This window comes from Anomalospiza imberbis, chromosome 5 (genome assembly GCF_031753505.1).
Source record: "Anomalospiza imberbis isolate Cuckoo-Finch-1a 21T00152 chromosome 5, ASM3175350v1, whole genome shotgun sequence".
Lineage (NCBI taxonomy): Eukaryota > Metazoa > Chordata > Aves > Passeriformes > Viduidae > Anomalospiza > Anomalospiza imberbis.
In genome coordinates this window covers 17,974,789-18,096,684 of record NC_089685.1, presented here as the reverse complement: position 1 = coordinate 18,096,684, position 121,896 = coordinate 17,974,789, and the positions used below count along the sequence as shown (strand labels likewise).

Here is a 121,896-nt window from a genome sequence, read left to right as displayed (position 1 = left end):
AAAGAATCACACCTACTCCGACTTGCTTTTTCCTATATGCGTGCTCTGGATGATCAGCACAGGCAAGTGTTTGTGTTAGGCTGGGCCAGCTAAACCTTGTTTTCTAAGGATGTGGGTGCAGCTGCCTTGCAGAAATGTATTGCAGTAAAATCCTCCAGTTCTCGAATATGGCTGTAATGGCTGTCTAAAAATAATACCTAACAAAGGGTGTCCTTCTCAGGGGAAGCCAGAAATAACCTTCTTTTTCTCTGTCAAAATGTAAGGCTATTATTATCAGTTAATGTACAAGGAGCAGCTTGACCCAGAGACCACGTAAGAGCTGACTTTCAACGTAAGGAATCTTGAGCTTGGACTTCCCTCCCAGAGAGATAATAAATACCACTCGCTTCAACTTTTTACCCTCGGTTTTGTAACGAGCCGCGTCCCGCCTCCATCCGTTCCCTGGCCCCCGCGCTGGGCCGTTCGAACGTTGTACCAGGGACGCGCGACGGGCTCGGGCTCGGGCTCGGGCCCGGGCCCGGCCGGTCCGGGCGGGAGCGCGGCGGTCGCGGGGCCAGCGCGTTCCCGCCCCGAGCGCGGCCGGTGCCGGCCCCGGGCGCGGGGAACGGAGGCGCGCAAGGCCCCGCCCCGCGGCGGCGGGAGCGGCGGGGCTGGGCGGCGCCTGCCGCCCTCACGTCCCTTCCCTCGCTCGCTCGCTCCCTCCCTCCCCGCCCGCCTCTCCTCCTCCCCCCCGTCGGCGCAGCGCTGTGGTGAAGCCGCATTGTTTGTGCCGTGGGGGGAGGGGAGCTGCTCAGCCCCGGGAGCCGAGCGCCGAGCCCGCAGCCGGACGGCGACGCGCGCCGCGCCTCACGAATGCGCCGCGCCCGGCGGCAGCAGCAGCCCCGCACCCAGCGCCGGGTGACCGCCGCGGGCAGCGCGGCCCTCGTAGCGCCCGCTCGGCCGCCCGCGGCTGCCGGACGCGGGGCCAGGAGGCAGCACCGGCGGGGCCTCCGCCATTAACCCGGCCGAGCGTCGGCCGCAGCGGCGGAGCGGGAGGTCTGTCAGCCGCTCCTCGGCGGCTCCCACAGCGTGAGTACGGCCGGGTTGGGCGGCGGGGACCCGCGGGCGGGGGCTGCGGGGCCGGGAGCCGGCGGGTCTCGCCGCAGCGGGACGGGAGAGCGGCATGGGGGAGAGAGCAGGGCGGACTGGGCACGGCAGCCTGCGGGGGAGGGCAGCGGCGGCGGGCGGGGAGGCGAGGAGCGCGGCGGTCTGGGGGAGGGAGGGAGGGCGCCGCTGGAGCTGTTTTGTCAGCCGCCATATTTGTGGGCCGAGTATTTTCGCGGCGGGGAGGGAGTGACTGTTGGGAAGGGCTGGAGATGATGGGCCCGGGCAGGAACCATCCTGCCGGGGGCCGGGAGGGGGGAGCGCCGCGCCGGGCAGGAACCATCGGCGGGAGGGGAGGGAGCGCGCTGGAGGCTCCCTGGGCGTGGGCAGGAAGTGTTGGCGCGGCACCGGCGAGGGCGGGCCCGGGGGCGTGGGCGGCCGCGCGCGGGAGGCAGGATTCCGGGCTGGCTGCGGGACCTGGCGTCGGTGGGCTTTTTCCGCCGGGCCGCGAGAGAACGGCTCTGGTGGTCCCGCGTGTCTCGGCCGTGCCCGCGCACGTTCGCTGAGCTCCGTGAGCCCCCGCTCTGGGCCGTGCCCCGGGGAATCGCTCCTGCTGCGCGGCTGGAGCGGCGGGTGATGTCCGCTCAGTGTGCGTGTAAGCACTGTTTGCTTACCGTCCCTCATTGTCTAGGACTAAAGAGTATTCCTGTGTCTTTCTCTTTCTAATGGTCTACATGAAAGTGCCATTTAGAGTGGAATTCCCTAGTCCTTTGAGCAGGGATCCAGGGACTAAAGACAGCTTATTTGAAGAGGAGGAAGTTAACTAGGGCAGAGATTGTGATTTAGAAGTATGTGGTACTGTACTTTTCGTGTTGATTTTAGCTATCCTACACCTTGATAAATACCTTTTTTTTTTTTTTTTTTTTTTTTCCCTCATACCATGTATTTCCCAGAAACAGCTATTTCCATGTACTTCTGTTATGGGGAGGAAAAACGTCTGCTGGTGATTTCCTTCCCAAGTAGCTGATGCAATTCTAGAAGATGAGAGCTGTGGATAACTTTCCTGGTTTATATCCCGCAGTCTTTGAGGGCAGGACAGTGCTAACAGAAGTGCATTAAAATAATTTTGTGTGCGGTTAATGCAGTGTCTTTGTGGTCATCGAATGGAAACTTGTCTTAGTTTACGCTTCAAATTTACATCTTAGTCCTCATTCCTGCTGATCTACAGGATACTGGGAAGAGGGCTGGGAGTAGAAGGGAGAAATGCCAGCTGATAATTGCTCGGGAAAAGCAAACCAGTTGTGGATCATGAATTTGCTATGCAGAACTCTGGTCTTCATCCGGAGTATTTATAGAACATTTGCAAACAGAAGAATTTTGGAGAAACAAAACACTGCTTTGGCCTCTTGGGCATTTAAGTTATTCACGCTAAATTTGCATGAAATTCAGCCTGAGTACTGCCAGTTTCGATTCTGTGTGCATTACATTGTATTTGTAGGGTATCCAGTCTGTGTTTGAGACTGTAACTTCCTTCCTAAGTCAGCTGTATTTACTGTTGAGTGTTACGGTACACTTAGGTATTAGCTCAATAATTTTTTTATCAGTCTGGTTTGTACAGTTTGTTTGACTTTTGTAACAGCTGTCCTAAATCTTTAAGCAAGATTAAAGATCTTGTGTGTTTGAGTATTTTCTTCCTATTTTTAATTCCTGCCTGAAGCTGTACTCGAGAATCTTGGGAACAGAGGGGGGTGGAGAGCTTGGAAACATAGCATTAATGTGTTTTTCTGTGGTACTGGGCTAAGGTAGTATGGACAAGTTATACATGTTTTTGATTTCTGAAGGTCACATCTCATCCCTCCCTCTGTATATTCTCTGAAACAGTCTCTATCCTCAGGAGCCACTATGAACAGATGCACAACCAGCTAAAACGTAGGAAGGGACATTAAAAATACCAAAGCAGGCTTTTGCATCTGGACAGAATTGAAATGCAACTATACTAGGTAAACATGCTGTAAACCGTGTTTCTTGATTGACAAGTAAATTGAGTCCTTTCTGATCTGTAATAAGTTGCTGTGCATGGACACATCAGTGCGTTTTAGCTGAAGAATCCATCATTACTTGTTCACAATAACAGAAATCAGGGCCATTGTAATACGTTTGATTTACAAAATCTGTATTGAAACTGGGAACTAATTTTTAGTTTTGTTTAAATTACTGGTATGTTTTAGTGGTTGGACCTTCTTTGGCAGTATTAGTTGTTTAAACTGTTTTCTGCATTTAAGAAACTAGTATGATTGACTCCTGTGTTGTTTTACAGAATTTAATTATTAAATGCTTCTTCCAAAGTTGTTTGAAGAAACGGAACCTTTTGTGTTCTTCTGTGGTTTATAAAGAGCAGATCAAAGATCTGTCATGATTAATCACTGACTGTTGTCTGGCTATATGGTATAGAAACTAGTAATAAGGGTTAAGAATGAATTGTGTAAAAATCAGATTTATGGCAAGCACAATTCTCGCATTAATAATAAAACTAGCTTAGATTATGAAAACAGAGTCTGTGAGAGCAGACAGATCAGAGCCTTTCGGGAACTAGTCTTAGGGCCTAAGTGATCTAGTAGTCTTCCTGTGAAAGGAATTCCTTCAGTACTTTGAGGCCTTTAGAAATTGGCATCATAGACGTAAGCAAAAGGCAAGCAGCATGGAGTAATTCATGTAGTTGTTCAGTGCTTGCTGTTTTCTTCCTGAAATAGGTATACTGGTCTTTCACAGTAGTTGTGTTTTTTTTTCTCTATTTCTCTACTATTTTGGCAATACACGCTAACACTAGTGGTGTTATAGTGAGCAGCCCTGACTCAAAATGCGGAGCTGAAATGGTGAGGCCCTAATAATACTTTAGGCAGTGATTAAAGATCGAGGATTTTTATGTAGCTGAGGTTGAATGAATTTATTTATTAATGATTTATTGGGAAGAAGGAAGGAGTGGAATAGAATTTTAGACTTGACAATGTCAGTCAGGTTTATAATATTTTCAACCCTTATAGGAGAAAAACCCCACCCAGTGTGAAGATGTCAAAAGGCATGAGTGTGTATGGACACTTCTAACTTAGAAGTTTTGTGACCATCCTAGTCATGGGGCTTTGGAGTGGGGGGGAGGAAGCTATCTTTTTGTATGGTATGTGATCTTTTTGCAGTAGGTTGTAAATTTAAAAATTGTTTTAAAGAACTTGGGACTGGGTTTATAAATAGGAAGATTTTTATCTATCAGCAGTTGATTTGAGAACAGCTCCTGAAGAATCTGTTGAAGGAGAAGGCTGTGTGTACTTAAAAGCAGGAAACATGTTTTGGCGCTGAGTCAAATCTGCTTTACAGGTGAAATATTTACTAGTTGCAGTCCACACTGCACCATATTGGGCACTAAGAGTTCTGTCATGTTCTTGTCATGTTGTGAAGAATAATGGGCTCACTAAGGATTGAGGAAAGAAAAAAAAAGTATAGGGCTGTCAAACTGCCCACTTGCCAAATGTGGATGTATGTGTGATTTTCTAGCTTTTAAATATAGCTATAGTAGTTGAGTTGATAACATGAGTGTTTCAAATTGCACTGGAAAAAAATTCAGAGAAAACCCATTTTTCTTTCACAATTACATTAGTTCTTTTGAAGAGAGGTCTAGAGGACATAATCTGTAGCTGTTGCAAAAATTTTCAAACTGCTGGCACCCCTAAGGTGTTAAGTATTGTATTAAAGGTTTTCTTACAAGGTAACAAATGCTTTTTTTTTTTTAAATCTGTGATACTTCTGAAATGCTTTTGTTCTCATGCAGTGGTCTTGCCAACAGGGCTTCTAGAGGGTTTCTAGCAAGGATTTTGTATAGCTGTGTTTACTCAGAGAAGCTGTTATTTAGAAGATCTATTGATCTTCAGGTTAAACTTGTACAAAACTGAGCGGTCATGTTGAGTAAGAGTGACAGGTTTTTGGTTTGTTTAGTTTTGGTTAAATATATGCATAGAGGGCTGTAAAACTGAGGGTTTGTTCCCTTACTATACTAAAACTAATATTTTAATGTGATTATTTGGAGTTCATGGTATTAACTGTTGCTCTAATTTTAGGTAAACATTACCAAATGAGGAGGAAAGGAAGATGCCATCGAGTATCGGCAGCAAGGCATTCTTCTTCCCCATGCAGTATTAAGCACTCCCCGACACGAGAAACCTTGACATACGCTCAAGCTCAAAGGATGGTTGAAATAGAAATTGAAGGTCGACTGCATAGGATCAGTATCTTTGATCCTTTAGAAATTATATTAGAAGATGATCTTACTGCCCAGGAAATGAGTGAATGCAACAGCAATAAGGAAAATAGTGAAAGACCACCAGTTTGTCTAAGAAGCAAACGCCATAAAAATAATAAAGTGAAAAAGAAAAATGAAGCTCTTCCGAGCTCACATGGTATACCTGCTACAACAGCTCCTCTTCCAGAACCAAAAGTACGGATTGTTGAATACAGTCCCCCTTCAGCTCCTCGGAGACCTCCAATTTATTACAAATTCATTGAGAAATCAGCAGAAGAACTTGATAATGAAGTTGAGTATGACATGGATGAAGAAGATTATGCATGGTTAGAATTGATAAATGATAAGCGGAAAAGTGATGGAGTGTCAGTTGTTTCCCAAAATATGTTTGAATTCCTTATGGATAGGTTTGAAAAAGAGTCTTATTGTGAGAACCAAAAACAGGGTGATCATCAGTCTTTAATTGATGAAGATGCAGTGTGTTGTATATGCATGGATGGTGAATGTCAGAACAGCAATGTGATCCTGTTTTGTGATATGTGTAATTTAGCAGTACATCAGGAATGCTATGGGGTGCCATATATACCTGAGGGCCAGTGGCTCTGCAGACACTGTTTGCAGTCCCGCTCTCGGCCTGTAGACTGTGTGCTGTGCCCAAACAAGGGAGGTGCCTTTAAAAAGACAGATGATGATCGTTGGGGACACGTGGTGTGTGCTCTGTGGATTCCAGAAGTTGGGTTTGCCAATACGGTTTTTATTGAGCCAATTGATGGTGTCAGGAACATTCCCCCAGCCAGATGGAAGTTAACATGCTACCTCTGTAAACAGAAAGGTGTTGGTGCCTGCATCCAGTGCCACAAAGCAAACTGCTATACTGCATTCCATGTGACGTGTGCTCAAAAGGCTGGTCTATATATGAAAATGGAGCCTGTGAAAGAACTAACTGGCAGTGGAACAACGTTCTCTGTGAAAAAGACTGCCTATTGCGATGTACATACTCCACCAGGTTGCACACGGAGACCGCTCAATATTTATGGAGAAGCTGAAATCAAAAACGGTGTTTGTAGGAAGGAGGGATCAGTCAGAACTGCTAGGTCTACATCAAAAATCAGGAAAAAGACAAAAAAAGCCAAGAAAACAGTGGTTGAACCCTGTACAGTTATGCCAACAGTATCTGCTCCTTATATCCCCCCACAGAGGTAAGCAAACCATCAAAATGTGAGAAACCTTTATTTAATCTGTTTAATTTTCAAGCAGTGCTTTTAGATGCCACCTTGAAGTTTTTGTACATTTTTTACCTGCTTTCTTTAAAGGCCTTTTTCAAAGGACTACTCTTAATTATGTACATTGCGCTTCTGTGGAGTTGCATTATAAATGCAGTAACTTCCTCAGAGAAATTACTAAGTGATCAAGTGATCTGTCTTGTCCTCAGAACATTTGGTTTGAGTTTTTTAGTTTGGGTCAGACTAAGTTATGTTGTGTGTTCATTTGTCATTCACTGCACTTCTAAGAATTAACCGCTGAATTCGGAATAGTAGATGCAGTTGTTCTTCATATTAAGGAAAGCCAAGCTCAAAGTTAACTTCATTTGTAATTTTGGATTCTGAGCTTCTTTTTCTAATTTTAAGAGATCCAAAATAAAAATTACAATTGTGTATGTAAGTTTTGGATCTTGTTCATCTCACATAAATTAAGAATAAACTTGTAGAGTAACATCTGTGTAAGTTTTGCAAAAAGCCTTCAAGGAAGTGTTTTCCTTGTATAGCAGAATAACTTCTCCAGAGGTGTTTCTGAAATTTATGTTTGTATGTTTACAACGGCAATATATTTGTTTACCTCTTGATTTATATTCTTTTTAATTTAAGAGCAGTAGTTCGGAAAGTTTCTCAAACAAGCACCAGTTCTGTGTGCAAGCTCATTTCCTGTCCTGTGACCAGACTCTGAATGCACAGAAGTGAGGGCTTTTAATATAATATGATGCCTTTTAAATAGCTGACTCACAAGTCTCAGGTAGTGAGCAATTAAAGCTGGTTAAATTAATCTAAATAAAAACGTGTTTAGAGACTGCAGTTCTTTCCTGTAGTAAGTTTTGTTAATGTAAGAAGCCACTTAATGATTGACTTTGACAAACATCCTTCAGCTCCCATGTGACGTTTACAAGCATCAGATTGATTACTCTGTTCTGTGTTAGGATTGGCTTGGTAAAATTGTTTTTTTGTTTAGTGATGCACTGTAGAAAAACTTAAATTGACAGTAGGCAACTAATACTGCTATTTAAACAGGAACTACTGTCCATGGAAGGGGAAAGTTGGTGTAAAATAATTTGGCTTTGTCTTAATTAGGACAATCCCAATTGATAGTGTAGTGTGTTTTTTAGGGCGCTGTAAGAAAGAACATGAACTAAGAGTTGAAGATTAGAAAGTATGTTCTCAGTTGTGCCTCTGGCAGCTCATTCCATTGGCAATTTTTAAAAAAGCCAGACCCTAAAAAGATGCTAGCATCTGATGGCTTTTTTTTTTTGAATAGTCATTAGACGCCAGGAACAAAAATACAAAGACATTTTATTCTTTCTTTTTTTTTCCTGTTAATGATGGACTTGCATTTCAAGACTGCAGAGAAATTCTACTTTCTTCTATTTATGCATCTCTTCATATTTCTAGAAACAAGTACACTTCCTATATACTGTATGTCATAAGTGTAAAAAGTGCACAGTTTATAGGTATTTTAAAGTTGAGCTTTATTATAAATTGCCTGTGTTTGGCTGAGAGGGACCTTTGCTTAAGTGCTCTTTGTAATGTGAACGTGTTCTGCCCTAGAAAACTGATCCCTGAATTAAAAGTGAAACAAATGGGCGTATTAAAAGGTGTAGTGATTACACTGCAAACCCAAATCTCTAGTTTTAGAAATAAAGTTGTCAAGTTTTCTTTGGCTGTTCTTCAATTTTCTGTCTGTTTAGGAAACACTCTTGTGTTTCTGTAGGAATTAAGTACCTACCCATTAAGTACTAAAAAATTATTTGGATCATTTCACAGTAGTCTTCATTTATATTATTCTTTTTCTCTAATCTGTTTTTTAAATACTCTTTTTTTCCCTTGGAGCTGAAGCATGTTTTTTCAGAGGCCTTGAGGAAGAGCAAATAAGCTATTTAAGTTACTAGAGAATAAATATATACACTCAGTGTTTAAACATTAATGCTTTTTTATCTGAAGAATTTGATTTTAATATGTTTTCAACATCTCTGGAAATTGAGGTGCATGTGGAGATGCTTGGTTTAGATTGCTTTCTTAATACCTAGGCTGTATGCCTCCTCAGCATATTGCTGGCTCTTCAGAGTTGGTAGTTGGATGAGTGTACAAATATAAAGATCGTAGTGGAGGAAAGTACATGCTGGATGCAGCCCCTGAATACATCTAGTGAAGCTTGAGGAAAACCATCTTGCAGTTTATGTTCAGTTTAAGGAGAAGGATTTGTATCCTTTTCTGGGTAGTGAGAGTATATGAACAACTGAGCATTTTAGTAACACAGTTTTTAATAATTCTATTTTCCAAAACAATTCAGGATATTTTAAAAAGATTGGGTGTAAAACAGCATACTTCATAATTTCTCCACAATTTTTGTAGCTTATGAATTTCTGGATCAGCTTACCATAGGTTGGGTTTCTATGTTACTGCCTTGAATTACTTTGACCAGAATTTGTTACACAGATGTCATATTCTAAGCTTTTTGCAGTTAAATTATATAGATTGTGTCATTCTCTAGGTCATTTATAATCTAATTCTATGATCTCTCTGACTTTCACCTGTGAACTACTGATTTAGGGGGGCAGTTCTAAAGTTGCTAACCATTGATGATAGGAAGTAAATGCTTACCTCCCCTGCCTCCTTCTTTTTTCTCTTTTTTGTAATTTATTTTTAATGATGGGCCTATATCTGTCCTGTTGCCTAGGTATTTTGGAAAGTCTATACCTGAGTATCTACTTCCAAAGGTGCAGTAGTTCATCTTGGAGCCTTGAGATGGTTTCAGTTTCAGCGCTGTCAGTGCTGACTTGTAATAATGTATGGGACTACCAGGGAACTCTTATGCATGGAGGATATATGTCAGACCTGGCTATAGAGATGTGTTGTTTCTTTACTTGGAAATTCCATTCAGTTCTTATTGAAATACCAAACTCTTGAACGTGGTGGCTTAAACTGTACTGTTCATACTCTTCAGCTTTTTTTGTTTGCCTGTTTTTGGTGGGCTTTTTTGTTTGTTTGTTTTTTGGTTTTTTAAATTGTTTAAAGGTAGAAATGAGGATCATTTAAAAGTTGTGTTCCTGGGAAGTGCCAGAGCAGGTGTGCTGTGTAGGGAGGAGAGAGGGAAAGGGCACTCTAAAACTTTCCCAGTGTATGGGAGGGATAAGATGGTACCTGCTCCTCTTGGCAAATGGTAGTCAAAATGTAGCCTCCCACTGCCACCAGCTAGTTTGGCTGAAGAAAATGGCAAATTTGTTCTTGAAGTATAGTATATGCCACTAGGGTTGTGTAATGGTTACATTTTGCTTAGTAGAGAGATTTTCCCACCACCAAAAAAAAAAAAAAAAAAAAAAAAAAAAAAAATACTAGAAGGATTTTGTTTAGACTGCAGGTCCAGAATTTTCAAGTTAGGAAATCCTAACTTTTAGGGTTGTTTTGGCAATCTAAATCCAGCTGCTTCTCTCTGTCAGTTATCTTGCACTGATTGTGTTCAGTTTCTTGTGTGTTGTTTTTTTTTTTTTTTTTTTTTTTTATTTGCTTCTGCTCATCCTTGTCCCTTATAACTGTTACCTTATTCAGCAAGCAGGATGGGTATGTGAAGCAGAAGTGTTACAATGTTAACTGGGAAAACTACATGGTTTCTCTTATTTTGAGTGCTTGATTCTCTAGTACCAATAGCGTTGTTTTTGTGTAGCCTCTTGATCTTATGTGTCAAAGAGTCATTTAAAAAATGTTTGCTTGTTAGCCAGTGTCAATATTCACGTTATTTAACAATGCTGTGAAACTACAATATTGTAGCTATATACTTGGAGGGAAATAGAATGTGATATGAAATACTTAATCTTCAGTGTTTTAAAAGTATACACTGAGATACAGTGTAATCTGCTTTATTAAAATGCCATTCGTGCCAGTACTGCTCTATTAAATGGAAGCTGGCATTAAAAGTATATAAATATTTGCTTTCATCTTTAATTTCTCTTTCTGCAAACATGGCATGTTTGTTATGTCTGAAATTAAGAAAACATTTGAAATGCAATACTTGTATAGAAAGCAAAGAATAAGTAAAAAAGTCCCACTTCTATTAGAAGAAGGAACAGTGTATGTTGTTGCATGAAGTGTGTTGCATCATTAATGTTAAAAAAGAATTATAAGATTATTATGACAGTAAGGTAAGTAATAGCTGACAAATGAGAGCAAAAATTGCTGTGACTCTTACAAAAACATTTTCAGCTCTTCTGACAGATCAGCATTTATGTGCCCCACCTTAACTGATTTCTTGATGTTGATCTTTGGTTTTATTAGGTGCCTGGTAGTAAGCTGGATTCATGTTACTGCATCTCAAGGCAAAACCAGTATTTTCTTTTGGTTTATAATTTACCCGGTTTAGCTATCCTGAGCTGTCTTACCAAGTAATTAAATGTAGCCTTGTTATCTTAACACAGGAATATTGATTATCTCTGAAAGGAAGTATGGACCAGAAAAATAAATAACAAATAAACAGAAAGTGTTGAAATGCAGTATAAGGGGAAAGGAACATTAACAAAGCCTTCAAGACACTGTTAGTCTGCATTCACAGATAATGAATGCTTCTTATCCATACATGTAACTAGTAGATTTCTTATGGAGATTTTTAAAATGTTTTTTAGGGTACTCTGGTTTTTTTTTTTTAATACATTTAGAAAGTTTTCAAGATGGGGCGAAAGAACAAGAAATGTGGCTTAAAATTCAGCATAAAAAAGCTATTGGAAAATACTGCTGGGCCAGCATTGCAAAGAACTTGGAAGCTGAATAAATCCAGACCAATATCTGTTAGCTCTTTATCCTTGAATATACATGTATGTATTATTTACAGAATGAATTTACAGTGTGAAAATGCTTATTTTAATTGCAGGGGAGCATGATGTAGGTATGCCTTGTGACTGTACCTAATACTTGGATCATAGAATCACCTGAGGGGAATGCCAGAAGTCTTCGACTGCTGATGTTTCTTGTCTTGTCACATTTCTGTTACATGTAGAAACTACTACTGATGTCATCCTGATTGCTTTGCTTAAATAAAAAATTAATTTTCCCTAAATTAAAAAAGCTACTGTGGTGTCCACTAGTTTTGCCTCAGCAGTATTTAAAAAAAGTAAAGGTAACTTTACAGCATTATTTTGAAGCTAGTTCATCTTGACACTAGTAGGCTTATTAAATGAGGATTAATTAATGTGTTCAAAAAAGTGTAACTTATTTAGTAAATTGTAAAAGTAGATTTTGAGTAAAAATAATACTTTTTTTAAATTTTATTTTACGTGTAAGGCCAAGAAGCTTAAAACAAATTAATGTGTTACCTCTGTAAGGCATATCATTAATATTCTGTGTGCTTTCTAAGGGGTTTGGTCCACAATTATTATATATGTGATAATGCAGTTAAGAAGACCAAGATTTATGTGATTTTGTTTTTCAGAACTTCTGAGTTTCACCAGTTATGTGAACTTCCATTCAATTTTTTTTTTGTGGCAAATAGAGGATGTTGTGATTTGTACCATAGCAAAACATCTGAAGAATGCATTGTCTGAAGAACTGTCTCCTGGCAGTTTTTTTTATTCAATGATCAAGTTACAGAGTGCACAAAAAAATAGAAGATAAATATTGAGCTTTCTTCTTATTACAGATCAAAATGTGATTTTTGATTAATACATCTGATGTGAATTTAGCCTTTTGATACTAGATTTCAAAATCATGTTGTGGTCATTATATATGTATAGAAACTGGCAGAGGTAAATCTGTGCATATGACTTTTCTGAGAAGAGATTTTTCCAGTGTGACAGGGTGGAGAGTTTTCATTGTTTGAGTTGGGTTTGGTTTTGTTTTTTTATTTTATTTATTGTTTTGATGTTTTTTCCTTATCCAAAGTTTTGGAATATCACAAACTCTAGTTGTTAGAATAGGAAGAAGATAACTGAATTAACTGAAATAACAATGTTTTCTTACCTCTTCAGTTCACTGTTCTACTTTTCCTGTCCAAGCAAAATTTTACAAGCTGCTTGCTTAAATAGAAAAATAGGGGGTTCACAGTCATGTATGCAAGACAAAGTGCTTCTTACATGTGCATTCAAAATTAAATACTATTTAAATACCAGTAAATGTTGAATAAAGAATAGGAACCTTGAGAGACTTTCTGGCTTCAGAATATGTATCAGTAGGTTAATATATATATTAAATACTAAATATAACCTTTCCTAGGTTAAAATTCTAATTAAACATATTAGACTTTCAACATAGGAGAGGCAAATTCAGTAGCTCGACTTCTAAAACATAACAGTCCAAAAGGAATAAAACGTGCAAAGTAGTTCTAATTAAGAAAGTGTGTTTTTGTTGCATGTGGATTCTCTAGACTTGTGTTACAGAGCTTTAAATGAAATATTTTTCAGTCTTTCCTGCTAGATGCACTCTGTTAGGCATCTAGCTTACTTCTGCTTGGTATTAAAGGAATGTTATCCTTTTTCAAAAGGAAATTAAGACATGCAGATGGATTCTGATTTTTACATAGTTATTCATTTGCCGATGTTGTCTTTCAAGTTGGTCAGTACAGTTTGAGGGTTTTTTTAAGTTAATAAGTCATATAGTAAGTTTTATCTTTTATTGAGGAATAGGATAACAAAGCTGTGTTTTTTCACTGTTTAAAATGAAAGTGTATTGAAAGATGAGTTTTATAAACACTTTGATAAACAGCTGCTGCCAAAGTGTCCATGAGAAGAGTAGAGAGAGTTTCATCTGTCCAGTGGGCATTCTGATCTTTAGAAACTGAAGTTTTTTGATATGAGGCTAGGAGGAATAGTTGGTAAGGCTCCAGAATTAATTCCAATTCCCAAATAAATTCTTCCATAGCATTTTATTCTAGTTTTGTGCTAATTGTCTTCCAGCGAGTGTCATCGGAATTACTATAATTATCTGTAGAGAAGTCTTGTGTCTTTCCTGCTTCCTACAAGTCTCAGTATATTTTGTGGAACTTTGCTGAACAAGGCTTGAAAATTCAAGTGTTCTGGAAACTAAATTTTGTTGCAACTTGTTCAATAATGTTTTTTTACATTTTGTTCTGACAAGTTTTAAAACATCTGCAATCTTTGTGTGGGAAAATAAGGGTGTTTTATTTGCTCTGTAAGGTGGAACATAATTTGATTGTTAATGGGTATTAGCACAGGTCAAGAGAAAATGGTATGTTAGTGATACTGAATGAAATTTTACAGGATTTAATACAGTTTTCCTGTGTTACGTGTACTTTTAGTTGTGCTGTGCTGGATAAAGGACAATGCAAAATAACAAACTGATAAAACTGGAGACTCAGGACTGGCATGGTAATTAAAATACTAGGGTTCATTCATGTTCAAGAAACACTTAGTTTTAATGAATATTTGATCTTCCTTTGGGTGTTTGATTAATGCAGATTTTCATATTGAGTTCCTTGTGCTTGAGTTACTATAGTAATGTTGTCAAAAATCACATACTTACTCAAGAAAATGTTCTCTCCAGTTAATATTTCAAAAACTTAAGAATCTTGAGGTATTGTAATACTAAAATAATACCTGTGGAATTAAAAAGCATGTATGGTCTGCGTAGGGGTTAGTAAAGATTGATAAAAAAGTGTGGCTGATTATCTCTCATTGGATTTCTGAGGTTAAATTGCCACACCTAAAATTTGTTACCTAAAATACGGGTTTCACTTTTCCCTGTAACCAGTTGCCACAGTTGCCACAGTGATATGTAACTGAAACTGGGAAAGGAAGTCATGAGTCAAAGAAGGCAGCTGTGAGATTTGCTAATATGTTAAAAGCACATCTCTTACATTGACAAAATTTATTTTATGCATTTCTGTAAAAGGTGAACAAAGGACTGAGTAACACACTCAGCTCTCTGAATGCATTGACCAGTGCATTAAATGTGTCATCCTTTACAGGGTAGATTATCCATCAAATGTCTCCATATGAGGAGACTGTAGGTGCTATTTCAAAGGATAGGCTCAAAAGGGACTTTGCATGTTTAAAAGACAAACAGGGAAGTGTATGATATCCCCATCTGTAGTGCACATCAGTGTTTCACAAGGATGGGGCTGGGGAAACGAAGTAGTTCTGGCTCACTCCGTTGGCTGTGGCACAATTAAAACAGTTCTGAAAAATGTTTTTGTCATCTGTGTAGTTTTGGCATGTAGCTCAAAAAAAAAAAAAAAAAAAAAAAAAAAACAAAAACAAGAATCAGTATGACTGCTAGTGCTAAAACATTAAAAGGCTGCAGTGGTCATCAGCTTGAAACCTAATGCTTCTTTTGTGAGACCAGCTAGATAGCAGCAGTCACTGAATATCATTGGAACACAGTCACCTTTTTAAGAATTTTCAAATTCCTCTATCAATATACTTTGTTTTAAGTAACTGGTAAGTTGAGGGAAAATGAAGGGGTTTTTTTTCTCCCAGTAGTTGATATGCTTGACTTGCCTTTAGAAAATAATACAGAAAGCTGTTCTTTTTTGATGTGCTTATACTGGAAAAAGTTCTAGTGTGGACAGATACCTTAGCAAAAACATGCCTTCGCTGAGGTGTTTTCTGTAGTTCTGGGAGGTGCCCCAAGTTCTCTAAGCCTTGCCTCTGCATTGGGGATTTATCAGTGTGCTGTAGCAATTAATCCTGTCATATCCAAGTCAGATCCTGAATTGCAAAATGATGACATTTTTAAACAGCTTTCCCTTACCTAGCCCAAATACATGCTTTTTTTTTTTTTTTTAAGTTATTCAGGGTTTTTTTATTACATCTTTGTTGGCGGAAAAAAAAAAAAAGGAAGTATAATGTATGGAAAATTCATTGAGGTGGTGGGAGCTTCAAAATCAGTACCCAGTCTGTGCATCTTACAGGGTTCTACAGCAATGTTGTCTCATTTCCCCAAAATAGTTGTATTGCCTATCAAAATTTAAGGTGCTTGGGACAGTAAAAGTCTGCCTGGAATGATCAGATGAAGCAAAAGGATGGTTGAAGAGCTGTGATATAGGTAGTGGGTAGTTAGTCTAACAGCAGATGTAAGATCCTCCTAGCACTAAATTCATAGTGTAGAGGCTCTGTAGATACCTGCCATGTGAAAAGTTTTAGACAAGTATTTTGGCAAGTGTATAGGTGCTACCCATGTGTGTTGTTTAAATGAAATACTTAGTTTAATTTGGAGGGGAAGGCATAGACGAGTAGTTTCCAACTACTTTTAAAGTAGTCTTTGCGCTCCAAATTACCTTCTGTCTATTTATATTTTGAAAGTTGGAGAGTGCCTTCTGTGAACATCTTTCTTAAGCTTCTTTTAACACTCTACTATTATAATTATATATGAATAGAATGGTTTGTTATGTGAATTGGCAAATGTACTTAAAGCTGTAGTTAAAGATGTTTGCTTAGTCTTGCCACATCTGATGGGCATGAAGCCAAGGCACCTTTCTTCATGTTATGATTCTCTGATCTTTCCAAATAGTTGTGTATTTGGCTGTGCTTTTTTTGACTTGGTTCAGTAGCTTTTACCGTTTCTAAGAGATTTGTGAAAGCAATTATTTGACTTTGATTGCATTCTATAATTAATTGTAATTATGTTGTTTAAAGTTTAGTAGGGTCACATCTGTTCTGTGTTGAGTAATTCTTTGTGGAGCCTGTGTCTGCCTTCCCGTGAAAGATGTACAAGACAGTCTGAAGTCCATCTGCAGACCTAAGCTTTAAATTAAGCTAGAATTTTTCAAGAATGCCTAACTAGCTTAGTTATTAATTTAAAAAACAATGTCATTGAGAAACCAAAGGATACAATGGCACTGTATTTTAAAGAAAATCTGGGTTTGCTCTGCCTTTACCTGGTGATTACTGAAAACTTTAGCTATAGTTAGTAGCACTGAATAGACCAATTGCACCTTATCTTCTACACAGTCCAAAAAACCCCAGGGACAGATGACCTTTGAACTCAAAGTCCACTTACTTGTATGTTAGTCTGAAAGATACTTAATTTTCTCAGATATTCTTAAAAACTATTTTACCCAAGGCTTACTTGTAACTTTACATTTTGTTAGGTGTTTTGATTAGTTAGCTTTTATCAGTTACCTGCAAAACTGCTTTCTTCCTAATGCAAAAAGGGGAAAAGTAGAAAAACATTAGTATGTATATGCAATCGTGATTTTTGTTTAAATGTCTCATGGTACTGTTCTACAAATCAGACACTTCTTGAGTTAATATTTGCTTGGTTTAGTATTAAATTTTGGAGAATATGTGATAAATCCTCTACTATCAATTGCAGAGTTTTGCTGTGGGTAGTAGTAATATTCTGAGTGAAGAATTAACAGATTTCTTTTTTCATTGTTGCTATTCTTTCTGTAACTGTTTGACTTCCAGCTCACCCCTGCCCCCAGACGAAGGAACCATCTCTTGCAATACACAGTGTTGGTGGCTTGGGGCATCTTGCCCCAAGGGCTGCCATCTGTTACAAAACTAGCATTACAATACAAAGAGAAAATATTTTCATTCTATAAGTATTAGCCTTTTCTGACTTCTGTTTTGCTGTAATTTCAAGGTATTGTAGGCACAAACAACTGAAAATTTGTTTCAGATAAGCTTTCTTTTTGATATGTTTTCAGAAGACAGTGTTGATTTTGAGACTTGGTCATCTATCTAACATGTCATTATTTGAAAATGCAGTATTGTTGTGTCTGATGTTCATAAAGCACTCTCCTTGAGTATTTATGAAAAAAGTATATGCATAGAGGATTTACATTTGTTAAAAAGCAACTTCGGAGAAAATAACTGATTTTGATCAAAACATTTTGTTAACTGTTTACATCATCCTCATGTTTTCTCTGTTTGGTTATTTTCTTGTATGTGTGGGGTAAAATAATAATTGTTCCTGTGTTTTATATTTTTTTGTTTGGTTTATTTGTCAGACATTTAATATTAATAGAGTAATACAAGGCTTTCATTGCGTGTTTTTATGGGAGGGGTTTGAAGATGTATTGTCTGTAAAATAAACTACTAATCTTTCTGTAGATGGCAACAAATGATCTGATGATTTTCATAGTGATTTGGAGCTTTTTATCTGATTTCATTTTCAATAGGAAAATCATTTTGTGCAAAATGCACATAAAGCTTTATTCTCAGCCCTAATCTGGGATTGCTCTTCTAATAATGTTTACAAAAAAAATTATTCCCTTTAGATTTATAAAGTGTCTTAATGTATTTGGTAGAACCTGCAGTGTCAAGCAGATGTATTTGGTTGTAATTTTCTGCTCAGAAATACTTGTACTGCAAGGGATCTTACTTGAAAGTTAGTAACATAGTGATACTTCTGGTTTTACAGTGTACGTTCATATATATGTGATGTTTAACTTCCATAGATAAATTTGTTTTATGCTTTGCTGTGAAAAATACAATATCAGTTTTTCCATATTTTAGATTAAATAAGATTATGAATCAGGTGGCCATTCAGCGAAAGAAGCATTTTGTTGAACGAGTGCACAGTTACTGGTTGCTTAAAAGACTGTCTAGGAATGGTGTTCCACTCTTGAGAAGGCTGCAATCCAGTTTACAATCACAACGAAACACACAACAGGTATGTGACATATTTTTTATTTATAAAAAGAAATTGGAAATTTTCTATTTTATTGAGTTAAAAATAAACTAGGAAGACTAGCACAAAGTAAAAACTTTTTTTCACTCAGGACTGAATAAATTATTTACCCTATTCTGAAGTGGTATTACCTATTTTGGCAGTTGGGAACTAGCTAATACTTTTTAATATGTGAGATGTAAAAAAAAAATTGTGCAGCTTTTTCTTCTGTTTTGCTTAAATGTTTCACAAAAATACTATAATCAAAAATATCATAATGCCATTATTCTTTGATAAGTGTTGTAATTTTTTGGAACTCATTCTTCAATTACTGTCAGATAAAAAATAAAAGTTATTTTAAATTAATCAAAAGATGCAAAGCAGATATCTTATTTGACACTTGAAAAAAAAAAGTGGATTTTCATAGGGATTAAAATTCTGGGTTTTACAGGATTTAAACAGCTAGGGTTAGACAGGGTTAGACAGCTAGTTTACAGTTTTCAAATTCAGATCTGTATTGCCCGCCTTGTTTGTTAATAACGAAATGGAAGTTGTTGATGAAGTTCAAAGACCTGTTTCAGCTTCTGGTTTTGCTCTTGACACAGTTAAGTGGGATTGCAGACAAGCATGAGTTTAGTTGTACACTCCTAAGTTGAGTTTTGAAAAACATGAATAAGTTGCTGAATAAGTTGCTGCAAAACATCAAAACAGCAACTCCAGGTGGTCTGTTTTGGTTTCAAGTTACTGGACAGCTTCCAAAATAATTAAAACTTCTGAATTGTGTGGATCCATGCATGTAGACTTTGAAATGCAGTGAAGCATCATGATGTGGAAATTTTTACTGCATCCGACTTACCTTTTTTTAATGGAATGGAATGTGTAGGTGGGTGTGTTCTTTCCATTCTCCTAGCACTTGACCTCCTATAAAACAGCTACTAAGACATATGAATTTATTTTATAATAATTTACTTGTATTAAATTGAATTCTTTCTCCCTCTGAAGTGGAACTGTTATTTCTGTTACAATTGTATTTCTGTTTGATTAAGCCATTGATTGATGTAGTCATAAAAAATACCGTGATCAATACTGCTTCCTAATTATTTGATCTGTCATGTTTGTATGTGTTTATTTTTTTTAGCTTTTCTTGTGGAAAAACTAATTAATAATTTCCAGAATAACTGAGATTGGAAAGGACCTCTGGAGGTCATCTGATACAACCCCACTGCTCAAGCAGGGCCACATAGAGCAGGTTGTCCAGCACCAAGTCCAGTTGGCTTTTGAGTTATCTCCAAGCATGGAAACTCCATAACCTCTCTAGGCAGCTCTGCCAGTGCTTGGTCACCCTTAGAGTTAAGAAAAAACACAGGAGTCTTCTGATGTCTGTTCTCACTTTGTGCCCATTGCCTCTTGTATTGTCACTGGGCACCCCTGAATGGAGCCTGGCTCCATCTTCTTGCCTCCTCCCTTCAGGTATTTGTGTATTGGTGAGATTTCTGCCCCTGAGCCTTTTCTCCTCCAGGCTAAACAGTTCAAGCTCTCTCAGCCTTTCCTCATAGCTGAGATTCTCAAATTCCATTTACATGAACTCCTTTTAGATGAACTTTGAATATAAATCAACCACTTGTTTATCTTGTTTTCATTGTTTCTGTATTACTCTATTTTGAAGTTTGATTAATCTTTTACTTCTGCATGAGAGGTTCTGAAGAGTGTACCTAATTAGTGTTACTTTATAATAGTTGAAATTAATTTATTCAGGCAATAAACTTCTTTTTAAATGAACTTAAGTCCTTACAAAATCCTAAAGATAAGCACAGAAGTGTGGTGCTATTGTGGCGGTATAGAACTAGACCATTGTTAGTGTACGAAAAATTAATACAAGCCAGTTTTCTTCTGGGATGGCATGTTAAGGGTGCAACATTTCTATATATTTAAATAATGGCTATCACAATAAAGCTATTATTGTAATTGATGTTCAACTAAAATAGGTCTTTGATATGAGCATTTTAAAATTCAATTGCCTGTTTACACTTCAGTACAAACAGTTCTTTATTTTCTTTCTTAATTTGGGATCAATTCTTAAATAAGGAAATAAAATATTCTAAATAAATTGGAAGCTATTTATATTGGTCTCTTGAAAAGTTTGTTCTTTTGAAAAGTAAAATCTAGTTTCAAGGTGAGCTGAGTGTTAAATGAGTCTGTTGATGAAAAATGTGTAGTTAGAGCTTTCCAGTGAGTAGCAAGTGTCCTGTGTATGACATTGTGTCTTTTCCAGAGCACTTTCAATACCTATTTATTAAAGCAGTCATAACTGCAAGGCAATTAATGTGTTTTGTTACTCCCAAGTATAAACCAATTAGTAATCAAGACAATAAACAGCAATGGCATAGCTGTTGTGAGACCACCTAGAAAATTTTTAGATAGGCATGATTATTTTGTTCATTTCAGTCCAGATGGAAAAATTCTTTTTATTTTATGTGAGGGGTCAGAATATCAACAAATCTACATAGATTTTTCAGCTAACCAAATATAAACAGGGATGTAGTAAAATTCAGGGTTTTTAAAAATTGTTATTTAAACAGAAAAGAAATGTTATAATGATGAACCAAAACCTGAAAATGGTTTCAGGTTGCGTGGTGGAAAGTAGTTTTGATCCCTCTCTGGTTACTAGAACAAATTTGGCAAAGGGAGAGGTCTTCATGATCTAGACTTACTTCCTAATAAATGTGTTTCAGAGTTTGGTTATGGTATGGTTTTGAATATCTGAGAGTTCTAAACCATGCCAAAAGACCTAGTCTGCCTCACCATTTGCAGGAACAAGGAACTCTGTAAGAGAATAGTTTATACTCTCACTTCTCTCTCCACATAGAGAAATTAAGGAAAGGTATTGGAATACTCTGATAGATTTGCATCCTCATTATATTAGTTTTTTTCCCTGAACTTCAAGAACGCTTGAATGAAAATGAGGCATGAAATGTAAGTGTACAAGCTTTCTGCTGCTGTAGTGATGTTAGTTTAAAGCCAGTGTTAGAAGAAATAAAAGAGAAGGTGCTGATGACTTAAGGTCACACCTGCACCGAAGATTTCATTAAGAACGCAAGTTGCAACCACTAAATGATTTTGTCTGATTGCCATACAAGTCCAGCAGAGCATGGTAATAAAACTAACTGTGTTGCTCAAGGCCCAGTTTCATCACTGTCATTCTATTTTTGTTTGTATCATATTAAGTTACAATCTCTCTAAGGAGTGAGGCTGTTCTCACACATTTACATCCAGCATAAGGAGGGACATGGTGTTACACTGACAGTATTCCTGCTGGTATGGAGACACTGATAGTATACTAATGGTGATACGAGTTCTCAGCTCCTGCATGTTCTTTGTGTAGACTTAAAAATGTTTTCCTCTTCCCTCAGTATTAACAAATAGGTAATATTCTAGGTAATAATTAATGCTTATTCTAGGTCATACTTAATACTAGGTAATATTTCTAGGTAATATGTTCATAATAAAAAAAAAGTTCAGCAAGAACTAATTCTGTTGGAAAATCATAGGCTCACAGAATGGTTTGAAGGGTCCTTAAAGAGCATCTAGTTCCCACTCTGCTGCCATGAGCACAGGGATAGCTTCCACTAGACCAGGTTACTCAATGCCCCACCCCACCTGACCTTGAACACTGTTGGGGTTGGGTCATTAACAGCTTCTCTGGGCAACCTATTCCAACATCTCATCACCTTCACAGTCAAGAATTTCTTCCTAATATCTAATCTAAATTTCCCATCTTTCAGTTTTAACTCATTGCTCCTTGTCCTATCAGTACAGTTCCTGATGAAGAGCCCATCTTCAAATGAGAATTTCTTTATAAACTTTTCTTGTGCCATCAGCCAAATGAAACTTGGTGACTGTCAGGACAGTTGTAGAAAGAAGGAAGAAGAACTTCCCTACCAGAAAGCTTAAAGAAATTTTCTATGTCAGAAAGCTAAAACATTTGAAAGAACTCTTTGTATCTTAAGTTTTTATGGTTGTTTGAAATCACTGCATTATGCTCTCTTCAACTTGTGTGGACCTTTTAATCTAATTAATGTATATGTTGTATGTCAAATAATAAATATGTTAGGGCAAAGGAGAGTTATCTTAACTATTAAGCTGTAAACTGTCTGCCAACATTACTTCACATAGAAGTGTCAAAAAATTGGAGGCTTTCTGTTAATCTCCAAGCCAGAGTGCCATTCAGAAAGGTAGTGTATGTGTGCAGATAAAAAAAGGCAGGCAAGGTGCTTTTGATATTTTGGGTCACATCTGCAGATTGACAAGTATGTGCCTATTATATGGAATGAAATTGGTAAAACAACTGATTCAAGTGAAAGAATTGATTCAAGTGAAAGATTTTTATTTTATTTGAGTGCAACTGCACCTTGAGGTTCAGCCAATAACTTAAGTGAGTAATAAACTACCCTAAGGCCTGCTGTAGCATTATTTTTTCTTGCTGTATTTAAGTTTCCTGACCCACCCTAGAAGTGGGTATGCTTTGAATCTGTTTTCTAGAGGAGCCCCTTCGGTAGTTCTCTCCTAAATTTGCCCTGAACCAGGACATTGACTTAGCTTTCATCAGGCTCGGTTCCCCAGTTTCTTAAATTATGTGGTTAAACAGGGCAAAAGGGCAGGCTATGAGTGTTGCAATCAAAGGGAGGACAAACCTTCTACTTCTGGCAGTTTAATTTTGGTTCTGACAAAGAGTAGAACTGAAAAAATTGTACAGCTAAGAGTTGGGTTGCATTTCCATGCATGAGGTTTATACTCAGAGATGAAGGGGTTTAGGAGAGTAGCAGTTAGTGGCAGTGTAGACTTCCTATTTCAGTGAGCCTCCTCAGAATTTTAAGGAATTGAAAATTATTAAAAATACTAAAATTCTTATCAATTAGAATTTACTTAGAAATATTCTGACCCCAGCAGTTAAATTATCTTGTAATTATCTTTTAAAGATTTAACTCTTTAAAAAATAAGTTGCAACTCTCATTTGTAATAGTCATTGGGAAAGGGAACTAGAAGTTTCTAGCTCCAATTTTTTTGTTGTTTTTCTTTTTGTTGTTTTTTCTTTAATGAAAAGAGGAACAAACTGTTATTTCTAGATTGATATATTCTAGTGCAGAAATAGTTGATATTTTAAGTATCTTCAACTTCAGTGAAGTCAGAGATTTGAATAAAACTAAGCTTTACCTTTACAAAGTACATGAAGCAATAAAATACAATGCAGATGATAGAATTATATCACTAAAAAAGCTATTAGTTAATGTTTTTAAGCTTCCAGTTTTTGTAATTCTATTTTTAGAGCCAGCTATCTGATAAATTGCACAAGCTTCCTTTAGAGGACCTATGGTACTTCTAAATTATTCTTCTCTTAAGGAATTTATGGCTTTCAGTGTAATAATTTGTAATGTTGTTTGTTGTTCATCTCCTTAGCCACTTTCCTTTATTTCTCTGTCTTCTATATATAAAAGCTGATGGAATTTACTGGTTTTGTTTTAGGTTTTAGAACACCCTCCAAGATGACTTAACAAGTGTATATTGTATTTTGCTAGTTATGGGCAAGCATACAAAGTTTTGGATATCTCTCAGAGATGCTTTTTATAAAATACTCATTTTTCAAATGTAATAATTTTCCAAAGCAGATTTTTCTTTTGTGTAATTCATACTAATATCAGGAATTCAGTTTCTTTATGGCCTCATTTCTGGTGAATTACCAATACCATTTGAATCCTGTAAGTAGTATTCTAGTATCCTCCCTTTTTCTTATGAAAAATAGTAAAGGCAAACAGACACTCTAGGTTTTGTATGTACAAATCAATCTAAATACTGCAAGTGTTTAAACATTACTTACTCTGAAAAATGTATAAATTAAATTCTTTCATGCATTTTCCAAAAGGGTGTATTGCTGCATTATTCACCCACAATACCATTTGAAGTTACTATATTATCTAATAAACAGCTTTTCATTTCCTGTCCTCACAAGCCATAATTATTTTGTTTTGTTATAAATGTGTCCTAGTTCTGCTGGGTGTGAGGGAGGTGGACTGTGTTGACCGCATGAGTAATTTGTTTCTGCCAGGCTGGAGCTTCTGAAGAAACTGGATTGGATTTTGATGCAAAAGTCCTGTATTGTATTTTGCAGCTTGTTGTATTTCTCAGTTGCTGTTTGCTGTGTTGCTTCTTCTGATGTCAATAGCCGTTGCCAAAGGATTGCTTTCTAGTTTAGGTTTTATTTTCAATTAGACCCTTGAGTAACTCTGGAAGATAACCTGACCACAGGTTTTCTGTTGTTGCAGTGTGAAGCTCATGAACAAGTGCCATAACTATAAGACAGTAATTTCTCCTTTCATGTGCATATGTTTTGTAGTCGTATAGAACTATCTTATAAAAAGAGGCATGCATTTTTCTTTTAATGAAAATGTTTTGATTCTTTTCTTAGAGAGAAGATGATGAAGAAATGCAAGCCTTAAAAGAAAAATTGAAGTACTGGCAAAGGCTGCGCCATGATCTTGAAAGAGCACGTTTATTGATAGAACTTATACGTAAGCGTGAAAAATTAAAAAGAGAACAGGTAAATGTAGCGCCTTTTAATTTGGTGAAGCTTTTCTGAAGGAAAGATAATTTAAGTATTCTCACAGTTTTTTCAGTAGAAGGACAGCTGTATTTTAATCCTCACATAGGGTCAAATAACATGTGCATGCTGTGCACTCAAACTATTTAAAATACATAAAATTTTCATAGAATCATAGAATGCCTTGGGTTGAAAGGAACATTTAAGAATTGTATAGTCCAACCCCTCTTCAATAAACAGGAACATCTTCAACTAGACCAAATTGTTCAAAAAAGCCCTGTCCAATCTAACCTTTAATTTTTCCAGGAATAAGGCATCTACCACCTCTCTGGGCAACCTGTTGTTCCAGTGCTTCACCCTCATTGTAAAAAATTTCTTCCTTATATGTAGTCTGAATCTACCCTCTTTTGTTTAAAACTGTTAGGCCTTGTCCTGTCACTACAGGCCCTACTAATCAGTTTGTCCCCATCTTACTTATAAACCTCCTTTAAGAACTGAGAGGCTGCAATGAAGTCTCTTCTCCAGAATAAGCAACCCTATTTCTCTCAGCCTTTCTTCAGAAGAGAGCTCCAGTCTGATCGTATTAGTGGCCCTCCTCTGGACTCACTCCAACAGCTTTGTGCCTTATGATGGGGGCTGCAGGGCCGGATGCAGCAGTCCAGCTGGGGCCAAATGAGGGCAGAGTAGAGGGACAGCATCACCTCCCTTAACCTGCTGGCCACACTTCTTTCTATACAGCCCTGGATACAGTTGACTTTCTGGGCTGCAAGCACACTCTGCTGGCTCATGTTGAGGTTTTCATCCACCAGTACAACATCTCAAGTTTTTGACAGGGCTGGAGCTGTTCATCCCTCAGCTGGTACTGATACCTGGGGTTGCCACAACCCGGGTGCAGGACAACCTGGAATTTGACTTTGTTGAACCCCATGAGATTCCCATGGGGCCCACTTCGTGAGTTTGTGTGTGTCTGGATGGGATCCTGTTCTTCAGGTGTGTCAACTGCACAATTCATCTTGGTGTCATCTGCAGATTTGTTGAGGGTGCACTTGATCCTTAGGTCTTATTTCATTGATGAAAATACTAATTACTGCTGGTCCCAGTACAGACCCCTGAGGGACACCACTCATTACTGATCTCCATCCAGAGTCTAAGCCGTTGATCACTGCTCTCTGGATGCAGACATCCAGCCAATTCCTCACCTGTGGAGCAGTCCACCCATTGAATCCATCTCTCCAGTTTTGAGAGAAGGATGTTGTTGAGGACTGTGTCAGAGGCCTTAGGGCAGTCCAGATAGATGACATCTTCCCTTGTCTGCTTAAGAGAGTTACTCCATCATAGAAGGCCACTAGGTTGGTTAGACCACTAGGTTAGTTAGGCAGGACTTAGCCTTGGTAAGGCTGTGCTGGTTGTCCTGAATCATCTCCTTGTGCCCTACATGGAAGCTTTGCCTTATATAATTATCCATAATGCACTCCAGGAGTCTCCTACAGCTCATCACGCTCCTTTTCCAGATGTCAAGAGTGGTTGAAGTCCCCAGCAAAACAGGAGCCTGCGAAAGCAGTGTCTCTCTGTAGCTGAAGCAAGAAGGCTTTGTCAATAGGCTCCCCGAGATCTGAAATAAATACCAACCACAGGGTTCCTTCTCTCACCTTGGTGCCTAAGCTTTCAACCTGCTCATGGCTTTTCTTGAGACAACTCCTCACAGTATGTTCATTTCTCAATGTAGAAGGCAACCCCACTGCCTCTTGGTATGCTCTTGGCCCTTCTGATCAGCTTCTGACCATCCATAGTCACACTTCAGTCATGGGATTCATCCCACCAAATTTCAGTAATGGAAATTAGGGTGTAGCTCTGAACCAGCACTGTGACCTCCAGCTCCTTCTGTTTGTTGCCCATGCTGTGTGCATTTTTATAGAGAAATTATTTGAGAAGACATTCTCTTAGACTTGGAAAAGTGGTTGGTTTCTGAAGAACTGTAGAAGATTTGATCTATTGAGGTTTTCTCAAGACATGTCCATATACTCAGTAGCAACATGTCCATATACTCAGAAGCATTTTATCCTTCTGTCATGAAAAAAGCAAAAATAAAAGCTGCATCTGAAGTCCTATGACATTCTACAGTTAACATTGCCAGGAGGAGAGATTTGAGGAAGTGGTAATGCAGAAAAATGAAATCTTACATGAAAACTGTGAACGCAAAATGTTTGCACTTAGGAGTTTTTAATGGTCCTTATTTGTAAAAACAGTTTCATTTTTACTTTTGCAAACTGTGAACATTCATTGCAAGCTAATGTATTTTGTCCTTCTGGAGTGCTTTCTGGAATGCTATGCATCATTCACGTGTATTCACATATCACTGACTTTACACATGTTTTTATATGCATGTACTTTACGTATGTGTGTTTGCTTATACTTTATTTGTATAAGCAAATACAAATTAAAATACAAATTTATATGTATATATTCTATTTATATACACACACCTTTAATCTTTCATTAAGAATTTACTTCAGACATAGCAAGACTGTTTCGTTGTTGATAATTCTTAAAACAGCCTGAAAATTAAGCTACAGAGGAATTGAAATAGTGTCAAAAAAAAAAAAAAAAAAAAAAAAAAAAAAGATACTGAAGTATTTGAAGATGTTGATTCTGTTTTCTGAAATAATTTTCTTGGAATTTATGTAGAACGTTTTCTTTCCAATTACTCTTTGTTTTGGACTTAGGTAACCTGTAAATCAGATTCTCTTTAAACTCCAAACATAGCAGCACAACTGAAATTTAATTTGAAATGTTACCTTTAAATTCTTACTATTTTCACATTGTTGGTGGATTGTGAAGCTGTTATTATGTAGTATCTTTTGTTCCACTTTAAAATGTATTTTTAAAAATTCTTACATGTAAAATACAAATTGCAGTTCTGGGAAGCTGTAGTTGAAGGAATGAGAATGATTTTTTTCTTACGAAATCATTAGCTGAAAACCTATGTCAGATAAATGCCAACTGATGATATTGAGAATAGTACTGGCCTCATTTACTTAAATCCTCCTTAAGTATATTTATATTTTATATGTTATCTAAAATACTATACTGTTGCTGCTAAACAACTTTAATAGAGTATGTTAATGGAAAATGCTCAGTTGGATAACTTACTTCTTTAGGTCAAGCTTGAGCAGGTTACTATGGAACTTCAGCTTATTCCATTCACTGTACTTCTGCGATCGGTTCTGGATCAGCTGCAGGAAAAGGATTCTGCTCGTATATTTGCTCAGCCAGTGAACCTTAAAGAGGTATGTTTGCAGCTGTGTTTCCTGATGTTTACAAGTGGCTTGGTGGAACTTAAATACCGGAAACAAGTCATTACATGCAGAGTTAGAAGCAGTGTTAGCTTTTAATCTTTGTTATGATAATTAACATTATGAGTTAGGGTCTACTGCTATGAAAGCTTTTTTATGCTTATATACCAAAATAATTTCTGCAAAATACTTGTACAGAAATACCCCATTCTTATATAGAATGCTGTGTACGTACATATACTTTTCAGAAAGATGATCTTGGTAAAGCAAATTCGAAGGATATCAAAAATTGCAAAGCAGATACTGTGTTCTTGCTTGAAGGTGAAACTAGACAGATTTAGAGTATACATGTGTGCATTTGTGCATATGCTGTATACACATCTATTATATGTAGAATCATTAAGGTTGAAAAAGACCACCAAGATCAAGTCCAGTCTTTGACCTAATACCAGTATGGCAATTAAACCATATCGCAAAGTGCCACACCCATTTGTTTTGAACGCTTCCATGGATGGCCACTGCACTACTTCCCCGAGAAGCCTGTTCAATTCTTAACCACCTTTTTGGTGCAGAAATCTTTCCTAATATCCAGCCTGAACTGCCTCTGGTGCAACTTGAGGCTATTTTCCCTTGTCCTATCACTAGTAGCCTGAAAGTAGGAGTATGTAAAACCACAGAATTCTCAAGAAAAAATGGTTTCAGCATCTCTTAATAGAGCTCAAACTTGTTACCCAAGATGCAGAATATTGTAATATGTAAACTTCTGTTGGCATGCAAATGTTTGCAATATCTAGATGTGCAATTCTAAGTTACATCTTTAATTTCTTGTATTGAGGTGTTACAATATATGTTTAAAAAGTGGAAAAGTTACTAACTAATGTTACTTTGTCTGTAATAAGACCATTTTACCCATTTGTGTTTAAAATATTTATTCAAAGGTTCCAGACTATTTGGATCATATTAAACATCCTATGGATTTCTCTACCATGCGGAAACGGTTAGAAGCTCAAGGCTATAAAAACCTCACTGAGTTTGAAGAGGACTTCAATCTGATCATAGATAACTGTATGAAATACAATGCAAAAGATACAATATTTTATAGAGCTGCTGTGCGGTTAAGAGATCAAGGAGGTGTAGTTCTCAGGCAAGCCAGGCGAGATGCTGAAGGAATTGGTTATAACAATGAAACTGGAATGCACTTACCTGAACGGCCTAAACTTGAGTCACCACAGCCTTTCTCTTGGGAAGATGGTAAGATGTTTTTCAATTATTTTTTTTAAAGTTGCATTTTTCATTGCATACAGCATGTATGTTCCATACAGATGTTTAGGATTGTTGCTGTCCAGTTTGCTAACTAGATTCTCCACCCCCCATTAAAAACATTGCTTGAAAGAGACTGGTGTTTCTATTCTTACCAGATCTGTCATTACACATCAGTGCTATCTGGATTCTGATTTTGGCAGTGTCAGAGCCTAATTTAACAATTTATGTGGAAAAGGTTTTTAAGTTGAGTGCTTTTTTCACATGATTGTACATGCTTGTAAGGCATGGAAAATAAATAAACTTCAGCACATTCCTAAATAACCTACTCAAAAAATTGAGCACATTTGTCATGCTAGGAATTAAAACTTATGTTTTTGACATACATGTGAGTTTTCTTAGGTTTGACAGTGGAAGAGAATAATTAACACATTTCTGTTATAACCATAATTTTGTCCTTTTCTTTAACAAGAAGGAATTAATCTGTTCAAGTGGGAAAGATTAATTATGCCTTCCTTCTGACCTTTTACTTCTTTGCTCTACTACTTAGTTTTTTTGAGCAAAATGCCGATTAAGAAAAATAGTAAATATATAGTAGGAATTAATGTCAGTATTTCTGACTATAATCTAAATAGGATTTTGACAATATTTTTTTATTTTGGCATGCAAATTCAGGTTTTTTTCCTTTTGTTGTTATTACTTTTCTGAGAATATTCTGGGAAATGCTAACACGTTTTCAATTATGCGTGTTTTGACTTCAGTGGATAGGTTACTGAATCCTGCAAACAGAGCACATATGTCCCTGGAAGAACAGCTGAGAGAGCTGCTAGAAAAACTTGACCTCACCTGTGCAATGAAATCCAGTGGGTCAAGGAGCAAAAGAGCAAAGCTGTTAAAGAAAGAAATCAGCATTATTCGCAACAAACTCAGTCAGCAACACAACCAAGCTCCTCAAATAGAGTCAGGTATTGGAAGTTTCGAGGAAGAAAGTGCAGCATTAGAACAAGATGGAGAAGAAGAAGGTAAGATTGTAAACCAGGTTTAAATGAGTACTGTTCTGAACCGCTTCAGTCAGGTGCTGTGATGTGAGTAATAGTGTGAATTAAAGAATTTGATAAACTAATAATAAATCTAAAATACTGGCTTTATAATTAAAATTATAGTTTTAAAATATGAAAATAGCTTTTTAATCACAAAAAATATTTTAAGAGTAGTATGATCTTCTTAAAAAAAGCTCCCTCCGTTAATTTTCATGCTAGCAAAGCTTTAAAAACTTAGGTGTTAAAAAATGAAAGTGCAAACAATCTCATATGAAAAGCAGTTGGAAATGCCTTAGTGGAAAGTATCTTTGTACTTTTGGAAATACACTTAAATGTCAAAATATGTATTAGGGATCACGTGAGCCTAGGTCAGTGGTAATGAAGACTGGCTGCTGTACTGTGTTTGTAGCCTTTTTAATTCACTACTCCAGACTCTAGGGAGGAGGGTGGGTAGGCTTGGGGTTCTTTATTTATTTATCTATTTTAAAGAAAGCTAACTATTGATAAGACTTAAAAAATTTCATGTTGTAGAATCAAGTCAGCCACATCTGCCTAGCTCTTCCCCTTTTGCTTCTCTTCCTCCTCAAAACATTTGTCTCAGAACTGCATCTCCTCTTGGCTAATTGCCATTGATTTCAATGAGAGCAGTGTGCTGGAAGGACTATCATCATGTTTTAATTAAATATCATATTTGCATTTTCAGCTTTTAAATTGACTTTCTGAGGTTTTTATTGCTTATTTTTAAATGATGCAAAGAAAATCTGTCACTCAAATAAGAATTCTATTGACTTTGTTTCATGATTAGCTCTAAGAATCTAAGCTTTTTCTTTGGAGAGTTAGAGATGTGTTTTCTTTTTTAATAAGTGCCTTGAATAGGAAGAGGAAAAAGCTCAAGGGAAAGTGGAAGCATGGTAATAAATAAAATAGTCTCTATTTGTTGGCTTAATGCTATCAACATTTTTGAAAGGCGAAGTCAAAAAAATGATTGTCCATAACTGCCATTCAAGCAGCAACTTAGTGCTTAGTTCCAAACATAGAACTTGCTGGAGATTTGAGCATTGGTAGAAAAAGCATACGTGAATCAGCACATTAACCTGTTCTGAGGTTTTTAAGTGTTCTTAAAATGTTTAATGGTTTGGGTTTTTAAAATTTGGTATTTTTTTAATCTTCAAGTGATGATGGTATTAAATACACTTCTTTTGGAATGTGGGGTTTGGCATCTAATGAATCTACAACCTTTTTTTTATTTGTAGCTTAACATTTTGATGCCACAGCCTTTCATTTCAGCAGTTTTTGTGAAAAAAGTAGTCCAAAGTGAACAGTAGTGGTTTTCTTATATTTACAGTATGCTTTTTAAATAAAACATGATGAAAGGCACGATCCAGGTTTGATTGGTACGGTTGTTACGGTTCTGATCTAGTGGAGAGTAATAATAATTAGTTCAAATTTCAGTTCTTAAATGGAAGGTACTCAGAGGAGTAAAGAAAACAAATTGTCCAAAAAAAGATAAGAAAAATTCTGTGCCCAGGATCTCTACAGGAGCTGACTTTGACAGAACTCAGAATTACCCGCTTATAATTCTGTTTCCAGTCTTTGATCATGTGAAAAATACAATACAAGAATAACCCTGTGAAATTTAGGTTTCATCTCTAAATAATTCTCAAGTGATTTTATGTTCTTTAATCCTTAAGTGAATATTTTCTAATTAGCTGTAAGAAAATCAGAATTTGTTCACAAAGGAAGTCACCATGGAGATTTTAAATTACAGGATTTTTTAATGGCTGATAATTTAAATGTGCTTATCTGACTGTACATTTCATTCTACGGTCTTCCTGAAATATTTGTTACCAATTCTAATACCTGTGTGCCTGCAAATGATGTAAGCACAGTCACACTGTATTTTAAAAACAGGTATTTTTAATACGGACTATGCTATTGCTTCATTAAACCTTAAACAACGGGGTAAAGTTTTTTCTGCACTTAGAAATCAGTAAACATTGCTGGGCCAAAACCAAACAAAATATACTGCAAATAGAGAACTAAACGCTTTGGGGTTTTACACCTTTCTTCAGGTGGCCTAGAAAATTTAACTAAGTTTAAATATTTTATGTGATAGCATAAATAGTACATTAGTGTTATACAGTTACTCTAGAATAAGTATTTCCTTGCATTTTGAAAGATTCTCTTGGAAACTAGAAAGATTTTAACATCTTTTTGAGTTGATAATTATGGGTTAGGACATCCTTCTATTTGTATTAGGGAATGCTGCAATAGTAGAATATTTTCTTTCCCATTATTTGTGATAAAAAACTGAAACTACTTTTATACACTCACTGTCATTTCTCTATTGTCTTTTCCCAGTATGCATTTAGTGGAATTGAGTGGGACATGCTCATACTAAAAAAGATTAAATTATGGGGGGGAAGGGGACAAAAATGGTAGAGGGTGGTTTTTCTGATTTTTCATATCAAATCTGCATTATCAAGTGTGTTATTTGTCAACTAGTGGGTAATCAAGCTGCAAGATTTTGGGGTTGTTGGGTTTTTCTTCTCTATTTTTATTACTTTTTCATAGATAAAACTTCTGGACACAACTGTAAAAAGGCTTTACAAATCATGCCCTTGTGTAGATTTTGTAACACATTTTAGTTCAGTCAAGTAGAACAGGTTAAAAGTACTTTTTTTTATTGGTTAGCTGATAAAATTTTTCTTAGGCAGGTAAGGTGAATATTGATAAGGTGAAATAGATAACAGTGTATGTTATCAAAAATTTTACTTGAATGGCAGTATAATTGCGTTTAACAGATAATCATCCACCACCCCAACTTCCCAATGAAAAAAGAGTTTGTAGTTTTTAGTTAATGAAACTAACATAACTGCATGAAAAGAAGCAAGTACTTATTCAGGTATAAATTTTTAACACCAATTATAGACATCTTCTTTTCTACCCCTGTTACATTCCCAGTATAAAAGTAGGAACTACTAACTAGGATAGATTGTTGCTAGACAAGTTTTGGTTTTAAAATGTTATGCTTTGTTTCCAGACAACAATTTATTTGGTGGGCTGCACATTTATAGTGAGTTTTATAATAGACTTTATAACTACAGGTTTTCAAAAATCACACTCTATTTATAATTTTTTCAGGAGATAAATCTCCCCCTAAACTTGAACCATCAGATGCATTACCTCTTCCTTCAAACTTGGAGACTAATTCAGAACCACCAACCCTCAAACCAGTAGAACTCAATCCAGAGCAGAGTAAGCTTTACAAAAGAGTAAAATTTGATAATGAATTATATAGCACTTCCATTCAGAAAGAAATAAATGGACACACTCCAGAACACTTACTTGACAGTAATCTCAATGAGTCGACTGTTTCTGCTGTAGCTGAGTCATCAACTGATGTAAACAGACGTACTTCCATTCTCTTCTGCAAATCGAAAAGTATAAGCCCCCAAAAGTCTGCAAAGAACACTGAAACCCAGCCAACTTCTCCACAGCTAGGGACCAAAACCTTTTTGTCTGTAGTCCTTCCAAGGTTGGAGACACTTCTGCACCCAAGGAAAAGATCAAGGAGTGCATGTGGAGATTCTGAGGTTGATGATGAGTCCCCTGTAAAGCGCTTGGATACAGGTAAATGTTTACAAAACTTATTTGAATGGATGCATCTGGAAAGTTAACATACCTGTTAATTTTGACGTACATGTGATTGTTAATCTTCAGATTTTAGCACTTGAAACAGGTTGTCTTCACAGTTGAGTAGTTGCAGTTCAGAAAATTATAATTAATTTTTTTGTTGGCCCTTGACAGATAGACTTACTGAACCAAGTTTCAGTTCTTTAGTTTCATGATGCAGTTTTTATGATTACACGTTTGGGTGTATATGAAACCTGCAGGAAAGATGAATTGGCTGCTTTTTTTGCAAATTCCTTGTTAAATTGCCTGGAAACTTGACATATGATGCCAAAACCAGAAAGCTTCTAATCAGGAGCATGAAAAATACTTATGTCATGTATGATTTCATTTTGCTGAGTGTTACTCCAAGCATATTTTTACATTATGAAACTGATGACTGTGTATGAGGCACTTTGTATATCCATGCATTTTAAGTGTTAAAACCCCAACATATAATGACACTTTATGTGTTGGTTGTTTTTTTTTTTTTTTTTTTTTTTTAGTCTCTGCACTTTAAATAGAGTTGAAGGTGAGATTATGTTCTTAATGAGACTTCTTTAAAGGACATTTGAAAGAAAATGTTACCTTGATACATTAGTGCAGAACAGCTCAAGACATTAACGATATCTTCTCTTAGCACACCATAGTTCTATTTATTTGAGAAGTTCATATAAAGCCTTTGAGGAAGAAAAGCAGCATGAGGAAATTACTTATGGATATTTCCTTTAGGTCATCCATGGCCATTGCTATGACTTTTAAATTAGCTTTGAAATAAGTATTCTGTTTTATTGTCATGTTGGGAACCCTTATGCAGGTATGAAAACAGCATGTGGGGATTTGCCACTTTGAATGAAAGAGATAGGTGTTTAATTTGAATATTAGGTGTGAAGATGTGCTCCAAAAGCTGGGGGGTCAGAGGGGTTTATTTGGGAGAGAAGGGAAATGTTGTTGACTTTTAGGTTGTTTCTTTTTTGTTTGGTGGGATTTTTTTGTTTTGAATAACAGGATTTTTAGGGGTGTGGGGCAGTATGCTTTTTTTACTTGGTTGGTTGGCTGGGTTTTTTGTTTTTTTTTTTGAATCATCAGGTGAGGACACTAATGATTCATAGTATGGAAATAGCATGAGAAAAGGTTATGTAAGATGTAGTGTGAGGAATTGTTTTTCATTTATATTTTTGGGGTTTTGTTTGGTTTGCCTGTTTGGAAAGCCCCAGCTTCCATTCATTTTCCTAACAGCTTGGAAAGAGCATGCACGTTTGATCTGGTACTTTAGTTCTGAAGTAAGTACCAAGTGAAGGCGGTGGGATAATAGAAATTAGTTAATCTTTATTAATAATGTAAAAAACTTTGGTTTCCAAATTGCCTTATTGTCAGTTTATAATCCAGATAATTTCATTATGTACCTGTATATAGATTGCATATTATCACACACAGTGAATAATTTTGTGCTAGATCACACTGGGAGTTAGTACTAATTCCTTGAAATTTTTGTGTTAAATATTTTGATTTTTTTCTTTAGGGGAAGAAAAGGTTTTTATTTTGTAAAAAAACTAACTTAATTCTTAAAGGGAAAAAAAAGGCAGCAATGAAACCAAAACCCACCAGATTTCTGAATGGATTTAAATTCAGTCATTTTACTTTCTCTCTATGGAGTTAGGTGTATGTAGAGCAAACATGTTTTGATTATCTTCAAAACTAAAAACCTAGTTACAGGAATAAAATCCAGAAGTTAAAAGGTTTTTCTATTGTTAACTTAAAACAAAATTACATAGTCTCTTTTTGAAGCTAGTAAAGATATAAAGACAATTAAATTTATGTAGAACTAATACTTAGGGGGCATTTATAGTTAGAATTTGAACTTGCTCAAGAAGAGTGAATTGAAGCAGTTTGGCCAATTAATATTCACCTGAAAATGTTCTAGATATTCTTTAATAGTATCTTTTGTTAAAACATATATGGTTCATACAGATGTGGCAGTTTATCAGATCTTATTCCTTTGATTAGTTTTCCTGTTTGCAAGCAAACATTTTGCTTTCACATAGGAAATTTTATTCTGCATGTTATTTTCAAATTTGTGTCTCCACACTAATTTAAGTAATTTGCAGTTGGCAGCTATCTTGAGCTACAGTTCAGCAGGAAACCAGCACAAATGTCAGATACTTACCAAGATTTAAAAACAGTTGAGATTTTTTGTGTATGCAGCTGGTGTTGATTCATATAGGTGTCTGTTATGATAAAAATTCATTAGGTGATGTATACAGCAAAATACATCCTTGTTCTTTAGTTATTTTTTACAAAATTTAATCTCTTGCTATAGGTAAAAATGTTCATATTCAGTAGAATCCAGCAGAGCTTTTACTCCCAAAGCCATCCAATCATAGGAAAAGGCATGCAATAGGCTTCTTGTGTGCATTGACCTGAGTTATCAGATTTGTGGGAAATTCCTGCAGCTGAAAATGAATTATTGTTGCACAGTTTTATTTGAATGGTGTTAATATTAACTATCCTTAATTTTACTGAATACTGAAAAAATAATGAAAATGACCTTCGCTTAATATGCCAAGGATTGAAATTTTTAAGTGGTCGAGAGCTGCGCTGTCACATATTTTTTCTTTCTTACCTATTCATAGCCATTATGAGGGTTTTTGACATTATTTAAGGATGTCTAGTTTCTGTCCCTTACTCTTCAGACTCTTCAGTGTTTCCCCCTTTCTTGTCACTCCTGTATTCTTACATGACAAAGGTCAAAGAAAGACTCTAAAGTTTATTTAGTTGAGTGAAACCACACCTACCTGGTTGTTTCATTATTCTTATAGACTGCTTTTATTGTGCTCTCTTGACTTACATTTGAGGTTGATGTTTTTCCTGTTATTTTCAAGGAAGACACATACAGAATCCACTGCCACACACCTTTGTAAGTGTGGTGTCCCACATGCTGTTGGTTTTCATACACAAGATTGCTGAAATACCAGTCCTTTCAGAAATAGGAGACTACTGAACAACACAAGTTAACTTTCAAAGAGAACTGAAAGCAGTTCATTTCAATACTTTGACCTTTCATATGAGAATCTTTAAAATACTTGAAGCAGAAGTGTAGTGTAATCTTAAATTTAAATTTTCTAGTGTTCTACTAGGGCATTATCACAGAGTACATCTGTCTTTGTAGCTGCTGTGTAGAAACTGACAGCTGCATCGTGGAGACATGTTTAAAATTTGATGTATTTTAGGTTTGTTTCACATGGTATCTACCAACAATTTCCAAAAGAAGATGGTTGATTTACCTAGGAAATTTTGGCAACATCAGAGATTGATGTATGATTCTTGAAGGTTGGGCATGTCAGGTCTTAACTGTGACAAGTTTAATGACCTTTTCAAAATACCCATTGTATACTTACCTTGCTCTTTTGTTACAAAGATTAATCCTTTTTGTTAGGGAAGTATTTTGTGCAGTTATTACATTAGAGAAAAATGGAACTGATTAATGGATAGAAGGTAGATTTTACTGATCATTAAAAATCTGCCTGTATCAGTTATGTATTAGTAAGATAGCAGATGGAACAAATTATTGTTTCATGAAACCTCTTTTAATGTTGTAAAATGCTAGATTATGAGCAGATGAAATTTGTCTGTGTACTTGGTGTTATTAGTCATGTCTAAGGTTTTGTAAATTTAGGTTTTATAATTCATAGTTGCTGTTACAGTACTCTCTATTTTAATTAAAAACTAAGCATTTAAAATATACTATCCTAAAACAATCACTGTAACTTCCCATTGAATCAGGATTTCAGATAGTGATTATTATAGTGCAGTATGTTGTGTTTCTATTATTTCTTGTCCAAGTGCGGTAGTAGAAAATTTCAGTGAAGTATGTAATTTACTTCATATTTTCACTTCCAGCTACACAGATTTTGTCACTGAAAAAACACATATAAACAAGTATTTAAAATATCGATCACTGAAGTAGAATATTCACACAGTAAAAAACACAGAATGGGAGAATTTATCACTTCTTAATACATACTTCACATACAGTTATCAGTATACAACAGACTTCTTATTAAATCTGTTAGTAAATGTTGGGCTGACTGTTTCTGCTCAACTACTGCAAAATGATGGAGACAATGGAATTCAAAATGACTTCCATTTTTATTTGATAGAATTTATTATTGTAGTGAGGACCGCTGTTACTTAATTTGATATGATAAGGGTAGACATTGTGTCTGGAGTGAAATAGAACACAATTCATTTTTTTAAATTCTTGAGTACTTAATTTCTAATGAATCTTTGCCTCTCTGGAGCACTGGCCAATATGGCTAAAAGTCAGGCTTCATATGCACAGCATTCAGTTGCCATTCACTAAATGGAGGAAGTGAAAGTAAAACATGCATATCTAAGAAACTTATGTATTTGAAGTAAATAAAAATACTTTTTATTTACTTTGAAGTAAATAAAAAATAAAGGTTCCTCAGCAAAAAAAGCCCCAAATTGGTATAATTTCTCTTATGGTTAGCATAGACAGGAATGACAGTACATGTGTGTGTGTGTGTGTGTGTGTGTGTGTGTATATCTATATAATTAATATTCATTAATCGAGTGCAACAGTTTGACTAAATCTATTGACAGATCCACAGTCCTGATTTGTTGTATTGAAACACATAGTGATTGTTTCATGTAAAGTCTGATTTTAAATTTAATTATTTGAGCGCTGAGTGGTGTCCAAAAACTTTAGCTGCCTGACTCCAGGAGGTTTGGAAACATAAAACATTTTAAGGTGTATTTGCAAACAAACAAAGTATTAGAGATCATCAGGAGATTATGAAGGCCTAAAAGGAATTATTTCCTGATTTGTTAAATTTGTCAGTGTAAAAACATGGGGACTACAGGAGTCTGACTGTTGAGTTGTCAGGCTATGGTTGGTTAATTGGTTTTCTAAGTAGGTTGATAGGCCCCTGGGAAATGTAGGACCATTTGCTAAGAAGGCAATTTAAGGAGAGACATTAGAAGGGAAAAAAAAAAAAAAAACCCATTGGATTTCTTAATTTCTTCTTGGCCCACTCAAACTTTAGACAGGAACTCTGCCAGGCCTATGGAAATTTCTGCCAATTTAATTTCTGGGAACATTTTGAGAGATACGGGAGGGTTTTTATAATGTACATAGAATAAAATAAGTGCATAAGGCAGAAAGAGGGGGTAGGAAGCTATTTTATGCCAATCAACACTCACAATGTGTTTTAAGAAAATAAATGTTCCTTCTGGTTTTATTTCATATAAATAATCATAGTATTAACTTCCTGACGATGAAAATCCTTTTCCTAATTCTTGATTTATGTTATTAAAATAGGGATTTTGAGCAACATAGTTGAGAATGGTGGGGGTTGATGAACATCTGGATAAATGGCAATGTGGTGCTTTTTTCAAGGCTTGTGAGGTGTGTGCATACATAAGGTACATTATACACTAGTATTCTGGAAATTTTCCTTGGGTCTTAAAAATGTTAATATTTTTGAAAGTGACGTATTTTGGGTTATTTTTAAGATATTAATTATTAGCATCCAATGTACAGTTGCTGTGTTATCTAAGATGATTATAACCAAATCTTCTGTAATAATAAACAAATATTTCTGGAAGTCTTTCTGTTTTTCTTGATGCTGTAGGAATTGTGGAGCCTTTTACTGTATTTTAGTACTGCTTTTTTTTAATTTTTCTTTTTTCCCTTAATACTTAGCTCATTTCTTAGCCCACGTTTGGCTTTGTAAAAAATTAAATGTCATAGTCCCCTATATGCTTCATTTGTGACATTCAAGACTATATTTTTCTGTGTGGTGCAGATGGTAAACAGAACTGTGGGATTTATTGAAAATATCTAAAAAGTTAGTGAATTTGGAGATTCACACTATACTTTTTATAAGTGTGTTCTTAATTTATTTAAAAAGACACTTGCCATGGTGCTGGGGCTGAGTATAGATGACCTACCTTCAAATTCAGAGGCTTAGATATGATGAAGTCCCCTCTTGCCAGACATACAGTGTATCAAAGTGGATCACATGAGCTGACCTGTTTGGAACATCATAGAATAGTTTGGGTTGGAAGGGGCCTTTAGGGGTTATCTAGTCCAACCCCCACATACTCACCCACAGGTCTGATTTAAGAGGTGGACAATAGAAAAGGTTAATCCAGTGACTCCAACAGCAGCATCTGGCACTGAACCAGGCAGGCAAAAGTACCAGTCACTTATGGCCCATTCTGCTGTGAGTGGAGAGAGTGGGATAGTTTACACAGTATGATTGACTGCAGATTAGTGTCCCTCAGAGAAGGTTTGTTTGTAGATTTGTGGTTTGTGGTGTTTGGTTTTTTTCCTTTTCCCCTTTTTCCATTTAGTGAGAACAGATTAGATTATGCATTTGCATGTACAGTGTTCTTCATAAAGAGTAATTCTGGTAGCATGTGCTTGTCCACTGTACCATACAGATAGTCAAGTATTAGGGGATAGTTTGAATTGAGTAGCTCTCTGCTATGTTTCTCATTGTACCCAGATGTAATTTCTTTGGCGTGCACAGGGGAAGTGTACACATGAAGAAGATATCGTACAAAGAAACATGTAATACTCAAGAATGGCTAAAATTGAAGCAAAATTGCTTTATTTTGTTGCTACCGAAACAGTGGTCATTGGTCATGCTGTCACTTTGACAGGCTATGCTATCCTAATGTGGTAATGCTCCCACTTTGATTTCCTTTTCTCTTCTCCTTCCTTTTAGTCTATTTTCTTCCTTGACTTTTCCTTTTTCCCTTTCCTCCAAAGCTGTAATAATGCTCAGAAATTACTTCCTAACATCATGGCATTGAAATAAAATGGGAACAAAAGCAGATGCTGAGAACTAATCTTCAGCTGATAAGCATGGCTAACTCCTAAGTTCTCTGAAAAAATTATGTGTTGAAGGTAAAAGTACTTCAGGTCTGAGGGGGGAAAAGCAACTATAGATTCATCTGATTAGACACAAAGATATGAACATGCAAGTCAGCCTTATTTTAACTCTTTTGTTCAGCTTTGCCTAAAATTAGCAAAGCTGTGCTGGTATTTAATAGCTCTTGGTTTTCTTCACTTGACCATGCTTCAAGCACTGTCAGGTTGACTGCATGAGCAGTGAAACATCTCATGTGGTCTTTCCAGATTCTGTCGATGAAGCCAGGAGGACAATCTTAGGATAGCAAGCACTGTTGGGTTTGCTAGGCTGGAATAAATTTTTAGTATGATGTTTCAGTCTCAAAGGATTCACGTCATGCACTTCCCCAAGTACTCTGCAAGCTGTCATAGAAGGAGGCTGTAAAGCACTGGATCTTTTATACTGAAACACATGAAGTTTCAATCTTCCAGCATGAAGTACCTCTCAAGGTAAAAAAGAAAATTAGGACTAGGCATGCAGCTGTGTAACTTACTGAAGTAATTCAAATATTTGCATTTTACTGTGGTGTCCTGTATGTCATCTCAGGAGTGGCAGATCTCTGCCTTGATCTTTCTTTCAAGTAGCAACTTCAGTTTCATTTTCAGTTCCCTATCCTAGAAAGCAGAACAAATTGTGAATTAGTTTTCCTAAATAGCTGTAGAAGGCAAATAAATGCTGAATTATTTTTAATAGAACTGGATTGCTGGACCTGCTTACATTGGAGAGATTTGGAATTTTCTGTCCATCTGTTTCCTTTTCATTGCAAACCTAGAAGTTGTGTTCTCACAATTACAGGGAAACCTTTACTTTCAATGAAGAAAAATTTGTGTTGATAAAAGCTCTGTGTAAAATCCTGTAGACAGTAATTTCCAAAAGTTAGTTCCATTCAAGAACAGCTCTGTTTAGGAAATGGAGCAGCCTTTTTTTCTAGGGGTCACATCCTGCTGGGCTGCTCTGAAAGACCCCTAGGCACTAGAATTTTCATGCAGTATATTGCTAAATAATTGTCATGCTTTTTCATTATGTAAGTTGTGATTTAAAATAATATATATTGATCTAAGTCTTTAAGAAACCTCTAAAGATTTTTTTCATTTATATCAGGATTTTGTAGGTGAGAAAATAAAAGTCTTTAAATGGAAAATGTTTAAAATTTGTTTCTTTCTTAAGGATCTTAACTGTTTGGGCATAAATCAGTAGAAAATGTTAGGAAAAAAGATTCTGATCTTAAATCCTTTTAAGTAATTTTTGCCTAGGTAATTAGAAGTAAATGGTCCTAAATATTATTGACTTTCTATAGTAATTTCTGGGATCCTGATTGACATACCATTGGTCTGTATATGATTCAGTCACTTAAAGCTTGTATTTTGCAATTCTCTGTTTCACATGTCATAAATAATATAAACCAAAGCTGATTCAGGAATTCAGTTTTTAAAGTTGGTTTTGAATTTTTTAGATTTCGTGTGTTTTTAAATGCACATTTTAATGGCATTTTCTGCTCTACTGCTTCATCAGTCTATACCACTGGAACAGTTGATACTGTCTTTGAAGAAGTTGTAAATTTTTTTTTGAGAAATTTTTCTGCTTGTATGCTCTTTTATAATTTTGAAATTTTTCTGGAGTGTTTTCAAACTCCTCCACTAAGGCTGCCTCCCACTTGCTTGTTTTAAAATGCTTTGAACAATCATCCTACAGTATAGAGATCCTGTTGTAGTGCAGAGCAATGTATGATCCTTATCTTACGGAAGCTGTGGGTAATAAATGCTGATTAGTTTTCCTTTTTGTTTTGTAAATCAGATTTTGCTGTTGTAACAGAGTCTCATCTAGTTTGCCAGAGACACTTCTTAGTCTCAGATTTGAAGAAAATTACAAGATTAATTCTTTGGCATTATTTTGGAACCCATCAAACAGGCCATTCATTGAGCCACCAAACTGTATTTGTTCTGTGTTACTTAAATCTTTAAAGGTTAACATTTTCTGGTTAGGATCTTGAAAGGTACTGCTGTTTAGTGTGTAGGTGCCACATCATGGGCTCATATTGAGCTGTCTTTGCTGATTTTAGCCGTGACCAAGTTTTAAAAGCTTTATTTCCAAGGGGACTCTTCACACCAGGCTTTGTAGTCTTTGAGTAACTGGCTTCCATTTTGTCTGCATACTGAAGCCTCTTTTAAGTACTGGAAGCTTTGCTATGCTCTGATATTCATCTGTGTATTCTGAAAAGAAGGATTGGGTTTAATATTCCTACTGCACTTTAGAATTTACTGTTTGAAGTAACATTTAAAGGGTTTCTCTTAGGGTCTTACGCTCTTACTTTTGAAAAAAAAACTTAGTGGATGCCTTCCTATTTCTGCAGTCTGCCCGTTTCCAAGGTTTGCATTTTTAAGAATATAGTAACTTTTGATGATTTATTACCTTCAAGTATTCCCTTATACTGTGTGCTTATCTGTATATATAAATCCCCCTAAATCAGTGACATCCCCTTTCTTACTCTTTCTGGAGGTATTTTTAGCTACATTTCTAAACTGTGTTCTTGATGCATATCATGCACATGGAGGTTGTATTCTGTGTTTTCAATGACTTTCAGTATTTTCTTTTTCAAGAAAGAGGCCTGAATCAAAGTGAAACTTATTTAGGCAGTCCCTTTAGAAACCTTAGGTTTTAGTGATAGAATATGTGGAACACTTGTGTCATTCTCACTGTCTCTGGACACTGCTATAAGGATGGCTTATTTAATTGAAAGCTCTGTTTCCTTTCAGAGAGACTTAATGGCTTTTTCACTGTCTTCCAGGTTCTCATATTAACTAATATCATGCTGGGTATTTATCTCTTTGGATCCTAATTATTTTCTATTATCCTCAACATGGAATGGAATTCAATTAAATGATCATTTTGGAACGCAGAAAGACAATTACATTTGAAGTAATTAATTTGGATCATGTTGGAGACACCAGCCATCCTTAAAACAAAAAAACAAATAGAAATGAACACTCTTGGAGGAAGTCTTTGACACATATGAAACTATGCTCTTCATTCAATATATTGCCCCATTTCCGTAAGTTACAAAGTTGTACGTGTTGTAGTATATGTGACACACACTGGTCGCAGATTTTTACCAGTCCCAACATTCTTATTCCCAGAACGTGTTCTGTGAGAGCAGATTAGCTAAGAATGCTACATCTCCATCCTCTTCCCTTCCCCAGAAAAAACAGTCTTATCTTCCTTGGAGAAGTGGAACTACCAGGGAAAAAAAAAGGGTTTTTTAAATAAAATACACATTTTCCTCTACTGTAGATATATTTTAATGAAGAGTAATGTCAGTGGTTCTGGGTAAGTGCACAAGTCACTACTGCTACAGAAGTGCTGGAGCACTGTGTGCAGTCATTGTTTGAATGCTCCCAAGTTTTTTAGTGGTTGAATCTTAGCCCTTCTGGTCTAGTTTTAGAAGAGCACTTCATCTTACATTTGGATGTGCTTGGTTTTGCATCGAGCTATGCATAGTACAGTTTTAATTGCTTTAGAATAACTCTGTGCAAGTTCTACTTCTTTCTTTTTGTTTCAGCAGAACTGTAAGATGTGATTACAGAACTGTACATTTCAGACTGTATTCTGGGGCAGTATTTTGCACATTTGTTGACATGCTGTGCTGTTCTTTGGACTATACTGAGATTTGTTCCTCTACCATGTTTTCCAAACTTCTGCTCTCTTTTGGAAATTACCTTTTCCTGCTTCCATTTATTTAGTATGGCCAACAGGATTCTAACTTGCTTGATGTAGGTAGTCAATGAAAATTTTAATTGCAGAATAAGAACAAACTTGCACTGTTGAGAAAAAGTTAAAACTTTGCCTGATAAATACAGTTTTCGATGCAGTGAGAGACGTGTGGAAAAGTGTAAGGCTGATCATCTTTGCCTTTCTTTTTTTTTCTTCTTAGAGTATTTCCTTATTTTTAAAATGGTTGTGTTATGCTATGATGAGCAAGGCAGAAAATGTTCTATGTAAATTGAAGTTGGGCTGAAGATTAGAAATGGCAGTAACCCTGCATTTAAGATTGAAAGCAGACTTTATTGTTTGAGAATTCCCTCTTTAATTGAAAAAAGTTAAGTTCTGCCTCTTGAGAGTGGACTGCTTTTTTGAAGAAACTGAAGAACAGAGTGGAAAAGTAAAGGAAATGAACCTCTAATTAAAGGCTTTTAGTTTGATCTTTAGGACTTTTTGGGGGAACAGGAGAGTTGTCATTCAGTGCTGTTGATGAGGCAATATGTGTAAGAAGTTTAGTACCTGACACAAAATTTCACTTCATGACTGTAGAGAAAGCTTATTAGATCTAATAAAATCATGAGCTTTTGAAAGTTGCGGGCAGGATGAGTTAGGTCTCGTGGATTTTCTTTATTTGGCCTTCTTAGTTTTATCTACAGATTCAATAAAATGCAAGTTCCTTAAAGCAAATGGAGATCTTTAATTTCACTTGCTCTAGCAGCTACAGGACATTGGGTAGTTCATGATTCATGGTGGAAAATAGTTTTGTAATGATATAACAGAAAGCAAGTTGTGTAGTATATCTGATCTTTTTTTGCACATCAGTGCTACTACCATAAAACGCTGAGATTTTATTGCCTTGGTTTTTTCTGGCAAGTTACAAGGTCACTTGTGAATTCCTTCATCTATGACTAGATATGAGTGTGTTTTCTTTAAAAAAAGCATTGAGGTTTTCCTTTCTCAAAATAATGCCTATTCCTTATAACTTCTGAAACGTGAACTGTATAAACTGGAGTCTCATGGATTCTGTAAACTCCTGTCATTTGGGGCTCGATGCTCACGAAAATTACTCCTGCTGATAGTTTGAATGTTCTTTGTTTCTCATACTTCCAAAACCAAGAGAGAAATATATCTGGGAAGCTATAAATTCTTCTGCACTTTAGTATTCCTTTTTTGTCAAAAATATTTTGGGTTTTTTTCCCCACTTACTGTAGTTTAACCCCAGCTGACAACCAAGTAGCACCCAGCCACTCTCTCACTTCTTACTCCTCCCTCCTCACAGTGGGATGAGGATGAGAATCAGAAAAAGATAAAACCTCTGGGTTGAGATAAGAACAATTTTACAATTGAAACAAAGTAAAATATAATAGTAATAATAATAGGGAAAAGGAATAAAACCCAAGAGAATCAAGTGATGCACAATACTGTTGCATAGCACCCATTAACCAATGCCCAGCCCTGTGATCAGCCCCTCCCAGCCAACTCCCATCATTTTATTTATGAGGCATGGCACTCCATGGTATGGAATATCCTTTTGGCCAGTTTGGATCAGCTGTCCTGTCCATGCTCCCTCCCAGCTTCTTGTGCACCTGCTCACTGGCAGAGCATGAGATACTGGAAAGTCCTTAACTTACTGTCAGCACTACTCATCACCTCAAACATCAGTGTGTTATCAACACTCAAAATACATCACTGTAACAGCTACTCAGAACAAAATTTGCTCTATCCCAGCAGAAACCAGGACACCACTGTTAGTAACCAAATTACAGTAAAAATGTTTTATCAATCTGTAGAATGAAGTGAATTAAGTGAGTCATTAAACTCACAGCTTATATTTAAACTAGAATAGGCCTGGACTGCCACCTCATAGAACTGTCTCCATTGCTATAGTTGCATGTTTCTGTTTGTATCCCTTGTTTCTTAACTTCAGCAGTCAGGCGATCACATGGTTGCTTTGTCCAATGTGTTGCTGAAAACTGGCTGCTTACCATTTCTTGGTACTGACTTGTTGACAATGAGAAGACACCATTGCCAGGGATTGAGTGTGCCAGAATGTCCATGTTGGTGACAGTGCAGTCATAAACTGATTGAAATAATACAAATATGAAGCCCCTTTTGTCCTGGGTGTGCATGTACAAAACCAGTGTATGCAGAGATAAGCATCCAAGTCACATTTGGCTTATATATGGTCAAATGTTTTGCACGTGCTCTTAATACAGGTATTCCTTTCTAATTTCACAGCCCATTGGGAATGTGAACTGTGCCCTTGTTCTAGCAGCAGTCATTACTTGATCTGTCTTCCTGTTTAAAATGCAGTCTGTGATCTGACTTGTTTCTGCTGATAGCTGCTTCACATTAGCTAGATGCCTGAGCGATAACTTGAGTAATGTGTCTCCAGCTTGTGGCAGGATGAAAACAAGTCAGTTTGTACACCTCACTTGAAAGATAAGTCTGACAGGATATTGAAGAATAAAAAGTAATTTTTGCAGAGACATAAGAGATGTCCTTTGCAGAAAGTTTATTTTTAGCTTTTCATTTCAAATGCCATGTGAAATGTACTGTAATAACTTAAATTCCCCTATACACTTTTTCATAAAACATACTCTGTTTCAGCTCAGTCTAGGACCCAAGTCCCCCTTAATCTGCAGATATTTTTATCAACTTGCTAAGAGTGAGGACAAGATTAGTTAATGCCACTGAATAATAGTTTGGTGCTTGACACTCAGAACAATGCTACCTTTATCATTTTTCTCCTGTAGGAATTCAAAGGCAAATATAGGAGTTACAAAACAAACACTCTTGAATGAATATTTACAGCGTAAACTAAATTACAATGAAAGAGAATGCTTATATGTAAATCTTTCAAAACCTTAAGTAAATACACTCTGAAAAAAAATCTGAAATTGTGTTGATAATCCAAATGGAAGATCTCCTGGGGTGGAGGGGAAAAACCCTGTAAGTCACTATACAGAAATGCTTGAAAAATTACTAGATTGTAAAAAGTAACTTGCAAAACTCAAGTTCCTTATTTATCAGCCTCCTTTGCAGAGATTTTTGTAGCAATCAGACTGGAAGAATTAATAAAGGGAGTTCTTCCATAATTGTTTTACACTAAAGGGCTCTTTGGAGGGGCATGTGAAGTTACATAACCTAGTTTGACTGTGTCTGAATGTACAATGTTCATGATGGCCTTCAAGTCTTTGGTAGTGGTAAAGATGTCTGGGATGGGTAGGTCTTTCTTGTGTTGTGAGCGGCATGCCCAGAATTGAATTTGTTTTAAAATGTTGTTCTCTTTGTAGCCTACAGTTTGCAGTAGCTGCCTGCAGGCTGGTACCATTGCCTTTGTTGAGTGCATTTCTGATCGTATTCTAGAGTCTCTGTGGGATTCTTTCTTTGTCAGTCTTAATGTCCACACCTCCACAAACACTCCCACATACTCTGGAAAATCTTCAGAATGCTATCTTAAAACTTTTCATTTGCCTCTTTAATCAAGTATAGAAATTACTTAATAAGGACAATACTGTTTGTATAGCAAACCCAGAGCAGGATTGGCAACAGCCCATCAAATAAGCAGATTGTAATATAAAAGCCTTTTTAAAGTTTTAATTACAATTATGAAATTAAATTGTAATATCCTTTGATGTATATAAGCTTTTGTTAGGGGAAGGCTAATTAAAAACAGTACCATGTATATTATTGATTGTTGGTGACAGAAAATAGTCAACATTATGTCAGTCAGTCTGAATTTACTAAAATGGAAAGACTACCAGGAAGAATTAGATAGTGTTATGAAGAAATCCATACCAGTCTTTACTTCCAGTGTTTGAAAAGGATTTTAATGATTATAGCATTGCATTGAAATAAGCCTTTTATTGACATGGTAATCTGCCCGATTTGTAACATTTTATTTTCTTGGGTTTTTTTCTACTTAGCTTTTGCAGCATGATTGTTTTAATAGTTGGAAACATTACTGCAAAGACTGATTTGATACTCCATGTAGTATTTCCCATGTTACAATCTCTGTTTGTTTTTTTGGTTTTTTGGGGGTTTTTTTTGGGTTTTTTTTGGTTTTTTTTGTACCTTACCTAAAGGTTCATCCTGTCTTGAAAATTGGGACAACGGGAACTTCCTATTTATAATATTCCCTTGAAATTACATATTTTGTTAATATTCACATTCTTTTTCATCACACCAAAATACTTGAAGAACAAAACAATAATGATACATTGTGTAAATACAAAAGGTTGTTAATGAAAATGGTGTGTTTTCCAGTTTGATGCAGTTTATTTTGTGTGTTATGCTGCAGGTCTATCAAATGGTTTTGGAGATGAAAGTAAAGAGAGAGCATTAGATGATACTCCCGGAAGAAAAGTTGAACCTCGTCGCCGCTGTGCATCAGAATCTAGTATTTCATCTAGTAACAGTCTCTTGTGTAACTCAAGGTAAAACTGTAAATATGAAATACAGATTTGAGACTGGATATATCAGTTTTCTGTAGTGCTTGTGACCCACATTGGAGGATTGCATCAATTTTGGAAAAAAGAGTGTATTTCAATTTTCTCAAGTTTCGTCAGATCTGAGATACCTTTCAGGATTGCTGGGATTCTTCTGTTGAATTCAAGTTATTGCATATCCAGGCAGTTACATTTTTAAACTGACTGTGCTTCTTTTGCTCTGTAAAGATACAGATATGTTTTTGCATATAGTATCTTGGCTTAATTACCTTCCTAATCCGGAACACTAAAAATGTGTGTTTTTATTTTTGTGGGGGCAAGAGAGAAGCAACTTAGTCTTGTTGAGAGCAGAGTCTTGTACACAGAAAAGGTGGTTCCATAGCATAGAAAGCAGAGTCTTGTACACAGAAAAGGTGGTTCCATAGCATAGAAAGCAGAGTCTTGTACACAGAAAAGGTGGTTCCATAGCTTTGGAACTGTAGGTTGTCAGTCTGTGGGTTGCTGACTAAGTACTACAGTGTTGATAGTAACTCTGCACCAGCTATTGACTTTCTCTCCACGGAGTCTATTGTTAAAGGCAGGACTGTCAGAATGGATACTTCTGCCACCATTGATATCTCCATCACCAATGGTGTATCTTCTGAAAGAACACTCATTTCTGGATGAAAGGTAGCTGTCTCCAGTCCTGAGCTATGAGGATAGGACATACAGGAGAGTATAGGGTAAATCCCTTAGACAGAAAAAGAGGACTTTTTTCATGTGTTCAGGTTAAGGGAATGGTGTTATTGCAGTCATGTCAAACAGACTTTCAGAAACAAAGATAATTTATTATCCCATCTATTTTAAATGTGATATTCTAGATAAAATTGTCAATATAATTGTTCAGATTCTATGATTTCTTGAAAAAGACTCAAGTGTGTAGAAAACAAATTTCCCATTTTGAGTAGAGACATTTCACAATTGAAAGGCTGGAAGTTTTTAGTGAAAAATTGAAGAGAGAATAGTTGCATTTTCTGTGTAGTAGAACTGGTGGAGCAGTGGAACTGACTTTTGCTGATAACCAGGCAATTCTGTGTATGAAAATAATCAGAGCTTTGGCTTTTATGTTGCTTGTATTTGTTACTCAAAATATTTTTAGAGCTTACTCCACTGATTTTACTCTATACTGATGAAATTTAAACTCTCGTTCAAAATTTTGATTTATAGTGAGCAATGTTAATTATCAAGTAATGATTTTAATATTAATACTTTTGTAGTTTTAGTCTACCGAAGTGTGGTAAAGGTAAACCTGCCCTGATACGGAGACACACACTGGAAGATCGAAGTGAGCTGATATCATGCATTGAAAATGGAAACTATGCCAAAGCAGCAAGAATTGCAGCTGGTAACTATAAATAATTGAATTCTTAATAGTATTGTATGATTTTGTCCATTTATTTGACAGATTCTAACATTATTATTTTTAATGCTTAACACATTGAGCCTTTTGAAACTGTTGTTGATATCCTTCCAGAAACTACTGAATTCTGCTTTTGACTCTTTAAAAACTTTAAAGAATAGCATCTGACTCTGATTTTGATTAATTTTCTCCCCTTCCTTGAGGAAATAATGAGGTTTTGAAATAAAAAGAGAAGATGAGTTTTCTTTTACAGATCTTGTAAATGAAAATTAGTAATCCTATGTGCTAGATTAGTAACCCCTTACTACCATGTGGAATATACTCTTGACTAGGAAGAATTCTGAGACTCTTACTTGTATATACTTGTATATACACCTGAGAAGTCTCTGAGTCTGGCTGAATGCATCCTGTCAGCTTGTGTATGATTTTCTATTCAGCATTAAAATACCATTTTCTTTGCAACTGAGAATAGTGTAGATTTCTTTCTTGTTAGCTCTCCTGAAGAAGAGGACTTGTACTGTTTTTATGTACCAGATACAGCTCCACTTACATAGTTTTTGAAACAGTTTGTAAATGAAGAATGAATTAATTAAAGCCATCATGGCTCTTTCTAACTGACATGTGAATACTTTACAAACTGTTACTAACAGAGCAAAGAAACAGAACTTACTGTGCCGAATGACTGACTTAATTTTTTTTAATGTGATACTTTTTTCTTGCTATTTCTACTCTTAAAAGGCCTTGAACCACTTTTTTCCCCTGGTATTTTTTTTTGTAATGTCAAGATAGAACATGTATCTGCATACCACCTTTCTTTATAAATAAGCAATGCCCATTTGAAATGCACTTTCTCTCAGCAGTATGTGTCACCTGCCTGCTGAAAGAAAGTGCAGCTACAGCCCCTGAACTGTATCTTGGTACCCGGTTTCCCCATACAAGAAGTGCTGCCTGACCTTTCCAGCATATGAACTTGGATAATTTTTCTTCCTTTGATCACCACCCCCAGTTCCATCTTGAGGCTGTAAATCACTGTCTTCTGATCAGTCTCTGGACTGTATCTAGGGGACCAGTAGTGGTTTTGGTTGACTGAAAGGCTTACGCCTGTCTCAGGTTTCAATACATTGCTGAGCAACGGAGAAGAAAATTGAGGATTCTGTAGAAGTGCACAGTAACTTAAACTCAGTTGTTTGTTGCCCTGCTTTTTGAGAAGAAATAAAACACAAGTGCTGCTGCCTGGAAACCTGTTGACATTTTTGAACTTGACTGCAGGAAAGGGCAGGGCAGAGAGACCAAGAAAACTTGTGAAAAATAAATAGAAATCAAAACGCAGGTTAGAATTTAGGCATAAGAATAGAAAGGTGTACCAGTATAGTTAAGTTATGAGGTGCTAATCTCAGTGTGGGTATCCAGGCATCCAGCCCTTGGAAATATATACCATGCAAATTGCATCTCGAAAATCATCACCTCTGTGACAGGATTGTCATCACGGTAAAAGAAACTGTTATTTGAAGTACCATACTTTTATGTTTTCTTTGGAGCATTTTCAAAGGGAAATAATAATTGGAATTTGGCAAACACTTCCTAAGAACTAAGATGTTTTAGTTGTGCTATTTCTAGAAGTGTCTAAACTCTTGTTCTTTATCGATAGACTTGGAAAAAAGTATCAGTATCGTGTAAAGAGCTCTTACAAATACTACCTTGTTTTTATTGGTATGTGTGTGAAAGTTAGTATTGGTATTTGGATTCTAAGGCGCGTGAGCTATTGATTAGGAAACCAAGAACTGCAGATTTGTCTGAGGTTTCATTCTGGAACATTTTAATTTTATATTTCTTTGTTCTTAGAAGTTGGGCATAGCAGTATGTGGATTTCAACTGATGCTGCAACATCTGTTCTTGAGCCTCTAAAAGTAGTATGGGCCAAATGCAGTGGATATCCCTCTTACCCAGCTCTGGTAAGTGCCCAGCTTCCCAGAAGTGCAGTAGTGGCTGTTTCTGGTCTGAAAACACTATGCACATACTTAAGGTAATTGGTAAATTCCCATTCATGTTAAATAAAGGTGGCTTATTCTGCCCTTTTTACTATGCACTGAGTTTGTATAGTTACTGCAATACCAGATTTTAAGTCAATAATTTCTGCTACCCTGCCAGCCTTTTGAGATGTGCAATACTCCTGTGTCGTGCAGCTAAGCCTCCTGCAGCCACTCACTCGCTCCTTGTGGGTGGGGGAGGGAGTTGGAAGAGTGCAAGTGAGAAAACTCTTGGGTTGAGATAAAGACAGTTTAATAGAGAAAGCAAAAGCTGTGCACACAAGCAAAGCAAATTCATTCACCGCTTCCCATGGACAGCAGGTGTTCAGTCATCCCCAGGAACACAGGGCTCCTTTACATGTGGCTCAGGAATACAAACGCCATCACACTGAATGTCCCATCCTTCCTCCTTCTCCCCCAGTTCTACATATGGAGCATGATGCCATATGGGATGGACTATCCCCAAGGTCATTTGGGGTCAGCTGCCCCAGCTGTGTCCCTTCCCAACTCCTTGTGCACCTCCAGCCTTCTCACTGGTGGGGCAGTGTGAGAAGGGGAAGAGGCCTTGACTCTGTGTAAGCACAGCTCAGCATTAGCAAAAACATCTCTATATTGTCAATGCAGTTTTCAACCCAAATCCAAAACATAGCCCCAGACCACCTACTGTGAAGAAAATTGTCTCAAAAATTGTCTCTATCCCTGCTAAAACCAACATTCTTGTCTCAGTAGTCTTTGTTTCTACATTATATATTATTTCTGTTGCAAAATGAGTATAAAAATACTCTTGATGCTGCAGCTCATTAAAGAAACAAAAAACTCAGTTGCTGGAATAAACTGCAGCCAATTCTGTGAATGATGTACTGGAAACTTAAACTGTTAATAGAGGAGATATATATGTATGTGTGTTAATGAAGGAGAAACAGACACAGTTCTGTTTACATCAAAGCGTGCAGAGACACTATGGATGAGGTTTGGCTGTAAGCCTTTGGGGCCTATGAACAGCTCATACGCTGGCTTGATTTATATACGAGTCTGGATAATCACAACTTTTAATATGTGTGTTCTAAGGACAACATGAAATGTGATCATACAGAGTCAGGTTAAAACCTCTGGAGGTGGCATTCAGAGCACTTGAGTTCAAGTACCCTCAGTGGGTGACTCAAAGACACTTGAGTCAGATGCTGAAAATGTGATGATTTGATGATTGTCTCTGGAAAGATATTTGTGCTAGATTTAAACTGATGAAGACCAAAGGGTTCCTTTTGTGCCTTCTCCTTTATGTCAGCATTGGTGTTACTGAGAGTGGGATAAGTTAATTGAGGAGTTAAACCTCTGTCAAGAGAAGAAAATTCTTCTGATTTCTACGAGCTCCCCACAGCTTTCTATTGATTTATTTCCCAAAGTCAGTTTTCTGTGGATTAAGTTTGGTGCCAGTGTGGATGGTGGAAAAACAACAGGAGTTCTTAGAGTAGCAGATGGGTAGAACAGGCATAGAGTAAAAACCTTTCTTTGGGTGAAAGCTAAGCACTTCATAATGCTGTGAGCTGCCTGCAAAGGAGTTTTTCCATCAGGATGGTTAGTTTAACGTTAGCAGCATATTACCTCTCTCCCTCAAGTTTTGTTTAGAAAGACTTTGTGACTGTAACTGCATGTTTTGCTGAAGACTGGGTCATTAAATTGGATATGCAAGATATTTGAAAGTTACACCTCTTTTTGTTTTTGATTTTAAATTTTAGCTCCAGAGTTTGAGCATGTATTTTATCAAAATACTTATACCTTAACATAGGTTGGTACTTTAAGGTATATGAATTACAAATCCCAAAATTTGACACTAGTTATAGCTTCTAGAAATCCTGGTTTAACTTTTTCATTCTAAATACCTGCTTGTCAGTTCAAAGTTGTACTAAGTGAAATTCAAATGGGACTTCTAAGAAGAACTGAAATTGGTGAAAAATGCTTTTTTCTGTCTTTTCAGTCAAGTCTGCCACTGGGTCTCCACTATGCCTATTCAGCTTATGTCAAAACATTGTGTGTAACACAAAGTCAGTTTATATCCAATGACTGTTTAGTTTACTATTTATTTCTTGTTAACTTAATTTGTAATACTTTCTTAAAATCAATTACATCATTTTAAAAATGAGGAACTGTCCTTTCTTCTCTTTTACAGATTATTGACCCTAAGATGCCTCGTGTTGCTGGCCATCACAATGGTGTTACTATACCAGTGCCACCTCTAGATGTACTGAAAATTGGAGAACAAATGCAGACCAAATCAGATGAGAAACTATTCTTAGTACTATTTTTTGACAACAAAAGAAGTTGGTATGTTATTGAAGTGTATTGTTTGATGCAGTTACTTAAAATTTTAAGAACCTGTAGCTTTGGTCTAGAAGAAAATTGAAACATTATTTTTCCATGGATATAATTCCTATGGAAGTATAAACTGTAAGGTTAAAATTTCATATTTGAGTCTATTTTTGGACCAAGGTATATATCATCACTGAAAAATACCTCTTTATTGTCAGTTTGGAAAAATATATTTTAAGTCAATAAATAGTCTTTTTTTATTTACTTTATTTACTTTTAAGTGACTTTCATTTATTGATCTGATGAAATTCCTTCATTGCTTCATAGGTTTTTTAAAAGTAATAGTCTAACATTTATCTCTATCATCCTTCATCATTGCTTTCTGAATTACAACACTTCTTCCCCCAGTCTACTCAAGTGCATTTTCTTTGAATTTTTAACCTCTCTTTATTTCAGTGCTTTATTAGCACTTTCATTTGAACTTACTAAACTTTTCTAAATTCTTTTTTCATTAAACCTTCCCTATTTCCATTTATTTTGGCGTCAGCAATATGCTGTGTAGAGCCTGAAGGGGATAATTCACACAACAAAACATTCTCTTACCCTCCCCCATGGACTTTGGTTTTAGGGCTGGTGGGGTTTTTCTGTGGAGGTAGGAGGAGACACACAAGGTTTTTGGTCTTCTTTTGGTTCTTAGGTTTGGTTTTGGTTTTGATTTTTGGTGGGTTTTTCCTAGACACGGAAGCTTTTCATTGACCTTTCATCAAACTATGTATTTCTTTTCTATGTTCTCTGTAGACCCTCTCCTCTCCTAGTTTCCATACAGGTCAAGCTAACTGTAAATCTGTCCATGTCTTGTTTTTCTCTTGAATTTGCTTACTTTTAGCTATCAGTTTTCTCTTTAGATGATTGTATGTGGTGTTGAGTGCTGCTGCCATTCTCCTGACTCCCTCTGTGCCAGTTCACTCTCACTTAAATAAACTTCTGCTTAAAATTTATAACTGGTGTTTGCTCTGCTGCCCCTTAGATTTTGTGGCATAATTTTTCTGTTCTTTAGTTATTTTCTTAATTAATTGGTATTTTGTCTTAATTATCTTTGTTCAGTTGCTTAGGATTCCATAAGATCCTGCATTCTTCCGCCTTTGTTTGCGGAGAATACTGCATTTAAACATAGTCAGCCTTGTTTCTCATTTTTTTCCCCTACTGGTGTTGCCAGTGTAATGCATGTTTTCCCTGGTCAATTTCTTAATAATTGCTCTGATTGCTTCTTGATCTGGGGAGTCCTCTGCAGCTTAAACTTTTCTGATTAGTCTCTATATGCAGGTGGTCCTAAATCATGTAAATATTGTGCAAAGTTGTCTCTAATGGGTACTCTGCATAGATGGACAGGAAAAGACTCAATTCTTCTTCCAGCCCCTTTCCTCTCCTCCACCCTGACCCCACCAACTTGTTTTGGTAATGATTCTTTTATTGTGATTATTTTGGCACTCATAATTCTATCTCTGTTGTGTTCCTTTTAGTCTTGAACCCCTGTTTGTTATTTTCATTGATTTGCAGGGTGTCTGTCACCTTCGTGATACCAGTGTCTATCCCCAGTGGATTTTCATATTTGTTTCTTCTTCTTCCCTGCTTATATCAGGAGGACTTGCAAAGCCTTCTTTTAAAAATACCTTCTTAAAACTTCCTTTGATCTGTATTAAAACTTATAATGGTTAGACTGATGCTTTTCATGCTATTATCATACTGTCTGTGTCCTTATACTGACTGTTCACATTTTATTTCAGTGTGTGTGCTCAATACAATAGGCCTCTAGTTTAGAGTCCTTTAAGAAAATGAAAGTAGCCAAAATGAAATTTTTTGCAGATTTGACTGTCTGATTTCCTGTTGGTTTGGCTTCAAATGGTCTCCCTTCCAAACTAATGTTTTTATACAAAAGGCAGGCTTCTGCCTTTTGCAGGATTGGAATTGCAGAGTACAGTAGCATATCTTAAATATATTCATTAATTGACCTAATTTTTGTTTTCCTCAGTGTCTGTGAATTTGGAAAACAGTATTACAATCAACCTTTATGAAAATGGCCTAAATTTAATTTAAAATTGTAAAGTAAATATTTAGAATGCTTTAACTAGAAGAACGGGATGTAGAGTTTTTTCCATTATCACTCCTCCATGCCCAGAATTTGAAGATATTTGTGGAGCTTGAAACAGAAAAGTACCCTGAATACAGAGTTAGTAGGATTTCATATTGCAGGGTAAAAGCATGCTAAAGCAAAACTTCCTTGCCAGCTTAGCTTTCCCCATAAAGAACAAATCAAGATGCCTGAAATGTAAGGCAAAAATCCATCATCTGAAAGCTCCTTGTCAAAGAGAAACAATACTGTGTCAGGTGAATCTTGAGTCATGTCCATTGTTAGTTGCTGCTGCCTGTTCTTTAACGGCATCGGTATTTTAGGCTAAGTTCTTTCTGTTGATAGTTAATCATTAAGTACATATCACTAAGTGCAATCACAGAATACATTATGGAAGAGATTTTCTTAATATTTAATGTTCTTTAGATTTTTAATGCAAATAAGCACTATCTTAAAAGGTGTTTTATTGTTTTATTTAAGATGGTAAAGCTGATCTGCGATATGAGAAACATGGCATAGTAGCCCTGACATTTCTGGACAGACTTCTTGATCTTATTCTATATTTAACAGATTTATTTTTTACCCTTTTCTTACAGGCAGTGGCTTCCCAAATCCAAAATGGTTCCCCTTGGGATAGATGAGACCATAGACAAGTTAAAAATGATGGAAGGACGTAATTCAAGCATTCGAAAAGCAGTAAGAATTGCTTTTGATCGTGCTATGAATCACCTGAGTCGGGTCCATGGAGAACCAGTCAGTGACTTCAGTGATATTGACTAACAGAGATTCTCTAGCAAGGCATGAAAAATTCCACAGAGACTTGAGCTCTACTAATGAACCTCTTTGTCTAAAAGAATGTATTGAAGATACAACCCCTTAATTGTTGATTCAGTGGCTGAGTTCTGCAAACTTGAAATAGTTGAGCAATTCTTCTAAATCACCATTGCCATATTGATTAATTATTTTATTGTGTTGTAGATTGGAGGATTTTCCACTAAACCTGTTAAAATGTCTTGTTCATAGTGTTCATAATTGTACATAAATGTATATTCAACACTTAACTTATTCTGATTTTAGAAGTAGCTCCTTAATTCCTTTTATAATTTTGTTGGGGAGGGAATTGGTTTTTGTTTTTTCCATGCTTTTTACTTTTTTTTTTTTTCTTTTTTTCTGAGGTTAAGTTACCTAAGCACCATCTTCCAGCTTAAGGTGTTTAGTGGATAGTAAAGCCTAATATCAAAATGGCATCAAATATATGTTTGCCTAAATCATATACAGTATGGTGCTGCTTGTATAATTTCTTCCTTGGTCTGTAGCTTCTGAAAAAGACTTCTGAATGTCTGTGTAAATTGTTGCTCTTTGCACAAAGTACCACATATTTAAGATTGCTGTAAATTTACAATTACAAATATGTATTTTAAGAAAGGAAATTGCATTATTTTGGAGGGTACTTTGTGAGAAAGACATCAATAAAAATTATACTATGTACATCACTTGCAATTCACCAAAAACACTCCATTGTTGCCCAAAATGACTTAAGGTTGTTACTGTTTTAAACAAACCTGGCTTAAAGCCTGCAAGCACATTATTTCTTTCAAAACCATATCCCATTTATCTCCCATTGGTTTAATTTTGTTGATGTGTGTGCCTCCCTGTGTTTTATTTATTGTAGAAAATGTATTAATTTGCTTTATAATGAAAAATAAAATTGACAAATATATTGATAAGCATTTTTATACAGGCACATGAGAAGACAACTTGCTTTGGGAGAAAAATGTATTGGAAATTGTATAAAATAACTCGATGGTTTGTGTGTAATTTGGTTTTTTGGTAACTTGTAATCTTTTGTTTCCAATGAGGGGATTTATGTAACTTTTAATTTAGAACACTTTGGTAGCAATAGAAACTTTGGATACATTTTTGTATGGTACATGTGATGTATATAGAATTAGTACTTTATTTTTATTTTTAAGAAGTAAAGCATTATGTTTGGGCAGGGGGAAGAAGGAGGGTGGGTTTCCAGAACTGCATTTTTATATTAAAAAGAAAAAAAAATAAAGTCAAGATATTGATTGTTGTAGCTACTTTATTCCTACCTTCACTGAGAAACTGAATTTGTAACAATGAAACGGCAAGGTATGTTTGCAATGTGATTTATAATGGCTCCATTATTTATAAATGCACTGTGTTTGAACTCTTTTGCAGTGATATCGTAAATACTGTACCAAGTTATATAATATGAAACACCAAATAATGCATATGAATGCACGAAGTATTTATGCCCAGCTTTTTTATAAAGGATTAGCAAATACAGCAAAACCAATACTTTTTAAATCTTTTTTTTTTAAAACTTCATTGAATAGCATACTTCATTGTTAAACCTGCTTGAATCTTTATTTTAAAGGGACAATTACTTTTTAAATAGTTTTTAATGTTTTTATTCTCTATTGTTTGTAATACCCCCGTAGAAGCTTGAAATAAAATTTCTTTCTCAACTGTAAATTTTGTCCTGAATTTAGCCCCTGAGATTTTGCTGCAGTGCCCATTTTCTTACTCCATGACTGAGCTGTTCCAGAGGCACTGGACCAAGAAGCTGAATGTTCTCCTGTGGCACCCAGCATTGTCCTTACTGAGCCCTTTGCAATAGGTATTCCAGTTAGCTGAGACCCGCTGCCTGTGGCGGACCCTGGTAATTAAGGATGAGTTGGATAAACTTCACGAATGACCAAGCCAATAGTTTTCTCAGACTTGACAGCAGACACAGCTTTAGGGAGAGCAGTGATGGCAGGTACCCTGGAAGGACCATCATTGAGGTATGCTGCTCCGATGGCCACAACAGCCACATCAGTTAGAAAAATTAAAATCTGGTTGTTTGCATTAAATACAATGACTTCAAGGATCTGACATATAATCATGCTCTTCTTTAAAGGGAATGGAACCTAATTTGGGCAGTGTTGAGACAGTAGAACGACTTGTTATTAGGACTCTGTTAAAGGTATTCAAAAAAATGCGCCGCATTGGATTTTATTTCAGGCTGGTTCCACAAAATGTACTCAGATTTTGTGTGTGTAAAACTAGATAATGATTCACAACCTCGTGTGCACAGAGGAACACCTTGGAAAGCTGAAATGCAGTTACAACAGAAGTTGGAAGATGACAGTACTTGTTTTGTAAGGATGCTGATACCTGTGAAATACGAAGTGCCGGTAAAAAAGCACAGAGTTGCAAAATGATTCTTCAAAGGCTTCCTTCGTTCTCAGTTGCTTCGCACACTAGCAACATTGCAGGGGGGAAAAGAGCTCATCTTTTGCAAAAAAGAGCATTAATTATTTTTGCATTTTTTTTTAATCACATCATCAGGGAAAGCTCTAGTTCGAATTTTGCTCAGACTTCTGAATCTTATTTTATGACTTTTCCATTCAGAGATGGTTTCATCAGTTCTTTGGGAAGGAAAATGTGCTGCCTTCATCTTACAGAGGACTGTATGCTCATATGAGAATTATCAGCTGGAAAGCTTTACTGATTAAAAGAAGCTTGTTAAGTATCCTGAAAAACCACGATGCATCTTCTTCTGATGAAACTGGCATGAAAGGCTCATTTATTTTTATTCTGGTTATGTGGTGGAAACTGTCCCAGGAATTCTTTCCAGACCCTGTCAAGAGGAGGTTGCAGCAGTGATAGTTGCTGTTCCCAATACTCTCTTGTGATGAAATCCAGTATCATCCAGCGGCTCTTGAGATTGGGTTAAAGCTTAAAATAATTTCTCAGACTTGCCAGTCTTTGGTGTGACTAGGGTGTTTTTAATGGATTTCGTACCTACTTAGGAAAGGAAGTCTGAGCTCCAAAGCTGCCATATTTCCAAATTCTAGGGCCTAGGCAGATGAATGTGTGCATATTAGAGTGTACTTCACTATGTTTTAGACTAGGTTCTTCTATGATGGTTATAATAACAATGTAGAGTGGAAATGAGTATTCTAATGGAGAGAAAAACTGGACCACATTCTGGGTTGCCAGCTTCTTGGGGAGTGTTACAGTTATAAGTACAAGGTGTAAGTTTGCACATTCACTGCTCAGTTCTGGAGTGGTCATTTCTTGTTAATAGAAGTGTAAGACCTACATCATCAGTTGAAACTATGTGAAAATGTCATTTCTTGTATCAAAATATGAGCAATTATTGTATACATATTTAGGGGGAACTGTGACTAGAGAATAGTGTTTTTTTGAAAAAGTTTGTTACCAACTTCAGTGATTTTTTTGGGGAATGTTGTGATTTTCTGTCTTTTACACTAGAGGGAGCAATGCACACAGACCATCAACATCTAAAAAATAAGTATTCCGTTTTTCCTTTTCAAAATGCTGCTATTAAAACTTGCTGCTTGTAAACAGTAAGTCTTGCTTCTAGTGTTTCTAGTCCATCAAAAGTAGCTTTCTCTGTTCTTGCTGCAAGTGGGCTGATTCGGGAATGCTTAATTATGACTAGAGCTAGTACAAAGGACAAATAGCTCTGGATTTTCTGGCTCTCATGTCTAATTACAAGTGACAGATGAGTAAATTCTTATACTTTTATTTAGTTGTTGGTTTTCTTTTCACAGTTGCATTCTGTAATGTTAGAAAATGACTCAGAGGCGGTTGCTGCTGGTAGCTCAGTTGCAAGTCAAACACATTGATTAACAGAAATACTCAAGTTTGAAGGCGAAGGTTCCAGATGAGGCAGTTGCTCTGTCCTGCAGACTGGCAAGGGGAGGTTGTCTTGAGGATGTGTGCTAGGGAATCAAATAAATTCATCTCAGTCTTGTGATCATATGGGTAAAGGTTCTTGCCCATGTAAGAACAAACTTTCTCATCCCCACTATATCTGTAACAGAAAATACAGAAGTGAAATGTAAATGGAGGAGACATTAACTGTCCAAATCCAGCTTAGCACCTTTGCGTTACCTTGTTTAGATTTTTGTTTAACATCATTCAGTTGCTATGACTTGCCTATTTTATCAGTTCTTCCTTGAAAGATTTATTTCCTCTAAAACTTTTAATGTAGAAGAAGGGTAAATTCAAGGTAATGGAAGTTTGGAAAATAATATTTTGGAATAGCATTTTTTTTAACTTTTGGAAGTCAGTACTTGATAGGAAGGGGCTGTAAATTTATTTTTACCTGCGTACTTATTCAACTTTTATTGTCTGTGCCCAGAAACTGCTATCAAATCTCTGATGGTCAGGAAAGAAAATACAAGAGCTCAGCAGCTGTACTTTAATACTAGTCATGATCTTTTTCAATTGTTTCTATGTATTAAACTAACAGTGCAGTGATTGTGGTCACCCCATTCTATTTTCTGCTTATACTGCACGGAGAGAGGTGACAGCATAAGAATTTTATTTTCCTTTTAATAATTCAAAATATTCTTTAATTTTTTTAATTAATCCCCCTGATATCACATATCTTCTCATCATGCTGCTGCTCTGCTGCCTTTGTGCTGCTCTGCTCCTTTTTATTTTCACAGTTCCTCCAAGCTCAGCTCATTTTTTGGTCATTTTGATCTGTTTTGAAGTCTTCACTGCAGCAAGCCAGCACTTTCAGCAAACCAGGGAGATCTCCATTTACTGGGCTAAAGTGGCTAAAGTCTGGCTATACAGAGAGGTCTGGAGTAATGTGAATAGCTTCCATGTCCGATCCTTTGTTGCTTCTCTACATGAAATTTTATGTATTGATATCAACTTTTCTCATCTCTCCTGTTAAGCTGAGGTTTTGGTCATAGCTGTCTGGAGCGATTCTCCACAAGGTGAAGGGCTTCACCTTGTGAATTCTAGGGAGCTTCCCTGGCAACAGTCCCAAGTAGGTTTAGCCTATCAAGATGGGTTAGGAATAGTCACACGTCTTCCTCTCCTATGGTCAGTCACTGGGTCCTTCACTCCTCCAAATCTGGCTTCATGAGGAGACATTTACTGTCCAAATCAAGCTCTGAGGATAAGAATTTTCACATCCTTATTTTAAAAAAACCCCAAAACCAGAAAAGTCTTATCTCAATCCATGGAAAGTACAAGGAGGACAAAAGAGAATCTGCACATGTCATTTTAATGGGAAAACAGTTGCTAATAGATGGTGCAAAGATGATAAAGGAATGGAGCTGTTTGATTGATGATTTGGGCTTTATTTGTCACTGTAATTGAGATTGTGACAGTTCATTTTTTCAGACTCCTAGTCCTTGTTAAAAAAAGTTGATAATACCCTCTTTTGTAATTTTGCTTTAGGGCCATGGAAACTTCATTCTCAAGTAGATGGAGAACCACAGGAACATGAGTCATTTTTGTCAATAATCAATAGGGAACTATTGAAAAACATTAGCAATTTTTTATCATGAAACTTGTAGGATTTTGGGACTTTGAAGATTGTCTAATTTTTCAGTGTGCAGAGTTCACAGAGGTATTGTAGCACTGTAAATTACTTCAGTTGTAAGAAAACCAATCATGTCTCTTTTTCTTAGGAGTTATTTAAAAAATAATTTATGATTAAGGTGTGCATGATGTGTTGCTGCTTAAGGTTTTCTGTTTAGCACTTCTATAAGGAAAAAATTTTAAGGAAACAATTTGATAAGGAAAATAAGATAATAAAATTATCTTAATTACAAAAAGCCATAAAACTTAATAATTAATGTAATAGCTATAATATTGATATCATATTTAAAATAATAATATTAAAATAATGAAGATAATATATTGTAGAACAAAGGGATCTACTTTATTTACCATAAGGTTTTCTTTTATAATAATTCTGATTTTTAATGCTGCTTTAATAATAGTCTGTTGTCCCTCAGCTGCTCCTCTTTCACTGAGAATGACTGACAGCAAACCAATACTTGTCAGGAAGCACGAAACAGAAAACACAAGATGTTACACAGACGAGAGCAGACATTTGGACAATCCCCATCCAGGTGCTCAGTGCATCAGTGCTTCCCTTCCACGAATCACACAGTGCAGGAACTCATGGGCAAAGCAAGCAAACAAGCATCCTGTATGGATTTGACATGTGACCACTGAAGCAATGGGGTAGAGACAACTGGGCATTAAAAACAAAACAAAAAACCTAATAATTTTGTGACAAGAACCATGCAATAGCAGGTCATTGTCCTTGATAGCACAGAAGGTCTCTTCACTGCTGTGTTGTTAATTGTTAAGCTGCCTCATGACAGGTAAATATGACTTCTTACCTAATTTTCTTAAATCTAATTTTGCTATTAATTATTTTTCTTTCTGTTCCCCAATTCATATGTTAAAATAAAGTCAGAAAAAATAATCAGAATCAATCATTCCCAGGATGAGAATGATGATGTGGATTTTGCTCTCCTTTTCATTTACTTACTCTCACATTCTGTTTATTATTTACTTCATGATATTTTGTACTCTTGTGGTGGTGTTTATACGTGCCATATCATTAAGAGATATAAATGTTCTAGTTTATTTAAAGATAATTATATTTTGTGTAAATAAAATATGTCATCCAAAGTTGCAATTTTTTTCTGTTTTTCAGAAGACCTTCTGGAATGGACTGAAAAATACTTCTCATAAAAATAAAGTGTAAGAGAGAATTGTTAGCAGTTAAGAGAAGTTACTGAATTTGATTTATCATAGACTATGCCTGTCAACCAGAAAATACAAGGAAAAGGTAAAGAAAACTGCAGAGGTAAAGAACTGACAGCAGTACAATAGCTTTTCTTTTAAAAGTCCTAATTTATAGGCAAGGAAAAAGAGGCTGCATAGAAAATGAGAGCAGGATTCTCAGTTTAGAGTTAGAATTAAAAAAAAAAAATAAGGTCAAAGACAGTAACAGCAGCAGATAGTCACATGACACCTCCTCCAGAGCCTTGTATGCCACAGACTGTTGATGCTGCTTATTACTGCAATTGTTCAAAGTGTCTGTCAAGTCTCCCATGCTTCATATAAGCTATTTGCATAAAAATAAACCATTAGCATTTTAACACCTCAGCAATAAAAAGTTTTAGTTTTGAAAACTCTGGTCTTATTTTATATTTAACATTCAGTAGTTTCATTAATCTTGGTTAGTGTGACACTGTCTTCTGTGTCCAAGGTTACTAGAGTTGACAGTGATATATTCAGTCAGGTTAGGAGTAGCTAATGAACTACACAAGTCTGTTTTATTACCTGTCTCTCTAAAAATTACTTTTGGGGACAGCCTGAAGTTCATATTAGCTTTTGTATTCAACAGTCTCTTTATTGTCAGCTATATGTATACAATTACCAGTTAAAGAACAAACAGCCTTAAAAGTGAAAACACAGTTGCAAGGCTGAAGCTGAGCCTGTTTAGCTGTTGCATTTGCAGCAAGAGTACAGAGGAAATCTTTGCAGTAGATACTGATCCTCTCAACCACACATAATCAAATTACCATTTTCTTTTCTGATATTCATGGGATCTGCTATAAAAGAAGACCACAGGCTGTTTGGTTATAAGTTTAGACAACCTCTTACTGATTAATTTGATTACAAACAAGGGGGATAAACAGTTCCAGAGCAAGACAAAAGCAATACATGGCTTAATGCTGCTGCTGCTACCGTTAAATTAGTTTTGATAAAACTCCTTTTGATGGAAATTGAGTGAATTGCCAAGGACAGTCAAAATTCAGGTTGTCCTGGGCCACAGAGAAAGCCTGGGACAGATCTAGGAATCAAGCTGAACACATTTCTGCCTCAGTGAAAAAATTATGTCTTCTTTTTTAATCATTTGATAGATTTGGAATTTAATTACTGGCTCAGCTGCTCAGTGAATTTTGTTTGAAAAGGAGTGTGTTGGGCTGACCCCAGCTAGCAGCAAAGCGAAGTAGAACTACTCCATCATTCCCTATGGGATGTGAGAGTGCAGAGGAAGAGAGAAAACAAGTGAACTTGTGGGTCAAGATTAAACAGCTTAACAAGTGAGCATGAAATATGCCTTTGGGCAGTTCAGGTCGACAGCTGTGGCTGCATTTCCTCCCAGTCTCCTTCCCCTCCCAGCAGAGAGGCAGGGTGAAAACCAGAAGGATATCGTGCTGTACAAGCACTGCTCAGCAGTAGCCAAAACACTTGTATGTGATCAACACAGTTCAGTCACAAATCCAGAACATAAGACAATATCAGCTGCTGTGACATTCCAGCCAGACCCAGTACAATAATTTACGATTTCTTTTCAATTTGCTTTTGTTTTGCATATCAGCATCAATGGTCTTATTGCAGTAAATGTCTGATTTTTATTTTAAGGCAGAAGTCCTCTAACCCTTTGCTAGAATAGTCAACAGTGCTGTAGGCAGAGCAGCCCTATGGGATATGGGAGACAGATTCCCATTTCATTCTGGGGACACTGAACATGGGCTGCTGTTACCCCAACCTGCCATCCATTCTGTAAATAGGAAGCCTAGTAAAAAAACCCTTGTTGAAATGAATATGCTTCAATGAAAATGAAAATTTTTGCCAAAACCAGATTTATAATTATATCAAAAGGTTTTGCTTCAGTACAGTTATTTATCTTGGTCTCTTATCTACCCATAAATCTTGATTCTACCTTATTTCTACTCCCATGTCGCAGATGTGAAACACAATATAAAACTTTCTCTTATAAAACAGATACTAAGTGATCTTAATCTATTTACTGCTAATTGACTGCTGGTACCAGTTGTTCCCAGTATTCAATCTATATGGGTATGCCATGACAGTATTGAAATAAATAGAAGTTCTGCTGTGCATCCTGGGAATGCATTTGGGGACTACCAAAGCAAATTGTGTGTGTAGTTAAAGAGCTTAAATTCATCTGTAATGTGTTTCAAGTTATGGGATTTTACCAGTCTCTGCTTCATTTAGAAACTCCATTTCCATTTCTTTATGTGCTGATAAAAATATGAATGTTTTAACATTTAATTTAAGTTAATTTCATACTGCTAGATCTCAGGGCAAAAAAAAAAAAAAAAAAAAAAAAAAAAAAAAAAAAAAAGACAGGTTGTTAAGTATTATTCCCTAAATACATGTTGAAGTAGTAAAAAGAGAAAAAAAATCCTTATTTTGGAAAAGTGGAGGCACAGAGTTTTAATCAAAGGATAGCAAGAAATTAGCACAATGGTCTTTGAGGGATTTGAGTACTTAATTCTGATAGATGAGCTGCTTATTTGTACAAATATACTACAAAGAGAAAGGAGAACTATGTTAGGCATAATTCGTCCTGTGAAAAACTTTTCTTATTAAGACCAGCTTATTGTGAAAACACAGTAAAATTATAAACTGCATTTATATATTTCACAAACATAATTCATTTTCACTAAATGAGTACAAACTTAGCTAAATAGTTTTCCCTCAGAAGCAAAATACAGATACCTTAATGAGCTGAATTTTGCCCAGACTTAAGGCTTGGGCTAAAATTCATGTATCATCAATGAAAAATTACAGCCACAGACCAAAATTTTTGCAACAAAATTCTAAACCTGACTCTCTTACTCAGTTAAGGTTGTTTGCTTGCTTTTTTACTTGTTTGTGTTTTGTTGCTCCCCCTCTGTCTGCTCACCCCTTATAATTTCTGATAATCTTTCCCAAGGGTGGAACTGTAAAAGTAATTCCCTGGAGACAGACATGAAGACGTGGCCCTGTTTTCCATTTTCTCTGTCTTGCTTCATCTTTCAGATTTCTTAGGGGCCCATTTTTAACAGTCATGGCCAGGTTTCCCTTTAGTTGATTTTCTTTCTCCTCCTCTGCTGTGAGAAGGGAAATGAAATTGTTAACTCTGAAGGAGGTAAACAAACTGAGCACATCTTCAGCATGGGGCTTTACCATTGCACAATGTGAGATTAAGAGGGTGCACAAGAACCAATTCATGTGGATCCTGCTCTGTGCACCCAATCCAGCCTGCTGAAGTAGGCAGGCTGAATTTTGACAACTAACATTTACAATTACATGACAATACGTATCCAATATGAAATTTTAAATTAGCTGCTTGGTTGGATTTCTTGTATTACCTATTTTAAAACAATACATATTACAGACAAATACAAGTCTGCAAAGGTGCTGATTTCCAGACAATATTCTGCAACTAGCAGTTTAAACAGAAGAAATATACAAAAATAATATAAAGGTAGTTAAACCAGTTTATTCTTCAATAAATACCTCTGTATTCTGCAGAGTAGAACTGACTCATGTCCAATTTGTTTTGATAAACTAATGCTTTTTAGATAGAACCCTCTTTTTGTATTATGGACCACTTGTAAAAAATATTATAATATATAAAATCAGTCCTTTCAGTCAATTTATTACTATTTGCCATGGTTTGATTCATGCAGCCCATAAATGAGAGGGAGTTTGCTGTGTGAGTCCTTTGACTGTAACTGAAGTCACAGAGTTGACTCACTGCTAGTGATGTCTCCAGGATAATGTAGACAGTAGCAATATCAGTATGCCTTCAGAAGAGAAAGAATATAATGCTCTAAGACTAAATTATGAAAGTTAACTATTTAGAAGGCCATGGGAATCTCTAGGGTGGGACATAATTAAATCCTGACGTTCACAGAGGAAGAGTTGCTGGCAAAGGATAAATCTAGGGCATTAAGCTTTAAACAACTTTTCAGTTTTAGAAAGTTTATTTTATCAAAAAAGATCCCATGCTTGCATGAAATAGAGAAATTTTGACACTGACTTTGAAAATTAATGTTCTGAGGCCTATTTAACCCATTGGATTGGATTGGAGTGGCAAGATCTTAGTAGCAGAGGGGCTACAGCAGTATCTCCTGTGTGCAGATTCCAGAAGGTTCCCCCATGTCTCATGAAGCCAGTGCCCTCTGGTTCCAAGACACATCTGGTGCTGGCCAAGGCCAAGCCCACCCATGATGGTGGTGGTGGTGCCTCTGGGATAACAGATTTAAGGAGGGATGAAACAGCTGCACAACAGCTGGAAAGAGGAGAGTGAATGTGTGAAAGAGCCCTGCAATACAAAAGGAGTTGGAGGAGGTGCTCCAGGCAATGGAGCTGGGATTCCCCTGCGGCCCCTGGTGCCCATGGGGAGGCAGCTGTGCCCCTGCAGCCCCTGGAGGAGACTGATGCCAGGGAAGGTGGATCAGAGCTTCATCAGCTGTGATCCTGTTGGAAGCCCACACTGGAGCAGACTCACAGGGAGAGGAGCCCAGGCTGGAGCAGGTTTGGTGGCAGGACTTGTGACCTGTGGGGGATCTATGCTGGAGCACAGCAGGAAGGACTATCTCCCAGGGGTGGGACCCCACTCTGGAGCAGGGCAAGAGTGTGAGGAGTCCCCCCTCTGAGGAGGAAGGAGAGACAGGGACAATGTGTGATGAATTGACATGACAACCCCCATTCCCCATCCCCCTGTGCTCCTGGAGGGGAGGAATTAGAGAAATAGGGAGCAAAATTGAACGTGGGAAGAAGGGAAGGGTGGGAAGGTGTTTTAAGATTTTATTTCTTCTGATCCTACTTGGGTTCAATTGACAATAAATTAAACTAATTTCCTCAAGTTGAGTCTGTTTTGTCTGGGATCTGATCAAACAGCTAAGTAACCTCTCCCTGTAACTGCTGTGTGACATCTCCCTGTCTTGATCTCAACCCAGGAGCCTTTTTTATATTTTCTCCCCCCTGTCCAGTTGTGGAGGGGAGAAGAAGAATGGCTTGGGTGCCCAGTCAGATCAGGCCCCCACACCTATCAAGGAAGCAACTCTGCTGGTCCTGTCAGTAACCATGCAGAATGGATCTGTGAGATCAGTTCTGTGCCCTGCTTGAGTCTGCCAAGGAATCTGAACACAGCTATGCAAATACTTCCACTGCTGCCCTCATGTCTACAGTGCAAGCAGATACTCATGGTTTTCTTTTCCAATGGAGCTGCTCAGCTCTGGCAAATTTCAAACTGTTTCCACAAAGATTCACTCTGTAGGCCAGGGAACAAACACGAGATATAAAACGTCTGATTAATTTCTTCATAAATATTTAATTGATTATTTAAAGTGGAATAACTTTAGCAGTGATAAAGACCTTTCTCATCACATGCAAAATAATTAACCGTGAGGATTTAATCTTATCTCTGTGACTTTGCTTTGGAACAAGAAAACTGTGCTGACCTAAACAGATCCTGTAGTCACCTGGCAAAGACCATTAATTTCTGTTTTTCAGTCCATATTTTATGCAATATATTATGTACTGGGGGGCTTAAAATGTGCTGAGAATGGACAAGTATCCTTGCAGATTTTCTGAGGCTTTCTGGAGTGAAGGGGATCTCAGCGAAGCAATAACTCTATAGATTTTAATGAAATTTTGGTGAAAAGCTTGGGTTTAAATCAGACATGCAATGTAGATACTTTCATTGCTTTCATTTCTCTTACTTTGTTATAGAGTTTTGAAGTAAATAAAAGGCATTGAATTTGAATTTGATTTTTTCAAACTATTTGAATAGTCTTCTGAAACAAATAAACTTATTTATCTGAAAAATGTTATTTTCCTAACTAAATCAACAGAAGTCCTACCCAGGTATTCACTGAATGAGCATATATGAGCATAGAAGTCTACCCATGGAAGGGTTAGAGTCTAATGCTTTAAGCTGCTACACTTTAACTGCAGAGCTGAAATGTACTGCTGGATCACTTCTGCTGCAGAATTAGCATAATTTGGGAATGCCATTTGGTGACCTTTTTATTTATGTTTTCCAAATTGGTTTTGTGTAGGCCATTTGCAGAGTGCTATTATTTCCCACTGTTCACAAGCCGACCAGGTAGAACTAACTTCTTACCTTTCCTGATTCTGAGGGCTGCTGTTTCTGGATGCTAATTCATCACTACCTGTCGGATATATCAAAGTGCATTTGCTAGTTTTCTCTAAAATTTACTGAGAATATTGAGTGACTTTCCATTAAATCAATATTTACTGGACTGATGAGCTGTAAATCCATCTGTCTGAAGTATATGTGACCAACACAGCACAATTTGGAAGGATCTGATGAGAAGGCAGATATTTCAAGGTAGTTGCACTTCCACTGTTAATGAAGACTTTAAAGCGAGAACAGATCTAAAAGGCTGAGTGGTGACTGTTTTATCAGTTTCAAAATAGTACAGCTTTGCTTTCATATTTAAATAGTCAGTTGGAATCACAAGGCTGCAGAACTAGGTAAAGTAGAAAGGACTCCTGCTTCAGAGGGAACAGAACAAGCAACGAATTCAGGTATCTTGAGAGTATATGCCAAACGAATCTATGCATATCATTTTTTTGCAATTATTTGCAGCCCTGTTGTTGAGTCTGAAGCACAGACATTAAAAGTTCACTGAGGACTAGGAATAAGAAACAGTATCTAATAATTAAAGAAAGCGTTGTTCTGATGAGTGCCACCTGTATTATTCAGTTTCTATGTGTCTGCCTACATGTTTAGGTAAACTCATGTGATGTAAATGGGTTCACATAGGGAATTTTCATTCATGCTGAGTGCTCTTTATGTTGCATAGACATCTGAAGTGGATCAAAGCTAACAAATGGCAAATGGTTCAGACAACCTCTAGCCATGTCCCAAGACCCTTAAAGAGGCCAAAGCACTGCCTCTGTTCCCCATACTCCTCATATATTGAAATAAATTAGGGGTATTGTAAGACATAAAGCTATAGAGAAAAGCCAGCAAGGAATAATTTAGTTGTTTTAAGCTCTGCTACCAGTTTTGCTTACACCTGACAATTGCAGTTTTTTGACACTACTGGTCTGGATGATGGCCATGTCCTTCCCTTGCAGTGTGAAAACACAAGTCTGACTGCAGGGTTCAGGCTTACGTAAATGAGGTTTGCAGAGAAAGAGACCATATATGCTTAGCACATACATTTTCAATAACAACTGGGCGAGAAACGCCCAAAGATCATTTTCTCCTCGTGAAGTTACTCTTCTAGTCAGTTCTTTCCCATCCCTTTCTTGCTCTTAATTCTCCTAACTATAGCAACAGGAAAAGACAAAGCAGATCAGCCCTGCTGTCTTCATCCTTTGGGAGGTTTCATGCAGTGTGAAGCTGTCTCTGTGCTCAGACAACAGGAAAGATTTCATTTTCTGCAGAAAGAGGAGTATCTGATAGTCCAGCCTTCTGGTGGTGTTTAACTCTGAGAAGCCAGAAGTGAGCCCGCAACATATAAAATTAAATTAAAACAAACAAACAAACAAACAAAAAACAACCACAACAACAACAACAAAAAAAAACAAACAAACAACTTTTTTCTCCAACAACTTTTGTGTAGGAGAAGAAAAAACAGGCTTCAATTGCTGTCAAGGTGTTTTAGGTTTGACATTAGAAAAAAAGCTCCCTAATACTGACACTTTCACAGCTCAGGTTTAGACGGCTGACAGATTTTGTAGAATTGTTATAGTTTTATACATTAGCAGAGTAATTAATGAAGCTATTTTAGGACATTGGGGTTTTTTTCTTCCTCTCTTTGAATAAAAATATTTAAATTGTCTTTTTCTTCAAATGTCATTGTGGTTAAAACTTTTATATCTGATGTGAACCATTTTTACTTTTCCCCTCTTGCAGGCAATTAAAAACAAAGATAGACCAGTATCTAAGGTAAAATGCTTCCGTGTGGAAAACTACAAAGGTACACATTAAAAAAAGGACCAAGGTTTTAGAAATTTTCAAATGAAAAGACAAACTGGTTTATGAGATGTAATTACCATCAATACTTCAGTTATCAGTGACAAGTGACACAGATAAGTAATTTTCTTATTTTTGCTGGAGTTTTTATTTGTGTTAAAAAAAGGAAAACATCAAAGCTAAATGACTCCATGGAAAGTGCAGTTACTCATGCTCGAGGCATTTCACATGATTTAATAAACACAAATATGTTTTAATTTGAACACTATTTTTATGTTCCAGGTGCTATCCATATTTATAACAGTGATATAAGTATTTATAACAAGTCTCATCACATTTCTTAGTATTTTAATTGTGAAATTTTTAATGGTACTGACATTTAAAATAACATAATCAGTATTAGAAATAATACTGAAATTAATAGAGTAGTGGAAACTCTAAGAACATCTTTATACAATGACATTTTTTAACACTGTATTATAATTTTAATAGGAATTTTTTTCATTATTATGGGTTTGCTATCAGCTCATAAATGTACCCTGTGTGTGGTTGAAATACAAATCTTTTACCATAACTTGATGTTGTAATTCTTATAGCAGTCTGATAAAAAAATTTGCCTGGAAACATTTTGGAGACTTACAGAAAGGAGAGCCTAAACTACAAATCCAGTTTAGCTGTCACCAAAACCTTATCAAACCTCTTTCTTCATAGAAAGTTTCTTACATCTTAACATTCGTGTCTTAAACCCAGGAAATTCCTCTGTTTTCTACCAGAAATTATCAGAATATAGTAATTTGTGGGATTTTTCCCATGTTTGTCTTGATTTAACTTCACATCTAAATCCAATTTTAATCCTTCCAATGAACATGCCCTTTTCACTTGCACACAACTTTTACCCAGAGAACATTCCAGCTATGATTTGAAGAAAAAACTCCAGAATATTGACAACTTTGAAGAGAATTGTGTGTTTTCCCCCTTGAAGGCCTGCTCTTTCTGCTGCAGATACTCTCTTTGATGGGTGATACCACAGGGACAGTTTTGTTTCAACATAACGTATTGCCTGTTAAAATAAATCTAAATGAACACAGAGGTCACACTGAGCTGGTCTCAAATGTCCCTATAGACATATGTACAGACAGGTGGTTAATGCAGCCTCCTGTCCACAACCAGATCTGGAGGGATTTCTCCTTATTCCTGACAGATGGTCAGCTCTTCTCAGAGAACCTGAATATGTTCATTTAAAATATTTATGTGATTCTAAGATGGAACTACGGGTTCTTCAGGTGAAAACCATGATCCACCTTTCAAAGATAGTTTACTTGGGACTTTAAAATTTCATTTTCATGCAAATAACAACTACAAAAGTACTGAGGACAAAACTTGAGTTATTTAGGGATAAAACAGCAGAGATTAATTATATTGCATTATGCTCTATTTCCATTTTTTTAAGACCTCTGGGGTACTAGGGTACATTTGCTCTCCTTCCAGGTCACTGCTGTTTGAGAACAGTGCATGATTTGGGTATCTGTCCATCCAGAACAGGATGAAGAGGAAACTTCTCTTGTGCATCAGCACTGACCCAGGGACAGGGAATCCCTCTGTGTCACCTGAGTTTCTCTGGCTGTAACCACACGATTTCTCTACATCTTGCTGTAACCACACTATGCTGTGTCATGCAGCCTTTCTTGGTCACTGCAGCAGCTTCTCATCCTTCACCTGCTCCCTACATCAGGAACAGGCTCTGTGGGAGCAGGCCAAGACTGCCTGTGCTGGTCAGTTCTGTGGAATGCAGCTGATATCATGGCTATGACAGAAAGCATTTGCCCTACTGCTCTGGTCAAGTTTCTTGTATCATTGGCCCCAAAATGACCATGGAAAATAACACGCACAGCTTTACTTTGTTTCTCCACGAACTGCCAAGCAACAGAGAGGAGTCCAGAATATTGTCGCACCAGAAAAACCCAGAAAGCGGTTCATAAAAATGTCTGTAAAAATTATGAAGCATATATATAGAGATGCAGTATTAATATCTTCTCATTGCTGGGTTACAGACAATTCCCCTAATATGACAGACCTGTGGGTGATAATGGCAAGGCTCATACTGTGGCACTGCTTAAAATTATTACTGTAATTCCACCAAGATTATCTGCTTGCACAGGTAGAGAGAGTCGGTACAAAAATGTCTAGTCTTAATATTCAGAGAGATTAGAAATGTGTCCCATCACAGGCAAGAGTGGATAATCAGAGCCTTTGGGTCTTAAGTCCTGTATTCTGCTATAGAAATATCTTTTAAAGCCTATTCTAAACTAAACCCACTAAAACTTAAAGCTGGTTTGCAAAGAAATTTTGCTCTGTCAGCTTCTGCACAATGATGGCTTAATGTCCTTATAAATACAGAGGCTCTGTTAAACTGAGTGAAGCAGACCAAGTGTCTTTACAGAAAAACATATTTCTGAGAAAGCTGAGACATTTTTTAATCAGTGGAGGTTTTAAAGTGAACTTCAGCACATGGTTGCAGCAAACATATGGATCAGAAGATGATATGTGTACACAGAAACTCCCAAGAAATCCCTATTGTTTTGATAGATGAAAATGACTCCCAGTAAGCACCAGACTCTATTCTGTGCTAAAATAATAATAGTAAAAAAATTACTTTGCATGAATAAAATGTGTTAGCCGTAGTCAGTCCGGAGATGTTTAGCCCTTGCTTGAAGGGTGCTGTTGGGTGACCAAGATAAAAGTCTAAAACATTTCTAATGATGTTTGATGTTTCCCAAAGGAGTAAACCCCACATAACCAGTTTTTTAGTATTGGTTTAAACTTTTAACATTTGCAGATTACTACTCAAATGTGCAAACAATGATTCTGCCTTCATATTCCTATTAATTTCATTGAGGAATTATTAGCTGTGGTCCACAGCAGGAGTCCTTACGTATTTCTCTTTGCAGCACCAGGCAGAAGTGGAATTTTCATTAAGTGTGGAATTTTCTGTGTCCCTGCGTCTCTCTGGGTGGTAACATAAAGTATAAGCTACAAGTAGCTTATCTCAGGAGCTCACTGGTTTTATACTTTTATGTTCTTTTCAGTGCAAATACTGGTCTCCATGCCATTAGTATTGCATTAGGCAGCTCTTTAAAAATATACCTATTTAATGTTCTGTTTTTAAAGAAACATTGGGACACAACAGTAATTAGAACTGGAGGAGACTTAATGATTATGTCTTTAGTGTCAGAAGACACTTTCAGAATTTTGGATTTAGTCAGCTGATATATACAGGGACACTGAGAGTACATGGCCTTTGTAGATACCCATATTAAGTTATTCTCCATAGGTACAATTTATTTTCCTTTTTGTAATGTTTGATGTCACATCTGTTGTTTTCTTCAAAACAGAAGATTTAACAGAAACGTGATAATGTAAACATGTCAAAATACTTCACATGAGGATATGTATATTTGTTATTGTTGTGATACAACATCTGCTCCTACTCATGTGCTTTGTATGAGCATTTTATAATAATGAAAAGTTGCAAAATTTGAAGCGAAGACAAAGCAATAAAATGTACAAAGCTTACTGCAACAACACACACCAAGAAGACATGGATTTTTTTGTTTGGTCTTATCTTTGCTTATGTCAATCTTGTCTGTGTTCATAGACTTAATAACAGCAGAATGGAGTCTGCGACCATCATTCTGCTAAGGTGTGAGTGTGTTAACATGGAAGTGCCTTTTTTCAGCCAAATCCACACCTTAGGGAGAAGGGAGACAGCCAGTTTGCTTGCTTTTCTTGTTTTAAAGGGCTGAAATATTCCCCCACACTTTGCTCTAGAGTGTGCCATGTGTGCTATATTACAGACCTGAGCTTTTCAGACACGTGTTGATGCCAATAGAGGCATCATGGTGTATGTTCTCAAATGCAACAATCTATTGTACATGGCCCATTCAAGATATTAATGATTCTTTTGTGGAGCAAATTTGTCGTCATTTAATTTAGATAGGAAGAGTTTTAAAGCTTCTTAAAATCAGGTATGAATAATTTCAACTTGGAAAGTAAAAATAAATGTTCACTGTTAAAATTAATCTGATTATTATGGACACAAATGGTTGAATACATTTGCATTTTTTCAACTTCCGTGGTAGAAATTATGTGTGTTTACTTGAATCTTCTCTGTGTATTACTACACTAAATAAAGAGGAGAGTAAATAGAGCTGAGACAAAGTTAACTGAGAATGAGTGATCATTATATAAAATACTATGGAAAATTGCACTAGAAATCTCTTACAGTTAGCTAGTTGATATTATATATTTAATGCACAGTTTAAAGTGACTGCAATACAGTATAAAATATTAAAAGAAAGCTTCAATTTATGAAAATGATGCTGTAAATGAAATGCAAATCAGGCTGATAGTAATTGATTGTTACTGGATTGCTACTATGTGATTAGATTTCAAACTTGTTATTGTTTCTCATTTGTAGCTCTGAAATAAAATGCAAAATATTTAAAGAAAAGTGGTATATCTTCAATAATGTCCCAATTTGGCATCCTTTATATCATGTATCCCCAATATATTGTTATTATTGACCAAGGGTCCCTTTCAACACAAGCTCATTGCATTCTCAAATGAATGTGGCATTTTGAGGTCTCTCTCATCATAAGCTACATATTAACAGTACAAAGAAGGAGCTGCACATTCTGCAGGGTCTTGGAAAACATAAAACAATGTTCTTAGCTTTTATCTTTGGATGAAATAGTCTCATTGGCAGCAGATGACAGAGCAGGGAGCAGGGCTTAGTGCTCCCCATAATGAACCTGCATTCTCCAGATGTGCCCTGTTGTAGGGAATGTCTGAGTGCCTGAGCTTTCCAAGCCCAGCAATCTGAGTCCAGCAGGGCAGTGTGCTTACAAAACAGGAAGTTTCAAAAGCCTGGCAATGGTAAACCTAAGTATATCAATCACACATAAAATACATCATATATGTTTATTGGATATATGCTGTCTGATCCAGATAATGGTGCTTAAATCTTTCCGTATTACACACATCTTTCCTTAAGAACAGACTGTTTGTTTATGTGGTTGTTTTTAAATCAGCATTCTAAAATATATTTAAGTAGGATGCAAGTTTTTTTGAAAATATTTTAGATTCAAATACTGAGTAAATAAAATAATTTATACCCACTAACCTTTTTAAATAAATCAGTTACCTGTGTAACTTGATAGGTGAGCATTTTCCTGTATTAAAGCTGCTTTTCTAGCTAAAGTCTTTTGGGAGAGAATATTACTTTACCAAGTCACCTTCTGAAAGGTTTAATTAAATTTTTATGTCTAAATTTATAAACCATTAATCATAGTCTTAGAATAGAATATTATGGGTTGGAAGGGACCACTAAAGGTCATCTAGTCCAAATCTCCTGCAATGATCAGGGACATCTTCAACTAGATTAGGCTGTTCATAGCTCCATCTAACCTGATCTCAAATGTTTCCAAGGATGGGGAATCTACGATCCCTCTGAACAACTTGTTCCATTGTTCCTCCATCCACACTGTAAAAAATTTCTTCCCTATATCTTGTTTAAATGTAGCCTCTTTTAATTTGAAACATTATTACTTGTTCTGTCATAACAGGCCCTAATAAAAATTTGTCCCCATCTTTTTTATAGCCCCCCTTTAGATAGTGGAGGGCTGCAATGACGTCTCCAGGCTGAACAACCCCAACTCCTCCTGCTTTTCTTCAGAGCAGAGGTGCTTCCGCCCTCTGACCATCTCTGTGGCCCTCTGGACTCTCTCCAGAAGGTCCATGTCCTTCCTGTGCTAGGGATCCCAGAAGTGGACACTATTCCAAGAGGAGTCTCATCTGACCTATGTAAAGGGGCAGAATCCTCTCCCTCCCCCTGCTGCCCACAGTGGTTTGGATGCCGCCAAGGACATGTTTGGCTTTCTGTGCTGCAAGTGCACATTGCTGGGTCATGTCCGGCCTCTCATCCACCTCCCCTCCAAGTCCTTCTCAGCAGGGCTGTTCTCAGTCCCTTCATCCCCCAGCCTGTATAGACTGATAATTCTTGCACGTAAAACTGTTCCCTGTAATTGTAAAATGTTGATACTGTAAGATATTTATTATCAGATACTATTAATTTTTTGTAAACTGAAATTCCTGATTGTTCCAGGAGACCTGAAAATCCTTAATTTGATCTTAAAGATTCATTGAAAAGTAATCAATTTCTTTTTTAGAGTGCAATAAATTTGTCATCACTGATCACAGGATAGCAAATATAGATAGTGAAAATTTTCTTCTGCAGCTGCAGTCCACAAGATGGCAATCTTGGACTAAAATTGCCTCCACGAATTATCCTGCCGTTAGTTTTGCTACTGTTTCCAACTCTGGGAGCATGTTTGAAGCCTGTTGTGCTGTGTTCATGTCTGGGGCTGCACTGTGAGCAACCCTAAGGCACGTTCAAATGGGCCCCAGTACCCTCAAAACTGGCAGCTCCAGTAGTGCAGAAACAAATTCCTTTGGTCTAACTAGTTTTCACTGATACTCACTTTCATTCAGACATCTAGTTTTGAAACAATCTTTTTAAAAGTATAGAGACTGTTTAGAAGCAGGAACACCTCTTAATGTCTTCTGTATGTTTAATTCAAACAAAACCCTTGAACATAACCACAATTGCACATTATCTCCTCAGTATACATGTTACCCTACCCTGTTCCACCAGAGCATTAAAACCTCTGATAATATTTTGGAAAATATTGACCTAAAATGTAATCCTCAGCATTAAGAAGCCACCACAGTTGCAGTTTCTCAGCTATGAGAACTCGTCTGGCTCCACTGAACTCAGCTTTACCACCATGGTGTACACGCACCCTGGAAGGACTTGCTCATCTCTCTCCAGGGGCACTCCAAGATTTGAAGGCATTGTCCTAATTCAAAATTGTCTGTTTAGCAGGGCATAGTTGGTAGCGTAGTCCTAGGGCATAAATCAGCCTTCCTGAGAATGGTTTCAGAGATGGGCAGCAGGAGACCCTGAGAAGGGGTTTGCAGGATGACGTTCAGAGCGTGAGTGTCACAGCTGTGTATCAGCCCTGGAATTCTGGTTGTCTAGTTTTTTCCTACAGCTTAAAATATTATTTTGAAACTTGGACAATGAAAAACCCTCATTTGCTAGTCATAGTGGAAAAAAGTCACAACTAATTTTGTAATTTGTCTGTATTCATTCAATGAACAAGCTGCACTTACTCATTACTATTTAAGGCATCTCATCTTTCCAAGGCTTGAATTTGGGATATGGAAATGTCAAAATTTAAGAATTAAATATGAAAGGGAAATGATCTGAAAGAAAGCCAAGAAAAACATGATTAACAGTTTTATCTTTTCTCGTGTTAGATTTTATTTATATGTTATGAGTTACTGAAGGCTTCTGAGCATCAAAAAGCAGTTCTCTTACCTTTCTTTAGAGCATAAAGTGGACAAAGACCATTATGACTTCTCTGTCACCAGGCTTAGTTAAAAGAATAAAGATTGGTGGAAAGGAAATTAAGAAATCTAGCTCGTTCTTCCATGTCCTTCAGAAAAGGAGACAAAAGCTAAGGCAGTCACAGAGATCAGTATAGGCTGAAGCTGTGGTCTGAGGCACAGCCAGAAAAAAGAGTTGTTGGCAGACTGGCAGGAGTGGGTGCTGCCACATGGTGACAGGACTGTGCCATCAGCTCTGATGTAAATACTTCTCTGGTTTTCCCTTTTTTCATGTTTTTATGTACATGAGTCTTACTCAGAGGGATGGGACTGAAGTGCCTTAAGTTGTACCACTTTTTTTTTTCAAACTTAAAATTTAAAATTTCTTAAGATACCTTTTTTATCTTTTTTATTTTCCCAAATTTCCTTCTGATTTTCCAAATTTGATGGAGGAACTTCAAACAAAACTGAATCTTCAATACTTCTTCCCACAAATCAAAACCTTTATATTTATCACTGTCATGTATTTATGGCTATTTGAAGTTTCCACTTAGTACTATTTTGGTTATTACTATTCCAATTGAAATAAATTTTGCAGATATTAAGATTTTATGAGACATTAGACAAAGTATTTAAATAAATATATCTTACCTTTATTGATCACCTGCAATATTTTTTGGTTAGGAAGGTATAAGAAAAATTGTATTTTGCACATTCCAGCTAGTATTTCTGGGAATAAAAAGGAGCTTACCAGAATGCAATATTACTGAATTATAGTGTCTTCCACTGACAAAGTTGACTGTGAGATAAATTTAGAATAGGCTACAATAATTTTCCCTTAGTATCTCAATCGTATTAAAGAAAGGCATGACTCAGAAATGCAGGTTAGACTTGGTCCCCATAACTGTGTAAAAAGTTCATAAAAAAGATAATTGAAATACTGAGAAAACCTATCCATGTAATTTCTCTTTTTCTCTCAAATGCCAGCAAAACAACACACCTACATAACAGTGTAGAAAGGTGACAGAAAAATTAGAGGTCTTGTCTTAGTCTTGTGATTTAATAGGGAGTGTTTCAATTGCTTTTAATAAGAGAGAGATAAGGTCTTGAGAATGTAAACAGTGAAGAGTTGTGTTAATTGCTTTTATTCTTAAAAAGCCCCAGCAGGAGCTCTTTTTTAATTCAAACTGCCTGAAGAAGTACATATACATGAGCAGGGTTTCTTCTCTTATCATTTCTTATAACCTTGCATAAACTACTGGCCTATATTTCTACATTTAAAGCTCTATTATTTGCAGAACAATTGAAATGAGACTGTTTCTCTGCAGTAAACACTGCATGATCAATACTATACTTTTACTTATTGCATACACTAAGAAGTACAAGAAAAAATTATGTTTAAAATAAAAACATTTTAAAAGAGATATCACTTCAGAGGACATGAAACTGTGTTTGGATTTGTAGGTTATCATGGGGAAATTATTATAAAAAGTGTTATAATTAAAAAAACTGTTTTCTAAAATTAATTACTGTGTAAAAAACCCATTGTATTGGAAACTGAGATTTGCATAACAACTCCATGGAAACTATTTGTTCTTCTAAACCCAAACTATAATACCACTTTCTTTTACTTTGAGGGAAATGCAGAGTTGGGTGCAGTTGGATGTCCCCATTGCACTGCTGCTCCAAAGTGTCTCTTGGCACTTCTTCCATACAGCACCTTAGTTCTCGCTATTAAACTGTAGAGGCATTCTCTAGACAAGGAGGAAGGGGTAAAATTAAAAAATTTACTAATATATATATTTTTTTTTTTCTTTTGAAGTTCGGCAAGACCTGAGCACACAAGGATCCTGTGTGTGTGCCATTTTGCTGGGAAGCTGCTCACCCATCATGGTGGCAGCCACAGCAACACATGCACCTTGAGGGGCTGTGGTGCTTCTGGGCTTCCAACTTTTCTGAAATTCACCTCATCCTGCAGAGTTGAAACACCCCTGTGGGAAAAGTTATCTTACTCCCACATAGGTGTGGGATTGCGGCTTCCTACAAAATGTGACAACTGGAGAGTGTAAATGTGACCTGTTCACCATTTGCAACAATGAAGCAGCTTGCTTTCAGGACCATGGCTGAGTCAGGATCTGGTGACAGGAGGACGTAAGCTGGCGCTCCTTGTGCAGTGTGGGAGCTGATCCTGGGCCACGAGCTCCTGGCACACTGGAGACCCCCCCAACAGCAGGTGTTGGCTCATGCCAATGCATGAGTCTGTCCCAGAGGGCAGGTGCTCCTCGGTCTTGAGAAGTGACTACAGTTGGTCAGTCATGCAGCCACTCTTCCCTCCTCTATGTCAGAATTTTATCGACCTCCTGTCATTGGTACTGCTCTTCCTTCAAATAGGAGCTCAGGTTCATTTGTGGGGCAGCTTGTTCTGTTTCTGCCCTGGCTGTGGCTGCTTTTTGAGGAAGTTACAAACTATTGATGAGATAGGTCTCATGAAGATTTATTCCTTGTCAAAAATAGAGGTCATTAATACACTTTCCAATTAAATTTCTTTTTTCCTCTTTGAAAGGCTTCTTGCCAACTTTCAATATCATATTTAGTTAAGTAATCTGTGAGGATTTGTTATACTATTTACACTGGCATAAATTATATTACTTTCACATAAATTTGGCTAATCATCTTTTGCTGAGATTTCCCACTGTGTTACAAGGCATGGACAACTGTGTGCTGGCTTAGAGCGAGGGTCTCTGGCTTTCCAAAACAGAGCCTGTCACTACAATCACCCTGAAAGGACAAGAGTTGATTAGTTTTCTCTGAGGCAATAGCTCATTACATGATGATGAAATCTAAAAGGTAGATGAATATAATTTGAGCTTTTATCTGGAGCTTTTGGGAACCTTAGTGGTCCCTCCTGCCTCTGAACCCTAACACTTGGCTCATTTTCAAAGTGCCTCACCCTGATCAATCCAAAACACTGCTTCAGTTTCTTCATTTGTGAAATGGGACTAACAGCTGCATTGCCAGCCTCAAAAACTGAAATATGATGAACAGCTTTCTGGAGCATTACTAATTTGTTTTCAATGTTCAGGGGTTTTGTGGGGACTCTTGTAGATTTGGTTTTGTTTTCTTTTTAAATTGCCATGTAAATTTTTGATGTCACTAAATATTAGACATATTTTGTGCTTCTTGCTGTAGTTAGAACCTTCCTTGGAAATAAGAAATCAAGACTGGATATTTTAATATATTCACATTTGCTACTAAGGTGCTGAAAAAACTTCCAGCAATTAGAGGAAGAAAATAGTTTGCAAAATTATCTGAGGACTAGTATGCAAGAATCAAATTAATCCTTATTTACAGTCAAAATTGCAAGGTGCTAATCATGATAGTTTAAGGTTGACTTCCAAAGAATTGAAACTGTACCATTTACATATAATATGGGTATACTTACTTTAGTGGTTTTAATATTTTAGGTATCCTAGAATTAAGTGAGAGGTAAATTTTTCCTAAGCATGCAGATACTGCAGTGGCAGGAGACATTCAACTGGTTTCAATAACAAGATTCTTTTCCCTTCAGCAGAGTTTTCAGATTGATTCTGGTTTGAGATCCAGCCCAAAATGAAGAGGACACATCCTGAATTAATCTACTTTTTCAAATATTCTGATTCTGAGATCTTCACTTCCCCAGTGAAGGTCAGGGCACTAGGAGGTAAAACACTGTCATGATTAATATTCCCCACATGTGTCTGGAGCAGAATGCCTAGTGCAAAAGCCAACTGACCAGAAGGCATTGTTAAAGAAGGTGATACATTCCTATAGCTAAAAGCACAAAGACTCTAGTGAGCAAACTTTTCTTTTGTAAGTAGTAAGGTTCAGGTCTCAGTCTGGCAAATTCTTATCATCTCACCTTATTCAAAGATAGAGGGCAATTGGTTTGAAGTAGGGTTTTTTTTTTTTCAGTCACAATGAGATGTTGCTTTGTTTCAACACTGAAAAAAAAAACCACAACATGAGTTTGCTTAGTAAAATCATTAAAATTTGTGATTTTTTTTTGGTCCCTAGAAAACCTTTAGAATGGTAAGATTTTAGCATTGGGAGGTAATACCGCTAGTAGTTTCACAGTAATGTAAGGAAAATTACCTGCAAAAATGATCTTCTATATATATATGGCTTATTAAAAAAGCTGCATGGGACTAAGTATAAGTTTGCACATTTTATTTGTGATTCAACACCACAGAAAATATTCTGCAGCAAGCCTGGATATGGCAATACTCAACAGTGCAAATAAAGTATCACTGTTTTTTTCTGGTGAAGGCTGCCTTAATGTCCCTGTACATGCTGAGTACTCCCCTACCTGTGAACACCTCATGACGTGTTGAGAAACAAGTTACCAAGTCACCTATCAGATGTTTCCTTTGAACTCCTTCTTCAGTGAAGCTTTTGATGAGAAATAAAAGAATAATTCTCAGTTTTTCATTTAGTGAATAAAATGTTAAGTATTTTAAGTAGACTATAAAATGCTCTAAACAGATACAAAATTCAAAGGTGAACTTTTTTAGTCATAAATTTTCTAATTTACTTTTTCCTCTGTTCCTATTTCATAGGCTAATCAGTTTATTATCTAGATCAAAATGTCAGAGTTCCTAAAGAGTAGAGAGTTTCTAGTTCACATGAATGGCAGTTATTCTGCATTTAAAAATCTGTTATAAAGGGAAATCTGACGTATGATGTCTGGAGAATAGCTGAATTGTAGCTCACTTGTTGCTTCTTTTTTTCTTTGTCTAAGTGGGGGAAAGTTTAAGTCCGCTACAGAGAAGGAAGCACTTTTTTAGGAAAGAATATATACTAAAAATTAAAGTTTTCCCAACTAAAGTCACTGCTGTTAAGGTTAGTGCATAAAACACATGAATAACATTTTCATTTATTCTTCTCCTGGAATCTCAGAACAGAAGTTGTTATGTTTTGAGAACAAGAACAGAGCTCATTCTGGTGTAAGAGAGTGCTTTGCACACTGGAGGTTGGTGACAGCAGGCTGTTATGGGTTTCCTAAAGAATAATGGTTTGTGTTCCATTAGACCAAGGGAGGGTAGGACCAGTATTTGCAGTGCTCCATCACTGACAAAGCTTGTGCATTAAATGTCATCAGTGACAGCCCTCACTCCTCCATACCCTCTTGCACTACCAGAAGGAAAAGACAAAGAAAGAACTTTAGCCTCAACTCATTTAAGTCACGAAGGACAGGAGCTTGAGCTCCTCCCTGGAATCTCTGGGTACAAAGTAGAATGCAATGTAAATTATAGGGCTCAAGATACCAATAAACATCAGTTGTGACTATACTGAGCAAATGGTCTTTAGTTAAATACAAGGAAAACCAAAATGTGTATTTAAAAATGTTCCTCTGAGATCCTGTTTCTTCACATTTCAGTTGTTTGAGAGGCTGCTGCTGGAGGAGTCCTCCCCATTTAATGTTCACTGTAAAGAAAAAAAAAAAAAAAAAAAAGATGTATCATTGAAATTCAGTAAATAGTTATTTAAAGGTTGACCAAAGCTGTAAGAAAATAACTTATTTCTTTAATTGTTGGGCATATATTAATGACTTCAGTCATGTTAAGAGTCATTTGGAAATGTAAAGCACCAGCAATAATTCCAGGAAGTACTTCTAGTGGTAATTGTATATCCTCTCTATAATGATGCTGTTAACCTGAGATTTCAGCCCCTAAGCTTACCAGAGCTATTTATATGTTTACTTACCCCAAGGTATTAGCCGTGAAAATTCCTGAAAAAGCACCATCATTAGCACCCAATTAAAGAGAAAACTTCTGCTAATAAAGCAGGAGTTGCTTTTTAATGCTATGAAAAAGAAAAAAATATTTAATGACTGTATTTCTGGAGACCTTTTGATGTTCATGATAATTAATTCAGCCCGACTACTAAATTAAGGGCAGTTAAAGTATTAAACAGACATTTGAAGGTTGCTATATTCAGAGAAGACCTTTTGCAATCCTTTGGCAGTGAATGGCATCTTATCCAATATACAGATTTAGTTAAAGAATGTCAGCAGTGGAAAACCAACTCAGGGATTCTGTTTGGGTTTTTACAGGCTTTGTGTAAATCTTAGATGAGGAAAATAAGTGAAAATATTTGAAAAGGCAGCTGTATAGCTGCAGAAAGTTACAGTTCCTCCATCTGCAGAAAGTTACATTCTATATTCAAAATCATTGATATTATCAATGCATTCCACTGAAGAATCCACAGTATATCAGTCTTGAATATATTCAATGACAGTTTATGACATATTTCTACTACAATACATTTCTGAACCTAGTACTGTGCAAAGACCTCTCTCAGCTAAGTGACTTCAAGTGTCTGGTGCTAGTTACAGAGGGATAACAAATACACATTTTTGAATAGTCTAGATAAGCTTTTGATCTTCTCTCAGAGCAGTTCAAAGGGACAAAATACCTCATTTTCCAGGTACCTAAGAGTTTGATGTGGCAGAAGTGATCTGATGGAGTACAAAGAAACTGTGTTGAGGGGTATGGTTCTTTCCAGTCCCTGGATGGTCTTGCAATCCAGAGGATAGTCTGGTACCAAATGGTGCAAATTAGGGCTAAAATTGCTTTACATTGTATTAACTTTTTCATGTCTCTGTGGCAGGATTGCTCAAGGAGGCTTGCAGAGATCTAAATCCATCCTGGGCCTGCCTTCTTCAGTGAAGGCCAGGAGCTACTTTGGCCATCTGTTGTACACCTAACTCACCTTTCACCTGATATACCTATACACAACAGATGTAAGTATAAAACATGAGGCATTATTTTAGTATATAAAAAGATGATAAAAATTGAGGATTTTCTTCTGGCTCATTAAGAGGGCATTGCTGTCCCTTACCTGTGTAAATTACCAACAGTCAGCAACTGTTTCGTATTTTGTCTCTCCTCTCCTCTCCTCTCCTCTCCTCTCCTCTCCTCTCCTCTCCTCTCCTCTCCTCTCCTCTCCTCTCTCCTCATATTTCCGTTCTTATTTTTTTCTTGTAACATTTTTTGTCTTTGACTTATTATGTTAATTCATAATGGGAACATCTGAAGAGAAACTTTTACTGAGCTCAGAGCTGCTGAAGAATGCATTGATATGCATCAACTCGCTAAAGATACATCTTAACTCCTACAGATCAGATCCTTCAGGATCTACACAATATAGCTCCTAAAAACATATATATCTGTCCCTACAGTAGAAAATGGTGTAAATGCCATCACTACTGCAAGCCATTTGGCTATTACAGCAAGGAAAACTGCAAGAGTTTTGTTTGTACATTTGTCAGAATACGCCAGGGTGTATTTTTGGTCTAAAAAATACACTGAGCTGCTGACCTTGTAGCGAACTACAGAGATCAAATGAATCAAAGTGTAAAAAATGCAACATTTCATGTAATAAGTAAATCTCTCCGGTCATGGACAAAATGACAAAAACATCCAAAGATGCTTCAAGAAAAGTCAAGAAAATTCTGCTCAGCTGCCTTCGCGCATAACCGTGAGCCAAGGCAGCTACTGCTCTGAGAGTCTGGCACGCAGCGAGCGGCAAAGCCCGGCTGAGGCTGCTTTGTCACACATCCAAGTCGAGATCTGGGGTAACGCATTTAGCCTGTCTTGAGGTGTCTTGGTGTTCGGATCTATGGGCCAGCAAATGGCCAAGCTGCCCCTCAGGCCTCCCGCGGCGGGTGCCGGTGCCCGGGTGGGCCTGCAGGGCTGCTCCGTGAGGGCCCCTGCCCGTCCCAGCCCGCCCACCGCCGGGCATGGCCGCGTGGTGAAAATGTGTTTAAGGGAGGGCAAAGAAACGCCTCAAAGGCAGAGGAAGAGGGGAAAAGGTGTAAGAAACGGCCCTGCAGACAGCAAGGTCAGACAAGAAGCTGTGGAATGATGTACCGCAGGTGCTCGATCAGATACTCCTCTGGGGAGACCGCGCTGGAGGTGGCTTATCCTGCAGGACTGCAGCCATGGAATAACCCACTCCAGAGCAAGGAGCATCAGAGAGGAGCTGTTCTGTACTGATCAGTCCCCACTCCCCATTCTCTCGTGCTGCTCTAGGGCTAGGGTGTTGTTTTAATCATTGTTTCTCACTTGCAAATCTATTTCAATTGTCAATAAATTAAATTCGTTTTCTCCGAGGTAGGTCTATTTTCCCCATGACAGTCACTGGTAAGTGACCTCCCTGTATTCATCTCGTCCTACGAGCATTCCATGCTATTCCTCCGCATCCTGCCCCTGAGGAGGGGCAACAGGAGAGCACTGAGAGGGCAGCTGGGTGGGCACGAGCAGCAGATGGACCAGGTCAGCCCACCACAACAACACGGCAGAGGCTGCCAAGTGCTGCAGGTGCAGGAGCGGCAGATTCACACACATACGCTCCTCACAGGACTGCCTGCTGTCTGCCACACAGAGGAATGTTTCTGTGATTGCACAATGTGTGCAAGAAAGAGACAGCTGTTATGTAAGTCAGTGCTGAATTAGAGGTCTTCTCGTGTCCTGTGGGGCAGTGCTGTGTTGACAAACATACTATGCTTGGATAGGCATTACATGAAATCAACACTGTGGTGGAGCACAAGCCTGGGAAGTAGTCCTGTGCTTGATGTGCTAGATTAGCTTCCTGACATAGAATAATGTTGCAAATTATACTGCCTTTTTTGAATGGGATTGATGAGTCCTGAGGCTGAGGCACAGAAGTTTACATGATATCCAGAAATGGATCAAAATTTTACAAATAAATCTCAAGGACAGAATCAGACTGACTGAATATAAAGTGGAGACAAAAATATGATACTTAGATTTCCACTCTATGATAAAGTGATACCTAATATAAGCAGCAGTACACTACTGCACATCATAGTAATCAATTCTGCACAGTCAGTTTTTAAGAGAAGGTGTCTTCTCTTAACACATTTCTGCATTTCTGCAGTGTTAGCTACAGTCCTGCATATGCAACTCAGAGGTGATTTCATCCGCTCTGTCAAAACAGTTGGTTTTGCTGTCAGAAATTCCTGCTTACATTAATGGGATGTGCTGCTTGTCTGTGTATAACCTTTCATAAGCAGCTAAAGCTTTTTAGGTATTTATCAGGATAACTGATTGAATTTTCTTTAGATACAGATTTTTTAAGACATTTTCCAATTCTTGGCATCTCAGTGATATTTTTCCAGATGGAATTCAACAAAGTTCTGGTATGTTCCTCACCACGCTGACATCCTTATTTAGAAACATATTCCTCAGGGTGCCTAGAATTTAATTGTATAAATAAAGAAATATACACAGCATCTAAATATTAATAAAAGATTGCAAAATTTCATCCATGCTATTGACATGAGTTCAACTTTTCTTCTGTTCGGGTTACAAAAGCCATTAGCCCTACTGCTAGAGAAGAGTATGTCCCTTGTCTTTTGAAGAGCCCAACTGTATTGAGAATGCAGAGACATTTGGCTTAGGTAAGACTTAGGTGAGGAAAAGGGGATCCTGGAACCCAGAAGGAGAGAAGTGTAGCTGCATTATTCTGTAGCTCGGTCATGCAAGGGGAGATGGGTATCAATTAGTCAGATGAAGCATTGACCAGAAGTTGTTTTACTGCTTCCACACCTGGGCTGTTTTATTTCCATGTCCCCTCACTGCAATATGGCAGTCACTGCAAAACCAAAGAGCTTCATGTTGGGCTCTGATATGCTGTGGAGTCCTGCATATTTCAAAGTAGTCAAGGTCATGTGTGTGCAGTCCAGAACTGAAAGAAATGCAGTTGCACATGTGTATTAATAAAGAATGAAGTATTTTTCCAAATTGTAACTAATTAGTAGGTTATGCTTGAGATCTTCCCCTCTTGTTGTTCAATTATGCTGAAAACGTTAATATTAATTACCAAACATTTGTAGTAAACATAAGACTTCCTTATCTCAATATGTTTTGGTTTGGTTTGTTTTATTTTTTGTTTGTTTTTTTTTTTTTTTTTTTATTTTATTTTTGAAAATGAAATCGTTAACATGGTGGTAATAACAGCAAGGCTGTGGGTTTGGTATTCATATGGGCCATTCACCTAAGAGTTGAACTTGATCCTTGTGAGTCCCTTCCAACTCAGAATATTCTGTGCTTGTGTGATCTTAATAACAAATCCACAGTACATTGCTAATGTCTATTGGAATTGTAAAATAGAAAGAAGAAAAATGTAGCATAAGCATGGGTGAATGTATTTCAGTTAAAAAAGGTGAAAAATAAATCCTTGAAGTGCATGTTCATAACACAAGATTGTGTAGAAAATTTAGGCAGGAGATTGCAGAAACTGAATTAATCACCATATGGAAAAAAAAAATAAAGAATGTAGGAAGACCTTTAAACTGGAATTGCAAAGGCAAAAAAGAAAATAGAGATGATATAAAAAGGATGAAAATAACTAGAAAAGACAAAACACAGAAATGGAAGAAAAGATAAAAAGTATAATTGGATTTGGCAAAATGAGCAGGAATGGTGAGAGAGAACATGGACAATGGCAATAGGAAGAAAATTGGTGAGGAATAAATTGGTTTTATTTGATGATAAGCCTGTTTATTAATTTCTGACTCCTTTTGGTAGATTGTTATGTGTTGGGCTGTATTGAAATAGCTTAGCTGACTGAATATTCAGCAGAGTCATACACTGGGATTTCATCCTGATGGCTGATAGAAGCTGCATGTGTGTAACAACCAAGGCGATCAGCTAATCACAAATTATATCAGAAGTATTTAATTCAGTTAAGAACATGGGACATATTGGATTGTTTTCCTGGCATTCATCCTATGTTTCATGAACTTTTTATGCACAGAAATTCCCCTCATGAATTCCAGTCATGAAGGCATTAAGAACTATTTCAGGCTTAGTCAAAATCTCTCTCTTATGTCAAGGAGACTTGTATTCACTAAGAACTAATAGCTAAAAACATTTACACTTTTGATTGCTCCTTTAAAACATAACAATATTGGAAACCCTTTTATGTTTAATATATTTTTAGTAAAAAAAAGATGTTAGAAAGCAGAGACAGCAGAATATGAAGCCTTTCCTATTTCATGCATCTTGAATGGTGGACCTGGGCATGGCAGTGACTGTCATAGGACAGCTCCTTGGTTTGCTGTGCCAGGCAGGATGTAGTTTCAGATGAGAATGTAAGAGGAAAGTTTATGAAACAACATTAACGAAACTCAGCCCAATTTTAAATATCTGCTTCTCAGTTCTGAAGCAACATCTGAATATATAGGTAAAGAATCATCTTCCTTTTCCCTGTCTGATATGAGTAAATTGCCAAGCGTATTTTAGAAGAATAAAATAAATGAGATTTTAATGTACATGAATAATTCTGAGCAAGGCTGCAAAAATCCAGATGCCCTTATTGCTCTAAGCAAGTTTTGAAGGCCAAACTAGGCTACCTGTCTCCTCATTAAACAGTTATTTTCCTGATGCTTTGGAAAGAACTATCACTTTATGTGATTTCACTCCAGCATAGTCAGAGAGGAATGACTCTCATCACAATTTTGTAAGAGCAGAGTCCTGAAATTGCACTACCTCAATGGACTAAGCAGAGGGATGATGTGACATGCACACACATGAATGCCTTCCCCTGATCCCAAAGAAATCTGTCATGTGGATGTTTCATGTTGTAGATCTGCCCTCAATACAGGAGTTGATATTTCTGGCTGTTCAGAAACAGTCTCTGTAATGACTTTTTGTTATTTTCATGTTTCTTACATTGAATTTGTTCACTCTGCAGGCTTAAGATTCTTCAGATCTTTTATTTGCATTGTACAGATGCTCTGTACATCTTTTTTCAATACTTTTTCATCTGTAGACCTTCCCTTATAAGGATAATCTGACTTGTCATTTTGTCATTAATAGTTCCTCTTCTCATACTCAGAGAAATATATTTTTGAACTATAAGCCTATTGCACAAATAGAATATAAAGACTCTACATGGCACAAAACCAAAAATTGAATAAGAAAAACCCAAGTTACAGCTTTTAAACCCTCAAATCAAAAATGTTGCTCTTAGAAAAACAGAACTGGCTATCTACCTACCACTTTATTTAGAGAAACAAAAGCTTTGGATGCTTCTATAGTTAAGTGTAGTTAAGTGTAGTTTATTATTTCACCTTCCTTTTACCTGGAGGTGGAAATTCCTGGGGATCCACCATACAAATGTTCTCATGGGCAAGGTTTAGTAATTTTGAGGAGTGTCTAGGCAGACAATAGGAATGAGTCCTGACACTTATTTGCTCTTTGAGGCACCCTAAGCTCTAGCAGTGCAAATTAATATGATTTTCCTAGAGGACTAAGATCCAAGGTACCTTTAAATGGGATTTGAAATCCTGCTGGTTAATCAGATTTCTGTACTGTCTTAATAGACTGTTTGCAGTGAATAAAAAAGGTCCCTGAATAATAGAGGGATGAAAAATTATCAGTCCCCATGATCATTTGTGTATTCCTTACTGTATTGTACATTTTGAAAGCAATATACACCTGTTAAATTGGTATGTTAGTTTTGCTACTTTTTTTTTTTTTTTTTGTTTTCATTTAATGAGTGGACCACAGAGAGATAGTTGGGGAGATAAGGAATGCAGCAGGGAGGAGGAGCTCTCCCTGCACACAAGGGAGAGAGTGTGTTGCAGTAAAGGTGACTAGTCTATGAAGGTTTGGACAGATTTGCTGGAGCAGGCAGCAGGGCTCAGACAGCATTAATGAGATTGTTTATTAGTACCGGATGAACAATTCTGCAACTCACTTGACAAACACCAAGCAAAAAGCACCACAGGGGAGCGTCCCACTGCCTTAAGCAACTCCATGATCTGTGGAACAAAATAATCACTGAAGAAAAACAATCTATTTTCCATCTATTGAGTTTTCTCTAACATATGAAAGTGCTTCTATCAGAATTTAAAATCTAGGCTAACCCTGCATGAGATCAGGAGCTTTGTTTAAAAATCAGAAGTCTGTTGTTAAAACAGCACCACAAACCTGAAATGTGACTGACTCAATAAGCTCTATATGCTGTACTGCAGCTATTTAATTTCTGGGTTTTTAAAGTTCTTTGGTTTTGATTCTTAAATTCAGAAGTGTTACCTTAGCTACTGCATAGCATCAGATTTTCTTTCTACTGAAAACTGCTCTATTTTCCACAACTGTCTGCTATTCCTGCGTGCCACAGTGTTTGAATCTGTTTGAAATGGATGCTTGTCAGGTAACTTAATGAGAGCCCTTTTTTTTTTTTTTTTTTTTTTTTCTTTTTAAATACATTCCCTCAGGGTCTGCCTGAACTAAGCTTTGTCTGTAGCAAATATGCTTTTTGGTAAATGTGTACACACACATTTCTATTCACATGAAAATTGTGTATGCATAAGTATGTTCACATATACATCATCTTTCCATCCTTCCATCCATTTATCCATCCACCCACCCATCCATCCATCCATCCATCCATTCACTCATCCAGTTTAAGAGCAATTTCTTGTAGCATAGGATAAACAAAATTGAAGGGTTTTCATCTTTAACTGTTTTCGTCGGCGATCCAAGATCATCAGAAAAGTAAATGTGAAAGGCTGATTCTACTCCTTTATTAGGTAAGTCTAGGAAAAGTGACTAAACTGAAAGGAACTGGTCACATTATGTCATTTATATTTTGAATTAGTGCCAAGAGTGGTTTATTCAATTGGTTGCTAAAATGATTCTATGATTTCTCAGGTCATTTGTACTCAAAACTGAACCTTAGTGTTATAATGGAGGTATACCACAGTGTTATAATTGAAGGTATACCATTTTGATGGGATGTGTCATTACCATACTCCTTTTCTTGTATTATGCTTTCTCTCTTGTGATAACCAGATGCTTTCCTGTTTATCTTGACTCCATCAGTATGAGTTGTCATTGTGATATTGATATGTTAAATACTGAGTATATTCTTATTTTTCCTCTAGATCACCTGCTCCTTTCCTTCATCAAGACAGTGAACAACTCTCTTTTAACTCAGAAGAAAAGTAACCACACATATCTGTACTCATACACTCTTGTCCTTCTACGACCTTGAAAGAGACATTCTTGAATCTTCATTTGATTGCAGTTTTACGGGTTTGGATTTAAAGTGTTTAGTACACCACAATTTTCATTGCTCTCTAAGGTTTAACTTCCCTGACTTTCATAGGTATTGCAGAAATGAAACATCTTTCTGTTCAGCAGGAGAACTGTCGTGATTGCTAACAAACAAACTGTATCTAGAAGGAATTTCATCCCTACAGTTAGATCTTTCAGTGAGTAGGAATGGATTGGCAATACCATCTGTGCTGGTATATGAAAGCCATACATCTATTTGGAAAACTTTTGCTTATGTGGCTAAACATAAAGCAGTACCACGTGGTAAATGCAGAAAACTGAAACATCTGCTTAAATAACCTCCTTGTTATTTTTTTGGAATGGTAAAATTATATCTACCTTGATAAAGCTGAGGAAGAAGGAGTCCCTGTCAACACAAACAAACTTAAAATTTTACTTAGCCTAAAAATAAATTTCTGCCTCCATGTGCAAGGGATGCCTCATTTTTACTCATATGGATATTTTGCCTATAGAGAAGTAATACTGAAAATTACAATAAATAGCAGTTATTATTTTATGCAAATTCTAGTTTAAATGCTTTAAATTTAATGTTTTTTGTAAGGTCTTATATGTATTGAAATCCCAAAAGATATTTGTTGACTATTTAAAGCCATAGGCCTCATCATTATGATGGTAGTGAGATTCTGGATGGAGCAGGTCACCAAGGGATGTTGAGGCCACCCCAACCCTGACAGTGTTCAAGGCCAGGATAAGGCCTTGGTCAACCTTGAGAGTTGCCCCTGCCCATGAAGGGGGTTGAGACTGGATGATCTTTATAGTCTCTTCCAACCCTTAACATTCTATAACTATGATTCTATGATTTATTGAACAGCTCTTAGATGTGGTCATCTCAGACAGACAGCCAGATGGGCTGTCAAGGCCCATAGCTGTCAGCCAGGTAACTGTATTGTGTCGGTTCAGCAGCACTCTGCAGGCACAGCTAATTCAGGATATGATGGGTGAGGACTGAATGTTGTGACTATGTCCTGATAATGATTCGTAGTTATTACAAAGCAACCACTGTGTGTTGTTAATGAGCAGCAATCTAGTCAAGCATTGTTTTGAAATTTGAAACTAGCCTGGCTTATCAGTCTCTTAAATATTTATATCACAGTGATCTCTAATTTTCTGACTGGTGTGTATATACACATACACACACACCCTCCTGTATTTTCAGTTGCAATGCCAGCATCAGGCAGTCATTGAGAGTGTGACAGAGAATTTTACCTTTAATCACATATTCTCAGGTTTCACCTACCTAGCTCTCTGCACTTTGGCTGTTTAGTCTTTGCAAGGCATTTGTGGTACACCATAGTCAGCAAGAGAGAAAGGCACCATCAGACCTCACTCATTCCAACTCTCCTGGACATCTAAATTGGATTTAGTGTCACCTCTCTGGGGTATCTACAATTCTCATCTGATTATAGAGAAAGGTTATGTGAATTTCTTGGGTCTGGAACTGACTACCAGTCACTGCTGCACTGTTTCCCGTCCCTGGAGGCTGCTTCTTCTAGGTACTTACATTTTCTTTTAATTCAGGCCCAAGTTGTCTAACCATAACACAATCAACACATTTTCAAAGTTATGCACCAGCCACCTGTATCAAGAGGAATATTAATTTATTTCAGGGGACTTTTTGCTGGGAGTTTTGAACATATGCTTACATATCAGTGGTGAGGAGAAAGCTCAGTCCATTATCTAGTGTGCCTGCAGCTAGGCAGCTGTATTTATTTTATTGAACCAAGTTCATAGATTCATAGATCATAAAAGTCAGAAGGAACCATTGTGATCATTTGCTGTGACCTCCTGCATAACACAGTCCATTGGAGATTTTGGAATTAATTCCCATATGAACTAAAGTGTTCCATTTAGAAAAATAGCCAATCTTGAAAGTGTTTCCAGAGATAAGTCTGTCATAATCAGTAGCAAATTATTTTAATGTTTTATTAGTCTATAGTGCTTTACAGTTGATCCGAATTTGGCTTACTTCATCTAGATCATTTGATCTCATTACAGAATTACCTGCTGCACTGATGAATCTGATATTGTGAAGTGCCTGTTTGTCATGTGGATATGGAGACTTAAGGCATGCAATAACCCAAACTTCCCTTTATTAAGGAACACTGAACGAATCAGCTACTGAAGGACATGTATTGTGAGAAGTATTTTCTGATCAATAGAACTTGTATAAACATTTTCTACACTATGAACACTCTTCTAATAATGCAGGCCTTGGACCTGGACAAGGCAATATCCCCATAAGTGTTGTACCACTGCCCAAGTACAGAAATACAGATATCTTATCTATTCCAAATAAATATCCTGTTTATTGAAACAGAATTTATGTGACTGGTTTTGATCTTGCTGTTGCATTTGAAGGTTGAATTAGCTATTAGCTGAACATGTCTCTTAATACCTATGTCTTCAGATAAAAAAAAAAAGGTTACTAATGTAGCATCTGGGCACTAGGAGGGCTAATGACACTAAGAGGGCATTCTTGTCTAACTGTGCCACTCTGAGGTGGAGCTGTTTGGTGCTATAATACTCACAGTGGCTCAGCCACTGCAGACATCCACCTCTCTGTTCTTTAGTCTCTAAAGAGGTTGCATTTAGGCAATATAAAGTGGCCACAAGCCTTAAATATTCCCCAGTTCAGTGCAGAGACAATTCCTTTAGAGAAATAGTTGAGAGCAATAGAGCTGGCACAGCTTTCTTCAGTGTTTTTGACTATTTAATTAACTTTGAGACTATTTCTCTTACTGCATTTAATTATCACTACATTTTCTAGATCTTTGCAAAACCCAGTTCTCTTGCCAAGGTGATTTTTTTTTTCATTTTAAGGGATCTGCATTTTTGCTCACTGCTGATTTCAGTGCCATTTGTGTGTGTGTGATGACTGAAGTGGCATTGGGCCACTAAACATATGAGCACAATGATTCACTTCTTCCATACTTTTTGAAAGAAATCCAATTTGAAAAGTAGAAACATCTATTAATTATGCATGTACAAAAAAAATCCCTAAAATTTCAAGGTGGCTGTGACAAAGAATTTTAACTTGCCACTGGGAATTTCTTTCACCTGCAGAATAGGGCTAGAATATTGTGACATGTATCCAGGAAAAGTATGCTTTCCTGAAGTAAAACAGTGTGCTTTCCTGAAGCAAATTTTAAAAGTGATGAGAAAGATTATTTCTGATTTTGCCAACACAAGCAAATCTTCATGAAAATTAAGCAATCAATGAATAGAAATTTCATTATGTAGCATCTTTGCGCTCCTTAAGAAAATGTATGGCTTAAGTTAGGAATATTCAACAGTCCATAAAATACCATAATTAAGGACTCTTCTAATATTCTTGAATTATGAATAGCTCCAGGAAAGGTGTTGCATGGTGTAGAAGGGGAATCTAAATTTGTCAATTCATTCTCAACTGAATTATATACTAATATTATTATACATAATTTAAATATTGCATCTTATACTTTGTTCTTTCATTCCTATGATCTAAAAGCATTTAAGAAATTATATTTAATGAAGTAAAGAAACCTGGCTGAGAATGAAATTTACAGCAGGTGTTGTAAACTCAATTTAAACCTCATAAATAAATCTCTAAGTGGTAATTGCCATGCATGGCCATGTTTGAATGACATGGTAATGTATTCAAAAGGACACAATAAATTAATGGCTACCAACAGATAAAAATGCTAAAGTACAACACAACAATTGCCAGTGAAAAGGCAGTGTCTTCCAAATTAGGCACTTGATGGTCCAGGGAATGAACTTCTGCATCTAGAATAGGTCAGAGTCATTTTGTGGAAGTCTTTCTTTGTTGTTAAAAGCTAATTTGCCAAACCCATAGGTCTTTCTCTGAAACAGTTTCAACTGAAGGTGATTAGAAAGGTTTCAGAGAAGACTACAAATGTTCCAAAGAGAATAAAAGCCCAAACTCCATTTCCCATACAGTGATATGAACCCACCTTTGCCCTCTATGGGCCTTTCTTCAGATAGGAGAGACCCCAGAGCAAGGAGCAAGAAGGGAAACAGTACCTGTTGAGATAAGGGGACAGAGAGGATTTTGCACTTGCAAAAGCTGGAGAATGGCTCCTGGCCACTCTGGATGCAGAAGCCTGAACTCTTGATAGTTCACAAAAGGTCCTGCAATCTTGCACAGTTATGATCTGCCCAGATTTTCTTTTGCTTTCCCCTCAAGCCATCTAAACTCTGAGGAGCTGGCCCAAGGAATTGCAAACAGCGGCATCCCCTTTAGCTCAGTAAAATTACTGCAATTTTTAAATTGTGAGTAGCAGTTTATTGTGCTGTCTAATAACTGTAATAATTCTCAGCACTTCTGCATAGCTATTCATCTTCAAAGAGTATCACTAATATTAGCTAATTAATTTTCTGGTTTTCTTCTAAGACACAGTATTGCAGGCTGAGATCATTCAGACCACCCAGGTAATTATAATTTTCTTTGCATTGAAGATTATTCCAAAGACAATTTTTGTTATTTTAGCAAATGCTAATTTGATCAGATAAAAGTTAACACTAAAGTGTATAAATGATAGAATTTTTGTTTAAAAACTTCAAGAGTGGCATGCTGGTAAATCCTTATTGAAAAAGGATTCTTTCATCTAAAACTTGATGTTAAGCACTGAAAAATAGCGTTAAAGGATTGGTTTTGACACAGCCCAGGCACAGGAGGAATATAAGGGAATGTAACTTTTATACTATCAGAAAATTATTAAATTAAATATTCAAAGTTCAGAGCAGTCTTTTGAGAATGTTTTCCACAATGATTTTCAGCAGAGCAGTAAGTAGAAATTGGTCCTTTTCACTTAAAAGAGGAAGTATAAAAAGACACCTTTTGCAACAAATAATTTGGTCAAGATGCATAATACATAAGCCACTGTTCCACTGACTACCATTTACTCAATTCTTGATTGTTTTTATTATTCTAGTGATTATTGCTTCTGACTTATGGGACAGCAAGTGGTTAAACTAACAGAGTTAACTATTTTTTCACCTCTCCTCTAAGGTACTAAGAATTAAATAATAAAAGGCATTTGAAATGAGCAACAGAGCAGATTCCTTAAATGTCTTCTGTCTCCTCTCTCCAGGGACAAGCACAACAAGGTGAATCTCATCACCATTTGTCTTTTCAAGGGCAAAGCTGTGATAGACAGGGCTTAATGTGTATCTTGGTGGAATTGGATTTGATCCTCAGGGCTGGGCCAGAAGGCTGCTTTGTTAGATTTGTTAGATTTACTCTCCTGTGTTCTCTCTCTACCACAAACAAAATTACCTCTTGGAGGCCTGCATCAGCCTCAGCATCCTGAGACTATCTCCTTTTCTTGATTTCAGTCACATCTAAATCTGTTTAAACTGTCAACATGATGATTTGTGGAGAGACAGGGATTAAGCAGAAGGGAGATTAACACAGTTGTCTGTCTTCTTTGAAATAATATACCTGCTGCCAGTAAGGGCATTCTTCAATTTACATAACTAAGCTCACAAGGAGGGCTTTACGGTTGTTATTGGGTTGCTTTTTTGCTCTCAGCAGTACAAACTCACCTGCTACCTGCACATTTAAAACCTTGACAGTCCATCTCTTCAATTCCTGTAAGATTGAGACATGCCCTCTTCTTTTCTTAGACAGAGCAAGATTTTTTGGTATTTGAGTAATATGCATTCAAATAGATTATTTAAGAGGTATGTATTAAATTCTGCTGGATTAGATATGAACTTCAAATACTCTAAAGAAAACACCTACATTCCAGTAGAGTCAAAACCCTGTGAACAATTGTTTTGAAATGGAATAATGATGTCTATTTTTTTTTCATTTGCTGAAAGAAGTTGGCAGATTACTTATTATTCTAGTTGTCTTGGAAAAAAATGCAATATCTTCTTTAATATTTAGATAATTCTTAACAGCAGTAACTAGAATTTCTTATTCAGAATTTTGGGCTAGGCCTTATTGTGGTGGGGAACAAAGGACTGCAGAAAAGAAAAAAGAAAATTTTGTCTAAAAACAGGAATAAAAGTATCTATTTTTCTCACACTTTATGCCTTTTATCTTTATTCAGTTATAAGGGATAAGGCACAGAGCCTTTTCTTCTGTATATACAGGACTTTGTAAAAGAAACCTTGTTTGAATTAGGAACTGAATTGTGAGGTAGCAGTATGGAAGTTAAGGCAAAGCACAAATTTTAAGCCAGAAAAATTGATAAATGTACTGTCATAGCCATAGAAGCTGGAAGAGCTGCATACGCAGGAGAAAAAGGAATAATTGCATGGAAAAAAAGACAGTAGTCTCCTAGGTGTGAAACTTTTTTTTTTTGGTACTTTATAATTTTAATGAAATCTCACATAAAAGCTGCTTCATGATTGCCAGGTATTGTGCTGTTCTATTAGGATGAGGAAGCTTATGTAGTTTTCTTCAGCCTTGCTTCTCTGGGAGTCAAAGCATTTGTGAAAACATCTGTTGCACCAGAACTAGGATAGTTTTTTGTGTTACAGAGCTTCAGCTTGTTGCTCAGCACACTGCAGAGGAATGAAGGCAGAGGAACAGACAGAACTGTTCTTTTCATCCCCCTCTGTGTCTCACTGAAATGCTAAGCAGTTCTTAACATGCTATAGGGTTGGAGGTTTTTTCAGTATGAAAAAATAAAGTAATATGAACAACTACAAGTGATGACATCAATAAAATGCATGAATGAGTCAATCAATTTCTTAATCTATTTCCTGGGTCAAATATGTTTCTGAGGTCTAAAGAATTTACCTATTTTTTTTTTTTCCAGACCTTTTACTTCATAATTATCTTTTAGTGTCGTCAGCTATCAGCTATATCTATTAACCATGCCTCAAGAAACATTATTTTCTTGAACTTCCCAGCTAAACCAAGCAGCTGTAAATCATTCAGATTCTTAGTCAAAAACTTTCAGATAGGCAACCAAACTTTGAGGTGTTTATGAGGCTTGAACTACATCTTTCAGATTTATCCATTTTTGGTAGAAATTCCAGCAGATGCTGCTTTTCTATCTTTGTATTAACTCCATCTTTTAAATAGCTTCTGTGACATAAAATTTTGGTTACTTGACACTTGTAAATGTCAGGATTTCTTTGAGGGAATAAAGATGAAGGCTCAGTCCTCAGGTGTGCAAAAGTCAAGACATTGAGCTGAAAGAGATTATCCCAGTGATGACAACGTGAGGAGGAGTAGGTAACATTAACAGTGACACACACCATTATGCAAGATCCTCAGTGGACTCCATATTCTCCAAAACCACACAAAGTTTTTGCGAGTCTTTGCATTGGTTTCACTAGCTTCTGACTAAGACCAGAATCATTTATGAATATTATTATTTTTGTTTTACCTATCAAATAGTGCTGGGCTGCTGGTAGTTGAAAAAGACTCAGATATGAAAAGAAAGGCTATGTCTTACACAGGCTTAGACCAGATATGGTAGAGACAGATAACTTTACAAGAAAGGACACACAATGATTAACAGAGGGAGAATACTTGATGAACAGATCCTTGCAGTAAAAGAGATTTGGGCATCTGTATATTTTCCAGTACATTCTGTCTATAGTAATTGTAGTTGCTTCTGTAAGTCAGATCTTATTTTTAATTAATTGAATTGCTGAATGGGATGTTTTTAAGAAGGACAGTATTAATTCTAGCCTTAAAATCTTTAAAGGTTTACTACTAACTAAATAAATTGGTCAGGAAGAATAGGACATCTCTATAAATTATCTTGGCATTCCACTTATGGGAGAAAAATTATCTGGAAATTACCTTTTATTGCCAGAGATACAAAAAGAATCAGAAGTGCCAAAGTGATGCTGAGAAAGGCTGCTGTACTATCCCTATCTAGTTTAACCCATTAGTTTGTTTACTTTCACTCTTAGACTTTCCTGAAAAAAAATTTTAAAAAGCCTCTTGACAGAAAAAAACTATTTTTTCCTTTTAGTGTATGAAATTATGTCAGCTGTTGCCACCAAATCCATGATGTGAGAGGAATTAATATAGTTTACTTTCTGAAATGTTTGTTTTATTTTGTGCAGGTTTAGAAATATACAGAATTTTATTTATGCTTGCAATACCTAATCCAAAATGGATACAGAAAAACATTTCTTCTAAACTCATTCTGCAAATTTAATAGCTCACAATATTCTCTGTGGGAATAAAAAAATTGCATGAATGCCCAGCATAAAGAGGCACTGGATTAAATACTAAACAATTCACCTTCCTGTGACTTCATATCAATGGGTTAAACACGATGAACAGTTTATGAATTCACAATAATTTAAGCTGCTGGGTGTATCAGTGGAATGAATACATTTGCTGGTTTTTTTTTGGCTCATCAGTAAATCTAGTACAAAATCTCATACTATACCAGTTGGATTTATATTGCTGCAACAGATAGAGATTATTACTGATGCCAAGAAGACTGATTTTCTGCTGATTTGATTAGGACAGTAACTGTGAAAAGCTAGATATTAATATATTAGAACACTGCAGTCCCCTAGAAGCCTGCAGAAAGGAATTTTGTATTGGATTTGGAAAAAAACAGGTCTGTTGTTTCTGTATCTTACTGCATCTATTAGAAAATTCATACAAATTCCTTAATCAGCCTGTTCATGTGTGCTAGGAAATGGGCTTTCCATATTAACCAGGGAAATGTCAACTCAAGGCTATGGGGGCTGGTGCTAATAAGGTTAATGAATAGCTGGCCCGAAAAGCAACAGATGGGCCTAACAGAGCGGGAGCCTTAATGGCATTTGTAATGCCTAGGGTCAACTGCAGTTTATCTTCATTTTTTTCTCATTTAAAATATTCTAACGGAATAATAAAATAAGTTTGAATTTTCCCCACAGGGAGATGAAATTTATGCAGCACTGTTTATTGAATATCAATGTGTTTGGTTATAAACAGAGGACTGCTACACCACTGCTAGGACTGTAGTTGTTGTATATTCACATTTGCAGAGGAATTTTTCATTTAGCTCATTTAAAACAGGACTCTCTTTTTATCAATTACTGCTGCAGAATTTTTTTTTTTTTTAATTTGGTTTTGTTTTGCTGCTTTTTTTCTGAAGACAGCTTACATAGAAGGTCAAATTATGGCTGTATATTGCAGCTAGATACATGACCATTATGCTAAATTTGCAAAGAGGAATTGTAAGGGTAGAGTTTGAATGCCCATGTTTTGGTCTCCCCTAAGATGACAGAATTCATGCTCATTATAATAGAATGTCATATGATAGAATGGGGTAGAGATGACAAAAATATATAGTAGAAATCATAAACATTTCTAAATAAAGCAGAAAATGTTTCTGATCAAAATATATTTGTTGGATCTAAAATAACTCTAGTGACCTTGTTGTCCTTCACCTCAGATACACTAGTCTTTAATCAGAAGAAATAATCTGCACAAGAGGCAATTTATATAGTCCTCTCCACTCTAAATACAGGCTCAGGGTGATGCTAAACAATAGTTATAGCACATCTACAACCTGAATTTAGTCCACAAGATTTAAGCTCTCATATCAGCTAAGGCAGTGAAATATAATGTTGAGGGAGGTTTTAAGACTTGTGCTAACAAACAGTTTTTTGAATAGGCATTGGTCTTGGGAAAGAAGAAAACACTGAATTCTTATTTAGCTTATGCCTCCCCCAAATAGCTTCAAGTAAACATGGACCCACAGTAGTTTTATTTATGAAACTCACTTTAATACTTTGTAAATGCACAGAAATAGTTAAGAACAGATTTAAGTATGGGGCAAGACTTTTTAAAGCACTTAATCCTGAGCTAATGCTGCCAAGTTTTCCATATCAACTGCTTTTGATCACCCCTCTTCTGCTTCTTTAGTGCTCCCTTCAAGTCAGTGTTAAAACTTCCTTTAATGGGGGCAGAGTGAGGCCAATACCGTGGGCTTTTGAATATCTCACTTTATGTGGATTTAAAAAAAAATATTATTCATGATGAAAACCATTGATTTAACTGTAAGTTTGGGCAGTTAAATTATTTCAAAGTATCTGATGAAATTTGTCTCACCCAAGTTTAGATGCTGGAAAATTAGGTGTCCAAGTCAAGGCCAGCCAGCATGCTATTCAAGACAAATCTTCCTACTGAAGTTATCCAGAAAAGTACAGAAGACACAATTAATTAATTATTTAAGATGTAATAACTGAATTAATTTTCCTACTCATTGCAAAAAAAAAAAAAGGATTTCTGTTATGATAAACTTGACATTTTGAGATGCAGTAATCTGCTTTATAATATTGTCAATTTAAACAGACACAAATGATCAAAAATTTCAGATGTTGGTTGAACTAACAAATAATTTAGTGTATTTTGCTTAAAGAATATCATATTTCACATACAGTATAGAATGTTTCAAAGCCAGTGTCCTGGAAGAGAGATTAATGCATATCTGAATAATTTACTAATTGTGCTACTATTTCTATACATTTGGTAAAAGTAAGAAAAATATTACTGAATAATTTATGTAATGAATTTCATAGAATTTGTCAAGTAATATTTAATCTGATTTTCTCATGTATAGCTGTGGTCTGGAGTAAAACTCATCACATAAATTCAAGACCAGAAACATCTAATTTTAGCATAGAATGACTTAAATCTGCATATTGGTTTCTGATAGTCCTGTACTTCTTACTGGTCTGGGACTAGGATGATCCTTTCACAGTACTGTACAGTTGCAACTAATTGCAAGTTCTCTAGATACAGCATAGAGGAGTGGAATCTACTCACTTTTCCCTTAAGCACCAGAGAACTTATGTGCTTATTGAACAGGTGATTTTTAAATTCTTTCATGTTTACTACTACCAAGTGACAACCAGTCTGTTCCAAGTCTGGTTTAATAGAAAGCAGTTTCACTTGAATTCTGAAAAATACCATTGCTTTGTCCCCTGATGTCTCTTAAGAAAACAGTTTTATTTAATTGTACAGATGACATCAACTTTTCCCTGTCTGAACCTTCTGTCTAGAGAGTTTCACCTGTCCTCTGATTCATGTGAACATTTCCTTTATTTGAATTATTTTAATTTTGCACAAGGCAGATTAATTCATTGAAGGAAGAAGAAACTGAAACTTTCATGTTAAATTGCAAGTTGGGTACAACATAGCAGTCTTGTACTTCTGAAGTTCTAATTGCATTCAACATGACTTTTGGGAATTTTATAGTAGGATAGCTTTTTATTTATCCTGCCCACTGACTTTTCAGGAGAAGAAAAGACATTTTTGGCTAATGGTTATTTTTCAAATACTAATTTTAAAAAATTGTGCTCATTGATTTATGTCTTATTTCATTATTTTAGATGGCACAGACTATATTTGTAAACCTGTTAGGTGGTAAGTTTCAGAGAGGATTTCAAACTTCTAACTCCAGAAAATCAGTTGACAGCCACATGAGAAGAAAGGATAATCAATTTGCTGGAAAAGAATGTAACCAATTGCTTTCTCATAAATAGCCGTAACATTTTTAAAAGATAAACTTTCCTTTTTTCCTTCCCACTCTCCACCCTGATAGCTTTATGATTACCTAGAACTCTGAATGCATTAATTTAATGTATAAATGAACAGTGTTTAGTCTCTTACACTTTTTGTAGTTCAAATCTGGAACTTGTTTAACATTAGAAAATAACACTTGTTGCCATAAGGAAAACTCTAATGCTAATGAAATCTGATAGATGGCACTGTTGGATTGTTGATAAACCATGAGCCTGACTCCTATATTACTAGTATTCAAAAGGAAGTTATTGCTTTTTAAAGAACTGTTGCTTTAGAAAGTTTGATAGAAACACATTTATTTCAGCCTGTATTTGCTCAGTAGTGGGACTCAATGTACTGGTCTGGTTGTTGGTCTGTAATTCTCTCCTTTTTACTTCTTCTAGGGCATCTCTATATCCCATTAAGACTTGCTATGCTTATACCAAGGTTGTGGGTGTTTCTTACCTCACGACTTCTGGTTAGAGCAGAGATTTTGGGAACAAAAATTTTGATTCTTTCTTCTTTTGTTATAAGTCAGAGCATTAAACATTTCATTACACATTCATTTCATATTCCATTTATCCTTTTCTTTGAAGTCTTAACAATGACAACCACCTCCTGTGGGATTGCTGGGTACTTACAGATGAATTGACTATGATTATCTGAAGCAAATTAAAGGCTAACTTGTCCAGATTTTGGACTAACTTAAGATCAGACAAATGCAAAAGCATTGCTGGAACTAGTCCAGGTAAATCCTACTGGATTTCATTTGAACTAAAACCTAATGCAGCTTTTGCAGGAATATTAAAATGAGAATTTTCTTGATGCATTATCTGATATGCAACTTGGAATATAACCAAAAAAAATTATGCCAAACAAAGAGCAGCAATGTGGTGATTCATCTATTCTTAAATATATAACAATGTTGTTGAGTAATAGCTACATTAAAGAGTTATTTTATGCACAAGAGGGATTCTGTTACTGAAAAATCTTCATACCAGTTGTGAATTCTATGATTGTTATGGCAAAATTAAAGCTAGACAGAGACCTGTTGAACATCTGTTTTGCAATATTCATTCTGTTTCTGCTGTGTCATTTATTCCCACTCTTAGCACTGCAGTGAATAAAATTCCACAGTAAACTTCTAATATAAACATGCAGCATTACTAAATAGTTGCTCCATTTTTTCTGCTTTAAAATTGACTACAATTACACAATTTCTATGATTGCAAATAATAGTGAGTATACCTAAAATCAGTAAATGCCCTCATCCACCTTAGAAGATCTAAGATCCTTCATGTGAAGGATGTCAGCATCAGTGCTTGGCACCAATTGATGGTGGATTGGAACTGACTATCACCATCAGTTTATCATCTTACTGTGACACTTTCACATCTCTCTGTGAGTTCTCATAGGCAGCTCCTTGCAACACTGACTCCTTTTCTCTTTCTTCCTATCCCCATCAAAACCACCCACCCTTACTGTCCCTAGCACACCTAACCCCTACTCCTCACAGCAGCACAGCCAACTGACTCCAACTCTCCTCTCAATCAGCTAATCCACTCTTTTATAACACCCATCCTTACTGGACACAGCTGTGACCTATTCAGGGCAGGGCTGTTCCTACTCTTTGGTAATTAGTACAGCTGCAACTCCTCAGGGGTGAGATTGCCTTCAGCACTATCTCTATTCCCTTACAATCCATCCTCCTACAGAAGGGTGTAATGGACTTAGGAAGGTAGAGTTGCTATAACTGCATAACTTGAAATGCATAATGCACTACTAAAATTTTCCCTTATGATAATGATAAAAAACCAATGTAACAACAACATTAGTGATTATCTTCTTTCAGGTCTGAGATATATAGGAAATATGGAGACAGCTCTTCCCTATTCTGAAGAAAAATTCAAAGAAAAATGTAAAGCACAAACTATCCCTGCAGATTTTCTCCTGGAATGCTTTTCTCCCTTTCATTTCTTCAAAAAGCAAAAGGTTTGTTCTGCTGGAAAACAATTACAGGGACTGTAAGAACTCTGACCTTGAAAGCTGTCGGGAAGCCCAGATATGTCTATGATGGTCCTTTGCCTTCGCATTTTGTCTGTGTAACTTCTGTTCTCTGTCAGCAGAACATCAGCCAAATTCTTTTGCTTGGTAGCAGCTGCTGCATCCAAGGTCTTGAGTCTTAAACGGTTTTAGAAGTCCATGAAGGTGTAAATGGGAAGAAAGCACTATTATTTTCCTGTGAGATAGGAAATGTGATGCTGCAAGTCTTGTTTTAAGTCAAGGCTGCCCCCTGGCCTGTACATTTGGTCTTTGGTCTCATACACGTTTTTGGCTATACACAGTACCCTGTGTGGGAGCTGGAGAATTCAGATATACAACAATTTCTGCCAAAGCTTTTCCATTTCTTGTCTGGACATCCCTATACACAGAGTTCTTAGGGGAATGAACTAATTCTCAGTTATTTTAATAGATATTAGAAATTAAAAAAAGATGCTAGTCAGGTACAGGAATAAATCATGAGCACTATACAGACATCTGATTAAAGTACAACTAATTTGCTTTAAGGCAAGTCAGCGAGAGAGAAGTAAATTTTATTTCACATAGAAGTATTTGTGCAGAAATAGTATATGACTATTATTTATGTCTTACAAACATTTATAATTTCATGGCTGTACCAAGTTATCAGGCTATTGCAAGAATACAAAGGACTGCACCTAATTCAGTGACTCTATTCCAAGAAAATCCTTGAATGGTACAATGTGATATAGCAAAAATCAGTTTATAATGGAAGGTTTGAACTTTTGATGAAATGAAAAATAGGTTTGCTGATAAATTTTGCTCCTTTTATTTCAGGGGATATTTTTAACTCAAAAATTAGTGTTTAATACAATAAAAACGGATTATTGGGGGAACATCTACTGCTCATGGTACAACTCCTTAATATAACTTTTTAGTAGATCAGATTTGTTCTAAAGAAAATCCCTGAAAAAAAATGCAATTGCATAATTTATGAGTTTGGTGTTTTGAACATTTTTGCTTTTAAAAAAGTAGTCTGAGAAATGCCAGTTTGTGTCTGTTCTTCAACTGTGTAATTAAATTTCAAAAATGGACTCTAGCAGACAAAGATTTTAATCTCCACAAGCACATGTAATAGATACCTCTCACCTGAATGCATTCTAGATGACCAATTACACCATTTGAAAGGCACTGATGTCTCAACTGCTTCCATTACCAGATGCTTAATGTTCAGGAAAAAGATAAGTAGTAGTAAATTTTTTTAAAAAAATCAACTCATTTAGGTAGAATAAAACAGGTTCTAGGAGTAATTGGGGACCATTTCAATGCCTGTAAGAATTCATCAAGGCAATCTTTTTGCCTAATGATCCAGCCATGGTTGTAAATTATAGCACCGTTGTAGCTTCAGCTAGCTTTATTTTTAGCAAAAGAGAAAAAAAAAGGCACCTTAGTTAGAAAAATATTTGGTATTTAAAATGATGTTTTAGTCATTTTAAAAATTTGAATTATATTTACTTTCCATTGATAGCTCTACTTGTCATCTCAAAAACATTTTATCCTTCCCTTGAAAGCAGATAAAGCATCAGATGTGTTTGTCCTGTACTTTAAAAAAAGGCAGATGAACTTTTCAGTACCTTACGTCAGGGATTCAGATGATTTACTAGAGATTGCATGTAAGAAGTTCTGTTTAGGACTTTATTCAAATAGTCATGCAAAGGTTTTGTTTACATAAATGAAAGAAAATGGGAAACTTAATATCAACATCATAACTGTGTCCCACTGTATATGAATGAATAGGGTAGAGATGACAGATATATGGTAGAAATCATGAATATTTCTACATGAATTTATTGAAAGAAGAAAATATTTATGTCAAAAATGAAGAGAGGCTCAAAAGATGGTGAAGTTTGATGGTGCCAGGAAAATCTTTGCTCTGTTGAGAACACACAAAGTTGTAAAGCACCTCAGTGAGAAACACAGTGGCACTGTTAGAACCACAAACCAGAATTAGGTAGAAATAAATATATTTTCATGATTTGAGCCTTCTACAAAACATAATTAGTTTTTTTACTTACTGAAGGAAAATACTGAATGTGAGACAGCTTCTTACAAAGTGATTTTGGATATTCATCCTAAACCTTGGATATTCTAATATATGCTTGATTTGGAGATTATCTTCCCCTTGAAAAATATGAAATGCAAGAAACAATTTATTGCTATTTTAAAAACTTTAAGCCACTTGAATGAATCTAAAAAGTACATCTACTGATTACTTAAGAAGTAATAGAAATAATTTGCCAGTGGCAAATGGTATTCTGAAAAATTATCAGCAAAAACATATAGACTAAAACATTATCACCTCAGTTCATTTTTTTCTCTCAGGAATGCACTCAAGATTGTATGAAAATATTTAAAAAATTACCTTGGTTAATCCATGTTAATTTACTAGCTCATCATTTTTAGAAAAATGTGTATGGAAAACATTTGCAGAAGACATGTCTGCAAAGGTTGAAGCTTGAAATAAAGCCCTCTTTTATTGAGACTGAATTGAATCAGATATAGCATCACACTTGCTGTGTATTTCTAATTTTTTTTTCTTTCTGCCTTGATGTTTTAGTGTCCACTTTCCCACTGAAGATCCAGGGGATGTAACCACTTCTAGAAATAAGAAATAAATTTGGATTTTATTATTAAACATAAGCTGCTACAGGGTTAAACGATTAGCATTAAGAAGATTCAGATGGATATTTAGTCTAACCTTGCCATGTGCTGCAGTTTATTTTAGCAAAATTATTTAGATCTGGATAAGAATATTCTTGCTTGTGATATGATTGGTTGAAACAATAGAAAAAGCTGCTGAAATGTTCCATGTCAGTATTTTTTTAGAAGGAATAAATAACCTTTGTGTAAGTATTTCTCATTTTCTCCACTGTTTACTTTATACTTTCATACATTTATACTTAGTGATTCTATTTAAAAATATGATTATGAATAGTTAATGATTTTGCCCTTTATCTAGGCCTAATAAAACTACTTGGTTATTGAAAATAGTTTTTAATAGAAATCTTAGAAAAAACATACCATATAAAACATATATAATCTTTAAAAATAGGTGATTTTTTCAGTGAAAAAGGAAAAGTTATAAAATATATAAAAATATGTTACAAGATTTTTTTCAATGAAAAGATGTCATCTCATTGTAATTAATGTCACGATGTGTCTTTCAATAAGTAGTTATGCTTCAATTTCGAGTATAAGGAGAAAATCTATTGTATAATGCCTCATCTCAGGATTCAGAATTGAGAAGGATATACTTGCTGAGCAGTAATACTTCAAATGCTATTTCTTTTTCCTTTTTAAGCCTTTTATGTCTTTTCCATAAAGAAAAGGAAAACACAGTTGTTGAAAAATAAGGAATGGTCAAAAAAATAGAAACTCGTACATGACTGAATATTTGACACACACTGTCTTTATTTCTACTTAAGCCAGACAATGTTGGGTTTTTTTGTTGTTGTTTTTTTTAGTTTGTTTGTTTGTTTTTCATTTTATAACTCTCTTGAAACTAAGGGAATATTCTGTAGGAGAAAATGGCTGTGCAAAAGTCCAACCTCCCATCATCCATTTGTGAGTCAGTTCCTGATCCTTGCTTTGCAATAAAACATTTAGTCACCTTTCTCCCAAAGCTTTACCAAGACAGGTTTGATTTTAGTGTAAATAGTGACATTATTGAGTGGCAAATAATCACTGTGACTCCTGTGAAACCTGAAAGTCAGTCATTTCTCATAGGAAAGCTGATTGATGCCTTCTGTTTTCTGCATCCAGAAAAAGTGCCAATTGTTCCCACTTGCACACACACACACACTTATGCTACATCTCCTTTTCAAATTAGAAGAATACAGCATTAAATTAAAGTTCAAAAGAATTAACTACAAATTAATGAAACAATTTAGCGTGGAATCAAGAGAAACAGGAGGGTTTTAAGATGAAATTAATAGACTTGTCTGGTGAAAATGAAGGAGGTAACATTTGTGTGGGAGACACTTTGGGCTGAAAGAGGCTGAAGAAAAGTGGCCCTAGCCTGGGAATGATGAAAGACCTTTAGGACAAAGCAGGTCAGGGATACGATTTCAGGATTTGAAGGAATAGTATCTTTGGGAGCAAGAAACTGAATCCTAGACTGGCTCGCGCTGTAAGTGACCTACAGTCCACCCTGAATTAGGATTGGTGTTAGGGTAGGTTGTTCAGAACTTCCTTGGTCTTGAAACATTGAATCTGGGCACTTCTCACCTGGAGTGTTGTGAGGTAAAGATGAAAAGCCTCTTCTCCCCTGCAAGGGACTTTAATTCCTCCCTTACTCCTCAGCACCCCAACATGTATGACCACTTAGCACTGCTGTTCTTCTAGCTTTGCAAGGTTTCTTTTGCTAGAATAATAAAAAAAAAAACCTTTAGTTAGAATCTCATAGAAGTTTTGCAACATTAAAAAATATCAAAATAAACCCCAAACCAAAATTATGCACTAAACTTTGCCAGTAAAATGTCTCACCTTTCTAAGACAAAACATATTGAAATTCCTATAGAGAATTGTTATGAAATAAAAGGTCTGACTTCCATGTTTTTGAAAACTGCAAGAATAGAGGTGATGGCAAGAAGTTGTAATATAGCTGTCCGGAGACTAAACTACTCTGAAAACCCCCAGATGCTATGAAATAACAACAGACACTGAAAGAGACATGGGAAAGCTGACAGATACCCAATGCAAGCAATTTACTGATTATCTGGGGAAGATAACAAAACACCTGCTGCTTACTAAAGTCTACTAGCTATGAGCATTAAAGGAAAAAATTCCAAAATATTCTCCTCATCTGCCTCTACTTTATGATTCACTTCCCCATAATTTTCACAGATCTATCTCAAAGCAATTGTATACATGCCTTTTTGTATACAGAATGACACAAGTGAAGATTACTTAAAATTGCTATTCTGAGAAAAGAAGGCCTTAAAAATCAGTTTTGAGTAAGCTCCTCTATATAGAACCATTTTAAGTCTCTGATCTGCCCCTTTTGGAGATAGCATGGTACATTTATCATAACTTAAATGAAAGGTGTGCTTATGGATTTTTCTTTTAAACAACAAAATCAGAAGAGAACAAAAAAAAAGGGCTGAAGAACATTTGTAGGGTGGATTTTTGTGTCCACATTCATTTCAAGTCACACTTTTGTCCATGAATCTGAGTGCTGCTGGAAATATTTTAGAACATTAGTCTGTACCTAACATGTGAATGAAGATATCAGCATCTGGACAGTGTTCAGTGAGTGTGGAAATATTTTACTTTAATATGTTTAAAGCAGAAAAGCATAGGAAAAGACTCCAATAACTTGCTTGAATTAGTAAAACTGCAAATGCTTTTTTGACCTTGAATACTACTGGTTTTTTATAAGTGTCATTTTTAGGAATCTGTCTAGCCCAACCCCATAGGGTTGATTTTCTATTCTGATTTCTTATTACTTTTATTTTTTTAAACCTGATTGTTAGAATATATGAATTGGGTGGTCTCTGATATCTCTTTCTATTCTAATTGAGTGTCCTGAAAGCCAGCCAGATACTGGTGTTTTAGAGACAGTGGGTTGCATTCTACTGTTTGAGGAAAAAAAAGAATGTGTGTATCTGTGACAGCATGTGTCAATCATTTGTGACTCTTCTTCTGAAAGACATTGTGAGTTATTGTGAGCTAGCTGCTGCATCCAAAATGGATCCTCAAATATTAACTAAGACAATCACAGGGAATGAGGTTGGATTAAACACATCCCAATGAATTTTTTTTCTTCCCTATAAAATCCTTTTTTAAAATTAGTTTGTCAAAGTCTTTCACCATAAGACTTATAGATAAAAGAGATAAGATAAAGCTTTTTTTATTAATATTAGTCATTTAAACATGGTTGTAAATATGAATTCACTTATGCACTGAATTTTAGCTGTGCTCTTGAGTTGTAGCTTGTATCCATGAAATCTGAAATCACACTGATTTTAAGAACAGTGAAAAATTACCACTTAACTAGTGAACAGTAGAATCATAGTTGCATTAATAGCATTCTTGGCTTTTATGGTGTGAGCAATACGATGAAACCAAGGGCCCCTAACTGGTAATTTTCCATAGGGGAGAGTCCTGGTGTCACTGCCCAGGCACTTGCAGTGGGAGCTGTGGGACAGCCTGTGAGAAGAGGATGGGGCTGCCCTGAGAGGATTCGAGCCAGCCCCAAAACAGAGCCAGCACTGGCCACAGCTGGGCCCATCAGCAGTGCTGGTGGTGCCTCTGTGATAGCACGTTTAAGAAAGGGTAAAACCCGCTGTGTGTCAGCTCTGAAGGAGGAGTGAGAAAACGTCACACAGCCATCGATATATCAAGGTGAGAGAAGGAAGAGGAGGAGCTTGAGGCTCTGGAGCAGAGCCGCCCATGCTCAGGCTCCCTGCAGCCCATGGAGACATGTCTGTGAAGGAGGTTTATCCTGAAGAACTGTACCCACACTGGAGTAGGGGAAAAGTGTGAGATGGAAGAAGTAGCAAATAAAAGCTTTAAGGGACTGCCCCATTCCCTGTCCCTCTGCACCACTCAGGATGGGAAGATGTTGAAGGATAAGAAATGGCGGTGTGAAAATGGGTGGGAGAAGGTATTGTTTTAATTTTTACTTGTTTCTTGCTACACAAAGAAACAAAATCTGTTTTGATTTGCAACAAAATAATTTCCCCCCCGTCTTTATCTCAATCCTTGAGCTTTTTCATCGTGTTTTCTGCCCTGTGTTCTTGGTGAAGAAGAGTGAAGGTGCATCTGGGTGGGCAGCTGGCAGGCGCTGGTCATTGTCAACCCAGTGCTGAAGTAATGTTTTCAAGTTTTTATTCTAATGTTTCTGAAATTGTTGTGGTTTAACCCTGGTTAATTGTGCCTAGTTCTTAAATTCAGTCAATAGCATGGAGCAGTCTTCCCACATTTGGAACACTCAGGTTCAAATTACATCTATAGGCAGAGTGACAGGGCAGGTCGCTTTCTCTTGGCAGCATTCAAAGTGCCTTAACACCTACCTGTCATTATAGCTAGGCCTCACTTACTGCTTCCTTAACTGTCATGGAAATTTTAGATGCATCAAGAATAGAAAATTAGCATTAATTTACAATGAAAATGCTCTTTTTCATTTCCCCAAGTGTTTTAGTGGGATTTAATATAATTCTAGCTGCAGCTGCAAGCAGAATGCATTCTAATGGTTGGCTCTGCAGCTGGGTTTCACATGCCCTGTGTAGGAAAGTTCTTACAGAGTTGCAATTAATTTCTTTAAAGGTGATAATGTTTTTTTGCACACAGTTATGGAAAATGCAAAGTGGCTTTTTGGTGTCACTGTGGTTACAATTAAATAGCTACTGTTGAATGCTTTTATATGCTGGGCACAAAGTGCCAGTAGTGCTGGTGTAGTGCTACGGTACTTGATTCTGTGTTATTCCTGCCTTGGCAGTGCCCCTGTTCCATCAAAACAGGTGTATAGTGCACACTACAAAATGCAGTTTCTAAAATTGACTTCAGTAAAAAGGTGACAGTCTTTAGATAATGTGGTCCTTACTTTGCTTTCACAGGATCCCCAGCACAGCCGTTGCCTCATTTGTAATATGTTATCCCTATTATTCATATTACAGTAGTGCCCAAGGGCCAACAGAGAAGAGTTTTCTTTGTTCCAGATGTGATAGATAGAAAAACAGACAGTCACTTAAGGACCTTACAGTAGGGATTGCAGAGGCCTTAGATACCCTATAAGAGGTATGACAAACTGTCCCAGTCTGAGTTTCACTGAGTCAACCCAGTGATCTGTCCTGTCCTTCACAATAAGCCCCCTGTTACTTCACCTGACTCTGCTGTGGATATTCAGTCCAATTCCACAGCCAATGGCAGGAAAAGGCATAGCACACACACAGTGGTGGTGTTAGTAGATGTTCTGTTCTGTGGTCTTTATTGCTTTTTTACTCTATTTTAAAATAGAAACAAATACATACACATAGGTAGACACTTAAAACTGAGATTATGTTTAAAGGCATTTCTTCTTATTTTCTGTAATCAACAGGAGTTCTGGCATTCATTGACTAATACTTGATCAATGTGAAGTCCACAATGTTGTATTTCTGACATCCTCGATGTTGTATGCTGGGTTGGATCAGTTAGGGGTTTTAATAAATGTTGGTTAGATCGGTCCTATGTACCCCTATCTTCCCCTCATAATGGTATCCAAGCTGTGTCATAGGAGCTCTGACCTGTCAATCTTGTAACCACTCCCTTCTTCCCCACAGAAAGTTCTGTGTCAATCATCTCACCTCTGTAATCCCATTTTTCTGAGAACCCTGTCCCCACCTCTGTAATATTCCCATAGGTTGCCGTGGTCCACATCACTCCCCTGTTGTCTGTCCCCATTGGGAGAGAGGGGCTTCCACCCCTGTCTGCCCGCCCCCTATTTAACCCAGTGTTCCCTTTGTCCGAGTCACCATTTTGCCCACGCGCGCCCCTGGGAACGCTGCTGTGACCACCGCGGCAGCCATGCAGGGAATAAACAGTTCTCGGCCACGCGGGGCAGAGTGTGCCTTCTCTCTCCCTTTGTCTCATCTCAGCATGCGGTTACAAAAGTGGCAAACCCACGTGGAGGCTCAGCCCTAGAGCCCTGCACCCACGCAGCAGCCCCGGTCACTGCCGAAAAGCAGTGTGCCTAGCCAGGCACCCACAACTGCCTGGGACTAGGGCAAAAGAAAACCCAATGCCGCACCTACACTTTAAATAAAGTGTATTATTTAAAAATAATACAATTTAACACTGAAATATTTTTCTTTGCCTTTCTAAGTAGTAACAAGAACAGTTATTAATATTCTGGAAAAGCACAGCTGTTCAAATTTGGACAGATACATAAACAGGATTTAAAAGGTGAGAATTACTGATGTCAATAAAGAAATTCTTCATTAGTGTTACCTGACTTTTTATAAATCTAGGTAATCATTTTCAAAAGTACTTTTCAGATAAACCACCTAAATTTAGGGTTGAATTATTTTCTGCCATACTGGAAACACAGAAGAGATCATTCACAATTTTTCACAACTTAAATTATTATTAAATGGAGAATGCACAACATTAAAAGCTTTTTTCTACATTCTCCTGGGCATATTGATAAATCATGCAAGTTGTTTTATATCCTGTAATTTTCTACAGTGCATGTAGAATCACCTTCAGTTTACATTTTTTTGGCAATGGAAAATTGCATTTTTCTTCATGTTTAAGTGTTTCTTTCTCCCTCCTTCCACATAATGTTACTGGAAGTAACATTCTTATATCTAAGAATGGCAGTCATCCATTCTAAGGTGAGGAGTTACCCCTAATAATGGTTATTTTACTTGCAATTTTATCTTAATTTTCTTATTCATACCTGCAAGCAGAATAACAAGAATAACAGGATCTTTTACAATAGCTGCCATAAAAACTGCTAGCTGTTAAATTAAACAAGGAGAAGATAGAGAACAGTTCTAAACTAAAAATGGTTCAAGTACATGGAAAAGCTGAAGTATAATTTTTTATCAATTATCTTTGCAAATGAAGGGTAGGGGCTAGTACACAAGATTTCTCTGGAGTAGCTGTCTGAAATACTAATGGTTTTTTAGTTTGGTTTTTTATAGTTTTGTCTGTTTTTTTTTTCAAAATAACAATCTGTAGTTTTACTGTGTTTTTTTAGAAAACTATTTGACTGGTTTATTATTCTTCACGTAAGAGTTAAAGATTTTGTGACCATCTGATAAATCTGTTGATAAACAATCCAAACCTTAAAGTAGTGACACTTATCAATACCCCAGCATGTTTAAATTAAACTGTTCAAAGGATATTCTGATCTTTATGTCTGTGTTGAACATGAGAGTAAAGGGACTACTCTCATTCCCTTCTTTCTTTTTAGCTCCATATTGGCTCAACTCTTACTGTATAAGAGGGGCAAATATTTTTTGACAAACTAGAGGTAAATGTCAGATGATGTGTTTGTGTCATGTAATCCTTCTCTATCAAGTTGTAGTTTTCTACAAGATTAAGGGAGGATTCATATATCACTACTTCCTTATCTGGTGATTCACTGATACTGGTTAGAGAACATGATTTTATCTTTTCCATCATATTACATTTGTTAAACAGTGGAATGTTTTGTAAGCCATGGATTGTGTTTGAATCAAAGAGCACAGCACATTTTGTATTTCCATGAGATATAAAACAAAGCCCTGGGAGACCAAATTTTATATAAAGTTTGTCAGATGAAACAAGGTTTCCCTCTATTAATTAAATGACAGTGATTTGGCTTTGAGTAAGAGTATCTGGATTTTGCAGGCAAATGTAGTAACATGCCAGGTCAAGTGATGTTACAGTAACAAAAAAAAGCTTATTTTTATGGAGGTACTTAAACGAACTTAGGTAAAAAAAAATTAAGCCACAATTAATGTTATTATCATTACAACATACATATAAATACTTTTTAAATAATTTTAGAAAGGTTTTACTTTCTCTTTATTTAATTTTTTTTCAGTAGGATGCTGAGGATAAAGAACTAACTCAGGCAATGCATAGAATGCATTGTGCAAGAGCCTCATAGGGAGAACTGAGTACAGAACCTTACTGACCTTACCTGGCATTTTGTGAGAGTTTCCCAGTGTCTTGGTTTTAAGAAGCACAAACCCCAAATTTCTAGTTCGTTTGAGCTATTTTAATTTTTTTTTTTTTCCTGAGGTCAGGTGACATTCTTAATTTAACCAGGAGGTTAAAGCACCGTGATCTCTTCAAAGAACTACTGTAATAATACTGACAGGGAGGGTAAACTAGTCTTCACATAAGCTATCATCTGTGATAGGTGCTACTTGCTTCAGCTCAGAAAGGAAGTTAGGACAATTAAGAATTCTAGCAAATGCAACAAAATCAGGTTTATACACACCTTTATAATAAAGTACCCTGTTTCACTCCTTGAGGAGACTGTATTTTTGTGCTTTTCTGCGAAAAGAAGTAGAGAAGATCCGGTATTAATGGCACTCAACATTGTTTCTCCAACTTTCTAACACACAGAGAATCCCCACTCAGTTTCAGCACATATATTTAAAATACTAAAGTAGTGGTAGACTGCTGCCTGAGTCACTGTATCAAAAAAAAAAAAAAAAAGAAAGAAAGAAAAATATTTTATGTAAGTATAAAACATACTTTTGACGGTTGGCCGAGTAGAGTTCATATAATTCAACTTCTGCCTGTGTTCAGACTGATTTGAGTGCACTTGCCCAAAACTCTCCTGAAAGGGTATGAAAGTGTAAAGAATTCCTGGTTTTGTTGTCCTTTCTGGGGGGAATAGAAAAATCACAGGTTTGGTTCCAGTGTAATGTTGGATCCATATTTTTCCTTTGTAAACACTCAATTAGATCAAATTATAGCATATAAACAGACTACAGATTCTTTTCAAAAGATCAAAGCTTCAGATAGTTGACTATTCTAATAGGCTAAAGCTGTACTTCATAAAATGTTTTAAGTATATGAGAGCTCTCAACTAAGTCAGAGTTTATATATACAACTGCAACTGCACCTTGTTCAAGATTTTAACCATTTAGGGCTTAAGTTGGAATCCAGTGGTAAAATGAAGATGCATTGTCATAATTTAAATACATCAGCCTTCCAAATTTGCAGCCAAACACCTAAGTCTTATTTCCACCATGTACATTAGGATAATTCTAGCAGAGCCTAATGAAAAGGAATGTTTGAGGTAAGTATTACCCCATGAGGTGAGAAGCTACAAATCACTGCTTTATACAAGAGCAGTATGTCCCTACATAATGTCTCTGCAAGGTTTCCAAGAGAAATTAAAATACATTATTTCTTGTATAAAACAAGATGTTGTTTAATCAGACAGTTACAGCTTCTGCGGGATATTTGTGTTGCACTGCATGTGTTTTTTTATGTATAGTACAAATCCCAAACTAGTCTGCCGCACAGGGCACAGCAGAATACCTGAATCATCTTGTGTTTGTGTGTAGGTACAACTTCCCCTGCATTCCCAGTAGTGTTTATGGCATGGATGTTTGTTGATGCATTCTGTTTGGAGCACACTAATTTGAGACAAGCTTGGAAATGAAGGGTTTAATCTTGTCATCTAGCTGTTGTTAATTTTTTTCTCCCCAGAATGGCTACAGTATAAAGATATATTCCATAAGTCAAGGGACTGTGTTATTCAGGATGGAAGTTCTAAATTAGACAAGCAGGAAAGTTATTAGGAGCAGGATGGTTTCACATGGGAAAGCCTGAAGCTATTGTCTGACTTTTGTTATACTTTTTCTAAAGGAAAACCCAAGAACTTTCAGAGAAAAAAGAAGTGAGGAAGTGTTGGGTGTTGGATTGGATGAAAGACAAAGGATGTGTATGCAACCTACTGAGGATACAGTGTAAATAAACACTGTTGCTTCAAGGCATAGGGACTGTTGAATATAAATATAGGAGTACTGTGGAAAATAGAACCGTACTCTTAGAAGATATGCTACAGAAGATTGGTAGCCTTAGAAATGGCTTAGTTAAGAGGTTATCAAATTGTGGCTTTAATCTTGTCTAAGAATACTAAAAATATCCATCCAATCAATCTAGTCTTCAATTTGCTATTAACAGTTTAATATCAGATAGTCCTTGGTTTGGGAACTATGTTTTTGGGGCTGGTACTGGAAGTTAGCTCTGCATAGTCTGTGCATTACCTTTTATTAATTGCAGTCCTTCCAGAAATGGGGAAAAATTAGTAGCAAAAAGATGAGCTATTTAGGAAGAGCACCAGCCTCACCACTTCTTGTGATCTGTTCTCCATGTAGGCAATTTGGCACCCAGAGCTGTCATGTTACAGATAGAAGAGAATACATTCCTTAGTATTGCTTACCTGTATTTTTGTATGGATTAGCTGCTCAGGATTTTTTGTACCTTTCCAAACCTGCTGATGCTGTCTGCTTTTGAAACCCACTCTGGTTTTGAAACTTCTCCATTCCAGAAATTTAATAAATTTTGAAAAGTAATGAGACTTTCATTCTTACATTCTGTTTAAGGGAATATTCTTTTATTTGTTTGAAATTGAACTCCTACTGTTTTTATCAAATACTCCCTGTTCTTGCACTGAGGAATTTAGTCAATTTCATTATGTATTTGTCTTAGCCACTGACAGCCTGAATTTCGTAAACTTTGATCATATCTTTTGTCCATCTGCTTTCCAAAGTGGAGAGTCAGAATCTTTAGTCTCTCTTTGTATCATAGCTCCTTTATTGCTTTTAGCACAACAGCTGATCTCCATCATTGCTGTATCCTCCTTGACATGCAGAGACCAGAGCAACACACCATTCAGGATATGAACAGACACCTGTTGGTTTTATATGACATAAAAATATATTTGTCTTGGTCCCAATATTCTTCCAAATATCTTTTTGTCTTTCTTGGCTGCCATTGCATACAGATCTCATGATTTCAGTGAACTGTTGACGATCTCAATGGCTCTGTCTTGAATTGCAACTGCTACTTTTGTGGTCAGCATTGCCCAGACATGGCTTTGTTTATTTTTCCCTAGACATAATATTATATTACTCTACAGTGAAGATTATCTAACACATCTTTCACAATATCTTCATAGGCAAACTCAGGGACTGTGGACAGGATGAGTGGACAGTGAGATGGATGAGAACTGACTGAATGGCAGTCCCCAGAGGGTCATGATCAAGCACATGATCATGAGCAAGGAGTAGCTAGGGGCCTGTCACTAACGGCGACCCCCATGATTCAATATTGGACCCAGTACTGTTTAACTTATTCATTAATGACTTGGATGAAGGGGCAGATGTCTCTTCACCAAGGTTTCTGATGACAGCTGGGAGGAGTGGTCGATACCCCAGAGTGCTCTAGGAGGGCCTTGAGAGGCTGGAGAGATGGACACAGAACTGTCTGAAATTCAGCAAAGGCAAATGCAGGGTTGTGCACCGGGGGAAGAATAAACTCATGTACCTACACAGGCTTGGGGCTGACCTGCTGGAAAGCAGCACTGTGGAGAAGGAGCTGGGGGTCCTGCTGGACAACAGGCTCTCTGTGAGCCAGCCAGATAAATCCTGCCTCA

At 36.6% G+C, this 121,896-nt stretch overlaps 1 protein-coding gene across 5 annotated transcripts; it reads left to right on the top strand.

Annotated features, from left to right (window-relative positions):
* The first annotated feature begins 645 nt into the window (after positions 1-645).
* BRD1 (bromodomain containing 1) lies at positions 646-59,566 on the top strand. 5 transcript variants are annotated; one of them, XM_068189775.1, is made up of 13 exons: positions 649-1,068; positions 5,190-6,570; positions 18,042-18,198; positions 24,656-24,787; positions 27,946-28,074; positions 29,019-29,331; positions 30,102-30,362; positions 33,525-34,013; positions 49,056-49,191; positions 50,460-50,587; positions 52,448-52,554; positions 54,797-54,951; positions 57,661-59,566. In XM_068189775.1, exons 2-13 carry the CDS (start codon positions 5,204-5,206, stop codon positions 57,842-57,844), a joined length of 3,558 nt encoding a protein of 1,185 aa, XP_068045876.1. In that variant the 5' UTR covers positions 649-1,068; positions 5,190-5,203; the 3' UTR covers positions 57,845-59,566. The 5 variants fall into 5 exon arrangements, with proteins under 5 accessions (XP_068045879.1, XP_068045876.1, XP_068045877.1 ...); XM_068189776.1 differs by having other exon boundaries at positions 650-1,068; positions 33,909-34,013; positions 52,445-52,554; XM_068189774.1 differs by having other exon boundaries at positions 651-1,068; positions 52,445-52,554.
* The last annotated feature ends 62,330 nt before the right edge of the window (positions 59,567-121,896 follow it).

Coding starts and splice junctions, on each gene's coding strand:
- BRD1 (XM_068189774.1), top strand. CDS start 5,204: ATGAGGAGGAAAGGAAGATGCCATCGAGTATCGGCAGCAAGGCATTCT. Junction 18,199..24,655: donor CACAACGAAACACACAACAG/GTATGTGACATA, acceptor TTCTTTTCTTAG/AGAGAAGATGATGAAGAAAT. Junction 30,363..33,524: donor ACAAGATGGAGAAGAAGAAG/GTAAGATTGTAA, acceptor TAATTTTTTCAG/GAGATAAATCTCCCCCTAAA.